We start from the raw sequence: 115,345 nt of genomic DNA, 5'->3' as shown, positions 1-115,345 counted from the left end.
TCTGAGAAGGAGATGGTCTCCAGTTACATCCGTCACATAGACAGAGGTGGAGGAACAAGGGCAAAAAAAGGGTCCATTGAACTAAGTGACAGGGCAGATGTCAGTGTCTTTCCTCATGCCCCTCCCCCCTCCCAAGGGAAGAAGCAGAACCTGGGTGATGGAAACAGTCTTTTAAGAAATGTAGTTTCGAAGGCTGGTATATATAGGATGGATAAACAACAAGGTCCTACTGTAGGGCACAAGAAACTATATTCAATATCCTGTGATAAACCATAATGGAAAAGAATATGAAAAAGAATGTATATGAGTCACTTTGTTGTACAGCAGTAATTAACACAACATCGTAATTCAACTATACTTCAATAAAAAATAAATTTTAAAAAAATTTAGTTTCGAAGGAAAAGCCTGACTTATGGAAAGGACTAGAGGGAATGTGGGGATCAAAGGATTGTTGGGGAAGATGGGAAAGTATAGTCCCAGCACAGTGGAAGGAGGTTGGTGACTTAGAAGATAGGCTCTGGGGGACGTCCCTGGTGGTCCAGTGGCTAAGACTCTGAGCTCCCAACGCAGGGGGCCCGGGTTCGATCCCTGGTCAGGGAACTAGATCCCACATGCCGCAACTAAGAGTCCACATGCCGCAACGAAGATCCCGCGTGCCACAACGAAGAGCCGGTGCAGCCAAAATAAATAAATAAGTAAATATTAAAAAAGAAAGAAGATGGGCTCTGGAGTTGGGCTGGTCTGCACTGGATTCTCAGCTTGGCTTGTTCAAGAGCTGTGTGATTTTAGGCTGGTTGGTTAACTTCACTATTCCTCTGTTTCGTTATCTGGAAAATGGGGATAATTATACTAGTATCCACTTCTCGGGGCTGCTGGAAGGAGTAAATGACTGAAGACATTTAAAGTGTTTAACACAGCATGTGGCACATACTTAGTGCTCAATAAATATTGACTCTTACTGCAATTAGGTTAAAAAAAAAACCCAAAATACAAGGAGGTTTCAAGAAGGAGGCAGTAAGTAATATCAGATATAGTACCTAGGACAGGACGTAGAGGGCAGAGAAAAGGTCAAGGATTTGGCGGAGTGCTAGCAGAGCCTGGAAAAGGAGAGGGCAGAGCTAACAGTAGTTAAAGAGCAAATGGGGCAAGAGAGGGAGGGGCTGTAGGTATGGAACACTCTCTTGGTAGCAGCTGAGAAATAAGAGAGCAGGTATTAGCAGAGAGAAGAAGAAATAGACCTTGATTTGGGCAGCAAGGAGAAAGTTAGAGGCGAAAGTCGCTGGTAGTGTTTGGTACTAAGGGCTAGAGCGAGGCAACAGCATGTTGTAAATCTTTCACATATCTCAGTTTGATACCATAAATCTTCACCTTTGCTGTGCTGAGCCTGGGCATCCAGGGGAAACTGTTCTACAAAGGAGGAATGGGCACTAAGGAATGATTGTGGGTAAGTGGTGACATAACTCAGCATGGGAGGGGGAAAAAGAGGAGCCTGGATGAGGACTTACGTTTCAGAAGCCTGAGAAGCCATTGGCTAGAGGATGCCTGGCTCAGAGTCTGCTAGAAGGTGGGAAAGACTCAGGGCTGGAGACACACGGGTTTAAGAGCCATCAGTAGCAGATGGTCACCAAAACCAGGGGAATGGATAAAATTAACTATAGAAGGGGGTGACAGGAGAAGACAGTCCAGGAAAGATTGAGGCTGGTGGAGAACAAGCCACAGAAGGAGAGGTATCAGGGCATGGGGGAAGGTTAAGCTGTGGAAGCTTTGGCAGGACCACTTCTGCAGATGGAGTTGAAAGAGAACCCAAAACCAGGCCCCAAACGTCTCAGTTAAGAAGAGGGTGTGGACTATTGGTGAAGCCATCTCAGTGGAGTGGTGGGGACAGAAACCAGGTGTGGGTTGGTGGGGTGTGAAAGAAGGATGAGGAAGTAGAGACAGTAGAGACTTTCTTCAGGAAGTTTTGTGTTAAATTGATGGAGAGGTGTAGAGCAAGAGTTAAGGAGGTAGGGGTTTTGTTTTATTTATTTATTTATTTTTAGCAGTGAACAAGATAGGCCAGATTGCAGGTGGGCAGGAAATGACAGAAAGAGAGGGACAGTAAGAGGAGGAAGCCTTTTCACAAGAATGCCTGGAGCCCTTGTTATCTATAGTACTTAAAAATATTTAAATAGGGACTTCCCTGGCAGTCCAGTGGTTAAGAATCCGGGCTTCCACTGCAGGGGGCACGGGTTCGATCCCTGGTGGGAGAACTAAGATCCCGCATGCCTTGTGGGGGGGGTGTGTGTGTGAAATTAAATAACCAGAAAATTACATGCACAAACCCTTCAACTGAACAGGGATATTAATTGCAAATCTTTGTGGCTTCTGCTACTTCTTATACATGGGGATAGAGAGTATGTAACTGTTGCATGCCTAAGTATTGTTTCATGTCTCGGTGCTGTCGGCCGAATGTACTTTTCCTGCAGCACCCTTGATCTCCTGACATATTTTTAATTTTACTACAAACAGGGCTCACCCTTTCTGTGAGCTTCCTCTCTCTCACCCTCTAACCGTACAGTTAACCAGTCCAAACCTGAGCTCCCTCTGTACCTTCCACGCGATTCTTTGGTTTCCGGGGTCACACTGTGAGTTACCTTGCTTGCCTCCCCGCAGCCTTAGTCTCATGCTTCTCGAATTCCTTGAGCTCAGGGCTGGATACAGGTAAGTCGGTCCTTAATAGTCTAAAAGAGGGTGGTCATTTCTTTATCCTTCACGGCCTCGTCTTGATTTAGTTGTTTTCGCATCTTTTCTCTTTTTCCGGTGCCGGATGTCCTGGGAAACAGAATCTTCAACTGCGATAGGGTGGGAGCGGTGGGGCTGGCGGGGTAGCGGGTGGAAGGACAGAGAGGAAGCAGGGGCGGGCGGTCTCCCGAAGCGGCCGGCAGGGGGCGCGCCGGCACCGGGATTGGCAGCGGCCGCGGTCTGGAAAGCGGACGCTGGCCTGGCGGGTGACTCCGGGGCTGCGGAAGCGCACGTGGGGCCGGGCAGAGCCTGGGGGCACGTGTGCTGCCCGGCGGCGTGCTGTCCCTGCTAAAAATACGCGTCCTGCCCGGGTCGGGGAGACGGCCCTCGGCGGGAGCGGCTTCTGGAACCGCATCTTTCTGGAAGGGAGATAGCGTCTCCCTGGCCGGACACCCGGACTCCCGAGAAACCCGGGGCAAGCCTCGCACAGGGCCTCAGCTTTTTCCTCTGTGGAATGGGGACCATTCATTTGCTCAAGCAATATTGCGTGCCAGTGTTGTGCCAGGTACTGTTGCAGGCGTCAGGCATAACTACACGGTTTTTGCTGTGGAGTTCACGGTTTAAGAGTTTCGGAGCGGGCAGGAATAGTATAAATAAGCAATTTCATATTTCAAAAAATGCCATGAGAAAAGTAAAGAAGTGATAGTGAGGAGTGATATGTAAGCTGGTACTTGAAGCCAAGTCACCCTGAGAGACATGGAGGCAGAGGAAACTGCCGTGAGGCAGAGGAAACTGCCGTTGAGTCCGAAGAGCCTGGCCAGTTGGATAAAAGAAAGAAGGCGGAGGGAGCGGCCAGGGAGAGGGCGAGGAGCTGGAGACGGAGGCCCCACCCAGCCGGAGACCAAAGCGCCCAGCACTGTGGACCCTGAAACTGATCTCCGGTGGAAAACATCAGAACAGCGGTGGTTTGTGCGGAGGTTGGACCTGCCTGGAAGGGGCTCGAGGGAACCTCCCAGAGCGAGGGAAAAACACCTTGATTAAGGTGTTGATTACACGGATGAACACGTTTATCAAAACTCAGCGAAGAGTTGTGCATTTTGCTGTATGTAAATTATACCTCAAAAACAAACTAAAAAGTGAGAGTCCTCGGCTTGTGAGAGCAACCGTGAGCTGGCAAGTCTAGCTGGCCGCGCGGGCTGATCCCGCAGGCCAGGGTGTGCGGGTCATCCTCTAGGGAGAGGGTCGGGCGGGCTGGGAGAAAGCAACCACACCTGGCGCTGTGCGGGCAAGGGTGGCCTCGAGAGTGGAGGTGAGCGGTGCCGCTCACAGCCGGGACCGAGGCTGCGGGCTCAGGCCCCCCGCCCGGGTCGTCAGAGGCAACCTTGGAGCTGCGCCCCCCGCCCCGCCCTTCGTGCCGAGACCAGGTGGCGGTTGGGGCGCGACCAGCCCGTTTGATTTCCCGCGGCCGGTGGAAAGGGGCGGGGGAGGAGGGGAGAGAGGCCGTCGGCCAATGGGTTGGGCTGGGGCCGGTCACGTGATGGCAACGGGGCGGGGCCCAGGTGTACTTACGAGGCTGCAGGCGGGGGCCTCGGCCTCCGCGCGAAGTCCAGGAGGCGGGGCAGGCTTGCTGGCCCGGGGGGGGGGGTAGCTCCGCTAGGATTGGCCTGTGGCCGGGAGGCGGGGCCTGCGCGCGCCGCGGCTGCGGGCTGCGATTGGCCTCGGCTCAGGGCCCGCTGCCGGCGTGCAGGCGAGGCTCGGGGCGCGAGGACCAAGCGGGGCAGTGGGTTCGCGAGCCGGGGGGAGGGGCCGGGCCGGTGGCGGCGGAGGAGGAGGAGGTGGCGGCGGGGGCCGGTACTGGGCCCGGCGGGATGAGCGAGGCGGAGGCGGCAGTGGTGGCGACAGCGGCCCCCGCGGCCACGGTGCCCGCGACGGCGGCAGGGGTGGTAGCGGTGGTGGTTCCGGTGCCCGCAGTGGAGTCACAGAAAGCAGGCAGCGGGGCGGGCGGCGGCGGAGTCGGAGCCGCAGCCGCCTCGGGCCCCGCTGCTGGGACCCCCTCGGCGCCGGGCCCCCGCAACCCTGGCAACCCAGCGACGGCGGCCTCGGGGACCCCCGCGCCCCCGGCCCGGAGTCAGGCGGACAAGCCGGTGCTGGGTGAGGGGCGGGGCGCGCGCCAGGGCTGCTCGAAGGGGGTCGGCGGGCTGGGGGAGGGGCATCGTGGAGCCCGGCTGGGTCCGGAAAGCCGAAGGCCGGTTTGGCTCGAGACTCAAAGGACTAGCTAGGTTGAGGCCAGCGGACCGAAGTGGGTTCCCCTGGTGGGAAATCCTGCAGTTCTTGGGCGGGAGGGTGTGGTTGGTCTGGTAGGGTCTGGCCACGCCCCCGGGGCGGGAGACTTTGGCCTTGATGACTCGGGTTAGTATTAGGTAAATCTCTGAGACCAGGAAGCAAGTGCACTAGTGATCCTTACACTGGGAGGGCTAGAGAGACCCTCAGTTATGACCTGAGGGCGGAACTTCGTGGACCAGGTGAGTACCCGGTTCTAGGTGAAGGGCCTTGATTTGTAGGATGTGAGGAACGTGCCTTAGAATCGGAAGAGTTTTGAAAGCCTGAGCCCCCCTGTATGGGCGCTTCCATTTACGTAGTGGAACTGGGGTAAGAATGCCTTGAAGCTACTGGATGAAACCTGGTTGGCGTGAAGTTAAGCTTAATAGGTAATAGGGAGGTAGACTAGATTTTGGAGTGTCTCAAAACTGAGTCAAACTCCATCTCTTCCCCCATCTTACTGTCCCCACTGCATCCCTGCCTGGCAGCAATCCAAGTCCTGGGCACTGTCAAATGGTTCAACGTGCGGAATGGTTACGGATTCATCAACAGGTATCTGAGGAACCCAGGGAGGGGGTGGAATGGGTGCCTTCCAAACTGGCCTGTGGGACTGGACACCTTTCCAGCCTCATCCCTACCCCTACCAAGGCACATGGTTGCAATGTCCAGCTGACGCTGATTAAAAGTCTTTAACCACAGCACAGATGTGGGCAAGACGAAGCCGCCTCCACATCTTCAAGGGCAGCAGAGGGTTAATGATCTAGGAAGTTGGCAAACCTGGCTCTGACCCTCCCAAGCCTGTCTGGGTCACCTTCTGGTTTAGTTTGCCGCCGCCTTTGTGGCAGAATGTACCTGCTCTCTGTGCCTCCGGGCTGGAATCCTCACTCATTTCCTGTTTAGGGCAGCACACTTAGCACTCTCATAACTCATCTCCCTTACGGAGCTGTTAGCTCGTTGAATCAATCCCTCACCTGATGGGACTGCGTCCGGTGGGGGTTGGGGAAGGGAGGCGCCAGCACTCAGCCTGAGGCTGCTGCTTTCCTTCAGTTCCGCAGCCCCTCCCACCCCCCGCCCCCGCACTGGGCGGTGCCGTAGTGGCGGATTCTGAGCGGAGCCAGGTCTCTCCCAGAGGGCCCTTCCCCAGCCCAGGCACCCTGCCGAGCCCAGACCTCCTGGGAGGTCCCAGTTCCCTCTTAGCAGGCTGACCTTTGTGCAGATCTAAGTGCTTTAAAGCTAGAACACTTGTTCTAGGGAAGGGTCCCTTTCTAATTCTGGAAATGAGGACTCCTGGGAGGTTCTGAGGGAAAACCTCTCCCCTCCCCCATTGGGGTGCTAGGATAAACTGGGGTGATAGGCAAGGTCGTGACAGTTCGAATATTCTCTCTCATCCTTGATCTCTTGGTGTGTTGAGAGGGGGCCTGGGGTTCACCTCCAGGCTGAGAATACAGTTTTGTGGCTGTTTGGAGCAAGTTCTTGACCCATTTTCCCCTCCTCAAACGTATTCTGCACCTCAACTCCCGTCCCCACTTTCTCCCTCCTTGACTATAGAAGGAAGGAAACCGAGTGGAATTTTCCACCCGTGATGTGGGTTGGGGAAGAGGGGTTGTTGGCTGGGGACAGTTATACCCAGCACCACCAGGTTCTAAGGTGCCCCGGCGTAGAGGGTGGAGTGCTCAGCAGGTGAAAGCTGGCCCAGCTCCTTCAAGGTGCCTTTGCCTCCCCCCACAGCCGTTTCCTCGTGAAGCCCAGGTTTTTCATGGAGGTTTTAGGGATATTTGCTTCATACCAGCTTCAGGGGGCCCCCGCTGGCTCTTGTCTCACTCCCTGGGCCCTGTTTCACCCCAAGCTGCCATGGAAGGTGGAGAGGATGGGGCCACAAGTCTTAGGAATGGCAGCTAGGGAGGCTTCAGTGGAGGTGAGCGCCTTACCAAAGTCACCCCCTAACAACCCATCCTGTCCTGCAGGAATGACACCAAGGAGGATGTCTTTGTTCACCAGGTAAGAGCTAGGTTGGCTTTCTGAGGGGAGGAACCCTCCCTCTCTGATGGCTTTTGCCCTTATCCTTAGCAGCACAGATCATGTTTCTCCAGCTTTCACCTCCTACCCGGAAATAGTTCCCCCATCCACCCGCCTCAGGTGCCTGTATTAACTGCATTGGCCCCACTTGTGTTGGGTTGTCTCTGTAAGAAACATACCTGTTGCCCTCTGGGCCTGGCACGCTCACTACCTACTGGGACCTGTGAACACCCTCGGAATGAATCACAGGCAGTGTCCGAGGGAAAGGACACAGGCTTGCGCTACTTGGGTGCAGTGGTTCTCAAAGTGTGGTCCCTGCAACAGCAGCATCACCTGACATCCAAATTCTCAGGCCCACCTCAGACCTAGCGAATCAATCAGGCTTGGGGGAGGGACCAGCAGCCTGTTTTTACAAGCTCTCCAGGTGTTTGTGATGCACGCACAGTTTGAGAACCACTGCTTTGGTGGAAAGCGCTCTCAGTGGGATTGAGGTAAGAAACACAGTACGTTTTACCCACTTTGCAACTTAAGACGCTCTCGGCTTTTTGTTTTGCTTTTGAGTTCATGTTTCTTGCTTCCCTTCTTGAAATCCTTTAGGGGTCGGGGAGGAGGGAGTGTGTCCTGGGGACCATGGTGAAATGCACAGTTGTTTGAAAGCCCCTAGTTTGTGGCTTTTCCCCTGCTAAACTTTGACTGCCTTCTCCTTGCTCCACCCTCCAGCCCCAACCCACAAGTATTCAATAAAATTTTGAAAAGAATGAAATTGGGTGGTGGACCCAGCAGGGGTGCGAGAGACTCCCGGCTGGCTGTCCTCACCTTTCTCCTGGCCTTTCCCTAACCAGACAGCTATTAAAAGAAACAACCCAAGGAAGTTTCTGCGCAGCGTTGGAGATGGGGAGACTGTGGAGTTCGATGTCGTGGAAGGAGAGAAGGTTCGGGGGCTGCGGTGGGATAGAGAAACCACCAAGCCATGGGAGGGTGGCCTGGAAGTCCCCTGAGGCTCTGGCCTCCTCAGGCCAGCTCTTCCTCTGGCCGAGCAGCCCAGGCTGTAGGACCAGGACTGTGTCCTCACGCAGACCTTGTTGTCCTTAACACTCTGGCCGCTCCAAGGGATGTCCTAAAGAACGTGTCCCTGTCACCAGTCAGCAGTATCTGGGTTTCTGTGTAGTTCACCAAATACTCCCATGCCTGTTCTCCGCGGGGGGCCCGCGCCCACATCCTCCTCTCAGAATCAGCCCTCCCGGAGATGGACACCTACTGCCAGCCCTCTTTCTCCCTCCCCACCCCCACCCCACCTCCAGGCTAAACCTCAAGAGGGTCCAGTGGCGGCTATTTCAAAAGGACCAGTTGCAGATGTGGCCCCTCCTAGAAGGGTCCGAACACCTGCCACTCCTTCTCTGGGGAGGGTGGAAAGAAGTAGAAGTTAGAGGAACTGGAGGAAAGCTGGAGAGGGGCGTTTAGCTGGAAGGACGGGAAGACAATGATTCAGGCAAGGCTGGGAAGGTTGCGCACCTGTTTTTGGAGCAGGTTCTCACCCGTTCCTCCCCACCTCCCCCCGCAGGGCGCAGAAGCTGCTAATGTAACTGGGCCCGGAGGGGTGCCAGTGAAGGGCAGCCGCTATGCCCCCAACCGACGTAGGTTCCGCCGATTCATCCCCCGGCCCCGCCCAGCTGCCCCGCCACCCATGGTGGCAGAGGCTCCGTCAGGCGGGACAGAACCAGGCCGCGAAGGGGAGCGTGCTGAAGACTCCGGGCAGCGGCCCAGACGACGGCGCCCACCACCCTTCTTCTACCGACGGCGCTTTGTGCGAGGCCCTCGGCCCCCCAACCAGCAGCAGCCCATAGAGGTGAGGGGAACTGGGAACGTGGGAACCAGCTGCGAGAGTTGGTGAGGCTGGAGACCAGAGTCCCCAGACGAAGCGGAATGGTGGCCTGGGAAGACCTGCAGACGCCTGGACAGCTGGTGCCACCCAGCTCACCCGGGCCTTTGTGTGTTCCCAGGGCACTGACGGGGCAGAACCCAAAGAGACAGCCCCATTGGAGAGGGACCAACAGCAGGGAGATGAGCGGGTCCCCCCACCCAGATTCCGGCCCAGGTACCGAAGGTAAGACTCCCTGTCCCGGGCTCTGTCTTCCCCTTCGCCAGCCAGTATGGGGACAGGAGGATGGGAGGGGGATGGCCCTGAAGCCAGTGGTCACGAGAGCTGGGTAGCTGAGCGATTACTGCTGAGGTGCCCAGGGGTTAGCAGGCACTGCTGGGGTGGGGTGGGGATGGAGAGGCAGGCTGGTCCACCTCTGCTGGGTGGCCCTGGGAGGGAGGGACGTGGTCCGCACTGGGCTCCTGTCCCTTCAGGGTCCCTGCTTCTCTCCCCAGGCCTTTCCACCCCAGGCCACCCCAGCAGCCCACCACAGAAGGTGGGGATGGCGAGACCAAGTCCAGCCAAGGCCCCACTGACGGTTCCCGGCCTGAGCCCCAGCGCCCACGGAACCGCCCCTACTTCCAGCGGAGACGGCAGCAGCCCCCTGGACCCGGGCAGCCCACAGCCCCGGAGGTGAGGACCTTGGACTGTCAGTGTGTGGTGGGGGAGAATGAAAGAAAAGGCTGGGGCCAGCTTGCCTGTCTCCCTTCTTCCCCCACTTCTGTCTTCTTTTCCTTTCCCTTCCCACTCTTTGTCCCCCTTCTCCTGACCTTGCTCCCACCCACCCTGTTTCACGCAGCCTGAACCCAAGAGACAGTACGCCTGGCGGGCACCCCAACCCACCAGGAAACCCCAGCAGAGGCGGTCAAGCCCACGTCACCCCCTGCAGACTCCCTCTCAGCTCTGCTGGGAGCCCCAGCACCAGCCTGTGGATGTGAACTGGGGGAGGAACGGGAAGAGAAAAGGTGGGAGGAGGTTGAAGTTGGGGGCTCCAAAGGACAAGCGGGTCTCAGTCGACCACCCTTGTTCTCTGTAGACCTCGGCCCCCATCAACAGTGGGGGCCCCCCAACCGCCATACCGGAGTGATTCCAACTCAAAGGACACCCAGAGCCACCATCTGGTGAGTGGCAAGCCCAGGGCGGGTACCAAGAGGGTGGGGTTGGGGCTGGGTGGTGATAAGCTGCCGGTCGTGATTTTTCGGTCTCTCTTCCTCTCAGGTATCTGCCAGTTTTTCCAACTGACCTGTATCCTACCCAGCACCTCCCTCCCCGCTTTCCCACAGTTCATGACATCAAAACACCAGCTTTTCCCCTTTTTCCTGGAGACTCAGGAGGGCCAAAGCAACAGCCTTTGGCTTTTTTTTCTCTCTCTCCCTGACCAAGGGTTAAAGGAAGGGATCCATCCTTATTGTTCAGAGGCACCAACTCCCTCCCCTAAATCAGGCTGAGAAGGAACCAGCCAGCTTTTACCTCTTCCTGGTTGTTTTTCTTTCCCCTCCCAGTTTATTTTTTGTTTCCCCACTACCCCCTACCTCTGAAGCCATTTTATGAACTGTCATGTGCCACCTGAGCCTCCAGTAAAAACAAAAACAGGCTTTCCTGTTGTCTTGGTCTCTGCCTCTTTTCTGTTCAGAGCCTCGCCGGTAACTCCCTGTAGAGGGGGGCGGCGGCAGGGCCTGCGCTCGGCTCCTTGTGCCCACGTTTCTAGCTGTACGGCTCTGCAGAAGTGCCTTCATCCCTGTGAAGTTGACTTTTCCCATCTGTGAAACGGGGCTAATGCCTCCCTGGCAGAATGAGTGTTTCCTGAAGTGCCGAGAGCAGCGTCTGGCACCTGCAGCGTCACCTTACCGAGCATTTACTACCGTTAAGGAAAGCAGTGACTACAACTCTTTAGGTGGGGGGGTGAGTGAGTGACAGCATCCAGAGGGTTCTGCGGCCTCGAGCTGAGGCAGGATGGAGAGGAGACGGGGGTTGGGGTGGCTATGGTCCCTGCCTCAGCCCATCCCGGAGTGTCTTCGCATGACAGGACGCTCATCTCATACAGTAACTTTATATACGGATCTATATATATATACATTTAGTACAACAGACCTTCAGTTTTTTCTCCCTGCCCCTTCTTTTTCAAACATATACAAAAATATCTGAAGGCTCCTCCCAGCCCAGCGTTCACAGGCAGCCTTTCAAATCCCTCTTTCCCTTAGTTGGTCAAAAGCCTTTGGGTACAACACCCTCCCGGGATGGGAGAGGAAAAAAGAGCTGGGGCCCCCATCTGGCAGCCTTGGGGAGCAGCTGGGGTGGGGCCCGGAACCCTGAGTCTAGAGAGGCGCCTGCTGTCCCTTCCTCTCCCCACATGTGGATGTGTGTTCCCTCTCACCCCGGAAGGCCGAGCAAGAGCACTGAGCCTGCAGTGAGAGAGGTGAGGTTAGACCTTGGGAGGGGTGCGTCCTTTGCCCTGGAGGGGACAAGACAGACCCCCCCCCCCTTTCACCCAGAGTCTGTGGTAAGAATTCAGAGAAAGTGCCAGAGTGGGAGGAGTCCAAGGTGGCAGGAACGGGATATCTCTTCTCCAGTCCTGCTCTTGGCTTCAGTTCATGCCCACCAGAAAGTCAGTCTTAGAGCCTCTCCTCCCTATAATCCCCCTACTCTGGCCGGGGGCGGAAGTACCCTGGAGCTGGGGTGAGGTGCGGGTGGGCTACAGAGGAAGGAGGGGACGAGAAGGGAGAATGGCCCACCCCACGGCCACAGCCTAACCACAACACAAATAATCCAAGAGTCACACGAGGGGAATGAGGGGGTGCTCAGACCACCCTTCCCTCCAGCTTCCCAATTCCACCAGGCTGCAGGGGGTGTCTCCACCCTGGAAGTAATGGGGAAGAGAGGGTTAAAGTGCTGCAGAGGAAAGGAGGGGGTCTCTGGGCGGGTTGAAGAACTGGCTCTCCCGCCCCTGCTTGGCCCCTCAGTCATTCTCATCTGGCCCTAAGTACTCAAGCTCTGTGCTGGGTTTCACCTCCTGCTCTAAAAGAGAGGGTGTCCGGCGGAAGGCGGCTGAGATCTGGTCAAACGTCCGGCCGCGGGTTTCAGGCACTTTTAAGAAGGTGAAGATGAAGAAGCCAAGCAGGAGGACCGCGAATAGAAGGAAGACGTAGGGACCCATAGCATCCTGGGACAAGTGGAGAAAGAGGTGTTGACAGAGGGGAGGGAACGGGTGGCCTCAGGCAAGCCAGGGACTAAGGCCTTCACAGGGATACTGCACAAAGCAGGTGGCTCCTTTGTGGGGCAAGAGAAATTACCAGGAGAATTTAGTGAGAAAAGAATTATCTGAACCCCAACTCTCCTGGTTTTACCCTCTCTTACCATCCTGAGTCACTGAAGTCAGAGTGGATTCCCGGCCATTTGCAGTATTAATATGAAGTTTGTAATATTACTCCTAGTCTAAGTAAGTTATGCCACTAGTTTGTTAAGAAACCTCTGTTGTTATCCAATCTAGGTCAGTTCCCTTCTTTGATTCTGGTGGAACAGGTGGTCTTCAGGACCCACGTGGTCCACCAAAGTGACCCCCAGACCAGCACTCTATGGGCAGGGGAAAGGGGGAAATGCTGACTGGAAAGCAACTGGGCTAGTTGTGAGTGTGAGCTGCCGTCCTCTGGCTGACCATGTGGGAGATGGGGACAGGGCAGGGGACCTACCGCAACATACTGGAAACCCATGCCAATGATGAAGTTGCATGTCCAGTTGGAGAAACCAGCCACAGCCATGGCTGCTGGGCGGGGTCCCTGGCTGAAGAGCTCGGCCACGATGAACCAGGGGATGGGGCCAGGGCCAATCTCAAAGAAGGCCACAAAGCCAAAGATGGCCACGATGGAGACATAGCTCATGGCTGGAACCTGCTCCTGGGGGCCAGGCAGGGAGGGTGGAGAATTCAGGTCAGGTCTTTCTGGATCTTCCTTTGCCCTCAACCCCAGCAAACTGGCATCTACCCCTCCCAGCCGCTCACAGGGGGCCGGCCACCCTTGGTTAGAATAGGTCCTTGAGCATTTGACATTCAGCTGGCTACCCTTTGCCAATTCAGGGCAGAGGGAACATGTGGTCTCCCAGCTCTTATGACTGTGGATTCCCACTTGGTTCTAGAGCTGGGTCCTTAGGAATTATTATTGGTCCTGGGGCTCGACAGGGGCTCTCCTCCCTGGCTGCCAGGATTGTGCTACAGCTTCCACCCAGAGGAGGAAGTGCAGCCTGGGTCCGTCGGTAGCACGGTCCTGGCATACGGCCTGGCCTCAGGATCAAAGGCATGTATGTTGAGGCATGGCCCTGGCTGCCTACAGAGCCCCTTGGGGCAGTTCCCCCGGGTTGGGCCGCGGGTCCCCTTCCCTCTCCCTAGGCCTCACCAGCAGAAGCAGAGCCACGGTCATCAAGATGGCACAGCCACACATGCCTGCCAGGCCCAGGAGTTGGAGGGTCCGGCGCCCAGCCCGTTCCACCAAGAACACCTGAGGGGAGAGTCAGGGCTTGCAAGGGGCCTTTAAGGCTTGGGAAGTGGGAGGGGTTAGGTGGGTGGGGCCAACCAAGAGCTGGACCTCCAGGACGCCCAGGGATGTGAAACCAATGGTGGGGGCCCTTCCAGAGGCCAGCAGTTACCGAGACCAAGGTGAAGACCGTGTTGACCACACCGGCTCCGATGGTGGCGTAGGCTGGTTGCCCTACCCCCGCCGTCTCGAAGATGCTGGTTGAATAATAGAAAACCTAGAGGTGGGCGAGAAGAAAAGGGGATGGCAGGGATGGGTCCCTGGGTCCCTCCCTCCCTTGCAGCCACTCCAAGCTGGACTGACCCTGAATTTTAATGGAGGGGGCGTGCTCCCTCCTTCCCTCCTCTCAGGCTCTTCCCTGACCCTTGCCTTTCCTGGAGGCTGCTGCATACATACTGCGTTGATGCCCGACAGCTGCTGGCTCAGCTGCAGCACAATTGCAATGACGAGGGGTTGCCGGTGGATGTGGCTGCCCAGGAGCTGGAGCAGGGACAGTGGCCGCTCACGCTCCAGCTTCCGCTTCTCCTCCTTCAGCCCAGCCAGCGCTTCAGACACGTCGGCCCGGCCTGTCAGGCGCTTCAAACCTGGAGGTGAGGAGGGTCAGGTCTGAGAGGGTAGGGAGGGGGCCTGGGAGGAGGACAGGCTCCAGCAAGATGGCGCGGGAGCTCACTCTTTCTGGCGGGCCCCTCCAGGTTCCGGATAATGTAGAGGTAGCGGGGGCTTTCTGGGCAGAAGGGCAGCAGGACCAGCTGCAGGAGGGCAGGCAGCATAGTGATGCCCAGGAGTAGTGGCCATAGTGTAGCAGTGCCCAGTATGGACTCCAAGCCCAGCACCTGTGGCAGAAGGGTGGGAAGGAGGGCAGGCCGTTCAGCCTGTCCCCAGAGCCCCACCCCAACCCCCTGCCCAGCCTCCCGTGAGGCCAGGTCCAGTCACCTGGGCGATCAGGATGCCAATGACGATGGCCAGTTGGTTGAGTGTCCCCAAGGCGCCCCGCAGGTGAGTGGGGGCGATCTCCCCCACGTACATGGGCACCAGCCCCGACGTCAGCCCTGGGCAGAGGGAAGGAGAGAGCTTCTGAGGGCAGCTGCCCACTCTGACCCCCAAGCCCAGGGAGAGTGAAGGAGAGCAAGGCACTGGGCGCGACCACAGTGCCCGCGGGTACCTGAGTAGGCGCCAATGAGGAACCGTCCAAGAATGAGCAACTCGTAGGAGGCAGCCGCCTTGGCCAGGCCCATGAGGGCGCCCCCTAGCACTGCCAGGGCGTTGTTGAACAGCATTGCCCTCTTCCTGGCAGGCAAAGAGTGGGGCTGTGAGAGTTAGGGCACTGGTACTCTGGCTCCCTTCCTGTTCTCCCTTGCCCTCCAGCCCCATACCTTCCCAGCCACTGAGAGATGATGCCAATCAGGAAGGAGGAGATCATGCCACCCACAGAGAAGATGGCCACGGAGAGAGCCCAGAGCATGGTGAGGGTGCCTGGTGGGATGGAGCCGGGTCCCTCAGGCCCCTGCCTCCCCAGCCACGTCTCATTGTAGCTCTGTTCAATCACCTGGGGGACAGCACAGGAGTTATTCCCTGCAGACTCCTCCCTCTCTGCTCACCCCCAACACCCCCTGCCTTGTCTGGGCACCCCACTCTGCCGGCTGTAGCCCCTCACCTTCTGGGGGGCATTGATGACCCCGATGTTGTAGCCAAACTGCAGGGAGCCGAGCACAGCGGAGAATACGGCGAGGACCAGGGTCCCAGTGACTCGTTGCTGGGGGGGCTCCCCATCCTGGGCAGGCGGAAGCAGAGAGGAGGCATATCACATGGAATCATGGCATCTTTTCTTCCTCCAGGGGCCCAGGCCCAGCAGGAGCCTTGAGATGCTGGGTTCCATCCAACATGTTGGGCGAGGGAAAGTGGGCCATATTAGGAATCGCTTGAAGATCTCAACGTAAACAAGAGCAGGAAGAACCCGAGAGTACCAGGGCATGGAGGAGAAACTGGTGTTTGAGTCCAGTAGGCAGAGAAATGTTTGAGGACCTGGGTCTCACAATTTCTCTGTGACCTTGGGACAGGCTTGGCCTTACAAGACCTGAGTTCAGATTTGTGTGACCTTGGGTAAGTCACTGCCCCACTCTGAACTGGGGAGATAGGGGTGATGTTGCCTAATTTGCCTACCTGTCAGTGAAAGTGTGAAAATCAAAATCAAACGTTAACAGTGTCCCCAACAGTGCTGGTTTTATAAAGTGACAAGTGCATTATCGTCATCAGCCTCTGTCCTCTCCCCTCCCATCTGGGGGTTCTCTCCGCGGGCTCCCGGAAGCCCCCAACAGGCTCAAGAAAGGCAATTCCCAAAAGGACATCGAGGTCATTCCTCCTGGCCTGTGGCCTTCTCTGTCTCCGCCCCGGCTTCCCTTCCCCCTCTAAGCTGCGATGAAGGGCAGGGGGCCATGCTGGCTTTTGCCTGGGAGAGCCTTGCCCAGGGGATGGGGGCGGGAAGGTGGTATGAGGTGCCGTAGCGGTGGTGGCTCATCGCTGGCGGCACAGACTGTCTCCAAACGGAAACCTGAGCTGGGGGAGGAAGGGCTGACACTCCCCTCTACCCCTCCACCAACCGTGGGGCGAGGGAAAGTTCAGCGTCCTGGAGGACTGCCAAGAGTGGGGGTGGGGGGGGCCTACGGAGAACCTCCGGTCCTCGAAAAATTGCGGGCGAGCCGAGACAGACGGACAGCTGCTGGAGGGCAAGACCCGCCTGGATCTGCTTTCTTGAGGGCAGAGTGTCCACGATCCCGGCGCAACTCGCTGCCAACTAGAGAAGGGAGCGAACCCTGGACTCGCAGAATCCAGCCGTGGTCCTAGCTCCCGAATAATCCCCCAGACCCGCTATGCCTCTTGGAGGGACTGGAATCCGACCGTCACGGGTTGTCCAGCCCGGCTATAAATAGCCAGTCCCCACCCCCACCCCCTGCGTCTGCGCAAGGACCGCCCCCTAGCTGACCCCAACCGCGACCCCAGCCCGAGAAAAGCGGGACCCGTGTCCGCGTCGCGCCCCCGCATGCCAAACCCTACTTCGGAGCCGATCTGTTGGAAGCCCGACGGCATCTTGTCTTAGGAACTGGAGACGCACGAGCTGCCGTAGATGAGAGGGAGGCGACTAGGGGTCTGCGGCCCTAGCCTTGGCGGGCAGAGGGAGCGGGGGCGATGGGGGTCGCGGAGCTTTGTGCGGATGGCGAGCCTGGCGGGACCCACAGCCACAAGCCGAGGAGCCAGAGAGCAGCTCCCGGGGATCTGGCTGAGCCTGGCCGGCTGGGGAAAGACCCGAAGAGCAGCCCCGGCGGTCCCCAGGGCCACGCCTTTCACAGCACCCATTGGCCAGGAGCCGGCACACCCCAGAAGGCCACGCCCCTCCCTGAGGCTGAGAGTTTGGCACCTGCTGTAGGGTAGGCCAGCGAGGCCACGCCCGCCAGCGTGCCCGGCGAGACACGCCCCTCGGGTTCCCGCCGGCCTCCGGCCCGGATGTTTTGAAAAGGGGGTCCTGGGACCCTTGGAGGCCAAGTTCCCCTCAGTGTGAGGACTCCGCCCACCGCCCAAGGTTCGGGGCTGAAGAAGCGACTTCAAAGCCCTGCGCGGCGGCTCGAGACGGCGGGGTCCGAGAGGAAGGGACGGACCAGGTACACTTGCCCGGGAGAGAACTCGGGCCCGGAACTGCGCGAGCCGGCGCGCGGGGTGGGTGCGGAGCAATGGCCTGGAGTAACCCACAGTGGTTATTTTTAGCTCCCACATTGGGAGACGCCAAATGTCAGGTCCCGGGTGTCCCGGCCGGTCCCGGACGGGGGAGGGCAGGGAGACGGAGCCTTAAAGGATCCGCGACACGCTTCCCACGCGGAGATGGCCTTGGGCACAGGAAATTCCGTTCCTAGCGGGTCGGGTGTCTGGCCTTGGTGGTTCTCTTTCCATGCATCCCTGCTCTGGGCACTGTCTATCTGGCCCTTCCCCTACACCGGTTCCCCACGTTGGTTCCTGGAGGCGGCCCGAGGGACAGGTGGTCACACCAACCACGTCACCAGTCCTGAGGCCCCTGAGCCGCCAAGAATGTGCTGGCCGCGTGGACGACTTGGACACGCTCTCTAGAGGTCCCTTCGGGTTTGAATCCCCAGCTAAATCCTGCCCAGCGAGGAGGGCGCGACCTAGAGGTGGCGAGTCCCCAGAGCAGCGGAACACTCCGAGTACAGAGAGCGCGCGTCTGGGAAAACGGGACTCGGAAGCGCGGGGCTTTAGTGCCACCTGGAGGGAGAACGCGGATCCGCAGCAGATCGGGCCAGGGTGGTCTCCGACCCACTGTCCCCGTCATTCTACCTCTAAGGCTTCCATTACTTCCAGCCCAGGCCTCTTTCTGGAGCTCCAGATCCGACTGTTCAGCAGCCGCGTGGGTGGGCGGCTCACATGATCAGCGTGTCCAAACCTGCTCCTCCTGCTAACTTCCTCATCCCAGTGAATGGTCCTATTAGCCATCCTGTCACTCCTATCAGAAGGAGGAAGTCATGCTTGATTTCTCCTCTCCTGCACCCGGCCCCCCCGCCCCTTTATCCAGTTAGTTATCAGCGTTGGTGTTTTGACCTCCTAAACTCTCATATTCATCTGATTTTCTCCACCTGTACTGTTGCCACTTTGGTCCGGACCACCATCACCCTGACTGGTCTCCCTGCTCCTCCTCTTCCCCAGCAGGGAGGGCAGAGTACCATACAAAACAGTCCAACCTCTCCCTCACGCTCCCCCCAAAAGTCTTTGTTGCCTACTGTCAAGTTCAAACCCCTTTTCAGAGTGAACAAAACCTCCTGCCTTTCCTCTTCTATCTCTGCCTCACGTTCTGTCCTCTCCCCTCGAGTTTTAGTCAATTCCTAACTACTTCTTGTACCTAGAACACACTGCTGTTTCACTCCTTGGTGCCTTTGCCATGCTAATTCCTCAGTCTGCAATACCAGAGGACTCCTATTCATCCTCCAAAAAAAGCTCACCCTCTCTGTGATACCTTCCTTGGCCTTCCTCCAGAAATCCATGTGTCCCCAGGACTTCCCTGGTGGCACAGTGGTTAAGAATCTGCCTGCCAATGCAGGGGACATGGGTTCGAGCCCTGGTCCGGAAAGATCCCACATGCCACGGAGCAACTAAGCCCGTGTGCCACAACTACTGAGCCCGCGCTCTAGAGCCCGCGAGCCACAACTGCTGAGCCCACGTGCCACAACTACTGAAGCCCGCGCGCCTAGAGCCCATGCTCCGCAACAAGAGAAGCTCCCGCTCGCCACAACTAGAGAAAGCCTGCGTGCAACACAACGAAGACCCAACACAGCCAAAAATAAATAAATAAATTCATTTAAAAAAAAAAATGTCCATGTGTCCCCAATATAGTGTACTGTCATCATTTCTTCTCTGCACCTTAACCTTGAGGACAGATGATCATCTTGTTTACCTCTGTATCCCCAGCACCCAGCCTAGGGGTGGGCACTCAGTAAATGTTTGTTGAACGAATGGAATGAGGGTCTGCTCCTGATGGCCAAGAATGCGGATTAGGGAGCAATCACAAAGCGGGGAAACCTTTGGTGAATGGCTCCACATATCTGACCAAGGGGATGTAGATGAAGAACTAAGGTCTGCTGGTTGAGGAGAACCAATCATTTATGAGCAGAAAGGAGCAGAAGCGATTGATGGAAGCGGAGAGGGACCGGTCAGGAAGGTAAAAGGAAAGCCAGGGATGCTGGAATACCACAAAGGGAGGAGGGCAGGGAGAGAGGAAAAGCCAAGAAGGGTGCCAAGAGGAAAAAAGGGAGTTGGGGGAGGCACAGATTGGGGGCAGATGATAAGTCAGTGTAGCAGGTGGAGTGCAGGGCTGGGGTCTGTCCTGGCACTCAGGGCACGGCACATTCCTGATCTCATTCAGATGCTGTGTTCTGACGCTTCCAGGAGTTTAAACCGCAGAGAAAGTGGAATCAAGGAAAGCAAGTCAGAGCTAGATACAGGAGACAGAGTAAAGAGTATGGAGAGAGAGATGGAGGAGTAGAAGAGACAACAGGAGTAAGGAGAGACAGTTGGGAGGGAGGAAGAAAAATGGCTGGGACAGTGAGAGAAAGAGGTCGATTGAGAGAGGATGGAAAAGGAAGGAGAGAGACACAGGATACAAGTGGGCACTTCGCACTGGAGCCTGTGTGTGTTGATTTGCCTAGAAATTAATCTTTGGCCCGTTTGATCGCAGAACCAGTTGTAGCCCTTCCTAAGCTCTGCCCTATGTCATGGGGAGCTGATCCCTGTGGGCTTTTGTTTTCAAGCTCCTGTGTTCACTGCCTTCTGGCCTGGTGCAGCCCACAGTAGGTAAGAGATTGGAGGGCAGGAGAAAGCCAGGATATTTCTTCCCTCTCTCTGCGTCCAGCTCCTACTACTCTACAGGCCCACTTTGCTTCCAGCTTCTGGAGGGAAACCTTGGACGGCTGAGCTCCAGCAATGCCATCTCCTCCCTTTGTCCCGTCACTGTTTTTGTCAATATATGAGGGTCTCAGGTACAGAGGATTGAATTAATGACACAGTTCTTGGTACATTATCCTCACTGATCTATGTCTTATCTTGTTTTTGTTTAAAAAGTTATTCTCTTTTATTTCCACACCCATTTCTCATTTGTCCTTCCTCAAAAGACAACCATTCCAATGTATTTAATGCTCACCTGCAAAACATGAATTGTTTTGCGTGCACACATTTATAATTTATGTACATAGCATCTGGTTATATATTTCAATCTGATCTTACTTATTTTCAGTAAGCACTATGTTTTAAAAACCCATTCAGGGAATTCCCTGGCGGTCCAGTTGTCAGGACTCTGAGCTTCCACTGCAGGGGGCATGCGTTCGATTCCTGGTCAGGTAACTAAGATCCCACAAGCTGCAGGGTGCAGCCAAAAAAATAAAAAACCCATTCATGTTCTATAATTATCAAAGTTATTGTTGTATAATTAATGTATTGCATTATTTATTTATTGCATAATTTATTGTTGCATTATACTCCACAATGTCAGTCATCCCATTGATAAGCACCCATGTCACCTCCACTTCCCAACCACAACAAATAACATGGCAGTGAACATTTTCATACAAGGCTCTTTATGGGGGATATGTCTCTGCCTCTGCCTAGGTCTTTGTCTTTATTTATATCTGTCTCCACCGAGCAGAATTGCTGAGTCATAGGGTATACTTACACCTAATTTGACTAAGAGCTACCAGCTTGCTCATAAGAATGACAATCACAGTCTCCACTTCCATCAGCAGTTTGGGAGGGTTTCACTACCACCACAACCTCTCAGGCAGCATACACCCAGAGCAGCATAGTTAAGAGTATGCATAGGTAAGAGCCCAAACTGCCTGAGTTTGAGTCCCAGATCTGATATTTACTAACTTCGTGCCCTTGGGAAAGTTACCTAAGCTCTTTGTGCCTTGTTTACCGCATCTGTAAAATGAGAAGGGAGATAATAATAGTATCTCTACATCTTAGGGTTTTAATGAAGATGAATAATGTAATAGTCACATAGTGCTTAAAATAGAATTGAATACGGTTGTTTTTGTTTTTTAAAACAGCTCTATTGAGATATAATCGACAAACAATAAACTGCACATATTTAAAATGTACAATTTGGGGACTTCCCTGGTGGCGCAGTGGTTAAGAATCCGCCTGCCAATGCAGGGGACACGCGTTCGAGCCCTGGTCTGGGAAGATCCCACATGCCGTGGAGCAACTAGACCTGTGCGCCACAACTACTGAGGCTGCGAGCCACAGCTACTGCAGCCTGCGCGCCTGGAGCCCATGTTCCGCAACAAGAGAAGCCACCGCAATGAGAAGCCCGCGCACTGCAATGAGAAGCCCACGAACCGCCACGAAGAGTAGCTCCTGCTCACCACAACTAGAGAAAGCCCACACACAGCAACGAAGACCCAACACAGCAAAAAAAATAAAGAAAAAGAAAAAAGAAAAAAAATTTTTTCAGTGAAAGAAAATGTACCATTTGGTAAGTCAAAAGATTTTTTTAATTGACGTATAACTGACAGGTAACATTAATTTCTGGTGTATAACATCATGATTCTATATTTGTATATATTGCGAAATGATTACCACAGTAAGTCAGGTTAACATCCATAATTTGATAAGTTTTGACATATGTATACACCCATGAAACTCTCCCCAGAATCACAATAATGAACACATCCATCACCCACAGTGTTTCCTTGTACCTCTTTGTAATTCCTCTCTTCAGCCTCTAGGCAACCACTGATCTGATTTCGGTCATTATAGGCCAGTTAGCATTTTTTAGAATCTTATGCAAATGGAATCATACAGAGCGTACTCTTTTTGTCTGGGTTTCTTTTACTTACTGTAATTATTTTGAGATTCATGTATGTTGTTGCGTGTATTACGAGTTCATTCCTTTTTGTTGGGAAATATCATTGATTTGATTATCAATAGTAATTAGTTTGATTATCCATTCACCTGTTGATGGATATCTGGGTTATTTCCAGTTTGGGGCCATTACAAATAAAGCTGCCAGGAACATTCACACACAAGTCTTTTTAAGGACATGTATGCTTTCATTTCTCTTGGAAAATACCTAGGAGTAGAACAGCTGGATTATATGATAGGTGTATGTGTAACTTTTTTTTTTTTTTTTAGTAAACCAGGCTTTTACTGCTCACAAGGTCATTTCTTGTGAGTTGCAAACAATTTTTCCCTATATTTCCCCCACTCAATCTGGGCTGCCACAATCAGACAGACAGAAAGTGCCAGGACACTTTTTTCTTGCATCTGTAGTGGAAACCTTAGCAGCAGACAGTAGTGTGTAATTTTTTATGAATCGGCCAAACTGCTTTCCAAAGTGGTTGTCCCATTTTACATTCCCACCAGCAATGTCTGAAAGTTCCAGTTCTTCCACACCCTCACCAACACTTAAAATGGTCAGTCTTTTAAAATTCAGAATGGGCTATATGAGATTTTAATCAAATGAGAATTTGCTTTGATTTCTAATATTTGTCAGTTCAGTAGGTGAAAGGTGATATCTTACTGCAGCTTTCTCTGATTACTTACAGCTTGGAGCATCCCTTTAAACACTTGTTAGCACTTTGGCTGTCTGTTTTCTGCAGATTCCCTCCTTGTATTCTCTGCCCATTTTCTCTTGGAATATTTTTCTTGTTGATGGGCAAGACGTTTAAACAAATAATATCAGTTCTTTGTCAGATTTGGACATTGCAAATATTTTCTCTTGTATCGGCTGCCTATTAATTTTTCTTCGGTGAACTTCATTTAATAGAAATCCTTAAATTTGGTGTAATCAAAATGACCAATTTTCCCTTTAGGGTTTGTGATTTTGAAATTTTGCCTATGTTCTTTTCTATTTCTGCATCACAAATTCATCTTTTCTTCCAATAACTTTATAGTTTTACTCTTCATATTTAGGTCGTTTTAATCCATCTAGAGTTCATCCTTGTTTTGGGTGTTAGGGATCCAATTTATTTTTCTCACATTGAGCCACATTTACCACATGTCCGATTCTGATATCTACAAGTGTCTGTCTCTGGTATTCTGTTCCATTGGTGTATCTGTCCTTGCACTAATACTACACTGTTATTGTTGCTGGATGCTTTGTAGCAAGTTTAAATTTCTGGAAGGGCAAGATCCCTCTTGTTACTCTTACCACTCAGTGTCAACTTTTTTTAAAATTAATTAATTTATTTAGGCTGTGCTGGGTCTTAGTTGCAGCACGTGGGATCTTCATTGTGGCATGTTTAGTGAGGGATCCTTAGTTACGGCATGCGCACTTCTTAGTTGTGGCATGTGAACTCTTAGTTGCAGCGTGCATGTGGGATCTAGTTCCCCGAGCAGGGATCGAACTTGGGAGCGTGGAGTCCTACCCACTGGACCACCGGAGAAACCCTCCCTCTCAGTGTCAACTTAACCATTTGTGGTTTTTTGGTTTTTTGGTTTTTTTCTTATTGCTCCAAACAAATTTGAGGGTAAACTTATCAAGATCTTTCAAAAAAAACCCCCCCAAAACAAAAAACAACCACCAGATGAATTTTTATGGGTAATATATCAAATTGTAAGTTATTCTGGGGACAACTGATATCTTTATAATGTTAAGTCATCCCATTTAAGAGCATGGACTATCTCTCTGTTTATTCAAGTCATCTTCTATGTTTTTTAGTAGAATTAAATTTTTTCTTCCACTGAGGTCTTATGAATACTTGGTTCCCTAGATGCTTCATAATTTTTGTCAGTGATGCAAACTGAGTGTTGTTTTTTAAATGACATTTTCTAATCAGTTATTGCTTGTGTAGTAAAATACTAGTGACTCTTTTTGTAGGTTCATCTTGTATGCAGCGACCTTGCTGAACATCACTGATGGTTCTAATAGACTGTCTGTTGATTCTATCCCATTTTCTAAGTAGATGATAATATCATCTGCAAATTAGTTTTTTAAAAATATTTATTTAGTTAGTTAGTTGCACTGGGTCTTAGTTGTGGCAGGCGGGCTCCTTAGTTGTGGCTCGCTGGCTCCTTAGTTGTGGCATGCATGTGGGATCTATTTCCCTGACCAGGGATCAAACCCAGGCCCCCTGCATTGGGAGCACGGAGTCTTAACCACTGCACCACCAGGGAAGTCCCTACAAATCAGTTTTATTTCGTCCCTTTCAATCTTTGCACTATGTATTTCTTTCACTTTCTTGTAGTATTGATCAAGACTTCCAGGACTTTGTCAGGCAAAAAGGGTAACAGTGGACATCTTTGTCCTTTTCCCAATCACAAAAAACATGAGTCTAAAATTTCTTCATTAAGTATAAGAATTTCCTCTGTAATCTTTGTTTGCTAAAAATTCTTATCATAAGTAGGTGTTGAACCTTATCAAATTCTTTTTAAAATTATTGAGGTAACCATATATATTTTTTCTCTAATCTATTAATGTGGTAAATTACATTGATGGATTTTCTAATATTGAAACACTTGCATTCCTGGGATAAACTGTTCTTGTTTGTAATGTATTACTCTTTAAATACATTTTTTACATTTGGTTAAGTAATATTTTATTAATGATGTTTGCATCTGTATTTATAAATGAAATGAGCCTATAATACTTATATTACCCTTAACTGATTTCAGAGGCAAGAGTAACGTAGCCTCAGAAAATGAGTTGGTCACTTTTTCACTCCTTCTCCAGATCTGTATCTCAAAATGCACTCCAGGCTGAACCACAGGAGATTATCTGGACCAGCATCCTGTTTCCTAAGCAGGCAAAATATTATCATTCCTATTTTATAGATGAGGCAATTGAGGCCCAAGACTAAATTCCTGAATGGGGTGGAATTAGAACCTGGAATATGTTAACTGCCTTGGGTGTATAACTTCTTGGTCTGACCAGTAAAATAATCACCAGTGACCTGTATAATAATGAGTTTTTGAGTTATAATACATAATATTAAAATAACATTGTAAGTTTCCAGAGTTCACTTATTTATCAGTTTTTTTCAGAACTCAAAACATATTTTCCCATAGAAATAAACAAGTTGGTAGGGTTTCCATATCAGGTTGCCTACCTCATATGGTGTAGGTCCCCTAACCTGATCCAATATTCCAACCAAATTTGGTCTTTCAGATTCTTCCACTGTGACTGCTGGACTCAACATCTGTCATCATCCTTATATGCCAGCCTCTTCTCTGAATGTTCCTTTCTGAAACCTGGCTGTCTTGGAGGACACACTTCCTCGGCAGCCCTTCTTTTAAATTAAATTAAATTAATTTATTTTTTGCCACGCTGCATGGCATGTGGGATCTTAGTTCCCCAACCAGGGATCAAACCTGCATCCCTTGCAGTGGAAGCACGGAGTCTTAACCACTGGAGCGCCAGGGAAGTCCCAGCAGCCCTTTTAATAAAGGCCTATTTTTGGTCCTACTTCATATACCTCAGGGTCTGGAGCTGGGAGTATTGATCCTCAATGCTACTTTAGACCATTATTCTTCCTTCATCCTTCAAAATCCTCTGCTCCTATGATGTTCATCTCTGGAAGTATAACGCCCACTACCTCTAATTGTTGCTGGGGTCTTCCAGCCTGATCCTTCACCCACATTCACTGACAACTTTAGCACCTGGCTCATAGCCTTCCTCCTTACACCTATGTTCTCATCATCATTGCTGTTGACTTCAAAGCCCACCAGGTACTCCACCGACTTAGTCTCTCAGCTCTCAGTCTCCTCTCCAGTGACCTTTCTCTTCAGCCCACCCTCAGGCCCTTACTCATGACTTTGTCATCTCCTAAAACACCCTCTTCCAGTTTATTGAATTCAAGCCTCGCACCTCTTCTGATCACCTCCTAGCCTTCCGGGTCATCTACTCATGTATCCCTACTCCTTTCACTTCATGGAGACCTTGAAACCATTGACCCAATCAGTTTTTCACTATCCACCGACACCGACTCCTTTTTATGTTTACTCTCTTTTATACCCAATTTATATCCATGATCTAGCACATAATCACTCTCATGCAAATACCTTAAAATCCCTTCTCTCTGTTTTTTTTTCTTTTCTTTTGGATTCTCAGTTCCCTGACGAGGGATTGAACCCGGGCCACAGCAGTGAAAGCCCAGAATCCTAACCACTAGTCCACCAGGGAACTCCCCCTTCTCTCTCTTTTTAGCAAAATCCCAATCCTGGTTAATTCCAACCATCCATCCACTGGCTCCTTGCACCCAACTCTTTACTTGAAGGCTACTAGAGCAAAAAATCCACAATGATGCTGACAGGTCACGCTTTAAATCAGTGGTTCTTAACTGGGACCAATTTTGCTCATCTCCTCACTGGGACATCTGGCAATGTCCGAAGACATTTTTAAAAATTTTATTTTATTGAAGTATAGTTGATTTACAATGTTGTGTTAATTTCTGCTGTACAGCAAAGTGATTCAAATACACACACACACACGCACATCTTCTTTTCCATTATGGCTTATTACCGGATATTGGATATGGTTCCCTGTGCTCGACAGCAGGACCTTGTTGTTTATTCTGGAGACATTTTTGATTGTCACACTGGGGTGCTGGGGAGGGTTCTACTGGCATCAAATCAGTGGAAGTCAAGGGTGCTGTTAAATATCCTATGATGCACAGGACAGTCACCCATAATAAAGAATCATCTGGCCCCAAGTATCAATAGTGCTGAGGCTGAGAGATCCTGCTTTAAGTTAATACAACAAGTCTCAAAGGGACAATCGACACAGGGTCTTAGCACTTACTGTTCCCTCTGCCTATAATATGGTTCTCCCCTGGCTGGCTCATTATTTAACAGTCCCTTCCTAGAAAGGTCTCCCTGACCTCACTCTGGAGTGGACCCAACCTCATCCATCACATTACCCTATTTTATTGCCTTCAAAACATGCACCATTTTTATGTCTTTATTGCCGGCTTCCTCCCTCTAGAATCTAAGTTACCTGAGTGCAGTGTCCTCTTGTTTTTTGTTTTTCTTCTCTTTGGCTGCACTGCCTGGTATTCAGAACTTCCCTGACGAGGGCTTGAGCTCGTGCCCCCTGCAGTGGAAGTGCGGAGTCTTAACCACTGGACCACCAGGGAAGTCCGCAGTGTCCTCTTGTTTATAGCTGTAGCCCCCGTGTCAAGCATGGTGCCTGGTACATTACATAGGGACTCAGACAATTTCTATTTGTCAAACAGGTGGATGAAATCTTGTTAATTTGCAATTTAGTCATTCATTCATCAACTATTTATTGGTGATAGAATTCAGACACGTCTCTGCCCTCTTGGAACCTATAGTACAGTGGGGAGACTGACACTGAGTAAATAATCACACAAGGTAAATAGTTTCTAACCATGATAAGAGCTTTGAAAGTAAAGTACATGTAGCGGTGAGAGCATTCAGCAGGTGATCTGACTCAGCCTGGGATGGGGTAGTCAGGCCAGGCTTCCCAGGAGAAGTAATATTTGAGCTGAGAGCTGAACTGAAGGATGAGTCGGTTAGCAAGGTAGAGGGAGGTTGGGTGGGGTAGATGGAGACGAGCACCCAGGCATAGAGAACAGAGTGCAAAGGCACTGTTGTGGGAAGGCACATAGCACGGTTCAGGAAGAGTGTGGCTGACGCACAGAGTCTGGTAAGCCAGTGTGGCATTTATTTGCCAAATCCAGTGCAGCAATAGGAGCGAAAGTGTGCCATTGGAAGTTTTAAGGATTTTAAAGAGGAAGTGACAAGATTTAAGTTTATTTGGGAAAAAAAAAAGTCACTTCCGGAGAACAGATTTTAGAAGGACAAGCAGGGAAGCAGGGAGATTGGTTTGGAGGCAGTTGCAGTGTCTAGGCAAGAGGTGATGGTGGCTTGGCCTGAGATGGTCTCAACTTGGAGAGGAGCTGGATATACTTACGTAATGAGAAACATGGAATTTCAGAGCTGGAAAGCACCTGAAAAAAAACCAAAACAAAACCTCACCATTAATCAAAAGGTAGAAAAATTAAAATGAATAATAAAGAGTTCATTAAAGTCTGCATTTTATAGAAAAGCAGGTTAATTAGCTGAGCATGAAGGGCCCTTTAATATTTTTATTGAATAAAAGAAGGAAAGACTTATACAGAGAAATGTTTGAGAGGGAGGAGCAAAGACGGGAAATGTGAGAGAGTTGAGGTAAAAAAAGGAGAGAGAAAAATTAAATGAGAGAGACAGAGTAAGAAAGGTGTGTGAGCCTGAGCGGTGTCAGGAGGTTGGAGGAGAGGAAGATTGGGAGGAAACTGGACAAGGGGGTGGCAGCGATGTGCACTCAGGAAGATGCAAAGAAAGTCTACTTGGTGATGCTGGGCTCCAAGGGGGCTGGAGATAGGGTACAAAGGTAGACCAAAAGAGTGGGGAGTAAAATAGGAAGCGGAAAAGACAGGAAGGGGAGATGATAACAGATGAGGGAGGAATGAATAAATGGGGGATGCTTGGAGATGTGCGGAGAAAGGATGGGGCCATACATAGCTCGGGGAGAGTGAGAGAAGAAACCTGAGAGTGAGGTGGCAATCTGAGGGCTGAATCAAAGGCCACATTAGAGCCAGGTGTTCTGGAGGACAGAATGGTGAGAGGGTGGGAGAGGGTACATAAAGGGGCAGGTCCAGGCTCAGAATGAGGGAGAGAAATGTGTGCAGGGCTGGGGGAGGAGGAAGAGGGAAAGGTGGAGGACGAGTTGGAAAGACTCCAAGGGAGGGTAATGATGGGTGTGGCCAAGACTCTGACCCTGGCCTTACCTTGCTCCCACCCTCTGCTGGCTTCTGGCCTCAACGGTTTCTTCCTTCTGCTACAAGGACCCTTGAGGCGGGATGGGATAGTGAACGCTGGGAGGTGGGGTGCCAAGGGCCCCGCCATTAAGTCATGTCAAGCAGGGATCGGAATAGGGGGCCAAGGAGATGGGGGGTGTTGGGGCGCCATGCCTGGAAGCCGGGTGTCTGTTGGAGGGCGACAGCGGCGAGGGGTGGGTGGGTGCTAGGAGGTGGCTTTGGCGGTGGAGACTCCAATAAGGCTGCTGAAGTGGGGAGTTCTGCGGGATTGGAGCCAGAGCCCTTGAAGGTGGGATCGGCTAGGAAAGGAGAAAAAGAGCAGAGTGTTGGGGCGAAAGTAGGGCGGGACAAAGAGCGCCCAGAGTAGAACTCGAGAGTCCCTGCGTGGGGGAAAGGTGGAGCCAAGGCTGGCCTGGGGCATCCCCCGCGCTCCGGCTCCGCCGCGCTCTTAGAGCACCTGTCGGGGAGAGGGGAAGGGGCATCCTGGTGCCCGAGGGACCTCCAGTCCAGAGGGGCTTACTCGGAGCTTGGGACTCCCGAGAAGACTCCGCCTCCTCCCCTCCGGCGGTCCAAGCCCCGCAAGTGAAGGGGCGTGACCCTGGTGCTCAGGTTTCTTCCTCCTCACCTGGGTCGGGAGGGGTGGGGGCCAGGACTTCCGGCTCAGGTGAGTGTCCCTTCGGTGACGTCAGGTCATCCTCGGCCGCCCCTCCGGTTCCTCCCCGCCTCGCGCTCCCGGTGCCCGCGGGGGCGCGCCCCTGACGACCTACATATACTCAGGTGCGCCGCACCTGTCCGCCCGCACCTGCCCGCTCACCGCTGAGCGACCTCTCTTCGCACAGCAGCTTCGGGCCGACAGCCCAGGATACTTTGGGGACTTCCAGCACCCGGGACCGCGCCCACACGGCCCCTCCACCTTTTGTTTGGGAAGGGTCGCCGAGCGCCGGAGGGAACTGCCGGGTCTTCGCGGATTGCTTTTGTTGGCCACCAGTCCTGTTCCCTCTGCTGTGAGACCCTCGCCCCGCCGGAGGGGTAAATTTGTGTTTACTTCGGTGACAAGATTTGCGTTTACTTCGGTGACAAGATTTGCAAGCACTCGACCAAAAACTTTTTTGCCTCTTTGGGTGACAAAACTCGCCAGCCCGGCGCCTCCCGTCTTTTCTGAGGGCGGAAATGGCCAATTCGGGCCTGCAGCTGCTGGGCTTTTCCATGGCTCTGCTGGGCTGGGTGGGCCTGGTGGCGTGCACCGCCATCCCTCAGTGGCAGATGAGCTCGTACGCCGGCGACAACATCATCACCGCCCAGGCCATGTACAAGGGGCTGTGGATGGACTGCGTCACACAGAGCACGGGCATGATGAGCTGCAAAATGTACGACTCGGTGCTCGCCCTGCCCGGTAAGGCCGCGGGACCGACGGGGCGGACGCGTCCAGGGCCGAGGTCGCGGGGTGGGCGCGGGTCCCGGCCCCAGGCCCCACGGCCCGACGCCCTGGGTTGCCGGCGAGCACGGGCGGAGAGGAGGAAGCGGAAGCGGTCGGGCTGGGGACGCCGCGGGCCGAGAATCTGGGGCTGCACGTGCGCGCCTCCGGGGCCGGCTGCGCCCCTCTTCGCCCGCGGACCCGCCTAGTCTTCGGGCTTGGCGGCCGGCGGCCCAAGCACGTCCCGGGAAGCCGAGTCCTGGGGCGGGGCCTTTCCCCTCCCCCCACCCCGAGGAGGCCACGGCCTCCGCCATCTCCCGCCCTTTTCTCTGACAAAAGGCGGCGCGGGCTGGAGGCCTCGGAGTTGGGTTGGGGGCCGCGGGGTCGGACCGAGGGCCGAGGAGCCGTGCACCGTCAGTCCTGAGGCGCCGCCTGCGGCTTCTAATCTTATCGGCAGATTAGCCGAAGCCACAAACCGTGGCCTCGACAGTGGGGTCAGAGCTGGGACGAGGGCCGGCATCTGCGGGCGGCGTCGGGGCTCCGACCACCGCTTCCGGGGCTCAGGCCACCACCTCGGTTCCTCTTCGATGTACCCTTTCACCCTTCCCCCTCCCCGGGGAAGTTTCGTCGAAACCCTGGCGCCCCGGGCGGATCCTAGAGCCGAAAGGGCGGGGCGGAGCGGGAAGGCCCGCGGAGTCGGGAGGGGGCGGGATCCACCCGCTCTGGCCCGGGACTTGGGCGTCGAGGGGGCCCCAGGCCTGCGGCTAGTGGGCGCAGCCGGCGACTCAGAGGCTGAAGCCGTCCGAGGGCCGCTGGCATTTCCATCAAGGACAGCATGCTTCCCCCTTTCCCGCAGCGGCCTTGCAGGCCACCCGAGCCCTAATGGTGGTCTCCCTGGTGCTGGGCTTCCTAGCCACGTTCGTGGCCACGATGGGCATGAAGTGTACAAACTGTGGGGGGGACGACAAAGTGAAGAAGGCCCGTACAGCCATGGCCGGAGGCATCGTTTTCATCTTGGCAGGTGAGCAACAAGTCCAAGGTGGGCCCAAGGACTCCCTTCTTGCCCATCCAGGAGGGGTAAGGGTGGGCACGGTGCTGGTTTGCGGGGGGCTCACAGTATCTGAACCCTCATTCTTTCTCCAGGTCTTGCTGCCTTGATAGCTTGCTCCTGGTATGGCCACCAGATTGTCGCAGACTTTTACAACCCGTTGGTCCCCATGAATGTTAAGTAAGTAAGAGAGCCCTGCCTCCTAAGGGGTCTGGGGTTGGGAGAGGCAGGCCAGGGTTTCTGACCCCAGTCCTCTCTCCACAGGTATGAGTTTGGTCCTGCCATCTTCATTGGCTGGGCAGGGTCCGCTCTGGTCCTCCTGGGAGGTGCACTGCTCTCTTGCTCCTGTCCTGGGAGTGAAAGCAAAGTTGGGTACCGTGCACCCCGCTCCTACCCTAAGCCCAACTCTGTCAAGGAGTACGTGTAAGCTGGGATGCCCTTACCCCAGCTTGGCAGCCTAGAGGTGCCCCCAGACATCTGAAAGGACCTGGGGCAGAGAGCTCAACCCGTGGGCAGGGTGCCGAGCAGAAGCCTGCGGTCACTCTAGCCCAGCACACCATGTACAGTTCCCTGGGGTGTTGGGTGGTGGGGAGACAAAAAGGGGGAGGGTGTGCCTTTTGTACAGTAATAAACATATGTTTTGGAAAGTAGACTTTCCTTCCCTTCGGGGCATCTGCTTTCTTCCAACCCAGATCCTTGCAGGGAACCTAGAACCTAAAGTGTACCTACTTCAGTTAAAAAAACATTTATTGAGCACCAATGGTGTGCAAGGCTGTCCCAGCTCTACCATTTCAGTCATTCAGTCCCCAACACTTTTGACTACTGACTCTAAACGACTCATGTTCTTGGCTTCCCTCATCCCCTCCCAGCCTCCAGTCCTGTCCACTCGCAACTCTTGCTTAAATAGCAACCAAAGAGCTTTTGTTTTTAATACAAAAATTAAGATTTTATTAGGCTTGGGGGGTGGTGGTGTCACCTTCCCTTATGCTCCCATTCCACTTTCTCTCCTCACTGGAAGCTGCTCCCTGGCTCATGGGTCACAGGGCAGGGCCTCCACAGACACAGGAAACAAAGATGGGGCAGAGACAGGCTAAGGCCAACGCAAACAATGGAAGGATGGTTATGGGCCCAAGGTCTCCCTCGTCCTCCAATTACAGTCTAGTCACATCTCCTGGCCAGTTAAACATCTAGGTCATCATCTGGGTCTTCTTGGTCCAGGTCATCATAAGCATCTGGCTCATAGAAAATGTGGCTGGTAGCCTGGCTCAGCCCAGGGCGCAGTAGAGCCTGCTGTCTGAGAAGACATAAAGGGAGATTGGTGCTGGTGAGGGTGGGTAATGGGTCATGTCTGGATACCCTCTTTCCTTGTGACAGTGACTCCCTCTTTGGCCTCCATGTTTTCTTGGTCTAAGTTCCTTTGTGTGACCTCGTTTAGTTAGCACGGAAGCACCACCTGGTACAGGGTAGATACTCTTATGCCGCTCTCATAATAGCCTAAGTTCTTAGCAGCTTGAGGGCAAGCATCCTGCCGTAGTCTTGCTTCACCTGCTCACACACTGGGCACAGGACAACAAGCATCTACTAAGCCTTTATTAACCTGCCTCTGCCATACCCATCTAGCTTCCTGTCCTCTTAGCACCGCTGCCTGGAGACAGGGCCACTTCTCCAGGGTCTGGTCTGGCTCAACCCAGGCCCAGATTACTTTGGGGACATCTGTGGAGCTGGGACCCAAGGCTCTAATGGAGAGAAAAAAGACATAAAGGACCTTTGCCATTGTTGGGGTTTGGGTGCGTAGAGAACCCCTCCCCAGACGTGCCTCTGGAAGTGGACTTCAGCCCCTATAAAGTCTAAGAGGTTAATCAACAACCTGCTGTTGCCCCACCTCTTAGGCCCAGATGCTGGGCTCAGCTCAGGGACCCGGGCACCGAGGCCCAACCTTACTTTTCCGAGCTGAACTGGAAGGGCAGGGTCAGGCTATCTTTGGCTTCTCTCTCTTTCTTGGACAGGTGAAGGTTAAAAGTCAAATGAGTCGTGGGGTCCGTCTGTAGAGACAAAGGATGCTGCCACTCTGCCCCATCACTGAAATCCCTGACCCCAGCCCCAACCCCTGCCGTCTTTATCCCCCTCTCTCCTTTTTCCAGACTCCAAACTGCATCCCCTTGTTCCGGCCCTGGCTCTCTTAGATACCGAGGGAGTATGAGGATCTGGGTTAGGCTGGGACTCTAGGGGCGGCCCCCCTTGGAGCTCCAGGCTGAAGTCAGCAAGGATGGAGAACCACTGAGTCTGGGGAGAAGAAAGAAAAGTATTAAGGTTTTTTTCATCTTACTGAACAAACCAGAGAACCAGGACCTGCCGCCCCAGCTCCCAACCACTTATGTAACTGGTTGCTTCCAGCTCTTGCACTCCTTTTTCATCTCCTGGAAGGCAGTGTCTTTCATTGGTTAAGCTCACAGGATCCGAGCTTTCCAGGCTACAGAATGGGGATAATAAAACAATCTACCTCTCAGGGCAGCTGTGGAGATACAATGAGGGCAATGCTGAAACCATGAGAGCCTAGGGAAGTGCTCCATCGCATCAGCCATTTTATTGCTCCTCCTCTCTGACCCCAACCTCCAGTTCTCCTGTGCTTCTGACCTGGTGGGTCGGGCGCTGTTGGGGCCTCCGACAGAGAATGTGGGCTGAGGCCTGGCCCATCACACCGCTCAGGGTCACCTCGGTCTGAGCAAGGCTGCTCAGTGCTCCCAAGGGGCCTGGGCCGTGAAGCTCTTCATGCAGCAGGCCCAGCACATGCACCTGCTCTCCTGGGGAGCTGTCACCTGGAGAGGGACAAGAAAGGTGGTGCACGAAGGGCAGTAGGGAGCATTTGGGGGAGGCCTGGGATCATAGTGAAGAGGAAAAAAAGGAAGGACAGGGCCACGTTCCCTCAGAGCTCTGCCAGGATCCTGACTAACCTCGGCCAGTGTCACTGCCCTGCTCTGACCTCTTTCAGCCCTCACCTTTAAAACACTTTCTTATTCCAATGCACATCGAATCAAGGCACCACTCTGACCTCAATCCTCAGGAGCGCCTCAAGGCCTTCAGGATGGAATCCACACTTTTAGCATCTGTTCTCCGCTTGTTTTCCAGCCTCATCTCTTACACACTGAACCATCTGCAGTGTCAGGAACTTGCCAAGATCCCAGTCAGTGCCTTAGATCCCCTCTTTCCTTCCTTCCCTTTTTAGCAGCATTTACAAAGCATCAGGCACTGCACTAAATACTTGCATTTTTAGGTTGGACCGTATGAAATTGCTGACATTTGATCATATCTGATCTACAATAAAAGCAATTCCAAGTGGTTCATCTTCATACTATAAACTCCCTCCTTCCTCGGCTTTTACTGAGGAAACGGAAGCACGGTGAGACCAAGCACCTGTATACCGAGCTGGGTATCTGACTCTAAAGCCCATTCTAGTACCCACTGTACTTTAGGGCTAGTCCCAGTGCCCCCAGCTGGACAAACTGGCCCTTGCTCTTCAAGACATTCCTTCCTTAAGGTACTCGGTGCATGTTCCTTTATCATCATGGTCCTTATCAGACTGTCTAGTAATTGCTGGTTTACTTGTCTATACCTTTACGGGACTTTGAGCTCCTGGAAGGCAAGGACCTGACTACAGTTAGCCTTTATTTTTCCATTATCTAGAACTGTGCCTGACACAGTGTATTTATGCGTATGTTTGTTGAATGAATGAATGACATGAATGAGGGAAAAAAAAAACTTGGAAAAGAAAAAAAAGAGTAATTAGTAGATAGCACTATAAAGAAACCAAGAACTAGAATAAAGGCTAAAGAGATGGAAGAAAGTGCAATTGGAGATCCCTGATATGTTTCTTGTTAGGGTGGAAAGGGGCACATCCCTTGGCAGGGGGAATGTATGGTGGGAAGAAACGAAGGAGGAGTCTCACCATGGCAGGAGTCCTGATGGCTCAGAGCGTGCAGAGTCTGGCAGAGTGTGGTGCAGGGAAGGTGAAGCAGCAGCCAGCTGAGGGAATCAAGAGCAATGGTGACAGGGCCAGGATCTGTCCTCCTGCACAGGGCCCTCAAGGCTTCCAGGGGACCCCCAGGAAGGGCTTCCCCAGTCTTTGACCAGTTGAGAGGGTCTCTAAAGAGGTCATGGTAAACCAGCCTGCAAAGGGAAACGGAAAGGCATGATTCTACTGCCCCTCCCCCTAATCTCCAAATTCAGCTTCTGATTTTTGTGGCTGTTTCTCGATTTTCAATAATATCCTAAATATTACTGAAAAGTTTTTACTGAGAAGTAGAATATAGTAATTGAGAGCACAGACTTTGGCATCAGACAGCCCTGAGCTCCAAGCTTGTTTCTACTTGTCCAAGGTCACCTAACTGATACATTACTTCATCTCTGTAAGACTCGGTTTCTTCATTTATAAAATAGGAATACCAACCTCCTGACAGCACAGTACTAAATGATGCCTAAAGTGTATCATTCTCGAATGGATAAAGAGAAAAGAGAGGACCTGAGACATGGTTCCTGCCTGTAGGACAGCTTAGAGAAGGTCAAGAATCAAGTCCTGAGGTACTAACTACAGATAACATAGCGATTCAGGAAAAGAGACTGGCATGGACTAGAAATCCTGGGAAAGCTTCACAGTGGCAGAACTTGTTCCCAGACATCTCCTTTCTATCTTCTGCTTCTCTTGTGAATGCCACCTTTACAGCATCACCTCTACTATAACAGCTGATACAAAATTAGGGCTCAACCGATAAGTGTAAACTATTATTATCCACTTAGCTAACCAGACCAGGAAGTAATCTTTCTTAACCACCCAACAGAGGTGGATTCAGGTACCTCCTGATCTGGCTGCTTTCCTCTACCCCACATCAGTCTGTTAAGTCCTGGAAATTCTACCTGCTAAAGTCCTTTTACATTTGTCCTAAACTCTCCATCCCTACTGCCACTGTCTTTAGCTAGGCCTCTGTCACCTCCTACCATTATTCTCTAAGATTCACTGGAACAGGAATCATGTCGGCTTCATTCACTGTTCTAGCCTAGCTCAGTTCCTGGTTCACAACTACTTCTTAACCGGCACTTATACATCTGAGTGAACCTGCATTACTGCAATAGCCTTCCCACCTGGTCTCCCTATCTCCAGGCTGCCCCCTCCTAACCCATTCTCCACACTGTGGTCACTGGACGAGTCTTTCTAACAGGTATGACGTTATCACTCTCCTCCCAAATTTTCCTTTTCGTGCTCTGTAAGAACTTTTACTAACAGGTACCTCTCTGTCTGACCTCAGGAAGCTCTTCCATCTCCCATGAACAGGTATGCCTTCCATACCTCTCTAATTTTGCATAAACTGTTCCTTCTGCCTGTAGGACAAGTCCCTATGTACCCTGCAGTTAGTGCTGATGCATGTTGATCACAAGATTCTGAATAACTCAAAAGGCAGAACACGTTTATTCTTGTCCTCCAGTCCAGCCTCTAGTGCTAACCTGTACTGTCGGCCTCTTATTACTCTGTTCCTCTCATCTTTTATGGTCCCTGCTTTGGATTCTCCAGATACCACTCTTCATCATTCCTCTGACTAATTCCTACCTCTTGAAAAACCCATATCCATTCCATGAATAAGTAGCTGCTACTACATATCAGGTTTGCCCCTGTAGCTGGAAGGGGAGTTCCTCAGCAACAGAGGTCCCAAATCCAATTAAATCTCTTCCAAATTGTACTTACCGGCTGTTGATACTGGAGTCAAAACCTTCACGAAACTCTTCTTCGCTCACTTCACAGCCCAGGATGTGGACTTGCTCCCCACTGAGGCAGAGATGAGGGAGAGTGTCAAAGAGTGGGGCCCAGGCTCCCTTCTCGGGCAGGACAGCGAGACGCTGCGGGATACTCACCACAGTGCAGATTTCTTGATAAGCGCCTTCAAGAGGCTGCGCCCCTCCCACTCCACGGAGTCTGGGGAGAGCGAGGGACGGATAAACAGCTTGAGAACACTGAGGTTTTCGCATTCGCGAACCGGTAGCGACCTCCACCCCTGGCCTCTTACCCACGGCCCTTCCTCTCCACTTCCGCCCCTTGGGCCCTGCTCCTAAGCCCCTGTGCCTGTGACCCTCACCCCGCAGCAGCACCAGGCCACCAAGAGCCAACAGCGACTCCAGCATCTCCAAAATGCGTCGCGTCCCTCTTCGGACGCCCTCTGATGGCGTCACTGCCCATTGCCCCGCCCCTCCACATGGAAGGGGCGGGGCATCCACGGTCTCTCCCACCACTAAGACCTGGCGTAACCTGGAGTGAGTGGTGCGTAGGTTCGCTATCCCAGGAAAGCTCACGCGGAGCGACCCCTCCTGAGCCCTGGTGCACAGACGCAGGGACGACGCCCCTCTCTACATTTTTACCGTGACTAGGGCGGGAAGAGCCGTTGGGGCAGTTGTCTGTGGGAGGGGGAAGTGGCCGCGCAATCCCGCCCTACTGTCGGAGCCTCTGGCGCAAGTGACGTCACTCCGCCCCGCCCATGCAATTCGAGGCGGGCCTGCTTTGCCTCAGGCCCCGCCCCATCGCCACCCTCCGCGCATGCGCGATACTGGGGCCTTGTTCGGAGCACGCTCCACTTTCCTTGTCCCCACCCCCGAAGACAGAGTTGGGGGAAATTCAGCCCGGGTGAAGCGAATACACGTCACCACCGGAAGTAGTGTCAGAGGGGAAGAGGAGGGGGGAAGAAAGAAGGAGGGAGGCCTTCGGGCGGTAAAATGGCGCCTGTCAGAGTGGGAAATCCAGCTGCAGAGGCTGCAGCCCCGCTCCCTAGCGGCTGAGGCACCCCCCCCGACCTCGGGGAGGGGGAGGCCGCTCCAGTCCAGCCATCCGCGCCCTTCGGCTCCCCCTCCCCTCCTTCCCGGCTCCTTGGCTCAGCCGGTCTGTTCGCCGCCACCGCGGCCCTGCGCGCGCCGCTACCCCCGCCCGCCCCTTTCCCGCGGGCAGCCCCCTAGCGCGCCTGCGCAGCGGGCCACCCTCCGCTTCCCCCTTCCCCTCCCCCTTCCTTCTCCCTCCCTCCCTTCTCCCTAGCCCCCTCCCCCACAACCCCCTCCCCCAATTCTCCATCCCCTTCCCTCCTGGTCTCGGAGGACCCCATCGTAGCCCGATCTGTCTCGGCCCGCAACCTCCGCGAATCCGTCGGTGCCACTCCCCGCCCATGTGGGCCCCCGCGGGCTGCCCACGCCTGTCCCCCAGCTCCCCGTTCCGCTGGGCTTTCCCCTCGTCGTGGGTGGCTTTCTGAGCCGCCCGCTCCGTGCCCCTCTCTGCAGCCTCTCCTGCCACTCGGGGCCCCCGTTCCCCCTCCCGGTGGCGGGGGGCTGCCCCCGGGGGGCTGGCGGAGCTGGGCCGCGGGGGCCCCGGGGCCGGCGGTGCCGGGGTCATCGGGATGATGCGGACGCAGTGTCTGCTGGGGCTGCGCACGTTCGTGGCCTTCGCCGCCAAGCTCTGGAGCTTCTTCATTTACCTTTTGCGGAGGCAGATCCGCACGGTGAGCCTGGGTGGGCGCTGGTGGTGGTGGGGACCTCTGTCAGCGGTGCTCGAGGGTTTTTGGAAAGTCTCGGGCCTCTGTTTGGGCCTAGAAACAGCCCCGGCGGCAGCTTTTACCGCTAGAGAATTAGAGCACCCGTCGCTGGGCATGGGGTGGGACGGGGAAGAGGAAGACCCTTGTAGTAGAGCCGAGATGGTGGAGGGGGGCTAGATGGGAAAAGGATTTGGCAACTCTTGGGGGCTAGGGTGATGGGTGGGGTGCTCTTTAAGAAAGCTAGAGTTGTTGCTAAAGAAGCCGAGGGGCGGGGAACACCTGTTTGATGGCAGCAGGTCTGTTGATGTGGGCTTGTGGAAGACCCTCCTATTATTTGGAACCTCCGTGTGTGTTTGGTCTCATAACAAGGGAGAGACAGGCTCATGTGCCAAGGGTGGCGGTGGGTGGGAGGGCGTATGTCACCAACAAGGATGGGAACGTGGGAAAAGACCTGGGTGTGAAGGAGAAACCCCTGCGGTTCAAATTAAGGGAACTCTTCCAAAAAGGTCCTGAAAACTCATTTCATAGTGTGAGTGTGAATATTTGGGTTTATTAAGACTTTGGGACTAAAAAAGATGCATTTATGATTGGCATCTTTAGTTGTGGAAGGGAGCACATTAAAGTTTGGATGTCCCTATCAGAAGACGGTGCTTGTCAGTTTAAGGTTTGAATCTGAGGGCATGCTTCTCAGATTGTTTCTCCAGGAGACCCCAGCATTGTGAGGGATACTGTGGGGAGTGTATCTCTGGGTTTCCTCCCCCATAGCTTTTCTCCAAGGTCAAACCTCCTTAGGCTAACATCATTTAATGTACTCTGTGTTCTCACCATCACGGGGGAGAATGCTCTGAAGGAGTCTGGGGAAGATTCAGTGAGCTGGGGTGCAGAGGGTCTCCAGTCTGTACTCTGGCATACCTCAATAAAACATGAAGGAATAAAACCAAGTAGGGGCTGCCCAGGTCAAGGAACTTCCAGAAAGCCCTGAGTGGTAGTGGTGGTTGACTTACTGATTTGGGGAATGGGCCTGGCCTTGGATTCAGTGTCTCCTTGACCACTCCACTCCTTCCACTTCCTGATTTAGGGTTTAGGGTGAGGATTGTTTCTGGGTGGTCATGGTTGTAGGCAGGGCTATTTCCCTGAGATAAGGGTTAGGAGCCAAGAAGAATCAGGTCAGAGATACTGAGATGTGTGGGGGACTAGCTCCTGGGATTTTCCTTACGTGTTAGCTGCTGTCTTCTCGTCCTGGCCTTGCTCCGAGCATCTCCCCTTCTCCCCCTAACATAGCGGTTTTCTGTTCTGGGTGCAGGGATGGGCTCCAGCCCATGCAGAGACTGGTTCCTTGCAAAATTGCTCCCCTCTGGGCAGCACTGACCCCACAGCCTTTTGTCTTCCCTTCCTTCCTTTCCAATCTGGTTTCTCCCCCCACCCCCTTTCTGGCAGATGCTGAGAGCATTCCCTACATGCCCAGCATGTGCAACCCGAGATAGGGCAGGACACCCGAGCTGTTGCGGCCCTCATCGCAGCCCCGAGAGAAAAGAAGGGCACATGCCTTGGGATTAGGGGGAGAGGGCCCTTTGGTTTGCAAGTGGAGAGCCTGGTTCTGGTGAGGCTTGGGGCTTAGGGACGGACTGTGCTTAGAAGAAAAGAGCAGAGGAGGGAATTGCCAAGCTTTGCATGGGAGAGATTTGAGTGCTGGAAACAGGAGCCTCTAGAGAAGGCTTGGAGAAACTGGAAGGCCGGGATGGTGACATCCTTGTCCCTTCCTCACCTCCCACTCACAGCCCTTACTTCACTCTGGCCTTCTTGGTACTCTAGCAGTCTGCCTGGTGAGTGGGGCTTTCCAGTGTTCTCTGCCTTGCCCTGGGTACCAGGATAAGGAGGCTGTTCAGAGGGCTGAGGTTCTCTACAACTTGTGACTTGGCTAGTAGAGACAGAAGTGGACAGGTGGCTGGTTAAAATAGGCCTGGTGGCCCCCAGCCAGAGGAACTTAGCTGACCTGACAACCCCTGGATTCCCTCATTCTCTGTTCCCCTTAGTGACCCAAGGACCTCCCCTCCTGACGCCTACGCTCTGTCCACTAAGGAATCTGAGGCTCTCAGCTCCCAACAGGAGGTGATGAGAGCTGTCACAAAGAATTCTTGAGGTGGAGGTGGGGAGGGCCACGCATTTCTTTATTCCACGTAGCAGGATAACATCATGGTTAAGAGGGCACGTTCTCGGATCGGACTGCACAGGTACAATCCTGGCTCCACCGTTTCACTGATTCTAATGTAAGTGACCACCCCTGCTATAGTGTTCTAGGAATACAGCCACGATCGAGACAAAATCCTTGCTTTCATTCTAACTGGAGGGGCAAACTGCTAAATAAGACAATTCCTAGCTGTGGGGTCTTAGGCAAAGTATTTATCTTCTCCAAGCCTTGGTTTCTTCATCCTTAAGATGTAGATGGTATTGTTGTTGTTATTATTAGGGTTCTGAGGATTAAAGAAACAACCCTAAATTACACTATGCCCAATGTATGGTAAATGTTCAACATGTGCTTCCTATTATTAGTGGGGAAGATTTCCTTGTCAAGGGTTCTAACCCGCTCTCTTGCTATTCCTAGGTAATTCAGTACCAAACCGTTCGATATGACATCCTTCCCTTATCTCCTGTGTCCCGGAATCGGCTAAGTGAGTATGCTGACTGGGAGGAACCCTAGGTGAGGTAGGGTTCAAGGTCTTGGCTGGAGGTTGGTTGGTGTTACCCCTTCCCGCTGTGGTTCAGGCCAGGTGAAGAGGAAGATCCTGGTGCTGGATCTGGATGAGACACTTATTCACTCCCATCACGATGGGGTCCTGAGGCCTACAGTCCGGCCTGGAACGCCTCCTGACTTCATTCTCAAGGTGTGTGGGGCTGGGAAGTGATGGAATGGTTACGTCTGTTATTCTGCTCAGATTCTTTGCCAGTCCCAGAGCATCTCATCCCTGGCTGTGTCCTCTGGCAGCCTGAAGGAGGGAAGCAGGCAGTGGGAGGGTGGGGGCGTGTCCTTTAGGCCTGTGTTGTGGTGCTCAGGACTTCTCCCAGCCCTGCTGTGTTCCTCTACAGGTGGTAATAGACAAACATCCCGTCCGGTTTTTTGTACATAAGAGGCCCCATGTGGATTTCTTCTTGGAAGTGGTGAGTTTGCAGAAGCTGAAGGCAGCTCTGTGATGAAGGAATGGTTTTAGGGCTCTGGGAATTTAGAGGATTTGGAGGAAGTAAGGGATCAGGAGAAATGGGTAAGGGCAGTTTTGGAGAGGGGAGGTTGTAGGATGCTCAGAGAATGGCTTTCGATAGTTTGGGTTCATTTGTTGTGCTGATGCAATTCTATTCTTCCACGGCCTTCCCGCTCTTTTGTTCTTGCATCTGTGAATCTTAAGGGTGTATGCTGCCTAAGACTCTTGAGTTTGAGGACAGTTTCAGAATTCTGTGTCCTCAGAGACATTCAATGTTTTTGGAAGTCCTGAAGGACTCTGCTAGAGTCTTAGTAAAAGGGAACTATATGTCTGAATGATCATCTCTTCTGATACCTTCCTCTTCTCCAATCTCTTTCAGGTGAGCCAGTGGTACGAGCTGGTGGTGTTCACAGCAAGCATGGAAATTTACGGCTCTGCTGTGGCAGATAAACTGGATAATAGCAGAAGCATTCTCAAGAGAAGATACTACAGACAGGTAACGGGCTAGAGTCCAGGTCTAAGAGTGAGGCTTGGGAGGCAGGCCATCAGGGAGGGACCTGAGTTTGAGGCAACTGCCCTGGAATGGGACCTTCTGAGGGTGTGGGGGAGGCATACTGTATAATCCCTTTTGTGAGAACTGGCTGCCTGTGGGCATTGTTCGGATTGGGGGAGCAATCACAGAGGGCGAGTCTCCTTTTGATGCCCAGCTCACCCTGCCTTCCAGCACTGCACTTTGGAATTGGGCAGCTACATCAAGGACCTCTCTGTGGTCCACAGTGACCTCTCCAGCATTGTGATCCTGGATAACTCCCCAGGGGCTTACAGGAGCCATCCAGGTACAGGGGACGGTGGTGAGTCTGGCAGGACTAGGAAGTGGTTCAGAGGAGATATTTTGAATGCATGGAGCTGGGATTCCCTGGTTTACAGTAGGTCAGGATGCAAGTTGTTTCTCTTTTAAATGAGATGTTCCCCGCCCCCCCATATCCATTTCATAAATCAGATTTCTCATATCAAATTGCTTCAGGTAAGACACAAGACAGTAAGTTTGACTAGAAGCCTCACGCTAGTATGAGATACGGTGATTAAAATTTTATTTTATTTTGAAGAATAAATCAAGAAGGTTTTACTTAGGTCATTGAGTTTGGGGGGGTATGTATTTTAAAGTAATGAACCCCACCCCCAAATAAAAGGAAAAACACCCCGTCTCTCTTGAATCCTTTGTTTCTTCTCATGTGCCTTTTCACCCACCCTAGACAATGCCATCCCCATCAAATCCTGGTTCAGTGACCCCAGCGATACCGCCCTTCTCAACCTGCTTCCGATGCTGGATGCCCTCAGGTAAGGGAAGCTAGACACTTAGATTTCTGAGGAGAGGAGCGGGTGGGGGATCCCAAGAAGGAATAAAAGTTTGTCCTGTTTTACTTACTTATCTCTTTTCCCTTAAGAATATTACTTTTGAACCAAGGTCTTCTTAAAACTCATCACTTTTAGCCATTGGGTTTTGGGCAAACTGAACCTGTCTCATGTGAAAACGGTGATCCTTTCCACCCCACGTCTTCCGTGAGGCTGCCTTACACTAGTGTGAGGATATCAACATAAGGACTCTACCAATGCAAGTTATTGTTGTCCCAGGTTCACCGCTGATGTTCGTTCTGTGCTGAGCCGAAACCTTCACCAACATAGGCTCTGGTGACAGCTGCTCCCCCTCCACCTGAGTTGGGGTGGGGGGGAAAGGGAGGGTGAGCCCTCGGGATGCCGTCTGGTGCCCTGTCCACTGGTGAGGACTGCCTGGGCAGGGTCTGCCCCTCCCACCCCTCTCTGCCCTGGGAGCCCTGCACTCCATATGGAGTCTGGATGGACACAAGGGCCAGATTCTCAAGCAGCCTCACTCTAACTTCGTGTTCGCACTCCCTGGAAACCCCAGACTGGGACATAAGCGGAGGCCTAGGAGAGCCGCAACAGTGTCTGGTGGAGAGACAGGACTGGCCAGAGTGGGAGACAGACATTCGGTAATCCGGGAGGCTCAAAGAGAAGCCAAGCCAGCTTTGTTGTGATTTGTTTTTTTTAAAAACTCTTGTACAAAAGTGATCTAATTCTTCACTCCAAGGGCTGGGTTGTGGGTGGGAAACTGGGATTTTGGGCCACTGGATTTTCCCCAAACTTGTCCCCTCCCTTTCTATTTTCCCTTCTTCCTAGATTCCCTCAGACCTGTAACCAGCTTTCTCTCCTTTTTTTTCTTTCCTCTCTTTTAAACCATGCATTATAACTTTAAAACCAAGGCTGCCCTAGGTCCTTCTCTGGGGTTTTGGGAAATGAAGGGAGGGGTCTTTGTTCACACCCACCCTGTCCCCTAGGCAGAAGGAAAAGAGGCTGCTGTAGACCCGAGGGGTAGGGGGAACGGTGGTGTTGGCTTTCCCTGGTGGGAAGGGTCTTAGTGACAGGATGGGCGCCCTGGTGGGGAGTGAAAGGACAGCTGTGTGTCCTGAGGGAACGTGAGCTTCAGTGCGGCAGGACAGAGAAATATGAAAGGAGGAGAGACCTGGGCGCCGGCAAAGCCCGCATTTCGTCTGGGGGGCTGACGTGAACAAGCTAAGCAGACGCTGCCCCTGAGCGGCGGGGAGGGAGGCGGGGGGGGGGGGGGGGGGAGGGTGCTCCACGCCACCGGCTGGCCGGCCGAGCCCCGGGGCCCCACCTCCCCAGCGCTTTCCTCCCAGAAGCCTAAGCCGGCTCTACTTCCTCCCACCCGCCACGTGACGCTCCGCCCTTCTCCAATATCACATGATTCTCGGGTACACACAGTGCAGTATTCTTCCGCGCTGACGTATTCCTTACCTTTCGGACCTCCTCTCCAGTTCCTATTGGTCCACTCATCCCTGGAACCTAAGGGTTCCGTGCGTCTCTCCAAACATACGTTTCGTTTCTGCCCTCTATTTCCGGAGACCACTTCCTCCGTTTGGGTACTACTTTGTTTTGGTACCAACGGCCGCCTTCAGTGTACCAACACGTTTCGTGAATAGCTCTCCTTGTAATTATCTGCTCTTTTTCCTGTACGTTATTTCCGAAAAGAACTTTTGGAGAGCCAAGTCTCAAATTACGATTACCATCTTCCAGCCATTTTCATCGTTACCTTCCTGGGGGAAACTCGGGAAATGGGTTTTCAGTTATTTTCGACGATAGCAAAAGCCAGCAATCTTTCCTACGCCGCCTGCGTAGCCTCCAAGTTGATTCCAAAGCGATTGCGCTGACGGCGTGAGGGTGGCGGGCAGTAGGTGGTGCTACGCTAGTGGCGTTAGGGCCGTTGCGCTAGTGGCGCAACATAGCAGGCGGGGAGGCTCCTGATGGGCGGGGGCGGGGTTGGTGAATAGGGAAGTGGCCCAAGTCCCGGGATCGCTCCGCCGAATCCGCCCGCGCGTCGCCGCCGTCGCCACCGCCCCCCGTCCCGGCCCCCCCGGGTTCCCTCAGCCCAGCCTGGTCCAGCCCGGTTCCCGGGAGGATGAAGTTCGTGTATAAAGAGGAGCATCCGTTCGAGAAGCGCCGCTCTGAGGGCGAGAAGATCCGAAAGAAATACCCGGACCGGGTCCCGGTGAGGACAGTAGCCAGGGCCGAGGGCGCGGGGCGCTGGCGCTGACGCCACAGCCCGGGCGTGAGTCCGGGACCCGCAGCGCGGGCATCAGGCTGCCGGCTGTGGCGGGGTTGGGAACGAGCCCGAAACTGCTGTCCCTGGGACCGGAGGTGAAAGGAGTGGGGTAGCGGTAGAGCTGGGGGTGAGAGAATGTAGACGCGAGAGACAGACCTTGAGATTCATGTGGGAGGCTGTGGGGCGTTTGACAGTCTGAGCTTCACATGGGGTTTTTGAAATTGAAGCTGTCGGCCCAGACAAGTCACCCCCTTCTGATTAAAGTAACGGTTTGTTATGACTCCCTGTTTAGGGATCCTGGATGTTTAGGTGAATTTGAGTCAGTGGGGTCAGAATCCCTACTCAGGGCTGCGCCGCGTGTTCAGAGACAAAGAGAGATGAGTCTGGGGTAGGTGTGGGTGCTAAGAATGTTGTTGTTTGAGTTCTTGACAGGTGGAGCTGTCGGGCTGTATACCTAATGTCTCCTAATTTTCACCTTCTCTTTAACAGGTGATAGTAGAAAAGGCTCCCAAAGCTCGGATAGGAGACCTGGACAAAAAGAAATATCTGGTGCCTTCTGATCTTACAGGTGGGAACCTGACCCAATACCCGGGTTTGCTTGCTGGGGGTGGGAGTGCAGTCTCTGTGGGAGAAGGCTCCACATAGAAGGTGTTCTTTTGAGGGCATTTGTGATCTCGGACTTTATCAGGCCTTGTATCTTTGGCAGTTGGTCAGTTCTACTTCTTGATCCGGAAGCGAATTCATCTCCGAGCTGAGGATGCCTTGTTTTTCTTTGTCAACAATGTCATTCCACCCACCAGTGCCACGATGGGTCAGCTATACCAGGTATGGTGCCTGGGAAGTAGTGGAGGCTTTGGAGGGGAGTTGGAAGCGCTTGAGAGGCAAAAAGTTTTAAGTCAGCAATTCTTGGATCAACTGGCTTGCTTAGCTCTCAATTTTATATTTGTTCTTAAAATTTCCACATAGTCCTGGGTTGGGGATTTGGACAGGGCCGTGGGAGTAGAAAGAAGAGAGAATAGTGAGCTGGAGCAACTGTTGTGATCCAGACTCTCCCCAGGCCCCTCCCTGTTCCAAGGTAGCAGAGAACAGTTTGAGGTCTTTTTGCCCAAGACTGTTGGCTAGAATAATACTGTTCAGCGTCCAGGGTCTGGAGCAAGTGAGAGGGAGAGTCAAAACGAATGGTTTTGGAAGAATCTGTCCCGGTGGTGGGTGGTTCAAGTAACTAAAGCCCAGTTGCCTGAACACTGTTACTTTCTGCTTTCACCCCAGGAACACCATGAAGAAGACTTCTTTCTATACATTGCCTACAGTGACGAAAGTGTCTATGGTCTGTGAAGCTGCTGTCCCTAAGGTGGGGGGGTCCCATTCTACAAAGAGAGAGGTGGCCCCCCTTCCTTGACCTGCTCCTCCTTGAGGGTGAAACACCACCTCCCTTTTTCAGGACCTGCACTTCCTAATGTTTGAGACTCTCTTCCAGCCCCTTTAAACACAAGGTTTAATGGGGGAGATGGCCTCTAGTACCTACTCTTTCTCCATTCTTCCCCTTTACCACCTTTCCCATTCTGCTTTAGACTTCTTGACGGTCAATCTCTGTCACATCTGGTGATTGTTTTGGTTTCTGTTCCCTTTCTAACTGCCCAAGGGGCTCAGAACCCCAACAATCCCTTCTTTTCACTACCTTCTTTTTTGGGGGTAGATGGAAGGGACTGAAATTGTGGGGGGAAGGTAGGAGGCACATCAATAAAGAGAAAACCACCAAGCTGAACTGGATTTTTCTTTGTGTTGCTCCCCTCTCCCTTTTGTTCTCCCTCGTAAGTGGTGGGGAAAGAGGAGGTTGGAGGGATACTAGTATATTTTGGTTTGTTTTTATGTTGGGCTTTTCCTTGTGCATAAAAAGTGTGCTTTTGTTGTGATGGATGGAATACTGAGTATCATTTCATGAAAGTTCAGTTTTATATACGTGTGTATGGATTGGGTCCTGAGGTTATAAAAAAAAAAATTGATTTTTTTACTGTGGGTTCCTGTGAAAGTTTGAAAGCACCTGCTTTAGATAAACCATCCAAGTTTGTCATAACCGTTTGGGTTAAGGAGATTTTCGAGTGGGAGCTAGTAAAAGGACTCTGTCCTCAGATGCATGTCGCTTAGACAGACTTGGTGCCGGCGTGAGGGATCCAGTGGAACGTAATCCAGGAGAGGGAGAACACTGGGAGGAGGGAGCCATTATCACCGGGAGAACTTCATCTCCCAGCAGCCCTCTCTCTGTCTGGCCGGAAGTGGGGTGGTCCCCCGGGGGTAGAAAGAAGCCGCAGAATGAGGCAGTATGGTGGCCGAAAGTTCTAATCCCTTCTTTCCCTTCATCCCCTTCTTTCTTAGCCCCGCCCAGCCTACATTTCCCAGGAGCCTGAGCGCACTCTTCCCCTCTCCCCTCTGCTCCCAATCTCCCCGCCACTCCCCGGGGGAGGAGAGCGGTTTAGTGCGCCTGCGCCAATCCGTGGCTTGCTGGGAACTGAAGTTCCGGAGGCTTATGTAGTGTCCTTTTTGCTGCCCCCGGACGGACTATAATCCCCTTGATGCATTGCGCGTTAGCGCCCGCGAAGGGAGGGGGGAGAGAGAAGGAGGGAGGGAGGAGAGAAGGAGGAGGAGGGAGCAGGCGGCCGGCGGCGCGGGGGGAGGGGGCCCGGTCCGGGAGTGCGGGAGGCAGTGGTAGAGGGAGGTGGCGGCAGCGGCTAGCGGACTCGAGTCACAACCGAGTCGAAGCAGACACCTCCGTGGAGCGAGGCAGTAGGAGCACCGAGCACCGGAGGCGGCACCGGTATCCCCGGCTCAGGGGAGGGGGGCGCCGGACCGGGAGGAGGGGAGGGGGCGATGCTGGAAGCCATGGCGGAGCCCAGTCCCGAAGGTGAGCTCTCGACCGGCACAGAGCGCTTAGCCGGCGGGGGGCGGGCGAGGAATCTATTGGCAAACTTGGAGGTCGAGCCCCGGAGCCCAGCGGGGGAGGGCGGGGAGGGGGTCGGGGGCCTGCCCCTGGAGGTGGGAGAGTGACGAGTTGAGAGACCTTGGAGAAAGAGGAGTGGGAGACTGGGCTGGGGGTAGTTGGAGATCAGGCGCTGTGTGTGTGTAGGGCGGGTGGGGTGGGATGGGGGAGCGGGAGCTGGAAACCTAGAGCTTCGGGGGTTAGGGGCCGAAAGGGCCTCCGGCAGGTTGGGGCCCTAGAACTGGGAGGTTGGGGGAATCTGTGGGCCGGAGAGTTGTTGGGGAGGAAGGATGTAGAAAAGGATTGAGTGAGGAGCTCGGTAGTTCGCTGAGGTGGGGGAGTTTGTGGCGGTGGTGCCGGAGCTCCCGGTAGTTGCCGCCGGAGCTAGCCCGGTGATTGTTGGAGGGGTGGGCAGATAGTTGTGGGGAGAAGAGAGGGTCTGGGTATTGTCTGCGATAGAGAGACCTATGCGGGGGGGGGTAGTTGTGGGGAGAGGGAGCCGGGAAGCGACGAGAGCTGGCTAGTTTTGGGGGCGGTGGGGCGGGGTGGGGGTTTAAGGCCGGCGAGTTGGGGAGGGGGGGGGGTTGGTCGGTCGGCGAGGGTTAGAGCCTGGGAGTTGCGGAGGGTGAGGGGGGCAGCGGCGGCAGCAGCGGGGGTTGCTGGGGAGGAAGAGAGTAGCTGCTTGGGGGGGCTCGAGTTTAGGGGTCCGTAGCCTAGTGACTTGCTGGCGAGTCCGGGGGCAGGGGGGGCGGCGGCCGGAGAGAGCTCGGAACTGGGCCCGGGGGCCCGGCGGGGAGCCCGAGAAGCTCGAGACGGGGAGGGGCCAAAGCCCCGGATGGGGGCGGGGGGACGGCGAAATTGTGGGGAGCGCGGTAAGGGGGGGCAGGTGGGGCCGCGTCCGGGTGAGAGCTCTCAGGTCTGTCCCGGCCGCGAAGTGGCGTTGGATGTGTGAGCCCGTGTGTGTTTGGTGGGGGTGAGGGGCGCGCCGGGCCTCGTGCTCGAGTAGAAGGGGCCGGAGGGCGGGGAGCGGTTCGGCGTGGTCATCCTAGACCCTGGGGGCCGGCGGGCGGCGTGTGCGGTCGCGGAGGGCCCGGGGCGGTAGAGCGCGGCGGGGTGGGAACTCCGGGCACTGGGCGCGTGTGAAGGACAGGGGCAGGCGGCAGCCTGGGCTCGGTCCGGGGAGCGGTATGGCGGGTGGGGCGCCGAGAGAGCCGAGGAACCCGGAGTCTAGAGAAACCGTGAGTTGGGGGGGGGGCGGAGCGCCAAGCCTCCGGTGGGGGGAAGGGGAGCGCTATAGCGAGGCCTGAGAGGGCGCCGCGCCCAGGCTCCGCCCCTCGCGGGGCGGAAGGGGGAGCAGGGGCGGGTCCAGCACCGCTGGGGGCCTGCTCGCCTGGCTGAGGGACCTTGGAGAGGAGGGGGTTCACTTGGGACCTCGGAGGTTTGAGAGGTGGGGTTTTACACCGACTCTTTCCTAGTGCCTTGACTCAGCTTTTATTGCTTTCACAGATCCACCTCCGACTCTTAAGCCAGAGACTCAGGTGAGGTTTCCCATTCTTTTGCAGCCCAGTATTACTGCAGGATCCCCTGCTCCTTCTCTCTCCCTCTCCCGCTTTTTCCAGATTTCTCACTCCAGGGACTATGCTTTTGGGAATGTCCCTTGTAAACTCTGTGCTACATATTTTTTTCCTTTCAGCCACCAGAGAAACGACGGAGAACAATTGAGGATTTCAACAAATTCTGCAGTTTTGTTTTGGCCTATGCTGGTTACATCCCCCCTAGCAAGGAGGTAGGGACAGGAGGACAACTGACTGGAGGGTGGTGTCCTAGGGCTGTAGAGGGGCTCTTGAGCTTATGAGACTGTATTAGTTTGTAGGCAAAGCCTAAAAATTATATGTAAGACTAGGGAAATGGAAATTTTGGTGGGAAAACTAGTATCTGGAGTGGGGGTGGGATTAATAGATAGGTGGTTTGAGTGCAGTGAATGGTTTTGGGGTGCTCTAAATGGAAGGTGCTTTTGGATAAAAACTTTAGGAAGCTGAAAATGGTAACAAGTGAGGCTGTTCAGAAAGAGCTAGAGAAATATGGCTCTGGTCTGGGGGATGCTGTGTTGTGAAGGCAGTGGGCATTGGGGAGATGGCTAGAATTTGAGGTCAGGGGTAACATGGAAGTGTTCAAGAGGAGATGCTGATGGGAATTGGGGTGGGGATAAGTTTTCTGAATACAGTAAGATTTGGTGGTTTTGGCCAGATATTTTGGTCTTTTAAGTTGGGTTTGTATAGGGGCTGAGATGACACTGGGCCCCTTGCTGATCCTGGTCTCTTCTCCCCTTTAAGGAAAATGACTGGCCAGCCTCCGGCTCCAGCTCTCCATTGCGAGGTGAGAGTGCGGCAGACAGCGATGGCTGGGACTCAGCCCCCTCAGATCTCAGAACCATCCAGACCTTTGTTAAGAAAGCAAAGTCATCCAAGAGAAGGGCAGCTCAAGCAGGTCCCACCCAGCCAGGACCCCCGAGGTCCACTTTCCCTCGTCTGCAGGCCCCTGACAGTGCCACCCTGCTTGAGAAGATGAAACTCAAGGACTCTCTCTTTGATCTAGATGGGCCCAAAATGGCATCTCCACTGTCCCCCACATCCCTGACACATGCCTCCCGGCCCCCTGCTGCTCTCACCCCAGTGCCCCTTTCCCAGGGGGACCTCTCCCAGCCTCCTCGAAAGAAGGACCGAAAGAACCGAAAGTTGGGGCCAGGAGGGGGGACAGGCTTTGGGGTGCTTCGGAGGCCTCGGCCAGCCCCTGGGGATGGGGAAAAGAGGTCTCGAATCAAGAAGAGCAAGAAGCGGAAGTTGAAAAAGGCAGAGCGGGGGGATAGACTCCCACCTCCTGGGCCTCCCCGGGCACCCCCCAGCGATACAGACTCTGAAGAGGAGGAGGAAGAAGAGGAAGAAGAGGAGGAGGAAGAGATGGCAGCAGTGGTAGGAGGGGAAGCCCCAGCCCCTGTGCTGCCAACACCTCCTGAGGCTCCTAGGCCCCCTGCCACAGTGCACCCTGAAGGAGTCCCTCCCACTGACAGTGAAAGCAAAGACGTGGGCAGCACTGAAACAAGCCAAGATGGAGATGCCAGCTCCAGTGAAGGCGAGATGCGGGTCATGGATGAGGACATCATGGTAGAATCAGGTGAGAAGTTTGGGGCTGCCCAGGGGTAGCTGGGTTGATGGGTTTGGGGGTATTGTGGATCCAAGAGCTCCAGCAGAACACCAAACAAACCTTCTTTTCCCCAGGTGATGACTCATGGGATCTGATCACGTGTTACTGCCGAAAGCCCTTTGCAGGCCGGCCCATGATTGAGTGCAGCCTGTGTGGGACGTGGATCCACCTCTCCTGTGCTAAGATTAAGAAGACCAACGTCCCCGATTTCTTTTACTGCCAGAAATGCAAGGAACTGCGGCCAGAGGCCCGGCGGTTAGGGGGGCCTCCGAAATCTGGAGAGCCCTGACATATGCCATCTCTAGGCTGGAACTTCGAATGGCAACATGACTTGGGAACTGAGCCTCAGGGTCATCAGCCTGTCCCCCGGAGCTGGGATGTTGTCCCACTTCAAGGCAGAAATTCCCAAGGGAGACTGGTTTGGAAATGAGTGATGTTCCTACCCTACCCTTCCTTCCCATCTTGTGGACTTGAACTCGGACCTATTGCAGTTGGGGGTGGGAAGCTGTCTGGGTCCCTAGACACTTAAGCTCTGTCCCTTGGACCTGCCACCGCTCACTTTCTGGGCCAGGGTTGGAATTGGAATGGAGTGGGACAGTTGTCTATAAAACTAGTGTAAATATAGCACTCCCCTCCCTCATCTTTTCTTTTATCTCACTCCCCATTTATTCTACACCGGTTGTATTTTTAATTTTGGACTTCTCCTTTTGAGTATGGCAGCTCAGAGGTGGAGTACCAACCAGACCTTGGCCGAGGGAGGAAGGAAAACAGAAAGGTGACGATTCTCTCACTCACCTCTTTTGTTTTTAATAATATTGGCCAGCTGTTTGTACAGACAGCCTTCGTGTTGTAAATAAAGCAGAGTGGGCTCTTTTGTGTTTATAGCCCTCACTGACTGTCCTGCTTGGGAGGGAGGCTTTGGAAAAGCTGGCTGCAGGAGGAGCTGAAACTCACCTCTCTTAAAAGTCCAAGCTGAAAATGGCCTGGCTCTGCGCCTTTCCCACCAACCCTAGGACCTCGATTGGCTTTGCCCCACCTCACCACCCCCAGTCAAGGATCCCCCACAATTCCCACCCTCACCTCCCACATGCACGCTCCAGCGGATCAGAGTTGCTTGGAGCTCGCTGTCTGAGGGGGGTAAAGCGGGGTGGGAGTTCGTTGCTTGCCCCCTGAGGGCCGAGGCCAGCCGAGCCAGGGTAGTCGGAGGACGCGGGTGGGGACACACTTGGGGGCGGAGCCGTAGAGAATTGGGAGACCGTTGCTGAAAGTGGCAATAATGTGACGAGGGCGCTAGGCGGAGCTGAGAATCACGTGACCAGTGAGGGTCACGTGGTGGGGCGTTACGGGGAGAGCGGGGGTGGGCTATATCTGGTCACGTGACGTGGGGAGAGGTGGGCGGGGCGCTGGAGAGCGCTCGCGACGTCTGCGGTGGCGGTGGCGGCGGAGCCCGCGGCTTTGGGTTGCACCCCACGGCCCGTCCCCATCCCCCCGCCGTCACCCCGCTGAGCCTTGTCTTTTTCCCTTTTGCACCTTTCTTGCGCTGGGTCGGCCGCGTTGCTTGCGCGTCGGTTCGCGGGAGTGCGCAGGCGCGGCGGGGGCGTTCAGCCCCCTTGGGTGGGCGGCGGAGCCCAGGAGCGCGCGGGCGAGACCATGGCGGGCAGCGGCGCCGGGGGTGGTGGTGTCGGGGAGACGAAGGTGATTTACCACCTGGATGAAGAAGAGACTCCCTACCTGGTGAAGATCCCCGTCCCCGCCGAGCGCATCACCCTCGGCGATTTCAAGAGCGTCTTGCAGCGGCCCGCGGGCGCTAAGTACTTTTTCAAGTCTATGGATCAGGATTTCGGGTGAGCGCGAGGCCTAGACTAGGAACGACGGGGGCTGTGCTTTTGTGGATTGGGTAATATTGAGGGGCACTGGTCTACTTTGGGACATGCTGGGATTTTCTGGGCTATAGTGGAGCACATCTTTACTCTACTCATATAGATTGGCTGTCCCAGGACGGACAAGGTTATGCTTAGACAGATTGAGGCGCGCGGAACTGTAGGAGGACAGACTGGGCTATACTAAACCAGATTAGAGAAGATTAGGCTATACTGGAATAGAGTGGGGCACACTGGTTTATTTTTGGGTGTTCTGGTCTGTGTTGAGGTAGATCGATCTCTCCGCTGGTAACTACATTGTGAGTAGTCCTGTAGCACACAGGCTATGTAGGGATATTGTGGACTCTTCTGATGTAGATTGGGCTATACTGGTCAGGCTTGGGATGTTCTGTCCTATACTAAGGCAGACAGGATAGTTTGGGGACAGTCTAGTCCGTACTAATGCAGAGTGTTCGGTTGGGATGCCATTCTGGTTTCCAGCGGGTTCTATTGATTGATCTTAGTTTCTTTGGGGGCCTAGTTTTTATTGGGACACTCAATACAAGGGCAGACGGGGCTGACGGGGTCTATACCAATACAGCTGGTACAGTCAGCTGTATTGGGATATTCTAGTCTCTATTGGTGTAGACAGCTGCACGTGGTAGAATAGATTGGGCTACCCTGGGGTAACTTGGGACAGTTCTGGGCTAGACCGGGACTTTAAATAATGCAGAGTAGGCCCTTTTGTGTTTATAGCCTTTGGGACTGTGCTGTCTTGGTCCTCAGTCTCAGCTCTTGAAGGGAGGCTGGATCAGGCTGGGATAGCCTGGGTTCTAGGAAAGCTGAACAGACTGGGCTCTACCTAGAAAGACTGTTGGACGTTGGGAAGGTGGTACTGTCTTGGGAGTTACCTTGGATTTCAATGTTTTATTTGTCAGCACTATAATCTGGGACAATATATTTAACTTTTGTGCCTTGATTTCGTCTGTGAAATGGAGTTAACCAGAGTAAAATGCTTAGTACAGGTGCATGGTACGTTCTTGGTGTGTGGTCACTGCCCTTATTAGCATTGAGTCTAATTCTTAAACTAGGCTATGATGATACAGGATAGAATCACTGGGCAGGCTGGACTATGCTGAGACTGGATTATGTTGTGAAGAATACAACGTTATGCTGAGACAGATTGGCAGTGACTGGGCTGTGTTGTCACATTGATGATAGGTGGGATTGAGTTGACATATATCCAGGCTCTTAGGAGCGTATTAGGCTAAAGAGTTAATCCGACCAGATATCCCAATTTGGGGGTGAGTGTGTGTGAGAGTCTGTTCAGGGCAGAGTGTGTCATAGTTTATACGTTTATTAGTTTAGCCAACGGGTGTTTGTTAATGCTTACGAAGTGTCAGGTACTTTGGTCTGTGGCCGGGGACATGGTGTTGAACAAAACAGGCATTAATGATTTCACTTGGTGATTGAAAAGAAGGTCCGTTGAAGGAACCCATGGGAGAGGTGACCCCCAGGGCTGGGCTTTAAGGTTTGTCAGGAGGAGCAGATTGCTTAGTGCGGAGTTTGTGCCAGGTGAGGCACAGGAGAATGGGGATCTGGGCTTCACCTCTGCTTGGGAGCTCAGTCTAGTGAGGAAGTACTATTCTTTGATCTAAATGGGTAGTTTTATCTAGGGAAAGACAGCACATTTGGACATCTCTCTGGAAGTGAGTTAGAGAAAACTAAGAAAAGTATAAAAGTAGAGATGTAGATGAGGACCAAAGCCTTTGGGGGAAGTTATGTGAGGAATAGGGTGAAAGTTGGAGGGAGGCTGCCTGCAAGCCTCCTAAGGTTAGATATTTGGGGCAACCTGCGGGGAAGCCTTTGAAATTGGACTGAGAGGTTTGAATCAGACTCTAGGAAATCTCTGGAACAGCGCTGAGCCCCTGAGGATGAGCTGGGGAGAGGAGGAGAAATAAGGAAAGGGAATTGAATTTGGCGATTTCTTAGGTGTAAGTGTTTCAGCGTCAGAGAAGGGGACTTGGACAAGGTGGGAGAAAAGCAACATCCTTGAGCTGGATGAAGAGTGGGAGAAACTTCGAATGCGGGTGGGAATGGGGGAAGCCAGTCCAGTCTCACTGACCTTTATCTTGTCTCTCGGCAGGGTGGTGAAGGAGGAGATTTCAGATGACAATGCTCGCCTTCCCTGCTTCAACGGAAGGGTGGTATCCTGGGTAAGGGGCCCTGCCAGAGAGTCCCTCTGGCATTGCCAAGCTCCTCCAAGCCTCAGCCTGTGCCCGCCCCCTGTCAGTTGCTGGAAGCTCTGGCTCTTTGCCTCCTTACCTGTTTGTTTCTTTGTTTGTTTTTGGCCATGCCCTGTGCGGCCCTCGGGGATCTTAGTTCCCCGACGGGGATTGAACCTGGGCCTGCCTGTGAAAGCACCAAGTCCTAACCGCTGTACTGCCAGGGAACTCCCGTCCTCCTTACCTGTTTGGAGAGCCAGCCAGCTGGAGCTCCTCAGCCTTCTCCTTCTGGAGCCTCTAACGCTTGCTGCTGCCTTTTTTGTGCTTTTCTCCAGGCTCTCTCAGGCGCTGTCCCCTTTTCTATTCTTTTCTCTTACTCTCATCTCGTATGCCTCACTTCCCCATCGAGCCGTTTTCTTTTGTTGTTGTTCTTTTTAAACCACTTGCATCTTTCTAGTTAGTGTCATCAGATAACCCCCAACCTGAGACGGCCCCCCCAGCCCACGAGCCTCGGACAGACCCGGCGCCTCCACCGCCGCCTGTACCCCCTCTGCCACCGGAGAGGACCAGTGGCATTGGAGACTCCAGGCCTCCATCCTTCCAGTGAGTCCTTGGGATTCTTGAGCCCAGGGGAGGGAGTTGAGGAGGGAATCCAAGCCCCTTGGGAGGGGAAGCCGAGGATTAGGAGCCTTGTCCCACTGACGCAGGTGGGAAACCCTCTCTGCCCATCTAGCCCTAACGTGTCCAGCAGCCGGGAAAATCTGGAGCCCGAGACAGAAACAGAGTCAGTGGTGTCTCTGAGGCGGGAGCGACCTCGCAGGCGAGACAGCAGTGAGCGCGGCGGTGAGGGGGGCCAGGCCTGGAGGCCAGCTAGACCGGGAGCTGGGGAGGGGTTGGCTCCGACCCAAAGCCCTGACGAGGCTGAGGAGCCCGAGGCCTGGTTCCTGACGTTCCTGTTCCCCCTCAGCGGGGGGCCACCGGCCCAGCGGCCCCTCGAGGCTGGAGCGCCACCTGGCAGGGTACGAGAGCTCCTCCACCCTCATGACCAGCGAGCTGGAGAGCACCAGCCTGGGGGACTCGGACGAGGAGGACACCATGAGCAGGTGGGGCTCCGTAGGCCTCCCCGGGGCGCCCCCCCCGCCCCCGCCGCCACCCCGCCCTCTCCTTTGGCCCCGCGACCACCGCCCGGCCAGCTCCCCGCCCGACCTCCCGGCAGGTTCAGCAGCTCCACGGAGCAGAGCAGCGCCTCCCGCCTCCTCAAGCGCCACCGGCGGCGGAGGAAACAGCGGCCACCCCGCCTGGAGAGGGTGAGGGGCTTCTCGTGGGGCAGCTGGACCTCGGGGGAGTTGGGGGCGTGGGCCTTGGTTTTGGGGGTACGAGGCCCAGACAGGGAGAATCCTGGGGCTTGTCCCGGCTTGTTGGAGGCAGTCCGGCTCCTTCCCCTTTACCCACCACAGGCCTCATCCTTCAGCAGCGTCACCGATTCCACCATGTCTCTCAACATCATCACAGTCACGCTCAACATGGGTATGGAGGGCGCCTGGGCCCTGGGGACTGGGAGGACCTGGTCTCCCTGGGAGGCATGAGGCTGGCCCTTTCCCTCATCACCTGGCCTCCCTCCACAGAGAAGTACAACTTCCTGGGCATCTCCATCGTGGGTCAGAGCAACGAGCGGGGAGATGGAGGCATCTATATCGGCTCCATCATGAAGGGTGGGGCTGTGGCGGCCGACGGGCGCATTGAGCCCGGGGACATGCTTTTGCAGGTGAGCTGGGGCGGGGCCACCCGCTGACCCAGGCCGGGGCCCTCAGCCCCTCTCCCCCACCTTTGACCCACCGCCCCTCCTACCAGGTGAACGACATGAACTTTGAGAACATGAGCAACGATGATGCGGTGCGGGTGCTGAGGGATATCGTGCACAAGCCGGGGTGAGCCTCCGAGCTGGTCTCAGGTCCTTGCTTCTCTTTCTTTGCCTTTCCATCTTTCGTTTTATTATTTTAAAAAGTGGTGAAACATAATGCTCATTAGAAAGTACGTAATATGGGACTTCCCTGGCGGTCCAGTGGTTGGGACTCCGCGCTTCCACTGCAGGGGGCGAGGGTTCGGTCCTTGGTCAGGGAACTAAGATCCCACATGCCGCACCGCGCTGCCAAAAAAAAATAATAGAGCAAGAACGTGTAACGAGTGAGTCTGGAGTGAGTTGGTGTTTGTGTTCCCACCGCCTAGATCAAGACCTAGAAGATTTCTGACCCGGGGAGAGCCCCTCACAGTGTCCCTTCCCACTCCCTCCCTCCTCACTCCCCCAGAGGTAACCACTCTCCTGATGCTTTTGGTCATCACCACGATGGTTTGCTTGGTCGTTGTTTCACCGGCCATACATGTGTTTTTGAACAACACAGTTTAGTTTTACCTGTTTTCGGACTTGATCTGAATGGGACCATGCAGCGTATACTCACTTGAATTACTCAGCAGTGTGTTTTTAAGAGTTACCGTGTTGGTGAGTCACCCGCATTGTGGAGCCTTCTACCATCACCTTCTCTGGCCCAGCCATGTCTGTGCTCCTTTTTCTTTTCCCTTTTTTGTCCCTCACCCATTCTCATTCCAGGCTTCCCCACTCCTCAGGCCTCTCCCCTCACCCCAGCTTGACTGGCCTCCTCTTCCTCACAGCCCCATCGTGCTGACTGTAGCCAAGTGCTGGGATCCCTCTCCCCAGGCCTATTTCACTCTCCCCCGAAGTGAGTGATGCTCAGGGGCCTGTAGCTGGGAAGGCAGGGCGGGTGTGGATACCCTTGGCCTCCAGGCTACAGGGAGTGGGTGGGTGAGGGTCAAAGTGGGGCTGGGACAGGAGTCTGATTTGGGGAGGGACAGGGCTGGCTCTCTGGGACTGCAAGTGACCATCTTGGTGGCCTTCGCTCTCCCAGATGAGCCCATCCAGCCGATTGACCCTGCTGCCTGGGTCTCACACTCTGCTGCTCTGACTGGCACCTTCCCAGCCTATCCAGGCTCCTCGTCCATGAGCACCATCACATCTGGGTCCTCTCTTCCTGATGGTGAGCCCCCAGGCCCACCTCATCCAGCCTCCCTGGAAGACCACCCAGTGTGGTGTGAATCCACCGCTCCTTGGCTCTACCTGTCATTCCCTGTTTCTCCTTTGTCAGGCTGTGAGGGCCGGGGCCTCTCCATCCATACAGACATGGCATCTGTGACCAAGGCCATGGCAGCTCCAGAGTCTGGACTGGAAGTTCGGGACCGCATGTGGCTCAAGATCACCATCCCTAACGCCTTTCTGGGTACGGCTGGGCTCTGGGCAGGTGGTGTGGGGAGGAGGAGGAGGCCAAAGCTGGGAGTGGTCCAGGCAGGGGTGAGGCAGGAGCTGGGGAGAAGAACCTGAGGCCTTTCTTTGCCCTGGGCGATCCAGGCTCGGACGTCGTTGACTGGCTCTACCATCACGTGGAGGGCTTTCCTGAGCGGCGGGAGGCCCGAAAGTATGCCAGCGGGCTGCTCAAGGCAGGCCTTATCCGGCACACCGTGAACAAGATCACCTTCTCTGAGCAGTGCTATTACGTCTTTGGAGACCTCAGTGGCGGCTGTGAGAGTTGTGAGTGCCCCTGTCCCAGCCCAGGGAGAGCGGATCTGGCTGCCTCGTCCCACCTCTCCAACCCCAGGCCGAGCCCAGAAACCAGCCAGGGCCACCGTGGACGCTCAGCAGCGTGCGTCCTGCACTGGGCCCTGCGCTGGCTGATGACGCGCGTGGGGGCTGACGTCCCCCGGTGTTCTGCCGGACGAGCTGTGCGCCACGTGCAGGGTTGTGTCTGCTGGTGGGGAGGGCAGCTTTTTCTGAGTCACATAGAAGCGCGTGGGACTCGTGGTGGCCCTGGCCGAGTTCCTGCCCTGATGGCTGTGGCCGGTGGGACATTTTTTGTCAGAGGCCTTCGTTTTAACCCCCATCGTGAATGGTTGTGGGGAAACGGTTCCCAGTTTCTCTTCATTCGATGTCTTGGGGGTGCTGGCTTCTTAAAGCAGTGATCCTTGGTCTGTTCTCTTGCCTTCCAGACCTAGTCAACCTGTCTCTGAATGACAACGATGGCTCCAGTGGCGCTTCGGACCAGGACACCTTGGCTCCTTTGCCCGGGGCCACTCCCTGGCCCCTGCTGCCCACCTTCTCCTACCAGTACCCAGCCCCGCATCCATACAGTCCCCAGCCCCCACCCTACCACGAGCTCTCGTCCTACACCTACGGCGGAGGCAGTGCCAGCAGCCAGCACAGTGAGGGTAAGTCACCGCCAGATCCCCACACAGCCGGGGCCTGGACGTGGGCACCAAGGTGAAGCCAGGGAGCAGAGGCTGGAGCGGGGACTGGGGAGGCCAAGGGACCCTGGGCTGGGGCTCAGTTGCTCCCATCCCCTCTCCCCCCACAGGGAGCCGGAGCAGTGGGTCGACACGAAGCGATGGGGGGGCGGGCCGCACAGGGAGGCCTGAGGAGCGGGCCCCTGAGTCCAAGTCTGGCAGCGGCAGTGAGTCTGAGCCTTCCAGCCGGGGCGGCAGCCTTCGGCGGGGCGGGGAACCTGGTGGGACTGGTGATGGGGGCCCTCCCCCATCCAGGGGCTCATCAGGAGGTGCTCCCAATCTCCGAGCCCACCCAGGGCTCCATCCCTATGGCCCACCTCCTGGCATGGCCCTCCCGTATAACCCCATGATGGTGGTCATGATGCCCCCTCCCCCGCCCCCTGTCCCTCCAGCAGTGCAGCCTCCAGGGGCCCCTCCAGTCAGAGACCTGGGCTCCGTGCCCCCAGAGCTGACAGCCAGCCGCCAAAGCTTCCACATGGCCATGGGCAACCCCAGTGAGTTCTTTGTGGATGTTATGTAGAGCCCGTGGTGGGGCCATGTTGGATCTCCACCCTCGGCCTGTCAGTGCTTGGTGCTCCTGTCCTGTGATTGGGTGTCTTGTCAGTCACGTGCTCATTACTCCTCTGGTGCCTGGACTCAGCCTGTCCTGTGGGCTGCTGCCTGCTGTGAGGTTGTTGCCACTGTGACTCTTCCCAGCAGTGCCTGGTTCCTGCCCCTTCCCTCAGGGGTCAACAAGGGACCTTTGGTTATTTTTAGCTTTATTGTTTTTTATAAGCCTTTTGGGGGGTTAAAATAGACTTTTTTACATTTTTGGGACTATTTTTTTACTAGACATTTTCTCTTTTGTATGAAGAATCCCTGTCTCCTGGGCCCCTTCTTCTAACCCCAAAATGTGACCTCCTAGTCCATTTGCCCAGTCGGCTCTGTCCTGCGCAGGGTGGGAGGGTGGTCAGTCGGTGGTACCCTGGGAAGTGGAAGGGGGTTGGTTCCCCTAGACAGCAGTCCAAGAAAGCTGGGGTATTTGGTATTTGGGGGCTGTGTAGCTGCTTTTGTTACTCTATTTATTTTAGTCACTTGTATAAAACACCAAATAAAGCAATAGGGGCAAACTCCCGTGCCTCTGGCTCCTTTCTTTGGGAGGGAGGCAGGCAGCAAGGGAAAGGACAGAGGTACGGCAGCAGAGCATGACTTGTTAGAGACTTTATTTGTGAGGCGGTAAGCGCTCCCTCTGAGAGTAGGCACCGTCCTGGGCCGAGGCCCCCTTCAAGGCAGAACCAGGATCAGCACAGAAGGGGCCTGGGCTTTGGCTTGGGAGAAGGCACATTCTGGGCCAGGCCCTAGCTGGGAGTATTCAGAAGCCAAGGGGGTTGCTGGTGACCACGCCACCCCGCTCCACCAAGGCCTTGGAGATGCTTTTGAAGTTGCGGAAGAGCTGCTGCTGCTGGGGGTCAGACTGCAGAGCAGCCACGTTCTCCCGGATCCGGGCTGCAGCCTGGGGAGGGGAAGGAGGGGTCAGCTCTGTGCCCCGAGGGCCCCCCGCCGCCCCCCGTACTTGGTAGCCCTGGATCTCACCTCAGTACACCAGCTGTCACAGAGCATTTTCTCATGCTGGGCTGTGGGGTGGCCCTCACTCAGGGCCCTTGAGGCCCTGGGGGGAAGCAGGAGGAAACCAATCTGGGCTGTGAGCCTGGCCCAGGACCCCCAGTGCCCCCACTTCAGCTCAGGCCTCCCCCACTGCCTCCTCACCTGGACAGAACCACCACCATGGCATAGAGGTCAATGGCACTGTCTGCCAGACGCTGCAGCAGAAACTGTTCGTCTGTCAGGTAGATGGGATGCGGTTGGGGGGGCGGTTAGTCGGAGGGAAAGGAAAAGGAGGGGGGGCGGGAATGGGGTAGAGCTCACTCACTGACAATCTCCTTCTTGTGTTTCATCAGCTTGGTCTCCACCACTGCAGCAAACTGCTCCAGAGCCTGCACTGCCTGAAGAGATGGGGAAGGTGCCCGGGGCTCAAGTGGGGCCCAGCCCCGTCAGCCTTCGATGCAGACCGTCCCCCCACCTTGACCACTTACTCACCAGCTCACCGCTCCGACTCAGTTCCTGGTGGATGGTGCCGCTGAGACTCAGGCCACTGCCCAGCCCTGCCCGCCTTACAGTAAGGGGAAGGGTGACTGGTTAGTTGCCATACCCTGCCCTACCCCGCCCCGCCCTGCCCTGGCCCCTAAGCTTACCGCCTCAGCTGTTTGCTTGCCTCTCCCAGCAGGAGGCCCGCATTCCCAAAAGGATTCTTTAGAGCACTGCCAAGCCCCGAGAGTTCCTTTCCTTTGTCCTGTGGGGGGAGGAGGGTCCAATAGTCAGGACTCGCTGTCCTGCCCAGCTCCTCCCCCCAATTCTCCTCCCTCTTACCATACAGCCCTGCAGAGCCACAAACAGCCGGAGAATGTCATTCGTCCCTTCAAAGATCCGGAAGATGCGAAGATCTCGGAGCACACGCTCTACCCCAGGCTCCTACCACAGGGGAAGACAGATAATACGCCCCTGCTGGACGTGCCGCCTCCTCCTCCTGGCCCACTGCAGCCGGCCTGGGCAGAGAAGTGTTCTGTACCTTCATGAAGCCCATGCCCCCCATGATTTGGATGCACTCATCTGTCACTTTCCAGGCTGCCTCCTAGGGACAAAGAAAACACCCAAGACTGGGTTTGGAGCCAAGCTCCCAAACCGGGCTCTCCCTCCCCACAGGCCTGGGACCTCACCGAGCCAAAGATCTTGCTGATGGCAGCCTCTATCTGGAAGTCTGTGGATCCCTGGTCCATGTTGGCACTCACCATGTACGCCATGGACTGAGGTTGGGACACGAGAAGGGAAATGGTAAAGGGCTGCATCAGACTCGACCTGATCACCCACATCTACAAGACTGGGTCTACCCTGGCACTCTCTGGCCCTTGCCTTCACTTTCCAATGCCATGTGTCAGGCACGTCCAAATATTTGGTTCCCTGGTCAGTTCGTCAGGGGCTTGCAGGCATTTGACTTCTTGAAAGGGGTGAAGAAGGAGTAAGGGTGGGGTGGGGTAGACCAAATTTCAGGGACCTCTGGAAGCACTTGGGCAGAACAGCATGGCGCTCTCCACCCTGCAGAAGCTGAGCTGACTATGCCTCCCCGCATCCCCTAGGGCATTGGTGTAAAGCTGGAGACCCACTGCCCCAGGTGCTGCTGGGGGTTGTAGTCTGACCCAACTGGGGAGAAGGCCTCAGGGCTCTGGGGAGGGGGGTGGCCCTCACCTCAGTCACATATTGCAGCATAGCCATCCGGGCCAGCTTCTCCTGGATCATCCCAAAGTTGTGAATTTTTTCCCCAAACTGGGTACGATTAGCAGCATGATCCACCTTGAAGAGGGCAAATGTGTTCCACTGTGGTTCTCTAGTCTCCTCTTTCCGGGAGAGGGGCTGGGCTGCGCTGGGATGGGTGGGCTTTGGCCACAGCCAAGAGTTCAGTCCAGGCTGGGTGGAGACCTAAGCTATCAAGTCTGGAGCTGTTGGCAGGGGAGGGGCCTCTGGTGGAGGGAGGGCTTGCAAGAGACCAGGGACACATGAAAAGGGGGACAGTGTGACTTAGGCTTGGATTGGCTAGCTAGGGACTCAGGCAGGGTACTCACCGCCTTAGCAATGATGCCCTTCATGGTGCCTGCCATGGCCGCAGCCATGCCAAACCTTCCGTTGTTGAGAATGTGCATGGCGACCTTGAAGCCGCCCCCCACCTCACCCAGTACGTTCTCTGACGGCACCTGTACTCCGTCAAAGTGCACCTCTGCTGTGTTTGAGGCCTTGATGCCCATCTTCTTCTCAGGGGGCCCGCTGTGACAGACAGGGTGGAGAAGTTGCCACTGGGTGTGTGTGGGTGAGCCATTCATTCATTATGAGCCAGCCTGTAAGAGGCGCAGGCACCAGTGCCTGGCGTGCCCAGAGGGCTGAGGAGGCCTGGCTCTATCCTGCTGTCGTGTGATGGGCTCAGTGGTTGCTGAAGCCAAACTTTAGGTCAGTTGCATGCATACTAGGCCTAAAAGGAACATGCTGTCCAGATGCTCTGGCTTTTGCACCCATCCCCAGAGTGACCTGTGACAGCCGTCTGCCCTGGAACTCAGTACTGCCCCCTCCCTGGCTCCACCTCTTTCTCCCAAGCCCACTCACTTGGTGACACCTCCAAAGCTCCTCTCCACCACAAAAGCTGTGATCTTCTCCTTCATGGCCCCCGTGGTTGTGTCTTTAACTGGTGTCTTGGCAAAGACTGTGAAGATATCCGCTAGGCCTCCATTACTGTGGAAAAATGAGAGGCAGTCAGGATGGAGCTGTGGGGCCTGGGCATGGGCAGAGGTGGAGAGGAGGGAAAAATGGGAGAAGAGTGCCTGATCCAAATCTTGCTTCCATTGAGGGTATAGTATTTTCCACAGGGGCTAGGCACAGCTGAGGTTCGGATAGAGGCTGCGTCTGATCCACTTGAGGGCTCAGTTAGACAGAAAGCAGCAATAGTCTCCCCTGTTGGAGAGAGAGCTCCTTTACACTGAGTTCTGATGGACATGAAAGGCCCTTTAGTGCCCCCCCCACACACAGGCATTCCCCCTTAACGCTTCTGGCAATATTCAGTGTCTTTGTATTTCCCCACCAGCACACTGATGTCTACCCAGAATCTCCCCCAGCCAGCACGCCCAGCTGTGCGGTGATCTAGGTACCACACAGCCTAATTTGTGCCAGGCCCAGGACACTCCCAATCTCTGGGTCTCCTAGGGCTGCCTCACCAGATGCCAGTTTGGGGAGGTATTTTTCTTTCTGGGCCTTTGTGCCGAAGAGCAGGATGCCTTTGAAACCGATGCTCTGATGGGCCCCCAGGACGATGGCCAGGCCGAGGTCATGCATGCCCACGATCTCCACCAAGCGGGCATACTGGAGGGGAAACAGGCATCTGGGGCTGTAACTGGCTATGTGGGGACCTGCTCTTAGCAGGAAAGTGTGGGCAGCAGGGCAGAGCCTGACCTGGGCATCCCTGCAGAGAGAGTGGGCAGAGCAAGTGGGGCCACGGCAGAGGAGGACACTGGCAGGTCTGTTCCAGGTCTCGGTGGGAGGTTGGTTCCCTACACTATCCTCAGGCAGTCCCCACCTTAACGATTCATTAGGACTTGGGACCCTGGGTGAGGTCCATAGCCCTTGGGAACTGCAAGTAGTTTGGTGCTAAGAGTCAACATCCCACAGGCCCCCAGGGCAGCTCTTGGCAGAGACCTTAGCTCCAGGGGTGAGGAGTAGACTGGGACACTGGAGGTGACCGAGGGAGCTCCCTCACCTGGGTGTTGCAGAGACCCACACCACCCAGTTCACTGGGCACTTGCAGACCAAAGGCCCCCAGCTCCTTGAGACCCTGCATAGTGGTCTCCTCCACTTGCTCCAGCATGTCATTCTTGGCAGGATCGTTCACCTCCTGGGGAAGGCACAGGATCTCATATCCAGGCTCCTGTTAAGCTCCTTATCCTCTTTCCCACCCCATCAGGGACCAAGCTCTATTCCTCAGGCTGGCATTGCTCACCTCAAAGAATCGGGACACAGGCCCCACCAGCTCTTTAAGAAACTGTGTCTGGTCCTCGTTGAGCACTGCAGGGGTTGGAGTGACAAGAGGAACGGGCAGGTCAGGCCAGTCAGGGGAAGACGCCCCATCCCTATCCAGCTCCACCTATCCGTTTCCTTACCAGAGGGGTACGGGAACACCTGATCAGTGGTGAGCTGGCCTTTGAACATCCCCACAGCAAAGGACTTAGATTCCTGCACAGGGAAAAGGGAGTTTCAGGGAGCAGTGTGGGGTGGGTCTGTCCCTAGCTTAGCTCCTCCCGGGCTCGAGCCACATACCGGCTTGGCCCGTTTTTCCCTGGTCGAAGCCTCAGAAGAGAGAGAATCGGACTTCTCCACAGCCGCCTGGGGAAAGGGATGGTTAGTGAGGCCGGGGAAGGGGATTCCAAAGTACCAAGGAAAGCAAAGGGGAACAGCTGGGTGCCAGGGGAGAGCGCATCCGCCACCTTTCCCCTAGTTTCAGCTTCAGGGCACCCTGGTCTGCCCTTTCCCCTACTTTCGGCGCCAGGGCGATCGGCAGGTGACTGGGACCAAGAGGGAGACCCCTGCCGGCGGCGGGGAGGTGGGAGCCGAGGCGGCTTCCCGCTCTCACACCCTCGAAGGTGGCCGTCACTTACCTGGGCGGCCCCACTGGCATAGGGTCGCCAGGCGAGGCCGGGTCGGGACTGCCCAAGGAGCGCACTGGGCCGCGAGCTGTGGGGAGTGGGGGTTCAGTCCTGGCCCGGTGTCCGGGCCCACTGCCCCCTTACCCCCCGTCATACACACACCTCCCGCTCCCCAACCTCAGCAGCTGCCGCCCCATGCTCGGCGCCATCCTCGCCGCCTGCATCACCGAACCGCTCCGACCGCTGCTACCCTGAGCGTTGACTTAGCGCTCTCGCCGGGTTAGCCAAAGTCTGGTCCTCCAGCCTTGCCTCATCCTCCACAATGCACCGGGAGGTGGTGGGCGGGGCTTCCGGCCGCTGGGGCATGCTGGGGTCTGTAGTTCCGGAGCGCCACCGAACCCCTGCATTCTGGTTGACCTAGGGTCATTTCCCAACGTCCCTTGTCTCCCCCAGACTCCTTCATCTCGCCTGTCCGAACTGGAGTGTAGCCCTCAGAAGGGGGAATGAGATAGGCTGAGACGGAAGACTGAGGAACTTAGGCGGCTGCAGCCAGAGGGATGGAGGGTAGACTGAAGGGAGGACTTCCCAGGTGGAATTAGAAGGGAGAGGTGGGAGCGTAAGGTAGATGCCAGAGGCAGAGACATGGAAAGAGGACTCTTTGGGGGTCCCTCGTGAAATCCGTCTCCACTAACACAAAACAGAGGGAAATAGTGTGGTGGGGTTAGAATGGGCATCATCAGAAAATCTACAAACAACAAATGCTGGAGAGGGTGTGGAGAAAAGGGAACCCTCTTGCACTGTTGGTGAGAATGTAAATTGATACAGCCACTATGGAGGACAGTATGGAGGTTCCTTAAAAAACTAAAAATAGAATTACCCTATGACCCAGCAATCCCACTACTGGGCATATACCCTAAGAAAACCATAATTGAAAAAGACACATGCATCCCCATGTTCATTGCAGCACTATTTACAATAGCCAGGTCATGGAAACAACCTAAATGCCCATCAACAGACAAATAGATGAAGAAGATATGGTACATATATACAATGGAATATTACTCAGCCATAAAAAGGAACAAAATTGGGTCATTTGTAGAGACATGGATGGATCTAGAGACTGTTTTACAGAGTGAAGTAAGTCAGAAAGAGAAAAACAAATATCGTATATTAACGCATATATGTGGAATCTAGACAAATGGTACAGATGAACCGTTTGCAAGGCAGAAATAGAGACACAGATGTAGAGAACAAACGTATGGACACCAAGGGGGGAAAGGGGTGGGGGGCCGGGGTGGTGGTGGTGGGATGAATTGGGAGATTGGGATTGACATGTATACACTGTTGTGTATAAAATAGATAACTAATGAGAACCTGCTGTATAAAAAATAAATTAATTTAATTTAATTTAAAAAATAATAGTGGCGTGGGTGACTCAAGGTGGGTGTGAATGGCTCAGGCATATTATCCTGAGATGTCGGAGTTGTCACTAACTCTGGAAACACTAAAATTTTCACAGTAGGAAGGACCCCGAGGTTTGCTGCCTCCCCCTTAGGACCTCTGAGACCTTCCTGAACATCTCTCTGCACCCTCTTGTTCTTTCCTGAGACCATGTGCTCAGGGCAGACCTCTGGACCTCTGGGCAGATGGATTCTTCCCATTCCCGAGAGGAACTGTAGGAATTCTCATGTCCCGTCCCCTTCACACACACACACATACACACACACACACACACACGCACGCACGCACGCGCGCGCGTGCGTCTAGCTCTGGGTCAAGAAGTCCCAGGTAATTTATGGCCCTCTTTTTGCCATTCTCACTGGGGACAGGCCCAGGAGGAGAGAGTGACAGCTTCCTTTCCTTTTGAGCTGTGAGAGCAGAGCCCCTTGGGGGTGACCCTCTTCCCGGTCCTCAGGAAAATGTTGCAGTCATGCCTGGCTTTGGGGAGAGGGGCCAGCGTGTGAGGGGGAAGGTGGTGGTGGCGGTGGTGGCGGTGGTGCCTGGGACCTGGGAAGAATGGGATGGTGGGCGGGTCAAGCCTGCCTACTTTACCTGACAGCTCAGGCTGGGTGGGGAGAAGACAGCTCAGCTCCGACCCCGGTGGATTAGAGAGATTAAAGTGAGAGAAGACAGAGATGTCTGAGGGACCAGGATCAAGAGGTGAAAAACAGGAGTCCTTGTGAAGGAGAGGCCTGGGGGCTGGCAGGGGGCTGGGACCCAGGGATCCTTCTCCCTGGACCTTTGCAGAGAGTCTGGTGTGAGAGGGCAAAGGCTGGGGAAGAGGAGGTGAGTGTGTTGGTCCCTCTATCTCTTCCTTGTCCCAATCCCCCCCCTCACTTGCATTTCACCAGCTCCCAGGTCAGCCCTCTGGCTCCTGGCCCCCCCACTATTGCGATGGGCACCCCCTCTCCTCACGGTGCTGCACAGTGACCTCTTCCAGGCCTTACTGGGTGAGTAGCCCCAGTTTTCTGGGGGGCGGTGGTGAAAAGGGCTGGCCTGTGCCTGTGAGGGCAGTTACTGAACTTGGGGGCTGGTTCGGAGCCTGGAGATCATTTGGTACAAGCAGGAGCCCCGGGCAGGGGTTATCCATCAGCATGCAGGTCACCAGCCTTGGCTAGAGGAGTTCCTCTGTCCTTACCAGGCAGGCGGAGGGGAGGTGATGGCGGGGGGCAGCCAGGGAGGCGGGGGAATGGGGGGGGGAGAGCTAACTCAGCTCTGTTCCTGTGACAGACATCCTGGACTATTATGAGGCTTCCATCTCAGAGAGTCAGGTAAAGGGGTGAGGGTGGGGGCCTGACTTCCCGAGGGAGCAGGCAGGGCTGGAGGGGGACCAAAGTACTGCTAATATGAACCTGAGACTTGGGGGCCCTGGGGACAACATCCTGAGTCAGGGGCAAGGAGAATGCACTCTTTCCGGTCCTGTAGCCCCTTCGCCCTCTTGCTTCCCGCTCTTGTTTACCTGCCCCAGTTTCAGGCACTAAAGAGTCTAGGACACAGTCACTTTTCAGGCTTCCTCCTGTGAATCCTGAGGGAGCACTAGGCCCCCAGGGATTCCCTCCTGCCAGCCCCTCCCTCACTCCCTACCCCCTACCATGGCCTTTCTCCAGTATCTCAACAACCCCGGGTGCCCCCAGCCCATCTGTGTGTGCCTCGTTGTCTGAGAAATGAACTCCCTCCTCACTGCCTCTGCTGTCATCGCTGGTGGCTGGCCGAGACTCCATGTTTGTCTCAGGGCCTCTGGGCTCCTGCTTCCTTCTCCTTTCCCATTATCCGGGTTCCTGCCAGCGCGGAAGCAGTTAACTCTGCCAAGGCACCCCCCCCCCATTCTCGCTCCTCGCTCCCTCCCTCCCTCCCCCTGCTTCCTCTCTCCTCCTCTCTCCCCTTCCCTCCTCGGCTCCACGGCTCCCTCGGCCGCTGCCGCCTCCGACCCCCCCCACCCCACTCCCCCGCCACGGCCCCTAGCCCCTGGCCGTTAGGCAAGACCCCCCCCTACCCCGGGGCTCCCCGAAATCCAGTTCCCCTCCCCCACCTCAGCTCATGCCCCAGCCCCCGAACTCCGGGGCTGCCAGCCCCCGGTGCCCCCGCCCCTCCTGAGAATCGGGGTGTGCTCCCTAAGCCCCCTCCCCTCCATTGGGGACCCCTTTTTAGGGCCCCCTTCCCCTCCCTCCCACGCTCCCCTACCCTTCCCTTCTCCAACCCCCTCTTTCCCCTCTCACCCCTCCCCCCATCCTGGCCCCCCCTGCAAAAGTGGGGTGCGGAGGGGGGAGGGGTGAGAACCCACGGAGGGGAGGAACGAAACTCCGATGAAGTCAGAGCCCCTTACCCGCCGCCGCGGCCAGGCCCCCCAACATGGACTGTCTCTGTATAGTGACAACCAAGGTAAGCATGAGGGGGGACCTATAAACTGCGGGGAGGGTATGAGTTCGTGGGGAGGGTTTAGTCAGGCCTAATCCGCGGCTGGGGGCCCTGGGGTGAGAGCATCAGAAGATGTATCTGCGGGGGTCATAATTTAGTTTGGGGGTTCACATCTGAGAAAATGCTGGGTTTGGCCACAGGTGCCCCCTGGAGTGAGCCCTTTGAGGGTAATGGAAAATTGGGGGTATTCTGTGACTTGGGGGATCTGGTGGATTTTGAGGTTCACCAATGATGTTTGAGGGAGACTTATTTAAGGAGAAGCCTGGCTCACATGGGAGTCCTGCTTGCTGTATGTTAGAAGGTGGACTACATGGCGGGGGGGACCTCTTCCCTCCTGGGGGACGAGCTGGCTTCCAGGTGCCTTGCCCAATTTCACAGGGCTCCTGGCTTGAGGGTAGAAGGTTACTGGTTGTGAGTACCTGACTGGTCTGGGGGTGTCAGCTGGCAGGGAAGGGGTGGGCCTTCAGGCTATAAAAGAAGCGTCTCATGGCTGATACATTTGGGGGTGCTCTCAATTGGAGGGAACTGTCAATTTAGGGTTCGATCATGTGGAATGGGGATACTTGGGAGTTGTCAGAGAGCTGGGGCCTGACATAGGATCACCTGAGGGAATGGACCAGGTGAGGTTAGGATTTGGGGTACTCCCTTGGGAGGTAGAAGGTTGCAGCAGCTGAGGTTGCCAGCTCCTGAGGAGGAGGATGAGAGGTTTGGGGAGAGGGGATTTGAGGAGGGGCACCAGGTGCGTGGTGCAAAATTTGGGGGTGGCCCAGGCAGGTGCCCAACATCCCCATTTCCTCCCACACTGAATCTACGCCTGGTTGAGAAAGAGGGAGAAGAGCAGATGGAGGGGAATGTTCCTGTCACCCCTGACACTTGGGATCAAGGTGGGGGAAGACACCTGGATTTAAGGTTACTGGGGTGAGAAGGTGTAGGAGAAAGGCCGGGCTGGCAGCAGTGAAGATCTGTACAAGGGTGTCCCTGTGGTTGGAGCCTGGCAAGTGCAGGAGATCTTGGATGGGGAGCACTAGCAAGCTTCTGGTGGGATGCAGAATACCTAGGTCTTGGCTGTAAGACTCTGGGACTGGAAAGCTGGATGCCTGGTGTGTGGAGGGAGGCTTGGGCGGGTGGCAGGCAGCTGGGGGTTGGGGGGTGGGACAGGAAGTGGGGGCCGGGGAGGCGGGGTCTGGGTGAGTCACAGGCTGGGGAGGGGGTTATATTTAGTGGGAACTGCAGATTCTCAGGCGAGGGAGCTGAGGACACACATGTTCCCTGCCACAAACTCACATATGTGTATACACATGCATCTACACATGCGTCATGCATGTGTGAGCATGGATGGAGGAGACTGGGGGCTGGGGACCTTTAAGTCCAAGCCCCCACCGCCTCTCCAGGGCTACTTGCTTATCCCCCATTTTGTGGGCTTTGGGCTTTCTCCCATACTGCTTCTTCTTCCCATCCCTGTAGTTTCAGTGGATTTTTGTGCCTCAGTTTCTCTGGCCTGCTCTCCTTTAATGTCTGTCTGATTCTCAGTTCCTCCTGTCTCCTGCCTTTAGCCTGCCTCTTAGCCTTAGGCTCCCTGGCTATGGTCCCTTATGTGCAGGTGTACACGAAAGCCAGTTGGAACGTGTGGGCTCTGCTTCCAACATGTGAACACACATACGCGAGCAAGGGTGAGGGGCTTGCCTGCAATGGCAGCTATTCCGGGAGGATGGGTTTATTCATCTCCCTTCAAGAATCCTGCTTCTTCGATGGAGCCCAGGGTTGAGCATCCCCGAAGGAAGGAGTCTTGCGCAGAGAGGATCATGCATTTTGTGGTTTTACAGAGGTGTGGAGACCCAGGCTTGCCACGTTCCTTGGCCGGAAAACTTGTCGGTCTCGGGATGGCGGGGACTCGAAGTCCCATAAGGCCTTGAGGCGCAAGATCCGTCAGTGTTGGCGAGTTGCTGCCCCTGGGGCTGTTGGGAGTTGTGGTTCATCTCTATCCAGGGCAGCGGAGGGTTAGCTTAGGAGGAGCCAGCAGGGGGCACATGGCACTTGTTCCCCCCAAAAATGCTGGGTGGGGTAGAGGGTGCTCATGCTTTGCGGTCGTTGAGCTTCCCAGCTCCGTCTGAGTCCTCCATCTTTCATTGCCTATATTTAGACTTCTGCCGCAGTAATTTAAGGATCATTTATTGAATGCCTACAATGTGCCAGGTCCTGTGCTTTGTGCTAACTCTGCCTTTATAGCTATCACTTAGTCTTACTCTGTGCCTAGCTCTCTGCCTGTATCTCTTGTCTCTGAGCATCTCTTTCTCCCACTCCACCCCCGTCCCTCCCCCTTCTCCCCGCGCTGCTGCCGCCGTTGCCATGGTAACCGGCGACGACTGAAGTTGCGTGGCGGACTTGAGGGCCGGGCGAGGGGGGCGGGGGGCGGAGCAGAACAAGTGGGGGAGGGGGGAAAGTGGGGAAAGACCGGGGGTATTTGGCCGGAGTCCCGGAGGCGAAGCGGTTAAACCCTCCGGGTGGTCCTTATTGGGCAAAGCTAAGATGCCGGGGGCGGGGCAGTGTGGCCAACGGCCTCATTCATTGGCCGACTGGGGCGTGGCGGAGGGGCAGTGTGGGCGAGGCCGGGGGAGCGAATGGGCGGGAAGTGGACGGAGGCGCGGTCTCCTGGAGGCAGGTGGGCGGGGTCTGGCTTACTCTACCAAGGGTGGCGGGCAACGAAAGGGGCGGGGCCTTAGGCCCGGGTAACCGGCCCGAAATGAGGGCGGGGCTGACCCGGCAGGGGCGTGGCGTGGTCCCATGTGCCGAAAGGAGACAGGGTTTGAGGGGCTTGTTGTCTAAGAAACTGCGGGGCGCGGGGGTCTTTGGAAAGGAGAATCCGGGGGTTGGGCGATCTGACGTCTCAGTTTTCCTAAGATGGAGGCTTGTTCGGATTTCATCAGAGCAAAACCTCCTACCTCAGCTCTATGTTCCAGGGAGACGGTTGCTAGGCGACAGCAAAGTCCTGGATTGCTGCGTTGCCAGGCAACGGGGAAACGGAAAATGGAGGGAAAAAGGAAATGGGGGATGGGGGAGGGTCTTAATGGGCCACAGCGCCCACTGGTGGAGAACTGGGGCCTGTGCATTTTCTTTTCTAGAAGGAATTTCGAGTTCAGCCCATTCCGCACTGGCTCCCGGATCCAAGCATTCTATCCAGATATGAAACTAGGACCTTGGGGGTCATCTCGGGGGCGCATCTAACAGATTCCAACCAACGGGGAGAGAGGGGGCATGGGTCAGGTTCTAGGGAAGTCTGTCCTCTCTACCATATGTAGGCATTTTAGAAAAGCCAGAGAAGCAGATTTTAGGAGACTGCTCACTGGGCTTTAAGCGTTGGAACGGTGGGCGTTCAATGGGAGAATATTTGGAAGAGATGCTTTCAGGTTCAGTTTGGGACAGAATGCAAGACATCTGAGGCAGTCATTTTGGGGTGTTATGGGAGATTTGTGGGTCACTGCAAGTTGCAGGCCAGATCTTAATTTGGTAAAAATTTTTTGAGACTTGGGTGTGGGGGAGATAGATATATTGGGGAGGAATCTTCCAACAAAGTTAAAATTCAGAATCATGGTGGGGGGAATGTTGAGATGTAGGGGAGGGCAGCCAGAAAAGGGAGTAATGTATGCATTTAAGGGGGAAAGAAAAGGAATAGGGAAACATCTCTTAATTTAAAGGTTTGGTAATAAATTGAAGAGGTTTCAATTGAATTTAGAAGGTCAGCTTTAAATTACATTAAGTATTCCCTGAAATGGGATTTGGTGGTATTGGGGAATGGTATATTAGAAACTCATGAGTATCTCATTAGGTTCAAGGATTTGGACAGGGGACCCCAAACAAATTTGAGGACTGCTTATTTGGGTGTTTACATTAGAGCAAGGGTAATAGTTGCACTAATTTCAAGGTCTCTGTCAGTGGATTGGGGGAATAGATATAATTTTAATAGGGATGATTTAAAGGGTAGATTAATTTGAGGGCACAACAGGATGCGTGGTCCTTCAACTCTTGGAAAGCGTTGTCTGGCTATCATGTGGGGCTTTCCCGCTGGTTAGAATAGGAGGTGTCTTAGCATCTGTGGGGATGTTGTATACATTAACAATCTTCGGGGAGGTTTGGGGGAGGGGATTGTGGGACGCAGTTTAGATCCCTTGCGGGTCCTTCTGAAGTGAGGGAGAAGTGCTGCTTCCTTCCCTGCACCCTAAGAGTCCAGTGAGGTTTTGTAATAGTTAGGGCCTGGTGATTTTAGGGGTGGGAGATTAGATAGAATCTAATCCCAGAGAACCAGAGCGATAAATTGGTAAATTTTAGGAGTGAGGCTATTTGTAAAGGAATAGGAATATACTGTGGAAGGTGAAGTGCACAGAGAAACAGCTGGAACCAGGGAAGTTGATGGCTAAGAGGGTCTCCCCTCACCCCTTCTCTCCCATCGTGACGCTCTCCCGCACTGCGCAGGCGCCGTTCCCCCCCACCCCCCAGGCTGCAGCCTCCAGTTGCCGCGGCCGCCGCAGCCCCCGCCCCTCTGCCCCTCCCCCTCCCCCAACCCCGGGACCCTTGCTCTCCCACCCACCCCTTCCCCTCAGTCCCCCTCCCCTTCTCCATGTCGGCTCGGAACAGATTCGCCTCCATGTGTCTCTGCGTGGTACGTGCCGCGGTACGGGCTCCGGCCCCGCTCCCCTCTTCCCGGACCCCCCAAATCTCAGGGTGCAAGCTTCAAGTGCTTCCTCTCTTCCTTCTGCTTGGCGGGGTCTCTGGGTTGCAGTGTCTCGCGGACAGGCGCAGTGGGTCGCCCCTCCTATGATCATCCACTTTCACTCACACCCCTCTATTCTGGGGGTACAAGGCTGGGTTCCAGGTCATTCTTGTAACTGGGGCTCCGGTGAGGAGGGAGCCAAGGGGGAAAGAACAACAGTGACCCCCAGCCTTTTGATTTATCCTGTGCCTTAATATATTGGGGGTTCAGACTTGATCCCAATAGCACTGGAGCTGTCGCCCCGCGGCGGCCCTGAGTCCCTGTAGGGTAAAAGAGGGGATCCTCCTTTCTTGCCTGTCCTGCTTTAGTTGTCCTGTCATCTGGGATGAGAGGTGCTGACCCTGACCCCCACCTACCAGTTTGCAGCTTCCGAACGACTCTCTCCCAACCCCACCTCTCCAGAGGTTTTTTCCTTACTACATTTACTTAGAAAATGTCCAGGGACTGAGCACAGGCCCTAACCTCCCCCAGCCACATTCTGGGAACTTTGGTACCCTTTCCTTGTTCCCCATCTCCCTCACCTTGTCTTCCAGTCAGGAGGAGCCTTTTCCTCAGTCCTAGACACCCCCGCCCCCCATGGGGACGGGGCAGGGAGAGGTGTCTGCAGTCTCACTGTGCTACAAATTTACTTTCATCTCCTATCTAGAATAAACAATGAAATGTCCCTTTGCAAACTTCCATTTTCGTTATGTGCACCCTGACAGTTCATCGAGATTCAGGAATTTTCTGTGTGAGGTGGGGTGAAGATGGAGGGGCATTGGGCTCAAACCCTTCCCCTGACTCCAAAACTTGAAGCTGCAACCCTTGGCCCTGCCTCATGTATCATGCAGGGAACTGGGGGCCTTGTGAAGTGGGGGCACAGCTGCCTCCTCCCTTTCTCCCTGGCCCCTCCAGTTCTGGGGCTCTGTCCCTCAGCTCTCGCACTGTCCAGGCTGAAGACCGCCTTTTCAGGGTGTGGAATGACAACCTCTTTCATTTCATCGAATTCTGTTATCCAGGAGGGCCCAGCTTTGAGGAGGATTATTTAGCTTATACTTCCCCTAGCTTCCCTTCTTCTCCACTTTTGGTGTTCATGATATCAAAACCTGGAGGGAGCTTGGGATTCTCTCTCCAAGACTGTCTCCGAGTCAAGTCTCTCTCCAAGGCCAGAAAACAGAGTGTATCTTGATGAGCCCCTGTTTTCTTTCTTTAAGGCTCTTCAAATGTATCAAGGTGCTCCTGATCCCAGCTGTCTCTGTGTCCTGGGTTTGAGAGTCCATGTACCATCTTCCTCTTCCTATTCTCTTCCTTCATCCTTAACCACGGCCAAAGCTGGATTACATCCTCAGCCTTGGTTCCTCATCCTCAGAATTTTCAGAATCATACTGTAGCATCAGGCATTGACCTTGATAAGTTTCCTCCAGTTTGACCTTGTAACTGTTGGTCTCCAAATGTTGGGGTCCTCTCAGTTTCTCAGATACTTTTTTTGAGAGGGAAATCTTGCCTTCTCTTTTCACCCACGTGTACTGGGGAGTGTATTCTGTCTTCTCCAGTCTCTGAGGGAGCCCTGCATATGGTAGCCTCCCCCTCCGCCATGGAGCCTGGTGTTGGGGAGGTTTTGCTCCTATGGGAGCAGAGGCAGATGTGGGAAGACCCAGGCAGGGGCGCTGCCCTTCAGTATCTCCAGCTGCCCTTTTCCTCTCTCTGGTCCCCAGTTAATCTCATTTACTGGTGTCCCTATTAAGGTAGTATGGGAGGCCCTTGAGATGGCACGTGGTTAGTTAGGAAGGGAGTCAGGGGTCAGGTTGGGTCTTTCACTCCAAGAGGCCGGAGGGAGACCAGGAATTCATTCTGAGGCTCTACCCCCTTCCGTAGTCAGCAAACCTGGAAGCTGACACCCATTCCTGCCCCCCTTCTGAGCCCTACTGTCTCTGTTCCTCCCCCTTTCTCCCCCTTCTCCTTCTAGTATATCCGATTAGCTGCCTGGGCTGTGGGCGTTTGTAGAGGCGGGGGTAGACTCCTGGGGCCCCTTTGCCGATGACCTGGGAACCAGCGAGGCCAGCTGGACGGGTTTAGCTTTGTCCTGCCAGGGGGGCTGACGCCAAGTACCGGCTAGTTGAAGGGCTTGACTGCTGTCCCTGCCTGGGGCCTGCAAGGTGCTGGAGAGCCACTCATTCCAGGGGTAGAGGCTGCAGTGGGGAGACTGAGGCAAGGAGGGCGGGGTGGGGTACAGAGTGGGAGAAGCAACTGGAAGGAGGCAGTGGGATTGAGGTAAAGAGGAAATGGGGGGAAGCTGATGAGGAAAGCAAGGACGCTGGGGATGGATGTAGAGAACGGGGGTGCACGTGTCAGAGGGGCTGGAGCTCTGGTGAGGAAACGGACGCCGGAGGAGGGAGTGTGCTGGGTAGAAGGCGGGGGTCCTAGGCTGGGAGTTGAAGGAGTTGGGGGATGGGGCAGGGCTTTGGGAAGAGAGGAGAGGTGCCGAGGCCCTGGCGGGAGAGGGGGATGTGGGGAGGTGGAGAGAGGGGAGCCAATGGGCTGGAGGACAGGGAGGGGGAGGAGCTGGTCAGGCCCCAGGGCCTTCCGCACTGCACTGGCGGGGGGAAGAGGAGGCGCGCCGGGGCGGGCAGCCTGGAGCCCGAGGCGCTGGGCCGGCCCCTGTGACGCCTCCGTCCCCATCCCCAGAAATACCGCTACCAAGATGAAGACACGCCCCCTCTGGAGCACAGCCCGGCCCACCTCCCCAACCAGGTAAACGCCCCCGAGCTGGTGCACGTGGCGGAGAGGAACTTGTCCCACCTCGAGGCCGTCCAAGGGGTCGTGGGCCACGCCCACTTCTCCCCCCTCAAGGTAGGAGACTCAGGCGGCCCCCTCCCCAGTGCGGCCCTCGGAGCCTCGGAGCTACAACATCCCCCAAGGCCCGGTAGGGCGTGAGCCGTAGGTGGGGGGTGGCCGGGACTGGGGAGCTGGGCTTGGGCTCCTGGGGCCGGGGGAGGGAGGGGGCATTTGGGGCGTTGGAAACACCTGGTTACCAAAGAGGAGAAACGGAGGCCAAGCAATTGGGAGTGGGTGTAGGGCTTACAGCCAGGAGTGTGTGTGTGTGTGTGTGTGTCTGCGTGTCTGTGCGCACGTGTGTTGAGATGTGTGCATCCCCCAGGATGCTCTTTGCGCCCCATCCCTCTTCATTCCTTCACACCCTCCACCTCCATTTCCATTTTCTGCGGCCAGAGCGCTGCCCTCATTTGCTCTTGTCCCTTCGCTGCCTCCTCCCCCCACCACTTCCGGCCTCTGGGCCTGGCTCTCCAGCCCTTTCCATCTGTCTGGCCTGAGACTAGTTGCCCGGGCCTTTCTGCCTCCATCCCCTGCTCCGGCCTTTGCACCCCTCCTGTGCGCCACCCCCTCGCTGCCTTTCCCTCCCTGTTGGCTGGCAGGCTGGTTCTAGATGCTGTCTTTCTCTTCCTCCCACGCACTCTCTTTCTCCCTCTCCCTGATCCCCATCTCAGGCCCTCTGCGGCCTGATCAGTCCTCTGCCTCGGCAGCCGCAGCCGGCTCCCCCTCTCCCAGCTACCCCCTTCCCTACTCATCACTTCTCTCCTTTCCTCCTATGCCTCCCCTCTCCCCTCCTCTTGGGCTCTCACCTCCACCCGGATTTCTTTCTGCCCCCCCACCCCGCCCCGTGTCCCCCCATTATTATTCACCACCACCTGTTTCCCCTTCTCTTCTGTGCTCACAGTATGTTTTCCCTTCTCCAGTCTTGTTACCCAAGACCCTTGTTTCTGAGACCTTCCATTCTCCAGGCCACTTCTCAACTACTTCCCCCTCAATCTCCTCTCCTGGGGGCACAGGCTGGGGAGGATGGAGTGTACCAGGCTAGCAGGGAGATTCAGGGGAACACTGTGGGGTCAGAGGTGAGATTCTAGGATCTTGTGGGATGCTCTGGGAAGGGGGGGTTGTTGACATTTCACCAAGAAGATGGTGAGGAGGTTTCTGAGCCTGGAGATGAAGAGGCAGAGAGGGGGCAGCAGTAGGTTCTGGGGTGAGAAGGATGTGGTAGGAGAGGAATTGGAGAGGGAGAAAAAGACTGTTCTCAGGCAGGTAGCAAAGTGGAGAGGCAACAGAAGGGTAAGAGGTCCTGGGCCAGGAGACAGACAAGGATGAGACTGTGAAATCAGGGCAGCAGGTCGAGCTGATTGAGAGGAAGGAAAGGAAGGCTCTGGAGATGAGGAGATGGTGTAGAGGATTCCTGTGAAACTCTGGGGGCTGCAAGGAGTGAAGAAGACTAGAGATGCTTTTTTTCCCCCAAGATGGGGCCATTAAGTCCCTGGGGAAGGGGAAGAGGAGAGAAGGTGGTAGTTAGTACAGAACTAGGGAGATTTGGAATCTGAGCCCAGGAAGCAGAGGGAAGTGGAAGGAGAGAGTGCTGGAGGCCATGAGTGTGGGAGGGAGGTCCCACGACAAGGCCTGAGCTGGGGGACAGGAGAAGCCTCAGTTTTCAGAGGAGAGGGGGAATGGGTTGAGAATGAAGGATTGTGATTTGGTCATAGAATCTTGAGGGTTTGAGGATGAACTAAGGGAGAGTGGTGCTGATTTCTCTGGGGAATCAGAAATTAAGGTGGAGGATAAGAGCAGGAGACGGATAAGGGATGGGCCCGGATGGGAGGATGTGGACAGGGAAGTGGACAGGGAAGCAAGCAGATGGAGAATGGAAGATGGGAACTGAAGGGTGGGGCAGAGATGTAGATGGAGGATATCGGGTGGGGTAGAGAGAGGGAGGGGACACAGATGAAGGTAGTTGCGGATACAAGATGGGGCCTGGGAAAGGAAATTCTAGGATAAGGATGGGGATGGCGATTGAGGATAGGCTGTGGGATAGAGGATGGACGTGTGGATGAGAGTTCGGCAGTCAGTGGCTATTGGTTGGACAGTTAGCATCTGCTGAGATTTGAAGGGTCGGAGGATGGTGTTAATAGATTTATGGATATGAAATCAACTATAGAGCTTGAAAATGTGTAGTATGGACAAATAGCAGTAGGAGAGAGGAGGGACCCCTTTGGAAGGAGAGAGCGAGGAGTCTGGGGAATCCGTGATGAGTGCCTCGCGCTTGGTAGGCTCCAAATAAATACTTGTTTAAGGAGGAGATAGGTTGGGGACCCCGGAAGGAGGCTTTTGGCCGCCTTCCCCCATTGCCATGGAAACGTGGCTTCGGTTGCCCAGGCAATTGGGGAAGCCCCTAGGACCGGCCTAAAGCGGGCTCCGCCCTGGAGTCTAGAGACCCTGCTGCGTCGAGGCGACTGACGTCAGGGACCTGGGCACAGCCCACTTTAACCCTTTCCCGGATGAAGTGGTGGGCGGGCGGAGAGTAGATGAGAGGATAGGACCCGGATGTCTTTCACCACTCCCCTTTCCTGATGTGCTTTGCACTGCATAGGGTGAGGGGCGTACGGGAGGGAGGAAGGGAAGTTATTCAGGGTGCGCTGCGCCCTCAATCCTCCTCAGCCTGGACTTATTTCTGCCGGGCTAACGGGGCGGTGGGGGGGAGGGGAGGCGGGGCCCAGGTCAGGAAAGGCGGGGCTAGAGGATCCCTTCTGCCTTTGGGAATCTGGTTGCCCTTAGGCCACGCCCCATCTCCCCCTCCTGTTGTCCTGGCGACGGGGCCTCCAGGAGGTGGGTCTCCCCAGGCCTTGGCTGGGCTTAGATACCGTTGCTAGGCAACAGGGTCCCTAGAGGAAGGAGTAGATTGAATGGTGGGTGGGCGAGAGGGAGGGTGCGGCCTGCATCTGGGGGAACCCCGGATTCCCGGGGCCCAGGGTTTAGGGCAAATGTGTGTGAAAATGAGGGGCAAATCTGAGGGAGGGTTATGAAGGTATCTGGGTGTATGTGGGCCGATAGGGACAGGGATGGGGGCAGGAAGGGGGAGCAGGACCCAGGGGACATAAGCCCTGTGGTGTCTGTGTGTAGCACATAAGGCATGTAACACTCTGTGGTGTTACATCCGGTGAGACGCTTCCTGCCCTCAAGGCGGCCCCCCCCCAACCCTTTACCATCTGCTGCTCCCCCATCTGGCTGTCTCTCCCTTCCTCCTTCTCAGACACCTCCTTCCACATGCAGGGGGCCTGGGCTGGGCAGAATTGGGTCCAGCATGTGTATGTGTGTGTATGTAACATGGACTGAGGCTGGGTCCTTCAGGGAGTCAAGGGTAGCAGAGCGGGCTGGGTTAAGAGGCTGAGAAGGTAGCCAGGCCGGTGGGACTCTTGGTTACTGGCTCCCTCTTGAGCCAAGGTTCAGGCAGCTTTTCGTCTCCTTTTTCCCCTCACAGGCCAATTCTCCCCCTGTGATTGTCAACACAGATACCTTAGAAGCCCCGGGATATGTGAGTTGTTTAGATTTTGTGGCCATTACAGAAGAGAGGAGGGAGACAGGGAGGGCCTGGGTCCCAGCAGCCAGGGTAGGCCCAGGTTCTCAGGTAGGAAGTCTGTCTCACTGCTCTTGTGTTTCTGGCCCGTGCTGGAGTTGCAGGTGAACGGGACGGAGGGGGAAATGGAATACGAGGAGATCACATTGGAAAGGGTGAGCAGGCTTCTCCATCCGAGGTCCTCCCCCTTCGCTCCCTGTCTGTGCCTCGCTTCTCTCTGTGCCCATGTTTTCTGTGCGGCCAGCCTCTTAACCCTGCCCCTTCCTGCTCTGGTCACAACTCCCTGACCCGCTCCCCTACCCTCTTGCCCTGTCTAGAGTGGGCGGTGAGGGGAGCTGACCCTCTTCCCCTCCTTCTGCCCAGGGTAACTCAGGTCTGGGCTTCAGCATCGCAGGTGGCACTGATAACCCACACATCGGTGACGACCCATCCATTTTCATCACCAAGATCATTCCTGGTGGGGCTGCTGCCCAGGATGGCCGTCTCAGGTGGGGAGAAGAGACAGGGGTTAGGATGCTGGTTCCCTTGAAAGGGAGGGCCAGGGCGGCAGGAAGCTCCTGGCTCAGGCCCACTTTGCTGCCCTCAGGGTCAACGATAGCATCTTGTTTGTAAATGAAGTGGACGTGCGGGAGGTGACCCACTCAGCCGCGGTGGAGGCCCTCAAAGAGGCAGGCTCCATCGTCCGCCTCTACGTCATGCGCCGGAAGCCCCCGGCTGAGAAGCTCATGGAGATCAAGCTCATCAAGGGGCCTAAAGGTAGTAACCCGTTATGTCTCCACCCCCATCCCACTGTCTGCTGCCCCAAGGCCTGCTCCCCAGGTACCTGGGCACCCACCTCTGCCTTCGCCTCCATCTAGGTCTTGGCTTCAGCATCGCTGGAGGTGTAGGGAACCAGCACATTCCCGGAGATAACAGCATCTATGTAACCAAGATTATCGAAGGGGGTGCTGCCCACAAGGATGGGAGGTTGCAGATTGGAGACAAGATCCTGGCGGTGAGGACCCCCATCACTTTTCTAGCCCACACTTAGGTCTTGCCTACTGGTCCTGAGCAGGCCCAGGCGTCTTTATCGGCTCACCCTCAGTGCATCCGTCTTGAGGATGTTTCTGGTTCTGTCTGAGCTCTGCTTCCCTTGACCCTAGGTCAACAGTGTGGGGCTGGAGGACGTCATGCATGAGGATGCCGTGGCAGCCCTGAAGAACACGTATGATGTTGTCTACCTAAAGGTGGCCAAGCCCAGCAATGCCTACCTGAGTGACAGCTATGCTCCCCCAGACATCACAACCTGTGAGAGCCCTCCAAACCCCAGAGCTGCCCATGCCCCATCTCAGTCACCCCATGACATCCCTGGTGACCATTCCTCTTCAGATATTTCCCCTGAACTGGCCACAACCTCTGTCACCTCCTGTGGTTGGAGAATAGATGGAAAATCGGTCACCATCAAAGAACTAGAAAAGATTGTCAATAGTTCCTCCCCCAGAAGGCACAAGGCCCAGATGGTTTTATGGCTAATTTTATCAAATCCTCATGGGATAGATAATTCTTATGCTCTTTTTGCATATAAGAAAAGATAAAATCTCACATTTCATTTTATGAGGGCATTTGAAAATGGTCACAAAGATTATATAAAAGAAGGAAAGTAGGGAGTTCCCTGGTGACCTAATGGTTAGGATTCTGGGCTTTCACTGCCGTGGCCTGGCTTCAATCCCTGGTTGCAGAACTAAGATCCTGCAAGCCGCGCGGTGTGGCAAAAAAAAAAAAAAAAAAAAAAAAAGAAGAAGAAGGAAAGTATAGGCCAATTTTGCTTCTGAACAGAGATGTAAAAGTATCTAATAATATAGTTGCACAACAAACACAGCGGAATATTAAGGGAATAACACTGTCACAAAGTAGGGTTTGTTTCAGGGAATTAAAGATGGTTCCATATTATGAAACCTCTTAGTATGATTTATTGTATTAAAAAGTTAAGGGAGAAAAAGGGTAAGTTCATTTCAAACAGATGTGGAAAAGTCATTTGATGAAATTCATCATCCTATTTTTGGAGGGAAACTTAGTATACTAGGAACAGAAGAATTTTCCTCAACGTGATTGAAGAATAGTTATCAAAAACTAACAATGAACACATTACAATGATAAAATCCTAGCAGTGTGTACATTAAGTTAGGAACTAGGCAAGGATGCCTCTTCCTGCTGCTGTTACTCCACATTGCTTTAGAGCGGGGTTTCTCAATGTTGGGACTGTTGATAGTCTTTGTTGTAGGGGGTTGTTCTGTGCCCTGTAGGATGTTTAACAGCAGCCCTGGCCTCTGTGTATCAGATGACAATGGTACCCCTCCCCACCAGTGAGAACAACCAAGAATGTCTTGAGACACTGCCAAATGTCCCCTGGGAGGTGAAATTACCCTGCTTGAGAATCACTGCTTTAGAGCTTTCAGGCAGTGTAGCAAGAGAAAAAGAATAAATAGATGCTACATTTGAAAAGGGAGAAACAAACTTATCCTTATTTGTAAATTATACTTTTGTCCATCTAGATTAAAATCTAAGTGAATTAACCGAAGAACTTAGAAATAATATGTAGGGTTAAGAAAGTGGCCATAAAATGTAATGGGTAAAAAGATCCCTTTTGCCATAGGAGAAAAGCTCTATAAAATTCTTAGAAAAATAAGCTTGACAAGAAGTGTGTAAGATTTACATGAAGAAAATGATGAAACTTTACTGAAGGACATAAAAGAAGACTGAAGAATTGGAGAGTCACATCATGCTTCCTGACGCAAAAAGCATAATATGCTAAAGATCTCAATCGTCTCCAAGTTAATCTCTACATTTTATGCAGTTCTCATCAGAATTTTAATGTCCCCCCTACCCCCAACTGGAAAAATACATTTGGGAGAATAGCTAAGAAATTTTTGGTAAAGAATAACGAGATGTGACTGCTCCAACCAAATCTGAAATCATACTGTAAGACCCTATTAAAATCACATGGTCTTGTTTCTAAACACCATAACCTACCAAAAGGAACCTTGGCTCCTTGGAGAAAGGGCCAATTCCAAATCTTGAGCAAGAAATGTGCAAGATGAGCTTGTAACATCTTTCATACTAGAAAGCAAGGAAGATATGAAAGGGTCGTGTCAAAGACACAGAAGTCAAGTTGAAACTGGCCATTCAACCAAAACTCATTAAATATGTTAAAATCTACAGGATTATAATGATACTTCAAAACAATTGGGTACCTTTAGAGGATGCTAGAGAACTCATCCATTCTGAAAACTGGCAAATAAAGGGAAAGAGTCAAGCATTTATTCTCCCTTCCTGTACAAACTGCACCTTAGAGTAACCAAATGGTTGATATGGGAACGTTCTTTTTTTTTTTTAATCTTATCTCTTTATTTATTTATTTTTTGGCTGCGTTGGGTCTTCGTTGCTGCGCGCGGGCTTTCTCTAGTTGCAACGAGCAGGGGCTACTCTTTGCGGTGCGCGGGCTTCTCATTGTGGTGGCTTCTCTTTGTTGCGGAGCACAGGCTCTAGGCACACGGGCTTCAGTAGTTGTGGCATGCGGGCTCCGTAGTTGCGGCTCGCGTGCTCTAGAGCGCAGGCTCAGTAGTTGTGGCGCACAGGCTTAGTTGCTCCTTGGCATGTGGGATCTTCCCAGACCAGGGCTCGAACCTGTGTCCCCTGCATTGGCAGGTGGATTCTTAACCACTGCACCACCAGGGAAGCCCGGGAACGTTCTTTTTTACAGACGAATTCTCACTAATAAATGTTCCTCCCTCAAAAAAAAAAAAAAAACAACGTAGAATATTGGCGCTATTTTGCTGTCCCCAGAGAACTCTGAGGACCAGGCAGTGATCATCAGTGGCTGCTAAAACTCTTAGGTGAAAGCCTGATGGGGAGCTTTATAATGGATGGATCAGGCTGACAATACCTGAACCTACAGATTTGTCTTACCTAAGAAAAGGCAACCGGACATTATTGCATCCTGTCATGATGCAGAAAGTACTCAGCACCACCTATGAAATATTCTTGCCAAAACTGAACTTGAGTCTCTTTTCGGATGACCAGTGTACAGGAGATACAAGGCAGAGGAGCAGGTTAACACCCCAGGGACAGGGATGCAAGCAGTGATTTACCTATTAGAATTTCCCTAGTAGAATGTGGGAAATTCTGCTAGACAAGGGCCCTAGTTTTTTCAACAAATGAATGGCCAAGAGGGGGAAAAAAAAAGGGAGAGGAATTTCATAGATGAAGGGATTTGAGAGATGCTACAACCAAACGAAAAACCCCAAAGCCTGGTATTAATATTCTCCTTGGCTCCGTGATCCCTGCCATACCGAGGTCACGTACCCTTCAGATCCACTGTCCCCTAGGAGCACCAACCCCTACGTCACCTGTGAATTCCTGCCCCTGACATTGCTGTGACCTGACGCCCCCTTTACCACCCCAGCCTTGTTTCTCTGGCACAGTAACTTCCCCTTACCCTGAATCTGGCTCTGCTGATTCCCTAGGGAGGAGGTGGGGTGGTGGGCGCTGTCTTCTTCCACGCACTTCCATCTCATCCTTTCGCCTACATCTTCCCCCAGCCTATTCCCAGCACCTGGACAACGAGATCAGTCATAGCAGCTACCTGGGCACTGACTACCCCACAGCCATGACCCCCACCTCCCCTCGGCGCTACTCCCCGGTGGCCAAGGACCTGCTCGGGGAGGAAGACATCCCCCGAGAACCGAGGCGGATCGTGATCCACCGGGGATCCACGGGCCTGGGCTTCAACATCGTGGGTGGCGAGGACGGTGAAGGCATCTTCATCTCCTTCATCCTGGCCGGGGGCCCTGCGGACCTCAGTGGGGAGCTGCGGAAGGGGGACCAGATCCTCTCGGTGAGGGAAGGCCAGCCCCTGCCCGGACCACCCCCTCCCCTGAGAGCAGAGCCCTGTAGGCTGGAGCCTGGCCCGCATCTCCAGTGACTCAGCCTCTCCTGCTCTCTAGGTCAATGGTGTTGACCTCCGCAACGCCAGCCATGAGCAGGCTGCCATTGCCCTGAAGAACGCGGGTCAGACAGTCACGATCATCGCTCAGTATAAACCGGAAGGTATCGGGCCTGAAGCGCGCCTTCTCGTGGGCTCAGCTCTCTGTCTCCTCGGCTCCTGGCTTCAGCAGGGGGAGAGGGAGGGTGGCGGTAGTCTGGGGCCCAAGCTCAGGAACCACCTTGTCCTTCCTCAGAGTACAGCCGGTTCGAGGCCAAGATCCACGACCTTCGGGAACAGCTCATGAACAGCAGCCTGGGCTCAGGGACTGCCTCCCTGCGAAGCAATCCCAAAAGGGGTTTCTACATCAGGTCGGACGCTTCCCAGGCTGGGCTCCTCGTCCTCCTGTGCCCCTCGTCCCCCAGCCAGCTTTCCCCCTCAACCCTGCCGGCCCCCACCTCCCCCAACCCCTGCCGGCCCGACACTCAGCTGGCGTTCCGCACAGGTTAGCATTGTGAAGTACTCCCTATGATCCCTACTGCCACTAGCCCCGGTCACCCTGGCACCTCCCCTGGGACCCCCAGCTGTCCCACAATCAGGTAACTCAAAGGTTAATGCCTGGCAGAGCAGGGGGCCTCTCGGCTTTTGGAATATACTGCCGCAGCCTGCCCAGCCCCATGGGATAATGCAGTCTAGGGGAGGTGGACCACCGCTCTCTCCAGTCTGTCCCCATCTCTCCGGTGGCATTTTGCTACCTTCTTAGGGCTCCTTCTCCCATTGGCTCCTCTTTCTCATTCTCCGCAGGCATAGGCGCTGTGTCTGATGCTTTTTCCCTTCTCTCCCTTTGGGGGCCCGTCCACTCCCATGACCTCACCTGCCACTCGCTCTGCAGATGTCTCTCAGAGCTGTCAGCTCTGGCCTGACCTCTTCCTCGAGGTCTAGACCTGCAGTTCTGGCCATCTGCTTTCTGGACACGTCCATGGGGATGTCCCACAGGCATTCACACTCAACACGTCCCAAACTGTGAGCTCACCTCTTTCTCCCGTGCACTCGTGCTCTCTGTCCCACCCAGTCAGTGTTCTCTCTCCCTGAATGGCACCTCCATCCGCCCAGATGCCCGGCTCAAACCGGAGCCTCGTTTGGCCCTTTCCTCCCTGCAGGGTTTGGCTGGCTCCCAGGGCTGGTCAGTTCTGACTCCCAGGTGATGCCGGGCAATTCTGGGGTCCCTTCCCATCTTTCTAGCCCCAGTGCTCTGCTCAACATCTCTGCCATCTCTGCGGTCATTCCTTCCCTTGTCCTGACCTCAGGGGTTGTGACTTACAGGAGTTTCATACTGCTGAGGGTAACCAGAGTTTGCAAAGAGTGATCTTTTTTTCTTTCCCTACGAGTTTGAGTCCCTGTTACCCCTGTGACTGTGACGTGTGTGCATACTGCAACTGCTTTCTTGGGAGGGTGCCGTTCTAGATCTTACTCTAGAAATTGCACTGAATCCATAGCCTGTCTGATCCTTGACACAGTGTGGACTGAATGACAGTTCATAGTTATGGTGATTATGAGTTTTGGTAGCGCTTTTGGTCCCCACACAGTTCTTGGGTTTCTCAGAATCCACGGCACCTGTGGGAGAGCCATCAGCAGCCGTGCTTGTCTGTAGACCCCGGGGCAGAACCTCCAGGTTGGGTCTTGGGGGACGGAGTCCTCACCAGGCTCTGACCAAAGGCCGCCTGCCCTCCAGGGCCCTGTTTGACTACGACAAGACCAAGGACTGTGGCTTCCTGAGCCAGGCCCTGAGCTTCCGCTTTGGGGATGTGCTGCATGTCATCGACGCCAGTGATGAGGAGTGGTGGCAGGCGCGGCGGGTCCACTCTGACAGCGAGACTGATGACATCGGCTTTATCCCCAGCAAACGGCGGTGAGCCTCCCTGCCCCAGGCACTGACGCTCCCAAGGTCCCCAGGGTGGGCAGCCAGTAGGGAGGACATGGGTCTGCCCACTGATTTCTTGGGAATCTGTCTGCTGGACCTTCCCGGGCACCTTGACTCACATGAGCACTTCCGGCAAATGCCTCATTTAGGAGCACGGGGCCCAGGGGCTGCTGAGAGATGGGGTTCTCAGCTGGCCTGGGGTGGGGCCATCGGGCTCCTCACTGGGTGTTTCCCTACACGCCCCTTCCACCATCCCTCCATGTATCCCACAGGGTTGAGCGACGGGAGTGGTCAAGGTTAAAGGCCAAGGTAGGTAGAGGAGGCCGTGAGTTTGGGTGGAAGAGTGGGGGGCTCGTGGGGCTGGACTCTTGACCGATCGCATGGCCTGCTCTTTCTTCCTAGGATTGGGGCTCCAGCTCTGGATCACAGGGTACGTAGGGTCCGTTTGGGAAGACCTGAGGTGAGAGGGGCCCTGAGCCTCGCTTGAGTCCTCGGGACGGCAGCACAGGGCCCCGGGTCCCCTGCCTCAGAGCCCCCTTGCAGACGCCCTGCCTCCCACTAGGTCGAGAAGACTCGGTTCTGAGCTATGAGACGGTGACACAGATGGAAGGTGAGGTCTGGCTCTGCGACCTGGCCCAGCCACTCCTGCTCGTGCTCTGCTCCCCGCCTGACCCCACCCTCTCTCCTCAGTGCACTACGCTCGCCCCATCATCATCCTCGGGCCCACCAAGGACCGCGCCAATGATGATCTCCTCTCCGAGTTCCCCGACAAGTTTGGATCCTGTGTTCCCCGTGAGTGCCGGGGCCTTGGAATGGGTGGGGGGGCCCAAGGGGTCACACAGGCAGAGCCGCTTCCGGGCATTGGGATGCAGCCGGACACAGAGGTTCTCAGAGAAGGGTGCTTCTCAGCCACCCTCATGTTCCACGGTGACCTTTCCAGGCCGGGGACTTGGAGGACCCGGGGTTGCTGAGGAAGGTGGCTCTGCCCCTCCTGGGTCTCAGTCTCCCCAGCTGCCCCCTTCCTTGAAGGACTGGCTGGGCACTCTGGCGGGGGGGGGGTCACTGTAGGCAGGGTTTAAGCTAGAGGGATGGTGGTTAGATCTTTGGGTGGTGGGGTGACTTCCTGGCAGATACGACACGGCCCAAGCGGGAGTATGAGATAGATGGCCGGGATTACCACTTTGTGTCGTCCCGGGAGAAAATGGAGAAGGACATCCAGGCGCACAAGTTCATTGAGGCCGGCCAGTACAACAGCCACCTGTATGGAACCAGCGTCCAGTCCGTGCGCGAGGTGGCCGAGCAGGTAGGAGCCGCGGCACCGTCCTCTTCCTCCCCGCCCCCCCCCCCACCCCGCCCTGTGGCCTTCCTTCAGCTCTCTCTAACTCTCTCTCTCTCTGTCTCTTCCCTGCTGGGTCTCCACTCCGCTCCTCCGCCTCCTTCTCCTCTTGGGCAACTCTGTCTGACTGGCTGCTCTCTGGTGCCCCGCTCCCCCTGCCTCCCTCCTTCCCTCGGTCCCTGACCCCAAACTCTGCTCTGCCATCTGTCCCCTCTCCTCCCCTGCCCTCCTCCTTGCCCCATTTCACCTCTCTTCCTGTGGCCTTGCCCTTGGTGGCTCGGCCTCCCCCCACTCGGTCCCTCCCTTCTGCCGGCTCCCCTTTGGCCCTCTCCCCTCTCCCCTCCCACTCCTCTGCCACCACCTTCTCCCTGCTGCCCCCACCCTGCCCTCTCCCTCCATGGCTCCTTTCTCCATCTGCATCTCCTCCCTCCCATCTGTCTCTCCTTGTTCCTTCCATCTGTCTGTCCTCTGTCCGTCCTCCCCTCCCTCCTCCCTCTATCCTACTTCCTTTCTCCTTTTTCTTTGCTTCTCGCCACTCCCCACCTCCCCCCGCCTCTTGCTGTGCCCCATCTTTTGGTTCCTCACACCTCCCTCCTTCCCCCCACTCCCTCCCTCCTGTGCTGGCCCTTCCCTTGCTCTCCATCTGCCCCTTGCCTTTTTCTCTCTCTCTTTCATTCTGTCTATCCATACCCTTCCTGTCTCAACTCTCTATGTCCACGTGTCTTTCGACATCCATGTCACTCCCCTTTCGGCCAATCCCCCGTTCCCCACCTTTCCATGCACTGTGTCCTGTCCTGGCGCCTGTGTCTGTCCTTTCCCGCCACCTGCTGGTCCGCCTCCGCCCACCCTGCCCGCCCCCAGGGGAAGCACTGCATCCTCGATGTCTCGGCCAATGCCGTGCGGCGGCTGCAGGCGGCCCACCTGCACCCTATCGCCATCTTCATCCGCCCCCGCTCCCTGGAGAATGTGCTGTGAGTATGGTCCCAGGGGGCTTCACCTCTGCTCGCCCACACCTGTGGCTCTGGGCCTCAGAAGGCCTCTGTGTTGAACTGTCCCCTCAGAACCCTGGACAGCAGCTCCGGCAGCCCTTGAGGGAAATCTGCACCTAGAGCTGGAACCCAGAGGATACAGGGAATCCCAGGCCTCTTTCCTTTTCTCCTGCCCCGGGTTAGGCAGGACTACAACTCCCAGCAACCCCTGGGGTACACACCTGCTAGGCCGAGCCAGGGCCTGGGGGCTGTCGGGAGTTAGGGTCTGAAGTCCTTCACTGGGGCTGCCGGCTGGAAGGATGAGGCTCTGGAGAGGTCCCTGGAGTGGCCACACCCGGCTGGGGTGGGTCATGGGGAGGGGGCCCGTCTGTGGCCCCAGAGGATATTGGGAATTGTATTTTTTGCTTCGTGCTCCAGATAAGAAAATACTGGTTGCGACTTCACAGCCCTGGATGGAGGGGATAAAAGGTGGGGCAGGACCCACCCTCAGGTCTGTGTGTCTCTCACTCTCCTCCACAGAGAGATTAATAAGCGGATCACAGAGGAGCAAGCCCGCAAAGCCTTCGACAGAGCCGCCAAGCTGGAGCAGGAGTTCACAGAGTGCTTCTCAGGTGAGGTGCACACGAGGCACCCTTGGCTCAGATTCAAAGAGGGGGCCCCAATGGGTGGGTGGTTTAGAGAGAGGTGTCCCCTTTGGGTGGGTGCAGCCCCGTGGCACGTGGATAGGAGAATTAGAAAAAGGTGCCCCTCTGGGCCTGACTCCCTGCTCCCCCCTACCCCCAGCCATCGTGGAGGGAGACAGCTTTGAGGAGATCTACCACAAGGTGAAGCGCGTCATCGAGGACCTCTCAGGCCCCTACATCTGGGTCCCAGCCCGAGAGAGACTCTGATTCCTGCCCTGGCTTGGCCTGGACTCGCCCCGCCTCCATCGCCCAGGCCCTTGGTCTGGACTGAATTGCCCACGCCCTTCGCACCTCCAGCCTCCCTCCCACCCCTTCTTATTTATTTCCTTTCTAACTGGATCCAGCCCATTGGAGGGGGGACACTCCTCTGCATGTATCCCCGCACCCCAGAACTGGACTCCTGAACCCCAGGAACCTGGGGTCTGGGGGGGAGCCCTGGGCTCCTGATCCCGAGCCCTAGCTCCTTAGGACCCCTCACCCCTGCCCGCCCCCAACGCACACACAGACCCACCAGGGGCCACCTGCCTTCCCCCATCTTCTCCCACACACATTCCGGAAGTCAGGGCCCCCCTCAAGGAGCACCCCGCTGCAGGGATGCAGGGCTACAGGCCTCCGCGCTCTCCCGAGGCAGGGTCTGGGGTCCTCCCTGCCCCCATCATAACTCCTCCTGTCCCTTGATTTCTCATTTATTTTTTTCCATTTTTTTTCTTCTCAAAGGTGGTTTTTGGGGGGTAAGTAGGGGGACTCCACTGTGAGCCCCCTGCTTTCTACATGCCCCCCACCTTTTTTCTTTGCCGGTTTGCATGAGTGGAAGGTCTAACTGTGGCTTTTTTTTTTTTTTTTTTTTTCTGGGATTTTTTTTTTGGGGGAATGGGGAGGGATGGGTCTAGGGAGTGGGAGTGTGGGAGGGGGGGGACAGGGTTGGGGGTAGGGTGTCCGGGAGCCAGGGGAAGACTGGAAATGCTGCCGCCTTCTGCAATTTATTTATTTTTTCTTTTGAGAGAGTGAAAGGAAGAGACAGATACTTGAAACCTGGTGTGTGGCCTGGTTATTTGGGACCCGGGTGAGGAGGGAGACCGGGTGGGAGCATAGGGATGGGTCTGGTAAGGTCAGATACTTCTTCCCCGCCCTGCATCCCCCACCCCACAGGATAGAGTGGCCTGAAAGGGGCCTTGGAGGAACCTGCAAATCAAGGCTCCAGAGTCGTTAGTGAAGAATGGGCCTGGGGGTGGGGTGGGGCGGGGCTGGAGCTCCGTCCAAGGTCACTGACAGACCCAGAAAGAGAACTTGCAAATGTAGCCCAGCCCTGACCACTCCCCTGGGCTGTCTCAGTCCTGTCAGGCAGCACAGTGGTCTCTAAAGAAAATAGTGAGGACACTTCATTCATGTTCATGGAGCCGTGGACAGAACTGGGCTCTGGCAGTGACCTTCAGAGAGGTTTGCCGATAAGAAATGCTGTGTGAATGAATATTCATTGGATTTCTTTATGTCTGCCCCATCTCTATAGGAAATATTTGAAGCAGTTTTGCAAATAATAAGGGTAGGAAAATAGAACGTGATACCAAAGGTAAAAATAGGAGAAACAGATGTATTAGCTATGAGGGTAAATATGATTTCTGAGCTTCCTGGTAGACAGGGCAAAAAGGGAAATGGTCCATTACATACATACATACATACATACATACATATACATGTATGTTGTGTGTGTTATGAAGGAGAAAAACTTCTGGCTCTTTTAGGGAGTCAGGTTTAACTGGGCCCTAAATCCTAACTGAAGTTTCTCAGATGCTGCTCTGTAGATACTCGTTCTCAGCTTCCCTTCTGCCACTGTTCATATGCTTGACAGGCTCCCCTCACACCAGCCTCAACTGCAGCATAGATGAGCCATTGCTGGCACCAGCTGGGGGATCCCACCTACCCCTTTCTCTCTCTCATTCAGGGACCCCAGGGAGGAAGGCTGAGGTGGGGTGGTTAAGTCCTGAACTGTGCAAAAGGGCAATTTTGTAGCCACCCCTGCCAAAGTTGAGAGTTGGATGGAAAAGACCAACCCCCAGGGGCAGCGTTGAGGGGTGCTGCCCTGGCCTGACTGGATCCAAGGCTAGAGGCGGAGATCCCCAGAGGTGTGGCCCTTAAAGCAGGGGTCCTCTCTGGATCGCCCTGCTGGTTTTTGAGCAGCACTCTATCCAGCAGAGGCCAGTCCTGGGGGTGGGGCGCGTTGGGGGGGGGGTCTGCCTTTCAGGAAACGTCCCAGGTGATTCTGATGTCTCGCTGGATGGAGAAGCACCGCCTTTTCCAATAACCCTTCTTTTAGCTTGATTCTGCGTAGGAGCAAATGGTTTGAGGCTGTGCTCACATTCTCTGCCATCGGCTGAAGGGAGAAAGCTGTGAGCTGAGGAAGGTGTGTGCAGGTAACCGGTCTGCATCTAAGGGGTTAAGGAGAGTTCACTGAGAAGGGGTAAAATCCCCTAGTTCTGCATGCGTTATGTTTTAGGTTACAACACTAATACACGTACCTTACAAAACTGCAAATAAATATAGAAATACACGTGGTTAAAAAAAAGTTCCTTCCCCATCTCATTCCACGTACTCCTCAGAGGGAAGCATGTTAGCAGTTTGGGATGTATTCTTCCAAATCTATAAAGAGCTGTTTCCTGGCCCTTTAGGGAGACCACATGTGCTTGAGTGGTAGGCGCGCTGGGTTCCCACACAGACTGGAGTTCAAAGCCTGACCCTCTTTTTTTTTTTTCCCCCGCTTTTATTTATTTTTAAATTTATTATTATTTTTAAAAAGCCTGGCTCCTCTTCACCCCCCTCTATTTTTTTCAGCAAATACTAATTTGGATCTTCCTTGGTGCCAGGCAGTGTTTGAAATGCTGGGAACACAGTGTCCCTGCCCTCAGGGAACGTGGGGGGGTCTACCCAGTGGGGACAGAGTAGCAAGTAAAGGAATGCAGGGAATTTAAGGTAATGATGGTGCTAATGAGGAAAGAACGTGACCACTGGGTGTGTGTCCTTGCTAGTTTAGACGGGGTGGTCAGGGAGGCTTCTTCTTGGAGCGACCTTTGAGTTGAGACCTGAACTGTGATGGGGTGGGGGAGTGCGTCAGGTAGAGAGAGGATGCAAAGTAGGAAGAAGCTTGTAATGTTGGTGGACAGAAAGAGGTCACAGAGTGGAGCAGGGTCAGGGGAGGGAGGTAAGTAGGATATAGGTCAGAGGACTCAGCAAGGCCTGAGGCCTTCACGTGGATTTTATAAACGCCAGGAAGAGTCCTGCGGGAGGGCTGTAAGAGGGGCGCGGTTGGCTGCCGTGGGTCCTGGTGAAGAAGGTATGGTCGAGGGCAGTAGAGAGCCAGGGAGGAGGTGGTCGTGAGGTCAGGGTGAGAGGCATGGCGTCACTGCAACTGGCCAAAGAGCTTAACTCCTCTGACCCTGTTTCCCTGGCTGTTAAATGGGAATAGTAACTACATTGTTGGATTCTTGTGAGGAATAAAGGGAAAATAACACGTAAAGCCATTGGCACACTGCCTGGCACACGTTAGGATGTGGTAATGGTTATTGCTCTTGGCCTCTTGATCTGTTCTCTGTTACTGGGTAAACTTGAAAGTTAAATAAAACTTGGAAACCTTTGGAGTTTTACAATTTTCTAAGATTTTCACCCTCTAAAAGTAGGAGAGAGGAGGAGAGAGGGTCCTGGGTCACAGGATCCTGGCTGTCCCAGCACAAAAGACAGTGGGGTTGGGGAGGACGGAGCCAGGACGGGGTGCGCCTATGGGAGACGGGGCGCTGCGGCCCCTCCACACAGGCGAGTTCTCGCCCAGCCCCAGGGAGGGGATGTTGAAGCCCCTGGGTGGGTTTATCAGTTCACATCTGAAACTTGCGTGCAGTGGCTGTCGCCCCCTTCCTGCTCAGAGCCCCCTCTTTCTCCGCCGCTGCTCCTGGCTCTGAGCCCTCCAGCCCTAGTGCAGCTCCCTAACCTCCCCTGTCTCATCTCCACCCAAGCCCAAGTCAGCCTCGGCTAGATTTGGGGAACCACAGGTCACCCTCTTTGGAAAGTCAGCACAGAGCCTTTTCTGCGCCCCTCTGCCCATTTGTTGTCACCTCTTCTGCTGGATCTGCTGGGTACATGATTCTGCAGCCCACAGGGTGCTGAGAGGCACGAGGTGGAATCCCAACCCTCTGGGTCTGGGGCCCACTCCAAACACGAGGTCAAAAGCGCTCTGAGAGAGAGGTGTGAGCAGGTGTGGGCTCAGGACACAGGTCTCCTCCATAGAAGGGGAGGGGGCTGTCTTAACTCAGACAACACCCCAGGGCCCCAGTTCTGCCCCGGGGAAGTTTCTCACCACCCTCTGGGATCTGGGGAGAGATCTCCTCTGCTATCCTGATCCACCCTTCCCCCTGTCCCCTCATGCAGAGGCCCTGGAGGTAACTCAACTCTTGGCTGTGCTGCTAGTGATAATAATAAGAATAAAAATAGGTAGTATGCACAGAGCACTTGGTATGTGCCAGGCACTGTGCTAAGGGCTTTCCACTCATTATCTTATTTAACCTTGACATAACTCTGAGATGGGCATTAAACCCACTTTCTAGATAAGGTGAACTCAGGTCTGTCTGATAGCAGCCTTTAGGTTCTTTCTGCTTCACTAGTTTTCCACCCCCTTAACATCCTTCTTGGGGACCTCTGGCCATCGGCATCCTTCCTTCTCAGCGTCCACCTGCCCCCTTTCCCCACCAGCCCCTTCTCCATCCCCCAACTGCCCAGGCCCCACCTCCACCTGCCAGAAAAGCACTTCCCTCTTCCTGACTCACCCCGACAGGAGGCCCAGACCCCTTTCTCCTTGACCATCTTTAATCTGGCACTTGGGGTCCCCAGAGCTGTCCCTGAAGGTCACCCCGCCTTCCTGGGGCTCTCTCTTCTGCTTCCCCCACAGGGGGAAACTCCGTCCTGGGCTGCTTTCTTTCCACTGTGGCCTCATCACAGGGTAGCACCCAAGACCCTGCCTTCAGTGTAACCAGAAATCTCTGTGGTCTCCAGGAGCCTTCTGGACCCTGGTCAGGTGCACTGCCGTCCTTGCCCCCATCCCCCCCTCGCTCTGTGTTCAGCAGCCACCAGGTCAGCTCCATTCTTCTGCAAAGTTCTGCCCCTGTGACCTTCCCTCTCTGGCCTCAAGCCTCACACTTTCTTACTGAGACCAACTCAGCAGCCTCCTGACAGAGCTCCCTGCCTCTCAGGGACCCACCTTTGACCCAGCACCCACCCCGAGGCCAGGCCATTGTTCACCTTACAGCTCTGACCTCACCACTGCCCTGCCTGCAACTCTTCATGGGCCCCTGTAGTCAGTCTTTAACTTGGCTGTTCAGGTGCCAACATCAGTACAGTGTTTTTGGTTGTGTGTCCCCGGTGCATATTCACTCATCTAATAATTCTATACATCTTGTGGCAGCCAGCCTTCAAGATGGCCCCTGATTATTCTCACCCCCTGGTATTCACACTCTCGTGTGGTTCCTTTCCACACTGGGGAGCCACTAGGATGCTGTGGAGACGATGAAGTGTTACTTCTGAGGCTAGGTCATAGAAGAAATTGCAGCCTCCACCTTGTGCCCTCCGATCATCTGCTCTGGGGGAAGCCCGCTGCCATGTTGCAAGGACACTCAAGCAGCCCTGTGGAGGGGCCCATGCGATGAGGAGCTGAGACCTCCTGCCAACAGCCAGCACTAACTTGCCAGTCTTGTGAGTGAGTCACCTTGGAAGCTGATCCTCCGGTCTCAGTCAGGTCTTCAAATGACTGTAGCATGGACATACATCCTGACTGCACTCTCATGAGAGACTCTGAGCCACAACAAACCCGCCAAGCTGCACCCAGATTCCTGACCCTCAGAAACTGAGCGAGATGATAAATATTCCTTGTTTTCAATTGCTCAGTTTTGGAGTGATCATTTTACAGCAATAGATCACTAACACGCATTTACCACTGTACAAGTCTATTATGTACATGATAAAACACATCCCCAAGTAGAAATCTAAAGAAATGGGATAAAAATATATATAAAGTGTTTTGTTTTGTTTTTTGGTTTTGTTTTTTTTTTTTGCCACGCCACACAGCTTGAGGGACTTTAGTTCCCCACTGGGGATTGAACCCGGGCCCTAAGCAGTGAAAGCCCAGAGTCCTAACCACTGGACCGCCAGGGGATTCCCTAAATAAAGTTCTAATGTTTTCTTGCCACGCCCTCTTTTTTTTTTCTTTCCCCCACAGTGCTTGGGTTTTATTTAACATCACTTCCGTGACCAAGAGCCAGCTTGGAATCCACAGTCAGGACAGAGCCAGGACATGGGCCACGGTGCACCAGGACCCGCGTCCTCCCACCCTGCCCTGCACTCACAGGTTTTAGAGCCCTTGTAAAATGAGCTCCTATAAGCAGCTGCTTCTCGTGGAAACTCAGACGCCGGTGGGTGGGTCAGGGTGGGCGGGTCAGGGTGGGCTCCTAATTGCTGGTCTTCTTTTGTTTCAGTCTAAGCTTGTTCCAAATCCTCTCCAGGGCCACTTTTCCCATGAAGAAGGTGATGGCCAAATTACGCTTGTACCAGTCCCTGTTACAATACATGTGCTTCCGAAAATTTTTACTTAAAAATTCCTTGTAAAAGTCAGCCATTTCTTCTGCATTCAGTGTTGCTTTTTGGCCTGATTCAGCTCTCAGTTCCAGGCCTTTGGCTTTTAGTCTTGAGTCAATAAATTCTTCTTTTTCCTAAAAGAAGACAGCTATCAGAACTCCCTTTCTTCGTCTTTTTGTTTTTCCTTGGCTAGGACACAGCTCTCAGTGCTCTGGAGAAGTCTGGATGTGGATTTCCTGAGAAGTGGCCCATCTCAAAGCCTTTAGAAAAGTCAAATTCTGGTTTGCCCAGAACTGTTGGTTCCGTTCTTGTGTTTCTTGTCTTAATTCTCTTAACTTTTGTTCCAATGATGATTCATTTTCAGGGATGTAAAAGTGAACAGGTTGAAGGTTTGAATGTTTATCTGGGGGTCCTATCCAATCATGGCAAGATTTTCTTGGAGGGCAGAATCTCGAGACCTGCTAGTGTTGGAGGGTTTCCTGCAGAGTGGGGGGATGGCCGTGGCTCACCGTGGGGACAAGGACACTGGCAGCAGAAGTTCTGGGAAGCACTCCTTGGCGTGAGCCCTCCCAGAGTCCGCCTCTTGCCACCTTCTTAATGGATGATCTTGTGATCCCCCTGGGGCACATGTCCCCCCAGTTTGGAGACCTCTGTGCTTCTGAATGACATTCAAGATGCCTCACCCCGAGATTCAAGGCCCTCCTCAGGGAGGCCCAAGCTACAACTCTGGACATTTCTCCCACTCTTTCCAGGGTCACCTGCTTATTACAACTGATAAAAATCCTTCCTGTTCTTTCAGGCCAGCGTCACAGACCTCCCGTAGGGAGCCTGGTGGTGGGATTCCCAGGTTTGGAGCCCGGCCTCTCTGAATTGCTCTCTGCACGTGTTCCATATCCCAAGGTGAAGTGTACTCAGAGGGGACAGCGTCGCTTTGCATGAAGAGGCAGAGTTCTAAAAGTGGCCCCCAAGATTCCATACTGTCCTCCCCAGCACCTGAGAACATGCTGAGATATCTCTCTCACAACTGTTATGTTATAGGGAGTGACCATTACCTATGGCCATACACATTGTACCGGGGGCTGGCTTGTAAATCAGCACCCAGTGTATCGTGTTGTTTGTCTGGCTTTCCTCATAGTGTCTTATCACCTCTGACTCCTGTTCTTAAGTTGTTGTGTATGTCATGTACACAGCTGACCTTAGGACAAGAAGATTCTCCAGGTGGGCCTAATCTAATCCCAGGAGCCCCTTTGAAAGCACAGGGGGAGTCAGAGAGATCTGCATCTCGAGGAAGATTCCAGGCACTGTTGCTGACTTTGCAGATGGAGGGGCCATGCGATGAGGAAGGCAGGTGGCCTTGAGGAACAGAGGGTGGCCCCCAGACGACAGCCAGCAAGGAGATGGGGGCCTCAGTCCTACGGCTGCAAGGAACTGGATTCTGTCAACAACCTGAAGGAGCTTGGGAGCAGATTCTTCTCCTTTGCCTCCAAAAATGAATACAGTCCTGCCAGCACCTTAATCTCAGCTTTGTCAGACCCTGAGCAGAGAAGCCAGCTTGGACTTCTGCCCTACGGAGCTATGAGCTAATAAATGGGTGTCATTTCAAGCCACTAAGTTTGGGGTGCATTGTTACTCTGCAATAGAAAACGAATACACGAGGCTATGTCCCTGAAGACCTTGCATAATTCAAGGTATATATTCTTTTTTGTTTTTTGGCCTCGCTGCGCAGCTTGTGGGTTCCCTGACCAGGGATCGAACCCAGGACCCCTGCTGTGGAAGTGCAGAGTCCTAACCACTGGACCGCCAGGGAAATCCCAAGGTATATATTCTTTTTTAATTTTTTTTATTTTTGGCTGTGTTGGGTCTTCGTTTCTGTGCGAGGGCTTTCTCTAGTTGCGGCAAGCGGGGGCCACTCTTCATCGCGGTGCGCGGGCCTCTCACTATCGCGGCCTCTCATGTTGCGGAGCACAGGCTCCAGACGCGCAGGCTCAGTAGTTGTGGCTCACGGGCCTAGTTGCTCCGCGGCATGTGGGATCTTCCCAGACCAGGGCTCGAACCCGTGTCCCCTGCATTGGCAGGCAGATTCTCAACCACTGCGCCACCAGGGAAGCCTCCCAAGGTATATATTCTTAAAGGGATAAATGTAAAGAGTTCTCAGGGTGCATATATCTACCGCCATGTGGCGTTGTTTTGTTTTTAGCTACTTTTTAGTTTCTCAGGATTATCTCTGGTATCGTACAGGTGGCTTGTAAGTCAGCCACCGGGTGTATCATGTTGTTTGTCTGGCTTTCTTCACAGTGTTTTATCACCTCTGACTCTCACCCTAAAGTTGTTGGCTTTGGCGTATTTTTCGGCACTGGTCCAAGGACTGCTCCCTAAGCAATGGGTTGGGAATATGGTTATAGGGTAGAACCAGCTTGCAGGAACATCTTATTCCTGTATAAGATGCAAAGAGAAGAATGCACAGATCTTAAGTGTACAGCTATCAGCAGTTTTACAAACTGAACACAGCCTTGCAACTGGCATCCAGTTCAAGAAGTAGAACATTTCCATCGCCCAGAAGTTCCCTTCCAATCACCACTCCTGTAAGGGTGACCATTATTCTGACCGAAACATCGTAGGTTTGTTTGCCTGAATAAACCAGATTGTAAGCGATAATACCAGAGTAAGCCAAATTAACAGCCCAACAGTCACCAAAATTACTGGCCACAGTCCCAGTGCATGCAAACAACGTGGGGCTTTGCAAGACACAGACAAAGGAGCATGCAGCCAGGGCTTCTTATTTTACGCAAGGGATGTGTTCCTGAATATCTCATGTAATGTAAACTCTCCTAACTCAGGTCTAGTTTTCTCACTGAAATAACTGTAACCTAGGATTCCCGTGACTTCACATTTGGTCCTAAAGCGAGACGTATTAACGTCTTTAACATCGCCCAATTTCTAATTTAGCATAATTCCAATCCAGACACTCCTCTCTGAACACAACACTCCCTGAACTCTCCATGGGGCTGTGAGGGACCACTTTTAGCATTTCTGGGACCCCGGGCCCAGCTATGGTGACGGGCTGGGACCCTGGTTCTGGGGGCAGCACACAGGTCCTGGAGTCCAGCTGCCCACATCCCGTCCTCCCTCTGCTGTTCCTTGCAGTGTGACCCTGGGTAAGCTCTTACCATTCAGGATCTCGGTTTCCTCATCTGCGAATCGAATAGGGATGTGCTCGGGGGGGCTAATGAGAGGAGGTAATGAAGGAAAAGCACACAGGAGTCACTGGAGGTTTGTTGGCACCAATCCCGGCTGAGTGGGAAAAGCCTGTCCTCCGGCCTCTCCCCGCACTGCCCCCTACGCAGCTGGGAGGACTTTACTCCCCCGGAGAGCAAAGCCATTCAGCCCCAGGCTGGGGAGTCTGGAGGCTGAGCCCCAGGGAAGCCGGGCCCAGGCTCAGATGCCAGGGTCACAGGCCTGGATTGGGCAAGAGCGGAGATCGGCCCCTCTGATCCCGGTCAGGGATATTTGGAGACACCACCAATTCTGGGAAATTCAGAGGCAGGAAGTGAAAGGGGGGAGGGGCAGAGGGGAAACCGCAAACTGCACCCTGGCCCCTCCTGGCCTGGCCCCCTCCCAAACGGTGCCATGAGTGAGGTGACTGCATACAAGGAATGGGGACAGACCGGGGAGACTCCCCATCCCTGGGAAGAAAAGAAGAGGCAACCCATCCCCCGCTCCCAGCCCCACACCCCCAGAGTTCCAAATCCAGTTCTACCTCTGTTTACGTCCAAAGTCCCGGGCACTGGAGATGCCAGGTTTGGTGTGTTTGGACACATAGACACGCAGACGCACAGACAGGCAGACGCACAGGGCTCAGGGCCCTCATATGGACCCTGCCCCCTCCTCTCCCACCATCCAGGGCTGTCTGCGCTCCCTAATCCGCCAGGCTTCAGCCCGTTTCTTAGCCTGGGATCTGCGCAGCATCGAGGGACCCAGGAGTCAACCTTGAGACCTTCAGCAAGTAAAAGGGGAAGAAAGGCTGTGGGAGGGGACTAACTGGGGGGTGGGGTGGGGGAGGGGATGGAGGGGACCCATGTCAGGAGGGCTGGGGATGGAGTGGGAAAACTGTAGAAGATGGATTTTGGATGTCAGGCCTGGGAGGGAATGGGAGCAAGAAGAAAGGTCTCCGTGCAGCTGCTGATGACGTAGAAAGGGACTGGACCACACACCCCAACTCTGTTCCGCCGTAGCCTCAGCCCTAACCCCAGCCTTGACCTGATCCCAGGTCCAGCCAGCCCTACCATGACAAAGGAGTATCAAGATCTTCAGCATCTGGACAACGAAGAGAATGACCATCAGCACAGAAAAAGTGAGGAGAGGCCTCCCCCCATTTCTGAAAGGCGGGCATTAGGTGGCTCTCGCTCCCTCCACTCAGCTCCTGCTTCTTTCTGTAACCCCGACTCTCCCTGGGTCTGCCCCACTCCCAGGGACACCGCGTCTGAGCCGCCCCTCTTAGGGGAGGTGCAGGGTGTAGGGCTGGATTTCCTTTCCTGGTGACGGCTGCCCCCAGGCTTCTGCGTGACCCTCCTGTCCCTCACCTTGTCACCGACTTCTCAGGACCCTGGGGAGGGGGGCGCCCAGGGGCGTGGGACTAACTGGAAGAAGTTAGGCCTCCTTCTTCTTTCCTCTTTCAACACCCTGTGAGCCTTGGCCAACTGTGTGAGTGTGTGTGTGTGTGTGTGAGAGTGCGTGAGTGTGTGTAAGTGTGCGTGTGCGAGTGCGTGTTAGTGTGTGAGTGTGCTGAGTGTGTGTGTGAGTGCGTGTTAGTGTGTGAGTGTGCTGAGTGTGTGTAAGAGTGCGTGAGTGTGTGTAAGTGTGCGTGTGTGAGTGCGCTGAGTGTGCGTGTGTGCGTGAGTGTGCGTGAGTGCATTGGTGCCGGGGATCAGTTTGGTCAAGGGGAAGATTTCTGCAACGGCTCTGAGGGATCTCTGGTTGGGGGAGGATGAGGCTCTCTTACATCAAAAAGCAAGCCCCCTTTCTTTCTCCTGCGAGCAGGGATGTTGCTTCGGCTGAGCCAGGATGAAGTTCTTGGTGGATGGGAGTGGGCAGCGACCTTCGATGGGGGAAGGGACTGACGGCAAAAATGGAGGGGAAGCCCCCATATTCCAGCTCACAGGGACAGGGCTCCCAGGTGGGAGCAACTTGAGGGACCTGAAGTCTGGTTACTCCGCCTCTTTCCCTGCGCGCAGCCAAAGAGGAGTGGGATTCGACGGGAAACCAAGAAATCCACTCCTCTTGCCCCACCTGCAAGGCGGTCCCCCCCAACCAGTCTCCTCCAGCTCGCAAACTCCATCCATCCTCCAGGCTGAGTTCTGAGGCTGCAGTGACTCAGCCCGGCCAGCAGGTGTCAGCAAAGGCCCAAGGCCTGGGTAGGGCTCCGGCGGGTCAAAGCTTCGCGCCCCTCCCCACCTCCAGTTGCCTCTGGCTTCTCCGGGCCACCCACCGCCCGAATTTCTTCATCGATAACGTTCCTCCTAGTCGGCTAGAGGAGGCTCAGGCTGCTCTCCTTCTAGGACCCCAGAGCTGCCCCAGGCTCCTGATATCCTCTCCTCTTGCAGGGCCGCCTCCTCCCCACTCACTCTTTCGGCGTCTCTGCTCCGGACCCAGCCTCATCCTGATCTCCATCGGCCTTAGCCTCCTGCTGCTGGTGGTTGTCTGTGTGATCGGATCCCAGAGTGGGTTCCCCAGGGGTGGGCTGGGAAGGGAGCAATGTTGAGGGTGGGTGGGTAGGGGACGTGCTGGCTGCTGTGATGGTGGACACAACCTCCTAATTTTGTCCTATCCACACCCTCTTCTGCCCAGACTCCAAGCTGCAGGAGGAGCTGCGGGCCCTGAGAGAAACGTTCAGCAACCTCACAGTGAGCACGGAGGCCAAGGTCAAGGCCCTGAGCGTCCAGGGTGAGGAGGGCTGGGGCTGGGGGGGCTGGGAACGTAGGGACACTGGGACACTGAGCAAGTCTCTCCTCTAGGAGGAAATGTGGGCAGAAAGATGAAGTCCCTGGAGTCCCAGCTGGAGAAACAGCAGCAGGACCTGAGTGAAGGTCAGCGAGGGAGCCTGTGTGCGCGCAGGCTTCCGCGTGCAGGATACAGGGGTCTCTCAGGCCAAACCGAGGGGCCTTACGGCAGGAGCGTCTGTGATCCATCTTCACGCCCCAGCACGCAGATGACAGAGCCTTCCCAGCCCCAGTCGTCATCCTGACTTCCTTGCCCTCCCCCACTCATTCCCCTCCCCCTCTGCACTCTGTCTCCCCAGATCACTCCAGCTTGCTGCTCCACGTGAAGCACTTTGTGTCTGACCTGCGAAGCCTGAGCTGTCAGATGGCCGTCCTCCAGGGCAACGGTGAGGGGGTGGGTGCTGCCCGGCCCCGCTTTCCTGCCCACTTCCGCTCAGCCCCTCACCCTCCCTCTGCCTGCCCCCCCCCCCCCCCCCCGCAGGCTCTGAAAGGACCTGCTGCCCCGTGAACTGGGTGGAGCATGAAGGCAGCTGCTACTGGTTCTCTCGATCGGGGAAGCCCTGGCCCGAGGCTGAGAAGTACTGCCAGCTGGAGGACGCCCACCTGGTGGTGGTGGGCTCCTGGGAGGAGCAGGTGAGGGCCTGGCAGGGCTCGGCTGGGAGGCTGGCAGGTCTAAGGAGAGATCACCAGCCCCTTCTCTCTCCCCAGAAATTTATCCAGCACCACATGGGCCCTGTGAACACCTGGATGGGCCTCACTGACCAAAACGGGCCCTGGAAATGGGTAGACGGGACGGACTATGAGTCGGGCTTCAAGTGAGTGTGTGCGCCCCACCGTCCCAGCCTGGCGGGTCCCAGCGCGCCGGGGGCTGCTCGGCTTGGCTGAGGGTCTGGGCCCCTCGGGCCTGCATCCATCTGGTCTCTTTAGGAACTGGAGACCAGAGCAGCCGGACGACTGGTATGGGCACGGGCTCGGAGGAGGTGAGGACTGTGCCCACTTCACAGATGACGGCCGCTGGAACGATGACGTCTGTCAGAGGCCCTACCGGTGGGTCTGCGAGACACAGCGGGACAGGGACAGCGAAAGCTAGCAGCCTCCTCTCCCCCTAATTTATTTCCTCAATGCCTTTACCTGCCATAGGGCTCCTGGTTTGGGGACCCTCCTATCTGGGGGCTTCTGGATTTTCATCTAAGATTTGGAGGGAAGGGGGAAGGGTGGTGTCTGAGGAATGTAGACTGATGTTTGGAGGGGCGAAGAGATTGAAACCCATGCCACTTTCTGTGGTTTGCAGGTTATTACTGTCAACTTGTTTTTTAGAGTAAAAAGAAGAGAAATATATGAAACATTCTGAGTTGTCTTGTTGTTGGGGATTAGAAATTGGGATTGGGCAGGTTGGCACTAGATAGCCTTGGGCAGGCAGCGGGTCATCCTGAGAACTGTCTGGGCTTTGGGCCAGGTGGCCTGGATTCCTTATTTACAGGTATGTGAGTTAGGGCAAGTTATTCTGCTCCCTGAGTCTCAGGTGTAAAGCGGCATTGTTACTGGTGTTACTGAACTCAGTTTCGGCTGCTTGTCTCTCAAGAATCCAATACTGAGAGACAAGTGCTGGGTAAAAGGAAATATAGCTTTACTGAGGAAGCTGGCAATCCGGGGGAGAAGGTGGATTCATGTCCCAAAGAAGCAACTTCCCCTTGCTGATCAGGGCGCACAGGTTTTAAAGGGGAGTTTCATGGGTACATAGGCAGGGCAGGGGGCTACATGCAGAATAGCACAGTTAACTCTGATAATCACCTTGACATTGGTCATGCGGAGGTCTGATCAGCATCATCTTGATTGTTTCAAGTAGAGTTAATCTTCAGTTCCAGGGTCGGTTTGTTCCCATTTCCTTGAGACCAGTTCTTGAATTGTACAAGATGGAGCAGCTTATGTCATGATTACAGCCTGGTCATCGTGCAGTTAACTTTTTCCATTTGGTGGTGGTTTTAGTATCTGCAAAACAACTCAGGAGTGTGCCTCAGACACTATTGTCTATGTCCTTCAGGGAGGAACTAAAGATTCTGTGACTCTATTGTCCTAATCATTAACTTCTTAAGCTTGTTTTTTTGTGACTCAGGGGAGGCTTGGGAGAGTACAGCTTTTTTTTTTTTTTTTTTTTTTACAAACAAGAGACAAGGGACATGGAGGGGCTTTTGTATCTGGGAGGTCCCCGCAGGGTCCTGCTTGGTTTCACTGGGATCATCCTACCTCCAGCAATGCCCCCAGGAACAGAACCACCCCAATGTGAACAGAAGCAGCATCCACAGTTAGGTAACAAATACAACAAATGCAAAGGTGAACCCACAACCCAGAATCACCAACATGGGAGGAAAACCAATACCATGGAAGAGAAAACCACAGCAAATAGAATCCACAACCCAGATGGGAGTTAACAGGACAAACAGATGAAGACTTTATGGACATTTATGGGTTTATCAACCAAAATGGACAAATTAACCCACAGGTAAGACCTCCACTAATTCTAAAAAGGAGCAATGCTCTGACCACAACAAAATAAAGTTAGAAATAAACACAAAAGTATAGCCAAAAAAGATCTATCAACATATACATGACTCACCATCTTTCTAGATAACTTGGGTTTAAAAAAAAATAAAAATGAAACAGTCAAGTGGTTTAGAAGTGAACAAGAAGAACACTACATACTGAGATTGTGGGATGTTATAAAGCAATTCCCCAGAGGAAAAGTATATAGCCTTAAGCACATTTATTAAAAAAAATAGGAAGGGACTTCCCTGGTGGCACAGTGGTTAAGAATCCGCCTGCCAATGCAGGGGACACGGGTTCGATGCCTGGTCCTGGAAGATCCCACATGCCGCGGAGCAACTAAGCCCGTGTGCCACAACTACTGAGCCTGCGCTCTAGAGCCTGTGAGCCACAACTACTGAGCCTGTGTGCCACAACTACTGAAGCCTGCGCGCCTAGAGCTGGTGCTCCAAAACAAGAGAAGCCGCTGCAATGAGACGCCTGCGCACCGCAATGAAGAGTAGCCCCCGCTAGCCGCAACTAGAGAAAGCCCACGTGCAGCAACAAAGACCTGACACAACCAAAAGTAAATAAATTAATTTTAAAAAAAAATAGGAAAGGCTGAAATGGAAATAAGCTTATTTTTAACATAAGACATTTGAAAAAAGCAAAACTTAATGCACTAGAAAATAAAAATGTAGATATCATCAGTAAAAACGAAATCTGATTCTTAGAAAAGGTAAATAACAAACAAATATGAAGGAGAATAAAGGAAACACAGGTACATGATTTTAGAAAGGAAAAAGCTTACAGAAGAACAGATATAGAGGATATAATTATGTAACACTGTCTGAAACAGCAGAATACAGACAGTTTCTCCTACCATTGTTGTAATTTTTAGGTTAATCCCTTAGAAACAGAGCTTTTAACTTCCAAATTTATAAAGGGGAAAAATGAAGAAAAAACAATCTAAAGGGTGGCAGGAAAGGAGAGAAAAACAGAACAGGTAGATAAGAAAAATCAAAATAAAGTGTTAGTTATGAATCCAAATATGTTGATGATTATATTAAATACAAAAGACTAAATAATCTGTCTTCTATCTATCTATCTATCTATCTATCTATCTATCTATCTATCTCTTTATTTATTTATTTTGGCTGCACAGTGCGGCTTGCGGGAATCTTAGTTCCCTCACCAGGGATTGAACCTCGGGTCACTACAGTGAAAGCACCAAGTCCTAACCACTGGACTGCCAGGGAATTCCCTAAATTATGTTTTTAAAAGACATGAACTTACAGACAGAATAAAAGGTAAAGTCCAACCACATGCCCAAGAGACACATCTAAAGAGAGAGGGTGAAAGCGAAAATATGAAAAAGATATATTAGGAAAATTCTAACCAAATAATTATCTTATTTTTAAAAATTAATTAATTTATTTGGTTGTGCCGGGTCTTAGTTGCGGCATGCATGTGGGATCTAGTTCCCTGACCAGGGATCGAACCCAGGACACCTGCATTGGGAGCATGCAGTCTTAACCACTGGACCACCAGGGAAGTTCCCAAATAATTTTCTTATAAAGTACACTTTATAACAAAAATTATTATTCGAGATAAAGAGGGTCGGTTCCTAATGATAAAAGGTTTAGTTCAACAGGAAGATACACCAGTGTTAAATATATGTGCACAGAATAACATGGCCACAAAATACATGAAATAAAAAATCTGGAAGTACAAAAAGAATAGACAAATCTATATTCATAGTAGGAGATTGTAATGCACCTCTGTTGGTAATTGATATATCAAGCAGACCGAAAAATCACTAAGTATACAGATGTTTTGAGTGCCAGGTTGAAGTATAATGATCCAATGGACACATTTAGTATAGTGCACTCAACAGCTACAGAATACTCATTCTTTTCAAGTATACTGGTACATTTTAAAAAAAATTGAGCAAATACTGGGCCATAAGGCAAGTTTTTTTTTTAATAAATTTATTTATTTTATTTATTTTTATTTTTGGCTGTGTTGGGTCTTCGTTGCTGCACGCGGGCTTTCTCTAGTTGCGGCGAGCAGGGGATACTCTTCATTGTGGCGCGCGGGCTTCTCACTGCGGTGGCTTCTCTTGTTGAGGAGCACGGGCTCTAGGCACGCGGGCTTCAGCAGTTGTGGCACGCAGGCTCAGTAGCTGTGGCGCACGGGCTTAGTTGCTCTGCGGCAAGTGGGATCTTCCCGGACCAGGGCTCAAACCCGTGTCCCCTGCATTGGCAGGCGGATTCTTAACCACTGTGCCACCAGGGAAGTCCTCCTGTGGATAATATCTTAATGCCCCTAAATGACTCACCGTCTGGAAATCAACTGATTTCCCTAAGGACCTTCCACCAAACACCATACCTTCAGCACATACATTTAGCATAAATTTGCCCATATTCAGATTTTTCAATTATAGTGCTTATGTTGCCATTTTTGTCAGGATAATAATAGCAGGTACCAACAGTTCTGTTTCTGTAATCTAAAACCAACTAAAAAGGAAAGTAGAAACCTAGATGCCAAAATATTTCATACTTAAAGGCAAATGCTTTCAGTTAATTTCCACGCAGCACATAATAACCAGGTCTATGCACTTGCTACTTCTTTTCCAAATCAACAGTTTGGAATAGCATTTGAGGATCCACTCAACCTCCAAGGTGACACATCTTGGAACATGACACATCTTGGAACAATTCTGGTAAGTATCTTACGGGGTGTGGGGGGGGGAGAAGAAACATTCTTGCTGACCTAGAGATTAGCCAAGTGAGGCATGTGCTGGAGAAGGGTCTCTTCCATGGTCATCAAGTTCATGTTAGGGCCATATTAGTTAGCCTGTACCAACAGACGTCTGTAGAAAGCCATTCAGATTTGCCATGGCAGGGAGGAGGACCCAGGAGAAGAGGAGGAGGAGACAGTGTCTCTCTCTCTCTCTCTTTTTTTTATACGTCCGCTCCCCCATTTCCTACTCAGTGTCTCTTGATGGAGTGTAGAGGCTGCTGGTTGGGAAACACAACTGGCACATTTTGATGAACGATGGAAGGGAAAAAACCCATCCAGGGACAATGGAAGTGGAATTGTCCTCCTAAGGATACCATGCCAAGCCAAAAGCCTCCGAAAAATCCCCCTGTCACTGGAACATTCTTCCTCACAAATGATGCCATCTTCTAGGTTTTGCTTTTGAGGTCAATAGGTATCTGGTTGCTCTTAGGGATCTTCAGCAATTTCTGGGCTTTCTTCATATCTTTCCCTACTCGATGCCAGTAAACTTTTTTTTTTTTTTTTGCAAGTACAAATACTTTATTGCTCATCTTTCACACAAAGCACACCTCCAGCCATTTTCTTTCACAGCTTGACAATATTCACGTGTACAAAAACCCAGCAAAAAGCATCATGTAGATTTCAGTAAAGGTGAGTGTCAAACATCAACGCAGCCAGGCTTTTGTTTTCTGCAGCAGTAATAAAGGGCCTCCTGCTCTAAGCAAAAATCTGTCCTCTTACTTGGTAGTGCGTTTTTTCCATTACAAAAAAAGTCTCCTGCCCAAAGCACACTAACTTGTATTTGCCGAGCCAGTGGTATTAACTTGTGCATAGAACAAATTTCAGTTTGCTGTTTCTTCTAGCAGATTTCAAGTAAAAATAAGGTTGAAGGAGGAACTTGTTTTGAATGGATGCCGGTCAGTTTGAATTGCTATCCTTAGCTAAATGCCTACATGTACTATAGGTTCACAGCTTAGTTTGCTTTTATAATCTTTATGGATTTTGGCCGTGTTCAAGGTTTTCAGAGTTGAGCATATGGTACAGTATTCCATCGAAAGGATAAGGCTACTGAATGTGCTGTCTGCACAAGGACTCATTTAATAGGAACTGACCTCAAAGTTTATCATGAAGCAAATGTTGCATAACCTCTCAGAATAAAAAGCCAATCAGGGCAGAACCATGCTTGGAAAATAGGCATTAGAATACTTTAAGGAAAATACATATAAATGGATTGTTAATATGAGGAAGGTTTCCTAGTTGTAAATCTAAAAAAATGTAGGAGAATCTTCATTTTTCAAAACTGCGTATTGAAAACATGAAAACTACTTATTCAAGTAAGCTGCCAGTACACTTTGATGCACCCAATATGGTTTGCAAATTGAAGGAGAAGAGAGAATCTACCTCTCACAGATGTTGCAGCCAACTTCCTAACCTCTTGGAAAATGAACCCCATGTGCCATCCAAGGATGCCTCCCATCAACAGTGGGGTGGTCACACTAGCCTCTTCTGCACGGGGCCCAGACTCCTGCCCGGACATGACTGCTCTTAAGCAAATCGTGCAAGGTCCAGTGGTTCAAAACCTTCCTCAGAGTTTCCTGGCCTGGACACAGCCATGTAGGCAAGCTTGTCTCCTGAGGACACTGCAGGGGCTTCTTGTGGCTCCTTCAAATCATCTTTCCCTTGTCATGTTCACTGCCCTTCTCCATGAGCTTGAAGCAACTATAATTAAAATTATAATTATAATCCTTTCATACCCTGAATTCCCTTGCTCCTCTTTCCCTCTGTCTTTCTCACCAGGCAAAACTCCAACCCCAGTTAAATTCTTTTCCTCTTGCTCTGGTCCTTCACCCAGGCAGGTGGATGTGGCTGTATGAAGCAGTTCCAATAACAACAAAAACACCAGCACATGATGACCTGTCTGACTTTAAAATTGTGACCAACTTCAAGTGACTCTTCATCACTGCCCGACATTCCTGCAGGTTCTATTCATTGATCTGCTCTCCATTTCTCCAAGATCGTTGTTTCATAATTTTCCCTCTCTTGATCCTTCCTCACTTTCAGTCAATGACCTTGCTTCTTACTTCACTGAGAAAATGTCTGGTCTGATGAGAAGCCCACGCCACCCCGCCGCCCCATACTCCGTGGTGGAGACCACCTGGATAGGCACTGATCTCATCTCCTCTCACCAGTCGTGGGGGAATTCACACCCCAGCCTCCATTGGAGGTAGGTTGGGTCAATGTGACTGGCTTCTGGCCAGTGCTACTTCTGTAGTGTGTGTCCAGGCCTGGCCATGATGCGTCCCACTTGGTCCTTCTCATTCTGTCTCTTTACTTCTCAGCTGGCCAGATGGAAGGGATCCTAAGGAGGCCCTAACGATGGGAGGGGCCTGGACCCCTAAGCCACCCCACTGAGGAAACCTGTCCTCCTTTGTCCTGTGATGTGAGTGAGAAGCACGCTTTGTGATGCTAAACCACCAAGATCGGTGTTACAGCAGCTAAGGAGACACTCACTTTCCCACCTCCAGGTACCAACTCCCACGCCTGCATCTCCACCCACACACCTCTCCTTCCCTTTTGTTAACGGCAGTGGAGCCTCTCTGCTCCTATCAAAGACACACCTCCTCACTGATTCCAGGGCTTCCCTCCCCTCTGCACCCATGAGTTTTCTCTCCCTGCTGAACCATTCCCACAAGTTACAAACAAACTCTCCCCACTCCCACCTCAGACGCCCACTCTCTGGAACACGGACCACTTCAGCGAATTCCCAGCTTCTTTGCTTCTCTTTAGAGCAAAACTCTTTGAGTTGCTTTTTTGTTGTCTTCACTTCCTCACCTCCTAGTCTCTTTTTAATAAAAAAATTAATATTAAGAGATATTTCAAACCTACAAAAAAACAGAAGAAAAATAATCCATATACCCAGCATCTAGCTTTCATAGCTCTTAATATTTGGCCACATGTATTTCTGATATATTTTAAAAGAGATACCTACTCATTTAAAGCCACCAGCGTATCTGTTTCCAAGCCCATCCTGTCCCTTTCTCTTCCTAGGTAAACAAACTGCCCTGAAGTTAACGAGTGTGGTTCTCAAGTTTTTGTGTTTTAATTTTTTTACATAATATGTGCCCATTACCAAAGGCTAGCATTATTTTGTGTGTTTCTAGACTTTATATACATAATATCTTACTTATAAATCATTCTACAAATTGCTTTTATTCATCCAACATTTTGTTTGTGAGATGTATCCATGTCAATGTATGTAGAAATATTTTTATGTCCATAAAAAACCGCAAAAGGGTTCCATTTTTTGACTACTACAATCTCCCTCTCTCCCATTTTAATTTTCCTTCTGATGCTCAGCTGGGTTGTTTTCAAGGCTTTGCTATTACAAAATTTTCAGATTTCTATTTCTTCTTGAGTAACTTTTGGAAAGTTATACTTATTCTAGTAATTTGTGCATTCTATTTTTATTTTCAAATGTCCCAATATTGTTTATAGTATTCCATTTCTTTTTAATCTCTGCTATATCTGGAGTTATATTTCCTTTTGAATTCCGTTTTTTTCGTGATTGGTGTTCTCAGTCAATTTCAAAGAAACAACCTTTTGGCCTTGCTGATAATCTCTGGTGAGTCTCTGTTTCCTATTTAATTAATCTTGGTTCTCAGCTTTCTTTGAGTTATTCTGTTCTTTTCCTAACTTTTATAAATTTATTTATTTTATTTTATTTTTATTTATTTTTGGCTGCATTGGGTCTTGTATTGCTGTGCGCGGGCTTTCTCTAGTTGCGGCAAGCGGGGGCACTTTTCGTTGAGGTGCGTGGGCTTCTCATTGCTGTGGCTTCTCTTGTTGCGGAGCACAGGCTCTAGGCGCACGGGCTCAGTAGTTGTGGCTCACGGGCTCTAGAGTGCAGGCTCAGTAGTTGTGGCGCACGGGCTTAGTTGCTCTGCGGCATGTGGGATCTTCGCGGACCAGGGCTCGAACCCGTGTCCCCTGCATTGGCAGGTGGATTCTTAACCACTGTGCCACCAGGGAAGCCCCCACTCCTAACTTCTAAAGAAGGCTATTTAGTCTATGCTTTTCTTATTTATTTATTTTGGCTGTGCCGGGTTTTAGTTGCAGTATGCAAAAATATGGTTCCGGAAAGTGAGAGGACCATTCTGGTGTATCCTCAGGGTAGAGCAAGAAGCAGGAACTGGAGGGAATGAGGCTGGAGCTGTTCCCTGACCAGGGATTGAACCCAGGCCCCCTGCATTGGGAGCGCGGAGTCTTAGCCACTGGACCACCAGGGAAGTCCAGTCTGTGCTTTCTAATAAAAAGACGTGAGAATATAAGTTTTCTCCTATGTTCTGCTTTTGCTGCATCCTACAAGTTTTGATGTGTAATATTTGTAATATTGCTCAATTCTAAATATTTAAAATTTGTTGGGTTTTTTTTTTATTTATAAGACATTCGAAGTGGGGTTTTTTTTTTTTTTTCGAAGTGGGTTTTTAAATTTCCAACTGTACAAGAATGTTTAAATTTCTCTACTTGTTAATGGCTTCTTACTCACTGAGGTTTGGTGAGAGGTCTATATGATATTCCTTCCCTGAGACTTGTTGAGACTTGCCTCCATCCTGTTACTCAGCCAATTTAGTGTAGATTCCAGGTGTGCTTGAGTAGACTGTGTAATTTTTAATTCTTTGGAGCAGGCTTTTATATGTGTCATTAAATCAAGTTTTAAAATTGGGTTTTTCAGATCTTCCATATCTTTGCTATTTTGAGAGGGGAGGCATTGATCTATTAGTAATTGCAAGAAGCATGCTGAAATCCTCCACCATGATGGTGGATTTGTCAGTTTCTCTCTGTAGTTCTATCAAGTTTTCCCTTTATATTTGTTGAGGTTATTTCATTAAGTTCATATAATTCTACAGTTGTTATATCTTTAAAGAATCTTTGAATCTTTTATCATTTTATAGTAAGCCCTCTATCTCTGAAATGCCTTTTCTGTGGGTCCAGGACCACTAGCCAATACATCCCTCTGAGAGCTTGGATGCAGCCTTGGGATAACCAGCCAAGCCTGGAAACGATGTCCAAGGTGGAACGGGAACGCAGGGCAGAGACAACACGGTGAGGAAAAAGGGAACGTGGCATGGAGGATGGACTTGGTATGCCTCTGGACGAGGTAAAAGGATGTAAGGCTTCCAACTGTTGACCATTTCTTGCATCCTGGCATGTGTGATGCTGGTTTATAGTGGTGGCCTATTTTATGCTCCTCCTGGGGGACAAGAGTCACCTTGTGTTATGTGTCAGGCTGGGGCAGCGGGACCTGGAGAAACCAAGCAAACAAGGAAAAGATTACCAGGGAGTGTGGCTACATCCTGTATTAGTCAGAACTCCCTTTTTGGAAGTGGCAGAAACCAAAAGAAGAATTTATTGACTCATAAAACCAAACCTTGTGAAGGACAGGGGTGGAGCTGATTTTTGAGGCTCCTGGAAGGAACCCAAACGCTGTTAGGATGCTCTGTCTTTTTCTGCATGTTGGCATCTTTCTCCCAGATCTGCTTCTCCATGAGGCCATAACCATTGCTGCTAGCCGTTCTGCCGTTCTAACATCCTCAAATCTCCAAAAGGGACTTCCAATTCAAACACGTCTGCAGAAAAGTCAACTTTAAATGCTTTGCTTGAAAATCACATAAAAGCAATAAAGAGAATGGAAAATTCCATTTTCAATAAAATGAGAAAATAGACCTATCCACAGACAGCAAAATTCCAGCTGTGAGTAGGCAGAGATTGTGATTAGGAGAAAGGGAAGGTGGGAACACGGCAAGAGGATGGAGGGGCTGCAACTTTCTGAAAGTCTGAGCAAAAATATGGTTCCGGAAGGTGAGAGGACCATTCTGGTGTATCCTCGGGGTAGAGCAAGAAGCAGGAACTGGAGGGAGTGAGGTTATTCTGTTCACTGTCTGTTCAGTGAAGCAGAGGAGTTGGGGCTCCACAAAGACTCCCACAGTTGGGCCTTATTTAGAGGAAGCAG

General features: G+C 53.5%; 12 protein-coding genes and 1 long non-coding RNA gene across 37 annotated transcripts; 8 read left to right on the top strand and 5 right to left on the bottom strand.

Annotated features, from left to right (window-relative positions):
* The first annotated feature begins 4,379 nt into the window (after positions 1-4,379).
* On the top strand, positions 4,380-10,579 carry YBX2 (Y-box binding protein 2). The gene is made up of 9 exons (XM_082372449.1): positions 4,380-4,872; positions 5,529-5,592; positions 7,005-7,038; positions 7,899-7,988; positions 8,618-8,902; positions 9,057-9,160; positions 9,430-9,607; positions 10,011-10,095; positions 10,193-10,579. The coding sequence occupies exons 1-8, from the start codon at positions 4,590-4,592 to the stop codon at positions 10,059-10,061; spliced, it is 1,089 nt and encodes a 362-aa protein (XP_082228575.1). The 5' UTR covers positions 4,380-4,589; the 3' UTR covers positions 10,062-10,095; positions 10,193-10,579.
* A 431-nt stretch (positions 10,580-11,010) lies between these two features.
* On the bottom strand, positions 11,011-16,784 carry SLC2A4 (solute carrier family 2 member 4). Of its 3 annotated transcripts, none has more exons than XM_082372419.1 (12): positions 16,549-16,784; positions 16,166-16,288; positions 15,152-15,268; positions 14,871-15,043; positions 14,660-14,784; positions 14,431-14,546; positions 14,168-14,330; positions 13,894-14,081; positions 13,610-13,714; positions 13,360-13,461; positions 12,661-12,864; positions 11,011-12,134 (listed from the first exon to the last, which is right to left on the bottom strand). In XM_082372419.1, the coding sequence occupies exons 1-12, from the start codon at positions 16,579-16,581 to the stop codon at positions 11,931-11,933; spliced, it is 1,653 nt and encodes a 550-aa protein (XP_082228545.1). In that variant the 5' UTR covers positions 16,582-16,784; the 3' UTR covers positions 11,011-11,930. The 3 variants fall into 3 exon arrangements, with proteins under 3 accessions (XP_082228545.1, XP_082228546.1, XP_082228547.1); XM_082372420.1 differs by having other exon boundaries at positions 16,232-16,288; XM_082372421.1 differs by lacking the exon at positions 16,166-16,288 and having other exon boundaries at positions 16,549-16,782.
* Positions 16,785-22,161: 5,377 nt separating this feature from the next.
* LOC309618568 lies at positions 22,162-29,238 on the bottom strand. The gene is made up of 2 exons (XR_014238526.1): positions 28,776-29,238; positions 22,162-27,956 (listed from the first exon to the last, which is right to left on the bottom strand). It is a non-coding gene; the product is annotated as an uncharacterized lncRNA (long non-coding RNA).
* A 350-nt stretch (positions 29,239-29,588) lies between these two features.
* Positions 29,589-31,917, top strand: CLDN7 (claudin 7). Its single transcript, XM_082372498.1, has 4 exons — positions 29,589-30,198; positions 31,076-31,240; positions 31,363-31,447; positions 31,532-31,917. Exons 1-4 carry the CDS (start codon positions 29,976-29,978, stop codon positions 31,692-31,694), a joined length of 636 nt encoding a protein of 211 aa, XP_082228624.1. The 5' UTR covers positions 29,589-29,975; the 3' UTR covers positions 31,695-31,917.
* A 269-nt stretch (positions 31,918-32,186) lies between these two features.
* ELP5 (elongator acetyltransferase complex subunit 5) lies at positions 32,187-37,645 on the bottom strand. Of its 7 annotated transcripts, none has more exons than XM_082372459.1 (9): positions 37,387-37,645; positions 37,166-37,226; positions 36,999-37,079; positions 35,211-35,287; positions 33,902-34,083; positions 33,455-33,550; positions 33,209-33,309; positions 32,880-33,003; positions 32,187-32,561 (listed from the first exon to the last, which is right to left on the bottom strand). In XM_082372459.1, exons 1-9 carry the CDS (start codon positions 37,430-37,432, stop codon positions 32,505-32,507), a joined length of 825 nt encoding a protein of 274 aa, XP_082228585.1. In that variant the 5' UTR covers positions 37,433-37,645; the 3' UTR covers positions 32,187-32,504. The 7 variants fall into 7 exon arrangements, with proteins under 7 accessions (XP_082228585.1, XP_082228589.1, XP_082228584.1 ...); XM_082372463.1 differs by having other exon boundaries at positions 35,211-35,431; positions 37,387-37,630; XM_082372458.1 differs by lacking the exon at positions 33,455-33,550 and having other exon boundaries at positions 35,211-35,431; positions 37,387-37,636.
* Positions 37,646-37,681: 36 nt separating this feature from the next.
* On the top strand, positions 37,682-44,292 carry CTDNEP1 (CTD nuclear envelope phosphatase 1). 2 transcript variants are annotated; one of them, XM_082372482.1, is made up of 8 exons: positions 37,693-38,787; positions 41,423-41,489; positions 41,584-41,702; positions 41,905-41,976; positions 42,394-42,510; positions 42,739-42,850; positions 43,268-43,352; positions 43,647-44,292. In XM_082372482.1, exons 1-8 carry the CDS (start codon positions 38,686-38,688, stop codon positions 43,705-43,707), a joined length of 735 nt encoding a protein of 244 aa, XP_082228608.1. In that variant the 5' UTR covers positions 37,693-38,685; the 3' UTR covers positions 43,708-44,292. The 2 variants fall into 2 exon arrangements, with proteins under 2 accessions (XP_082228609.1, XP_082228608.1); XM_082372483.1 differs by lacking the exon at positions 42,739-42,850 and having other exon boundaries at positions 37,682-38,787.
* Positions 44,293-45,375: 1,083 nt separating this feature from the next.
* GABARAP (GABA type A receptor-associated protein) lies at positions 45,376-47,416 on the top strand. Its single transcript, XM_082372501.1, has 4 exons — positions 45,376-45,597; positions 46,141-46,219; positions 46,358-46,476; positions 46,921-47,416. The coding sequence occupies exons 1-4, from the start codon at positions 45,508-45,510 to the stop codon at positions 46,984-46,986; spliced, it is 354 nt and encodes a 117-aa protein (XP_082228627.1). The 5' UTR covers positions 45,376-45,507; the 3' UTR covers positions 46,987-47,416.
* An 895-nt stretch (positions 47,417-48,311) lies between these two features.
* PHF23 (PHD finger protein 23) lies at positions 48,312-52,700 on the top strand. Its single transcript, XM_082372437.1, has 5 exons — positions 48,312-48,550; positions 50,132-50,163; positions 50,319-50,411; positions 50,959-51,796; positions 51,901-52,700. Exons 1-5 carry the CDS (start codon positions 48,517-48,519, stop codon positions 52,113-52,115), a joined length of 1,212 nt encoding a protein of 403 aa, XP_082228563.1. The 5' UTR covers positions 48,312-48,516; the 3' UTR covers positions 52,116-52,700.
* A 504-nt stretch (positions 52,701-53,204) lies between these two features.
* On the top strand, positions 53,205-61,369 carry DVL2 (dishevelled segment polarity protein 2). 5 transcript variants are annotated; one of them, XM_082372390.1, is made up of 15 exons: positions 53,206-53,670; positions 55,832-55,901; positions 56,368-56,513; positions 56,644-56,741; positions 56,878-57,013; positions 57,127-57,217; positions 57,368-57,437; positions 57,536-57,675; positions 57,762-57,838; positions 58,533-58,645; positions 58,832-58,960; positions 59,069-59,200; positions 59,329-59,508; positions 59,964-60,182; positions 60,329-61,369. In XM_082372390.1, the coding sequence occupies exons 1-15, from the start codon at positions 53,477-53,479 to the stop codon at positions 60,775-60,777; spliced, it is 2,244 nt and encodes a 747-aa protein (XP_082228516.1). In that variant the 5' UTR covers positions 53,206-53,476; the 3' UTR covers positions 60,778-61,369. The 5 variants fall into 5 exon arrangements, with proteins under 5 accessions (XP_082228515.1, XP_082228514.1, XP_082228516.1 ...); XM_082372392.1 differs by having other exon boundaries at positions 53,207-53,670; positions 58,578-58,645; XM_082372391.1 differs by having other exon boundaries at positions 53,207-53,670; positions 56,644-56,753; positions 58,578-58,645.
* A 73-nt stretch (positions 61,370-61,442) lies between these two features.
* ACADVL (acyl-CoA dehydrogenase very long chain) lies at positions 61,443-66,798 on the bottom strand. Of its 3 annotated transcripts, none has more exons than XM_082372416.1 (20): positions 66,647-66,798; positions 66,482-66,557; positions 66,144-66,209; positions 65,987-66,059; positions 65,827-65,891; positions 65,587-65,721; positions 65,048-65,192; positions 64,658-64,787; positions 64,443-64,568; positions 63,911-64,109; positions 63,537-63,641; positions 63,011-63,097; positions 62,863-62,925; positions 62,664-62,765; positions 62,489-62,586; positions 62,334-62,406; positions 62,167-62,239; positions 62,004-62,076; positions 61,830-61,905; positions 61,443-61,749 (listed from the first exon to the last, which is right to left on the bottom strand). In XM_082372416.1, the coding sequence occupies exons 1-20, from the start codon at positions 66,691-66,693 to the stop codon at positions 61,609-61,611; spliced, it is 1,953 nt and encodes a 650-aa protein (XP_082228542.1). In that variant the 5' UTR covers positions 66,694-66,798; the 3' UTR covers positions 61,443-61,608. The 3 variants fall into 3 exon arrangements, with proteins under 3 accessions (XP_082228542.1, XP_082228541.1, XP_082228543.1); XM_082372415.1 differs by having other exon boundaries at positions 66,632-66,792; XM_082372417.1 differs by lacking the exon at positions 66,144-66,209 and having other exon boundaries at positions 66,632-66,792.
* Positions 66,799-69,220: 2,422 nt separating this feature from the next.
* DLG4 (discs large MAGUK scaffold protein 4) lies at positions 69,221-92,460 on the top strand. 8 transcript variants are annotated; one of them, XM_082372398.1, is made up of 20 exons: positions 69,221-69,240; positions 77,814-77,879; positions 81,445-81,499; positions 81,637-81,695; positions 81,904-82,028; positions 82,127-82,296; positions 82,398-82,534; positions 82,683-82,827; positions 86,118-86,413; positions 86,523-86,625; positions 86,757-86,871; positions 88,233-88,409; positions 88,694-88,730; positions 88,824-88,851; positions 88,984-89,031; positions 89,112-89,213; positions 89,552-89,724; positions 90,619-90,728; positions 91,266-91,357; positions 91,530-92,460. In XM_082372398.1, the coding sequence occupies exons 4-20, from the start codon at positions 81,666-81,668 to the stop codon at positions 91,634-91,636; spliced, it is 1,995 nt and encodes a 664-aa protein (XP_082228524.1). In that variant the 5' UTR covers positions 69,221-69,240; positions 77,814-77,879; positions 81,445-81,499; positions 81,637-81,665; the 3' UTR covers positions 91,637-92,460. The 8 variants fall into 8 exon arrangements, 7 of the variants coding, with proteins under 7 accessions (XP_082228524.1, XP_082228525.1, XP_082228520.1 ...); XM_082372399.1 differs by having other exon boundaries at positions 69,222-69,240; positions 81,445-81,498; positions 81,645-81,695; XM_082372394.1 differs by lacking the exon at positions 69,221-69,240 and adding an exon at positions 69,893-70,348 and having other exon boundaries at positions 77,814-77,978; positions 81,445-81,498; positions 81,645-81,695.
* A 121-nt stretch (positions 92,461-92,581) lies between these two features.
* LOC309618216 (cytochrome c oxidase assembly factor 8) lies at positions 92,582-100,211 on the bottom strand (the record flags this gene model as incomplete). The annotated part of the gene is made up of 3 exons (XM_082371649.1): positions 92,582-98,169; positions 98,296-98,493; positions 100,206-100,211. 3 exons carry the CDS (start codon positions 100,209-100,211, stop codon positions 97,909-97,911), a joined length of 465 nt encoding a protein of 154 aa, XP_082227775.1. The 3' UTR covers positions 92,582-97,908.
* Positions 100,212-101,585: 1,374 nt separating this feature from the next.
* On the top strand, positions 101,586-108,531 carry ASGR1 (asialoglycoprotein receptor 1). Of its 3 annotated transcripts, none has more exons than XM_082372434.1 (9): positions 101,596-102,038; positions 102,303-102,386; positions 103,636-103,752; positions 103,880-103,975; positions 104,047-104,118; positions 104,331-104,417; positions 104,513-104,664; positions 104,740-104,846; positions 104,959-108,531. In XM_082372434.1, exons 1-9 carry the CDS (start codon positions 101,663-101,665, stop codon positions 105,119-105,121), a joined length of 1,254 nt encoding a protein of 417 aa, XP_082228560.1. In that variant the 5' UTR covers positions 101,596-101,662; the 3' UTR covers positions 105,122-108,531. The 3 variants fall into 3 exon arrangements, with proteins under 3 accessions (XP_082228561.1, XP_082228560.1, XP_082228562.1); XM_082372436.1 differs by having other exon boundaries at positions 101,950-102,034; XM_082372435.1 differs by lacking the exon at positions 104,047-104,118 and having other exon boundaries at positions 101,586-102,038.
* Positions 108,532-115,345: the final 6,814 nt, after the last annotated feature.

The sequence above is a fragment of the Balaenoptera borealis genome (genome assembly GCF_965194805.1).
Source record: "Balaenoptera borealis genome assembly, chromosome: 20".
NCBI lineage: Eukaryota > Metazoa > Chordata > Mammalia > Artiodactyla > Balaenopteridae > Balaenoptera > Balaenoptera borealis.
This window is presented reverse-complemented; position numbering and strand designations above follow the sequence as displayed.

Excerpts from the sequence above, each read along its gene's own strand:
- SLC2A4 (XM_082372419.1), bottom strand. The coding sequence starts at position 16,581 with ATGCCGTCGGGCTTCCAACAGATCGGCTCCGAA. Across the intron at positions 13,715-13,893 it reads AGCTGTCGGGCATCAACGCA|GTTTTCTATTATTCAACCAG; the intron begins GTATGTATGCAG and ends GCCCACCTCTAG. Across the intron at positions 13,462-13,609 it reads CGGTCTTCACCTTGGTCTCG|GTGTTCTTGGTGGAACGGGC; the intron begins GTAACTGCTGGC and ends CTCTCCCCTCAG.
- GABARAP (XM_082372501.1), top strand. The coding sequence starts at position 45,508 with ATGAAGTTCGTGTATAAAGAGGAGCATCCGTTCGAGAAGCGCCGCTCT. Across the intron at positions 46,220-46,357 it reads GGTGCCTTCTGATCTTACAG|TTGGTCAGTTCTACTTCTTG; the intron begins GTGGGAACCTGA and ends TATCTTTGGCAG. Across the intron at positions 46,477-46,920 it reads CGATGGGTCAGCTATACCAG|GAACACCATGAAGAAGACTT; the intron begins GTATGGTGCCTG and ends CTTTCACCCCAG.
- ELP5 (XM_082372463.1), bottom strand. The coding sequence starts at position 37,432 with ATGCTGGAGTCGCTGTTGGCTCTTGGTGGCCTGGTGCTGCTGCGGG. Across the intron at positions 35,432-36,998 it reads GACTCCAGTATCAACAGCCG|GCTGGTTTACCATGACCTCT; the intron begins GTAAGTACAATT and ends TTCCCTTTGCAG. Across the intron at positions 34,084-35,210 it reads CCATCAGGACTCCTGCCATG|GTGACAGCTCCCCAGGAGAG; the intron begins GTGAGACTCCTC and ends GTCCCTCTCCAG.
- YBX2 (XM_082372449.1), top strand. The coding sequence starts at position 4,590 with ATGAGCGAGGCGGAGGCGGCAGTGGTGGCGACAGCGGCCCCCGCGGCC. Across the intron at positions 4,873-5,528 it reads GGCGGACAAGCCGGTGCTGG|CAATCCAAGTCCTGGGCACT; the intron begins GTGAGGGGCGGG and ends CCTGCCTGGCAG. Across the intron at positions 9,608-10,010 it reads GGCAGCCCACAGCCCCGGAG|ACCTCGGCCCCCATCAACAG; the intron begins GTGAGGACCTTG and ends TGTTCTCTGTAG.
- CLDN7 (XM_082372498.1), top strand. The coding sequence starts at position 29,976 with ATGGCCAATTCGGGCCTGCAGCTGCTGGGCTTTTCCATGGCTCTGCTG. Across the intron at positions 31,241-31,362 it reads CATCGTTTTCATCTTGGCAG|GTCTTGCTGCCTTGATAGCT; the intron begins GTGAGCAACAAG and ends TTCTTTCTCCAG. Across the intron at positions 31,448-31,531 it reads TTGGTCCCCATGAATGTTAA|GTATGAGTTTGGTCCTGCCA; the intron begins GTAAGTAAGAGA and ends CTCTCTCCACAG.
- DLG4 (XM_082372393.1), top strand. The coding sequence starts at position 70,319 with ATGGACTGTCTCTGTATAGTGACAACCAAG. Across the intron at positions 77,979-81,444 it reads CCCACTTCTCCCCCCTCAAG|GCCAATTCTCCCCCTGTGAT; the intron begins GTAGGAGACTCA and ends TTCCCCTCACAG. Across the intron at positions 88,410-88,693 it reads TTTATCCCCAGCAAACGGCG|GGTTGAGCGACGGGAGTGGT; the intron begins GTGAGCCTCCCT and ends TGTATCCCACAG.
- CTDNEP1 (XM_082372482.1), top strand. The coding sequence starts at position 38,686 with ATGATGCGGACGCAGTGTCTGCTGGGGCTGCGCACGTTCGTGGCCTTC. Across the intron at positions 42,511-42,738 it reads AGAGAAGATACTACAGACAG|CACTGCACTTTGGAATTGGG; the intron begins GTAACGGGCTAG and ends CCTGCCTTCCAG. Across the intron at positions 43,353-43,646 it reads CCGATGCTGGATGCCCTCAG|GTTCACCGCTGATGTTCGTT; the intron begins GTAAGGGAAGCT and ends TTGTTGTCCCAG.
- PHF23 (XM_082372437.1), top strand. The coding sequence starts at position 48,517 with ATGCTGGAAGCCATGGCGGAGCCCAGTCCCGAAG. Across the intron at positions 50,164-50,318 it reads CTCTTAAGCCAGAGACTCAG|CCACCAGAGAAACGACGGAG; the intron begins GTGAGGTTTCCC and ends TTTTCCTTTCAG. Across the intron at positions 51,797-51,900 it reads GGACATCATGGTAGAATCAG|GTGATGACTCATGGGATCTG; the intron begins GTGAGAAGTTTG and ends TCTTTTCCCCAG.
- ACADVL (XM_082372415.1), bottom strand. The coding sequence starts at position 66,693 with ATGCAGGCGGCGAGGATGGCGCCGAGCATGGGGCGGCAGCTGCTGAGG. Across the intron at positions 62,766-62,862 it reads GGGGCATGGGCTTCATGAAG|GAGCCTGGGGTAGAGCGTGT; the intron begins GTACAGAACACT and ends CCCCTGTGGTAG. Across the intron at positions 62,407-62,488 it reads GCAAGCAAACAGCTGAGGCG|GCGGGCAGGGCTGGGCAGTG; the intron begins GTAAGCTTAGGG and ends CCTTACTGTAAG.
- DVL2 (XM_082372388.1), top strand. The coding sequence starts at position 53,477 with ATGGCGGGCAGCGGCGCCGGGGGTGGTGGTGTCGGGGAGACGAAGGTG. Across the intron at positions 53,671-55,831 it reads TCTATGGATCAGGATTTCGG|GGTGGTGAAGGAGGAGATTT; the intron begins GTGAGCGCGAGG and ends GTCTCTCGGCAG. Across the intron at positions 59,509-59,963 it reads CAGTGGCGGCTGTGAGAGTT|ACCTAGTCAACCTGTCTCTG; the intron begins GTGAGTGCCCCT and ends CTTGCCTTCCAG.
- ASGR1 (XM_082372434.1), top strand. The coding sequence starts at position 101,663 with ATGAGTGAGGTGACTGCATACAAGGAATGGGGACAGACCGGGGAGACT. Across the intron at positions 102,387-103,635 it reads TGACCATCAGCACAGAAAAA|GGCCGCCTCCTCCCCACTCA; the intron begins GTGAGGAGAGGC and ends CTCCTCTTGCAG. Across the intron at positions 104,847-104,958 it reads GACTATGAGTCGGGCTTCAA|GAACTGGAGACCAGAGCAGC; the intron begins GTGAGTGTGTGC and ends TGGTCTCTTTAG.